The sequence below is a fragment of the Spinacia oleracea genome, chromosome 6 (assembly GCF_020520425.1).
Source record: "Spinacia oleracea cultivar Varoflay chromosome 6, BTI_SOV_V1, whole genome shotgun sequence".
Taxonomy (NCBI): domain Eukaryota; kingdom Viridiplantae; phylum Streptophyta; class Magnoliopsida; order Caryophyllales; family Amaranthaceae; genus Spinacia; species Spinacia oleracea.
Window position 1 is genome coordinate 15583802 of NC_079492.1, and position 144179 is coordinate 15727980.

The window sequence follows — 144179 nt, forward strand, 5'->3', positions numbered from 1 at the left end:
GGTTCGGATTTTCGGGTTTTTGGTTTTTCGGATAGTTTTGCACAGCCCTAACTGTTTGAGTTATGGTATATCTAGGGTTCTAGTATGTTTCGGAAACTAGAGTTGTGTTAGTTTAGAAATCTAATAGATCGATTCCTAAACCTAATAGATTTATGTTTTAGTTTCCTATATAAACCAATGATGTAACCAAGGTATTATAAATCCATTCAGTAATAATATCATCAATCAATAATATTATTATTCTCTATCGTTTATCACCGACCCCGAATCATTTTGGGAATAAGGCTTTTTGTTGTTGTTGGTGGTGGTGGATGTGTGAATAAGGATATACATTAGCAATATCTGCGTATAGCCTTGGCCCTAAGAGGCTAGGATTAATGATGATTACCTTTCAATTTAGCTCTAAAATTTTAAAGACGCTCACATGTGGAGGACAGTGTTGAAAGTCACTTGTTGATCGAGTTTCTTCCACATATATGTGAGTTGTCTCACTAGAGAAACAAGAATGAAAATACCACCGTGTAATCTAGAGTAATCAGCTCTACAATTACCAACTGGTTTTAATATGAAACCCTTTAATTTTGAACTTGTAACTAGTGACGTGTGGGTCCGTACAATGCCCCGGTTGCTACTTTGAATATTTGACCAAAATACATGTAGCCCATAAAAGTGAAAAAATTCATTAAGTTCATCAACTACACATGTATACTATGGCCCTGTTCTTTTTGGCTTAATTTCAGCTCCAGGACTTATTTCGCAGTTCAGTTCAGTCAGTTCATTTCAATTAAGTTAAGTTTAATTCAATTCAATTCAACTTAATAATAATGTTATTATTATTTATTTATTATTAGTATTATTATTTATATGATTATATTACTTATTATTTATATTTATATTATATAATTATTATATATAACTAATTATTTATTATTTATTATTTATCATTTATTATTAATTTTAGTAACTAATTACGGATTATTAGTTATTAATTATTAATATTCTTTAGTTATTAATTATTTATTGTTTAATTATTAATTAACATTTTTATTATTATTTTGTAATTAAGTAGAGATTAATAATTTTTAATAATTAGTAATTAATATTTTATTATGATTATCAATTATATATTATTAATTATTAATTATTAATTATTAATTATTAATTATTAATCTAATATATATATATAAAGGAGGCATATTTGCTGAAATATTAGAGCGCCACCTAGGATTACTAATGGTTTCTGCCAATGAAAAATAAGATTTCTAATTTATTTTTGAATTAAAAAAATCGATTGCCACGTAGATAATAAGTAGGTGCCACGTAGATATTTTAATTAATTAATTACTAATATATACAACTCCATCTAAAATCAAACACTCTAATAATATAATTAAAAAATAAATCTAAAATAAAATTCATCCAAAATCAAATACTAATCTAAAATAAAATAAATAAAATTCAATTTAAAATCAAACATTAGTCCAATATTAGAGCGTCACATGGGAAATCTAATGGTTTCGGCCAATGAAAAATAAGAGTTCAAACTTAATTTTGAATTAAAAAAGTCGAGTGCCATGTAGATAAATAATTAAGTGCCACGTAGATATTTTTATTAACTAATTATTTATATTACGCATATACAATTTCATCCAAAAACAAACACTGTCATAATTAAAAAAATCTAAAATGAAATTCAATGCAAAATTAAAAGCTAATCTAATATAATATTATATATATATAGGAGGCATATTTGCTGAATTATTAGAGCGCCACGTAGGATTACTAATGTTTTCGGCCAATGTAAAATAAGATTTCTAATTCATTTTTGAATTAAAAAAATCAATTGACACGTAGATAATTAATTAGGTGCCACATAGATATTTTAATTACTTAATTACTAATATATAGAACTCCATCTAAAATCAAACACTCTAATAATTAAAAAATAAATCTAAAATAAAATTCATCCAAAATCAAACACTAATCTAAAATAAAATAAATAAGATTCAATTTAAAATCAAACATTAATCCAATATTAAAACGCCACCTAGGAAATCTAATGGTTTCTGCCAATGAAAAATAAGATTTCAAAATTAATTTTGAATTGAAAAAAAGTAGAGTGCCACGTATCTAAATAATTAAGTGCCACGTTAATATTTTTATTAATTAATTTTTAATATTACGTATATACAATTTCATCCAAAAACAAACATTCTCATAGTTATAAAAAAAAATCTAAAATGAAATTCAATGCAAAATAAAAAACTAATCTAATCTAATATATAAAATTGGTATATACATAGAATTTTTATTTACACATAACAATTTAATAGAATCCGTGCATCGCACGGGCTAAAATCTAGTTATTAATAACAAGAGAAGTCTTTATTAGTCTTTGTTTGTAGCCACCCGGGGCAAAGTTGTAATTCACCTTACATATAAATAAAATAACGAATACTAAACTTAATTAGTGTTGATATCAGGAATACCGCCAAGAACAGTTGATAAAGAAAACGTGGGGATATTTTTTTTTTTTTATTCCAATGAGCCACAAGGGCAATATAAATTACAAATGGGGTGGGGGATTCGAACCTGAGACCTATTGTACACAGGCCCTCAGTCTTAACCACTAGACCAAGACATCATTGGTAAACGTGGGGATATATGGACTGTTTCAAAACTGTATTTTTGTATATGAAGGACCATTGAAGAACTTTGATGTAACTCTGTAAGGTCCTTGTTTAATTTTTGTATGGCCATGGATGTGTCACACATACTACCTATGTTTCAAAATATCTTTACACTTACTCCGGTGCAATGATTGAACGTTAATATATCCAATTCGGTAAGACAAAAAATTATAACAATTTGATATTTATAAAATACATTTTGAGACGAATTTAACAAGATATTTAATGATAATTTTTTATAGATATAATAGTGAGAATTTATGGTCAAATCTTTTATTATTGAAAACATTTTTTAAAGCGTAAAGAACTTAATGAAACGGAGGTAGTAATAAGTAATGAAGTAACAAGAGACATGAGGGATGTCTCTTCAATACAAATATACAATGCATCTAATTTTTAAAGGGTAACATTTATTTATTATTCGAAGTTGGGTCTAATCTATTCAGCGCATTTTGTCGTAATACATGCAATAAAAAGTTAACAAAAATATAGATGGAAAATGTACACATCCTGACATCCATGCACAATTACAAAAAATACAAAAATGTTTAAGAAAAGACAGTCTCAATGTCTTTATGATGCAATTACAGAAGTTACAAGTTGAAATTTGATAAAATGAAATTAAGTTTGGCAAACACACCAATATATCAATGATCAACTCAATTATTATAGATTGCCAGGATAGCACCTTTTGACCTCATCCTCCCAGTCAGGCGGGGTATGGTCGCAGCGGCATTGACCATCCTGGCAGTAAGTGAATGTTATAACGTTGCCAGGATATGTAATCAGGCAAGCATAGTTACAAAAAGACTCGTCAGGGCAGATTCCTTGATCATCAGGTAACGAAAGCCAACTAGTGCAGTCTTTCACCAAATAAATATTTGTCAATATATTAAATAAAATTATATAAAATTACAATTACTGAATTAAATACTACGTAGTAGGTATTACTCCCTTCGTACCAAACAATACCTTAGGTTAGTAGGAAATACTGAAATAGGGATGGGCATGGGTCTAGGACCTGACCCAGACCCTGTTGGATCCGTCCCATTTTTTAGGGTATGGATCCAACTTTGTTAGATCAATTGGATCTAGGGCGGATTTGGGACCATGTATTAATAAACGGGCCTAGGTCTGGGTCTGGGACCAATACTTTTAGACCCAGATCCGGTCCATATCCGACCCATGAATCCATTTAATTAATAGAATAACAAAATACATTCATTTATAATTAACTTATTTTTAGGCACATTTTTTACATAAGATTGTATGGGATATAATATATAATAAGTAATGATATATTAAACACGAATGCGATGAAAAATGATGGTTAAATAAATATATGGTCTAGAAAATAATTTAGTGACAACAAGTGTCAAAATTAATAAAATATCAAGACCCATTTTAGACATAAGATCCATTGGATCCGGGTAAAGGTCTAAATTTTTCAGACCCAATGGATTCGGGGCGGGTCTTAATCCACGTAAAAAATATGGGTCTGGGTCTCATTGGACCCGCCCCATGCCAATCCCCTAGTGGAAAAATTTCACCTTCCAACCAAACGGTTAGGAGTTAGAATCCCCTCTAGGGGGTAGCATTCTAAAACCCTAATAGAAAAAACCCTCTCAACAGAAGAAGTGGATCTCGTCCAACGGAGTAGCAAAAAGGTCAAAAGAAAAGCGGGAGACCACCAGGAACAGGGAGACGAGGTTACAATGGTGGAGTCTATGGACACAGACTCGACAACTGAAGAAGCTATTCCTCTGAATACACAGGGGACAGGGCAGGTTCGCTCCTATAGTGCAGCGACGAGAGGTAACCATTTGAGACACCAAATGCAGGACATCTCGAGGGAAGAAGAGGAAATACTATCGGATGACGACATAGTGGATGGTGATGATGAAGATGAGAATTGCCCGGTTATCCGACTGTCGAAGGAGGAAAAGAAACGATTAAGGACGCCATGGAAATATTCTCTGATTATCAAGTTATTTGATAAAAAATTAAGTTATGCTGTGCTTATCAGAAGATTGAGACTCATGTGGAGTTTGAAAGGGGAAATTGCCCTTACTGACGTGGGCTGCGCTTATTATGTAGTCCGTTTTTCATCGATGACAGATTATGAATTTGTCATGACACAAGGACCATGGATGATAGGAGATAGCTATCTCACTATTCGTAAATGGATCCCTAATTCCGTACCAGACGAAGAACCAATCAAGACATTGACGGCATGGGTTCGTATACCGAATTTGTCGGTAGAATACTTTGACAAAGTATTTCTCCATCGGATTGGTGCAAAAATTGGTAGGGTGGTACGAATTGATAAGAATACAGAGTCAATGGACCGGGGACAATACATTAGATTCTGTATAGAGGTTAATCTTTCAAAACCTCTGTTATCACTAGTGGAAAAAGGGTCATTTGCATCGCACTTTTAAGCATATTTGCGTCGCACATCGTGCGTGGCAAAAGCTCTCGACGCAAATGACTAAAAGTCATTTGCGTCGCACATTTGTGCGACGCAAATAACCTTATTTGCGTCGCACAATTAGCAAACGTGCGACGCAAATAACTTTTCAACATGATGCCTGAAAAGTCATTTGCAACGCACATTAGCTAAATGTGCGACGCAAATAAGGTTCATTTGCGTCGCACATTTAGCTAATGTGCGTTGCAAATGACTTTTCAGGCACCATGTTGAAAAGTTATTTGCAACGCACATTAGATAAATGTGCGACGCAAATGACTTTTAGGCGCAAAAAAAAAAAGTCATTTGCCACGCACAATAGCTTAATGTGCGACGCAAATGACAATTTTAGCGCCAAAAAATTAAGTCATTTGCCTCGCACATTGAGCTAACGTGCGTTGCAAATGACTTATTTTTTTAAAAAAAAATATTCGTTTTTTAATATTTTAGTTGGAAATTCCGACATGATCGTCTTTGAAATTAGACGGTTCATTCCCAATACCGGGAATACATTTATAATTAATACCTGTCACAAAAGTTTACAACGTAATTAACGTTCCCAATAAAAGGCAATTAAATTCGTCATAGATCGATCAACCAACATGTTACAACAAACATAAAATTATTACAACAAAGGTACGTAGCTAGCTAGAGATCAAGTTCATATTACAAATTAAGCTAAAAATTCGACATTGTTCATGAAGTAATCTGCCCAAAAATCTTTCACCTCATTAATCTCCTCCGCTGAATAAGGCAATGTTCTTGAAAAATCCTAAAAAAGTGTAAATAATTCAATTTATCAACGATTGATCAATATAATAGTTTTGTGTACTTCAATTTATTATATAAAGTACGTAGTTTATGAGAACATACCTTAGTAAGATCTTGACTATTACCATGATTCATTATTATGTCGTACATAAAACGCATGACGTAGTAGCCACAATCTAGTGATCCCGGTTGTTGAGCACACTAAATGCATTAAAATAAATAACACAAGTAAAATTTCTATCACATTGTATGTTATAATTTTGAAAAACTTATTTCTTAGGTAAATAATAAACTAATTATATATATATATACCTGTGCTGGAATCCATGTTAATTTAGTTCCCTTAGATTGTCCACCTAGTCTCTTGTAACTCCGAAAAGCACTACACATTCGATAAAATATGCAATTATATATACTTTGTTTACACATGTAAATGCAAAGAATATTTTACATGTAAGTGCAATTATATACTTTGTTTACACATGTAAATGCAATTATATACGTAGTAGTCACATTTAAGGCTAATTGGGTCGTACGTTCTAGGTCATTTTTAGGCAAAAATGATGTTTTCGAACCCAACTTTGAACCAAAGAACCTAAGGAATGTTTTCAAACTTATTACACGTCTCATATGCATAGTTATAACTTCCTAAGTCCCTTTACAATCTATTATTTCACATTTAAGGCTAATTGGGTCGTCCTAGGTCATTTTTAGGCAAAAATGATGTTTTCGAACCCAACTTTGAACCAAAGAACCTAAGGAATATTTTCAAACTTATTACACGTCTCATATGCATAGTTATAACTTCCTAAGTCCCTTTACAATCTATTATTTCACATTTAAGGCTATTTGGGTCGTCCTAGGTCATTTTTAGGCAAAAATGATGTTTTCGAACCCAACTTTGAACCAAGGAACCTAAGGAATGTTTTCAAACTTATTACACGTCTCATATGCATAGTTATAACTTTCTAAGTCCCTTTACAATCTATTATTTCACATTTAAGGCTAATTGGGTCGTCCTAGGTCATTTTTAGGCAAAAATGATGTTTTCGAACCCAACTTTGAACCAAAGAACCTAAGGAATGTTTTCAAACTTATTATACGTCTCATATGCATAGTTATAACTTCCTAAGTCCCTTTACAATCTATTATTTCACATTTAAGGCTAATTGGGTCGTCCTAGGTCATTTTTAGGCAAAAATGATGTTTTCGAACCCAACTTTGAACCAAAGAACCTAAGGAATATTTTCAAACTTATTACACGTCTCATATGCATAGTTATAACTTCCTAAGTCCCTTTACAATCTATTATTTCACATTTAAGGCTATTTGGGTCGTCCTAGGTCATTTTTAGGCAAAAATGATGTTTTCGAACCCAACTTTGAACCAAAGAACCTAAGGAATGTTTTCAAACTTATTACACGTCTCATATGCATAGTTATAACTTTCTAAGGCCCTTTACAATCTATTATTTCACATTTAAGGCTATTTGGGTCGTCCTAGGTCATTTTTAGGCAAAAATGATGTTTTCGAACCCAACTTTGAACCAAAGAACCTAAGGAATGTTTTCAAACTTATTACACGTCTCATATGCATAGTTATAACTTTGTAAGGCCCTTTACAATCTATTATTTCACATTTAAGGCTATTTGGGTCGTCCTAGGTCATTTTTAGGCAAAAATGATGTTTTCGAACCCAACTTTGAACCAAAGAACCTAAGGAATGTTTTCAAACTTATTACACGTCTCATATGCATAGTTATAACTTTGTAAGGCCCTTTACAATCTATTATTTCACATTTAAGGCTATTTGGGTCGTCCTAGGTCATTTTTAGGCAAAAATGATGTTTTCGAACCCAACTTTGAACCAAAGAACCTAAGGAATGTTTTCAAACTTATTACACGTCTCATATGCATAGTTATAACTTTCTAAGGCCCTTTACAATCTATTATTTCACATTTAAGGCTATTTGGGTCGTCCTAGGTCATTTTTAGGCAAAAATGATGTTTTCGAACCCAACTTTGAACCAAAGAACCTAAGGAATATTTTCAAACTTATTACACGTCTCATATGCATAGTTATAACTTCCTAAGTCCCTTTACAATCTATTATTTCACATTTAAGGCTATTTGGGTCGTCCTAGGTCATTTTTAGGCAAAAATGATGTTTTCGAACCCAACTTTGAACCAAAGAACCTAAGGAATGTTTTCAAACTTATTACACGTCTCATATGCATAGTTATAACTTTGTAAGGCCCTTTACAATCTATTATTTCACATTTAAGGCTATTTGGGTCGTCCTAGGTCATTTTTAGGCAAAAATGATGTTTTCGAACCCAACTTTGAACCAAAGAACCTAAGGAATGTTTTCAAACTTATTACACGTCTCATATGAATAGTTATAACTTCCTAAGTCCCTTTACAATCTATTATTTCACATTTAAGGCTATTTGGGTCGTCCTAGGTCATTTTTAGGCAAAAATGATGTTTTCGAACCCAACTTTGAACCAAAGAACCTAAGGAATGTTTTCAAACTTATTACACGTCTCATATGCATAGTTATAACTTTGTAAGGCCCTTTACAATCTATTATTTCACATTTAAGGCTATTTGGGTCGTCCTAGGTCATTTTTAGGCAAAAATGATGTTTTCGAACCCAACTTTGAACCAAAGAACCTAAGGAATGTTTTCAAACTTATTACACGTCTCATATGAATAGTTATAACTTTGTAAGGCCCTTTACAATCTATTATTTCACATTTAAGGCTAATTGGGTCGTCCTAGGTCATTTTTAGGCAAAAATGATGTTTTCGAACCCAACTTTGAACCAAAGAACCTAAGGAATGTTTTCAAACTTATTACACGTCTCATATGCATAGTTATAACTTTCTAAGTCCCTTTACAATCTATTATTTCACATTTAAGGCTATTTGGGTCGTCCTAGGTCATTTTTAGGCAAAAATGATGTTTTCGAACCCAACTTTGAACCAAAGAACCTAAGGAATGTTTTCAAACTTATTACACGTCTCATATGAATAGTTATAACTTTGTAAGGCCCTTTACAATCTATTATTTCACATTTAAGGCTAATTGGGTCGTCCTAGGTCATTTTTAGGCAAAAATGATGTTTTCGAACCCAACTTTGAACCAAAGAACCTAAGGAATGTTTTCAAACTTATTACACGTCTCATATGCATAGTTATAACTTTCTAAGTCCCTTTACAATCTATTATTTCACATTTAAGGCTAATTGGGTCGTCCTAGGTCATTTTTAGGCAAAAATGATGTTTTCGAACCCAACTTTGAACTAAAGAACCTAAGGCAAAAATTTTGGCAAAAATGGCATTTTCATATGCATACTTTACTTACTTGTTTAGTGGCTCCTTAATCATCAAATTTCTCTTCTTCTGTTGAGAATCAAATATTTAGACCTCACGTTTAGACAAGCAAAGAACTAAAAGCATCCAGTGACTCCTACATACAAACAATAAACGTATGTAGTTAGAAAAAAAAAAGTTAAATTTATAACAATCAATTAAAAACGAAGTTCAAAGTAATTTTCATACTTTTCGTAGTATGGACATAAGATGAATGTCTTAGAACTAAGTGCACTCATGGACCTCGTCATGTACAATAGAATTCGATCTGCATCGGACTTTAACATGGTGGCCGAGATCATCTCCGGGCACATGAATCCAATACTATTGGGGTGACAATCATCGTGAAAACACAACTCACTCAAAGCCCTATAATATAGAGTGTAAGAACGTTAAGACAATCATAAAAATCAAATTTAGGGGCAAAATATGAATTTAGGTAACTCACGTAGCAAAAACTTGTATTATTGATATATTGAGCCATGCTCCCGAGAGAAGTTGATCGGTGTCTTCAACGGTGACACTAATTTCAAAGTCCTTTTCCATATTGAATGTCCTTTTAGTGCAATGTACCTTAACGTGCTCCCCTTCTTTTAATCCCAACATCATAGTTTTCATCACATTGCACTTACCACTCAAATTTTGCACTTTATAATTTTCAAGGAAATAGGTTTTTGATTTAGTGTTGGACGCTTTTGTTCCACTTCCCCCAACCACTATCTCTTTCCCTTTGTTCCCTTTCCCTTTAGGCTCTTTACTTGTAGGCTTGTTTACCTGAGGTATGATTTTCAAATAACGATATACATATTAGTGAGCATACATGGTATAATAGTTCTACTTCAAATTATCATGCATATGTTAGTTACCTCCTCATTCGTAAGCGACACCAAATGTTTTGGCCACTGAGTGAAGGTACCATGAGCTTGAGCAAGTTTCTTAATATATTGAGAAGGCACGGGGACGGGAGCTTCTTTGTACGCGGGCTCAAAATCATCAACGCTCACTTTCACGTTATCGGACGTGACGTCGTTGTGGTGATCAAGGAGCAACTCTGGACATATGGTACCATAGGCAACAAAGACTTTCTCCGAGCCTATGTTCAGGTATAGATGGCACGGGACAGGTTCCTTATTATTTATTTTGAACAATAACGCAAATACAATGTAACATGTTAGAAAAGTTCAATAGAATTAACTAGAAACAAAGTACTTGAAAAACACAAATTATCATACCGTAATGTCGGCAAATGGATCTAAACCCCCGGAACGACAACTACTATGAACATTTGCGTCTATCCTCATATGGCTTGGTATTTGGACACCAAGTTCTTTAGCAAATGTGATAAATTTCTCCATGACCATGGCATCCATCTTGGAGTTCATCTCTTGTATTGTCTCATCTTTGACCCTTTTGGTCACTCTTGCTTCCATTTCCTCCATCTCCACATCTCCATACCGTCGAAAGCTACGCCGCTCTCCGGTCCCCCACACAGCTTTGATGCCTACTCCACCACCAAATGTTAGTGGTCTCCCTTCTTTAGTCTTACCAAGTGCACGAGATAAGACATCATCTCGTGCACTTTTGGGAACAAATTCCCCTTCATCTTGTTTCCTTTTCCATTCATCCTACATGAAATCAAATGGTTTTGAGAAAAGTTCAACACTTGGTTTCATATTTAAGAACATATATGAAATTAGAGGAATCACAACATTACGCAAAATTGTTAAATGAACTTACAATATTTTCTTTGACCTTTTGTGTGCCCTCATCCGGCAAGTAAGGATTTCCTTTCTCATCTGGTTTCGATCTTGCAAGAAGCCATAAACATGTCCTACTCGGCAAACTTGAAGAAATTGTAGACGCAGAGGAACCTTCAGATGACGAAGAAACTGAGGGAATGTACCCTTTTCTCTGCCATTCACTTGTCATTTCAGCATATGATTTCTGTCCCATATGATGAGGATATATGTTGAAAGATTGACTTTGTCTTGCTTTCTCACTTATTTCCTAATTTTAGGGGGGTAAAAGAAATTATTACAACAAAATAAAACTTAGATTATAACAAGACTTTAAATAAGAATAATTTTTATACCTCAGCTTCTTCGGAGGTACGTATCTTCACAAATTCCTTCCATATATCCTTAGTTATATAACTATACAAATCATATGGCATCTTTTCATCTTTTGGCCTTTTCCTTGTACCCCGAATCCAACCAGTCGTCAATCTTGATTTGAATTCCCTCCAACGCTTATCACAACTCTTTAAGACAACTTCTTTCTTAGTTTCATCTGTGATATGAAATTCTCTCTAAATGAAAGAAAAAGAAAAGGAACAAGAAAGTCTTTTAGCACATGAAAAAGACACGTAGATATGTACAACTGAATTTCCAAAATAAAACCGGTTACCTTGACGTCTTCCCACAAAGTGTCTTTTATTCCTTGTGAAACATCTTCCCAGGTTCTGATCAATATTGAAACCTTTGCGCGACTTATCTCGCCAATGTGATTCTTGTAATCCGTTGCCCATTTCCCTGTGGGTCGGTCCAAGTGATCCCATTCAATTTTTCTTGGAACCCCGGGCATGGATTTTATTCCTTTTGTAGGGCCTCTTGGCTTCTTTTTTTGCTTTTGGGGCACTTGATTTGGTGATTTGTTAGAAGGACCTGAATTTGCGTGTTGATCTTCATCCATGCCTGACGCTACTGCATTGGAAAATCATCAAAATTACATACCTTCAAAAGCAGGATTTTAAAATAAAAATAAAGAACTGATCAGTTTTGTGCACTGATCTGCACAGCTCAGATCAGAACTGTGCAGATCAGTGCACAGAACTGATCAGTTCTGACCAGTTCTGTGCACTGATCTGCACAGTTCTGATCTGAGCTGTGCAGATCAGTGCATAGAACTGGTCAGTTCTGATCAGTTCTGTACAAATGCTGGGGAATGAATTTGAATATGCAAAATTTTGGTCCACAAACCCACCCAAAAACAGACTGTTCTTTAAAGATTAAGCAACAAAGAAAGCACAACCAAGCTCCTGAAATAACCTTCAGATACTAACAACCAGCAATTAGATGGTACACAGGAACTTAGCAGACACTTAAATCCAAATAAGATGTTTTTTTTCCGGGTTGGGAGGTAGTTTGGGAGTGCAAACATGGATGACATAATATCCAGCTCCATGAGCATAATATAGAGACCAGTTGCATAAGAATTCAAGGAGTATGGAAATTCCCTGAATAAAGAAGTATCAGGTGTAACCATCCATCATCCTTTGAACAACCACCACTATCCTAAAGCCTCGTACTAATCTATTATTCCACATTTAAGGGTAATTGGGCCGTTATAGTACATATTTAGGCAAAAATGACATTTTCGAACCCAACTTTGAACCAAAGAACCTAAGGAATGTTTTCAAACTTATTACATGTCTCATATGCATAGTTATAACTTTCTAAGCCTCGTAATAATCTATTATTCCACATTTAAGGGTAATTGGGTCGTTATAGTACATATTTAGGCAAAAATGACATTTTCGAACCCAACTTTGAACCAAAGAACCTAAGGAATGTTTTCAAACTTATTACATGTCTCATATGCATAGTTATAACTTTCTAAGCCTCGTAATAATCTATTATTCCACATTTAAGGGTAATTGGGTCGTTATAATACATATTTAGGCAAAAATGACGTTTTCGGACCCAACTTTGAACCAAAGAACCTAAGGAATGTTTTCAAACTTATTACATGTCTCATATGCATAGTTATAACTTTCTAAGCCTCGTAATAATCTATTATTCCACATTTAAGGGTAATTGGGTCGTTATAGTACATATTTAGGCAAAAATGACATTTTCGAACCCAACTTTGAACCAAAGAACCTAAGGAATGTTTTCAAACTTATTACATGTCTCATATGCATAGTTATAACTTTCTAAGCCTCGTAATAATCTATTATTCCACATTTAAGGGTAATTGGGTCGTTATAATACATATTTAGGCAAAAATGACATTTTCGAACCCAACTTTGAACCAAAGAACCTAAGGAATGTTTTCAAACTTATTACATGTCTCATATGCATAGTTATAACTTTCTAAGCCTCGTACTAATCTATTATTCCACATTTAAGGGTAATTGGGTCGTTATAGTACATATTTAGGCAAAAATGACATTTTCGAACCCAACTTTTAACTAATCTACAAATTAACTTGGTGAAAAAATAGTTGCCAAAATAGTACCTATCTCACTATTTCTCTTTTTCAACATAAAATCCTTCATCATGATCTCGGCGTGTATAACTCATGTCAACATCGTCAATCATTTGAGGGATATGCCAGGAGGAAGGTGGAATCTCATTAAACTGCTCATCATACTCTTCTTCATCATCTACATCCTCAACGCCAAGTATTCTTCTTTTGCCTTCCAGAACAACTGACCAACTACGATCGGCAGGGTCAACCATGTAAAAGATTTGTTTTGCCTGTGATGCTAATATGAAAGGATCTGCAAGATGCCCAACTCGACTAAAGTTTACAAGTGTCAGGTACCCATGTTCATCCTTTTTGACACCGCGACTAATATCAACCCACTTGCACCGGAATAGAGGAATCTTAAAATACTTATATTCCAACTCTAATATTTCTTCAATGACTCCATAGTAAGAGTTCGTCTTATCTACAAGTGTTCTATCTTTTACACTAGCATACTCTGAAGACAAACATATTGCCGTAACACCACTATTTTGCATCGTCGTTTTGTCATCTTGTCGCTTCGTGTAAAAAGAATAGCCATTGATGTCGTACCCCTCATAAGATATGACTTGACATTTAGGACCATATGCCAACCATCTCACCATGTCAGATACCTCATTAGGCGTGTCGGAAAATTGATCCATCACTCGACGCTTGAACCATGTGAGGAATGAACGATTATGCTCTTTTATCAGTTGAGGACCATTTTTTGAAGGATATTGCTCTCTAAGAAAGTTCATGTGCTCAGCCACGTATGGATGGACTTCACTAAGACTTTGCACCACAAACAGCTCAACCTTACACATCATTTCAGAACTGATTGATATCCTTTTCTTGCCAATTGTACCTTGACCCCCAAGTCTCCCATCATGTCTAGACTTTGGTACTCCGACTTCTTTCAAACGTGCCATATATTGAGAAACCCATGCAGCAACTTCCTCCGCGACGGTTCGTTGGACAATACTAGCTTCAGGTTTGGCCGGATTCATCACTCTATTTTTCAAGGTACCCATTTCCCGTTCAAAGGGATACATGTACCTCATACAAACTGGCCCACAAAGCTTAATTTCACGAACAAGATGAATAATCAAATGAGGCATCATGTCAAAGAATGATGGCGGAAAATACTTTTCAAACCGACACATGGTCTCAAGTACATCAGCCTGCAAATCATCCAGTATTGTTGGATTGATCACCTTGCTACAAATTGTGTTGAAAAAGAAACACAATCTTGTAATGGTATACCTCACTTGTGGCGGCAATATCCCTCGAATTGCAACCGGCAGCAATTGTTGCATCAACACGTGACAATCATGAGATTTCATTCCAACTAATTTCAAGTCAGACATGGACACAAGTCTACGAAAATTTGAAGAGTAACCGGCAGGGACCTTTAAGCCATGCAAAGACTCACAAAAGCTAACTTTCTCCTTTTTAGACAAGGTGAAACAAGCTGGGGGAAGGTACCAGCGTTTTCCCCTTTCTTGAGGTGCCAACTCGGAGCGACCCATAGCAGCCATATCTTGTCTAACTTTAGGCCCATCCTTCGTTTTCCCTTGCATATTCAACAATGTCCCAACAATGGCATCACAAACATTTTTCTCAATATGCATTACATCCAAACAATGCCTAACTTCCATATCTCTCCAATATGGGAGATCCCAAAAGATAGACCTCTTCTTGTAACCACCACTTGGCTGACCTTTATAAGGCTTACCAAACTCTGTCTCAATGTCTTTAACCCGTTCATAAACCTCACACGCACATAAGGGGGCAGGAGCTTCTCTCATCTCCAATTCTCCATTAAAAGCTTCCTTCTCTTTTCGAAATGGATGATCTTCAGGAAGATACATCCGGTAATCCATGTACACATCTTTCCCACAAAATTTTAGGCGCCTCGAGACCAAATCATCATGACAAACTGGACATGCCTTCTTTCCCTTTACAGAATACCCTGACAAATTTCCATAAGCCGGGAAATCATTTATCGTACAAAAAATCATGGCACGTAAAGTGAAATTGGTTTTGGTGTATGCATCAAACATCAACACCCCTTCATCCCACAACAATTTCAAATCTTCAATGAGTGGCTCTAGATACACATCTATGTCATTTCCGGGTTGTTTAGGCCCAGAGATTAAGAGCGACAACATGATGTATCTACGCTTCATGCATAACCAAGGAGGCAAATTGTATATGGTGAGAAGAACCGGCCAAGTGCTATATTGGGTACTAAGTGTCCCAAATGGGTTCATTCCATCCGTGCAAAGACCAAGCCTGAGATTCCGAACTTCTTCCCTAAAGACCTTGTACTTTCGATCAATGTTCCTCCATTGTGGAGAATCAGCAGGATGCCTCATTAACCCATCTTTCTTCCTCCCCTCGGCATGCCACCTCAAGAGTTTTGCAGTTTTCTCTTCTGAGAAAAGGCGCTTAAATCTTGGTATAATTGGAAGATACCAAAGCACCTTAGCCGGAGAAGGTTTCTTCTTAGTTGATGTTGCATCATTCTCCACGATCTTGTAACGGGACAATCCGCATCTTGGACACTCATGCAGATTTGCATACTGCTTTCGATACAACACGCAATCATTTGGACACGCGTGTATCTTCTCATAATCCATACCCAAAGGACACATAAGCTTCTGGGCCTCATAGTTAGACCTTGGAAGTTTGTTTCCTTCAGGAAGATTACCAGACGTGGCCTCCAAAAACTGTGAAAAACTCTTGTTGGTCCAACCGTTTTCCACCTTTAAGTTGAAATATTCGATGACGGCACCAAGTACAGTTTGTGTAGAACCAGGATATAATGGTGTTGCGGAAGCTTTGATTATACTATCATACATATGGGGACGCTCAACGAAATGATGGTCTTCCACATCATGCATCATATCATCTATCCTATCTTTCTCCTCTTCTTCCTCACTTTCAACACCAATATCATCCTCAATTTCATTATCATCACCATTATCACAATGATTATGCTGACTCGAGCTCGGCATACTAGAACTTGCCCCATGATCTATGCTCTCACCATGCCATGTCCACGTCGTGTAGTTACCCTTAAAACCGCGACGAACTATGTGATCAACAATATCATCAATATCCCGATACCCCCTTGAATTATTGCAATCACAACAAGGACACAGAATTAAACTTGATTCATGTTCTGATTGATGTTTCAAGGCAACCTTAATGAACTCTTGAATCCCTTGTAAGAACCTTGTAGAAAATCGTTTACTACCATACATCCAACTCCGATCCATTTTCAACCACTAGACCAAATTTTGTCAAAGGTTAGAATATAAACTAGGCTATTCATATCATTATAAATCCAAAATTTTGTAGCAAACCCAAAACATGATTTCATATATCACCTAAATTCATTTCATACCCAAAACTTCATTTCATAACTTTTAATTCAACAAAACCTAACAACTAAAATTCAACAAAACCTAAATCCTAAAATGTACCCAATTAAAATTCAACTAAAATTCAACAAAACCTACAACTAAAATTCAACAAAACCTAAATCCTAAAATGTACCTAATTAAAATTCAACAAATAATATCAACCATTAAAATTCAATTATAATGCATAATTAAAATTCAATTATAATGTCCACAATTAAAATTAAAATGCACAATTAAAATTCAATAAATATCAGAACTAAAATTCAATACCTAAGAGAGGAGAGACGACAATGAACAAGGGCGGCTGAGTGGGCGGCGGCGTGGGCGGCTGCCGTGCCGTGGATGACTTCCTTGGCCGTGGGCGGCGACTCTAAAAAGGAAGAAGGGCAGGAATCAGTGAAGTAGTGAAGTGGCGAAGCAGTGAAGCAGTGAAGCAGCAAAGGAACGGCGCGGCAACGACGGAAGGCGGCGAAGGCAACGACGACAGTGAACAGGGTGAAGCCGCCGGTGAGAACAAAGCAGCTAGTGTTGGTGTTGGTTTCGTTTGGGAGGGAAGCAGCTAGTGTTTGTCGAGCAATATTAACCTAAGTCAGAATGTTCCTAAGCAATTAAGCTGAGCGCGAATTCGAAAAAAAAAAAATCAAAACACATTTGCGTCGCAGCTTTGTTAAACTGCGACGCAAATGACTCTAGGATGCCCCCCAGAGTCATTTGCGTCGCAGATTAGTAAATCTGCGACGCACTTGATTGAGTTAATTGTGTCGCAGTTTTACTAATCTGCGACGCAAATGACTCTGGGGGGCATCCTAGAGTCATTTGCGTCGCAGTTTAACAAAGCTGCGACGCAAATGACTAAATTTTATGCTAAAATTTGTCATTTGCGTCACATGTTCAGAATGGCGTGGCAAATGCGGGGATGCAAATAAGCCTTTTTCCACTAGTGTATCCAAATTTAGACTGAATGGCCGAGTATGGAGAATACAATACGAAGGGCTTCGCCAAATATGTTTTAAGTGTGGTCACCTTGGCCATAAAGATGCTGATTGCCCGAAATTCAGAAGTACGGAGACAGAAGTAGGAAAGGAGGTTCAAGGCCAAGAGAGGCAAATAGCCACCATACAGGAACACGGTCCAAAAGTCCATCGACCAGAAGAACAAGATCAATACGGGGCGTGGATGCTAGTACAAAGAAACCCTAGGAGGAGTTCGATTAGACCAAGAAATGCTCAAACCAAGCAACTAGACCCTAAAGCTAATAACTTCGGAGGGTCAACATCCAAGGTGGGCCAAGGAAACCAAAAGATTAACAAGGAGAAAAATCAGGAGCAAATTAGGAATCAAGAGAACAACCCCGAACAAGGGTCGAGATTTGCTGCTCTAAATCAGATTAGTGAGGAGGAAAACCTAGAATCAAATACAATGGAAATAGAAAGACCATCATATTTGGAAAGGAACGCCACCAAAGAAATTAGAGGGGAACACAATCAATTGATAGAGGAAGGAAAGAATCAAGAGGAGATAATTTCTCTGGGTAATGATACAAACCAAGGGAGGCGGAATTTTAGCGAGGATGAGATTTTGGAATATATTCCCACTGTGGAATTGGCAACAGAATCAATTGAGATGGAAAAAGATAAGGGATATTCCAGTAATTGGAAACAAGATATTCATACAAGGCAAGACCATCACCCCATTGGTCAAGGAATCCCTAATATAACCCTTCGAGAGAAAAATATTCCAAACAACCCGTTGCACTTGACGAGAGAAAAGAAAGTAACGCTGCTCCCCTCTAAACCTAGCCGTATCATTGAGGGCAAAGAAAACTCCATTAGTAAGTTCCAGCAACCATTGCCTAGAGAAATTGATTCGAGAGAACCCCCTGACTTAGAAAGGAGAGAACTTTCCCCTCTAGACAATGGAAACTTGGCCAATCCCGATAACGTTGGACATTCAAGCCCCCCCGGCTTACTCAACGTTCATCGACTACACAACAGAGGGCCCAACGATGGTATCCATGCTACCACTGGTACACAAAGTCGAGCTCCAAATCGACTCATATCTCCCTCCGCAACACAATCCACCGGATTTGATGGCTACAGTTCAACTCCCGATGGAGTTAGTACATCCCATGCGCGACCTTCGGACCGCGTTCATGGACATGCTTCCTGATATTCCTTTGAATACGATCGATCGTTACCCATCGTTTCCTATGTTTAATATGTCCATCAAGATCATGATATGGAATGTTCAAGGTGCAGGGAGCCAAGCGTTTTTAACAATGCTGAGAGAGTTGATTCGAATTAACAAACCGACAATTCTTGCCCTGGTGGAGACTCATATTAGTGGTGAAACGGCACAGAAAGTGTGCGACCGAATTGGATTTTCAGGCCAGTTTCGTGTTGATGCTCAAGGATTTAGAGGTGGTATTTGGCTTTTCTGGAGAACAGACTCGATCGCAGTCAAGGTGTTGGACTCTCACACCCAACACATCACAGTGGAGATATCGAAGGTGGGTGAGAGACCTTGGGTCTTTTCAGCTATCTATGCAAGTCCCGATTGTAACTTGAGAAAGGAGTTGTGGGAGGCATTAGAACAAGCAAAAAGGAATTTTACTGGGCCATGGATCCTTGGCGGCGACTTCAATGACACCATGTCTATGAGCGAAAGAGTTGGCAATGGAGGGACGGAAATGCAACGTAGATGTCGTAATTTTGCAAATTGGGCCGAATCGAATGGTTTGATTGACCTAAAATTTTCTGGACCGAATCACACTTGGCGAGAGGAGACTCCGCAGCAACTTATAAGGCCGCAAGACTTGATCGATTCCTGTGTAATGATGAGTGGCGTATGCGATTTGATAATGTTGCAGTACGTCATCTACCCAAAAGCAATTCAGATCACTGTCCTATTATAGTAAGCTCAGGAGGATTTGCTCCTATACCCGCCTCTCTACGACCGTTCCGTTTCCAAGCAGCGTGGTTAAGCCACGAGAAATTTGATGAATTTGTGACGTCAAACTGGGACAAGTCAGCGCCAATAGTCCCCTTTCAAACTGAATTTGCATCGAAGCTTTGCAATTGGAATCGAGAAACTTTTCACAATATTTTTCGAAAGAAGGCTGAGTTATGGGCAAGGATTGAAGGGGTGCAGAAGCGACTCTCGATGAAGTGGGAACGTAAGTGGATTAAACTTGAAGCTAAACTTCGACGAGAATTGGATGATGTGCTTCACGAAGAGGAGATGATTTGGTTCCAAAAATCTAGGCTTGAAGCTATAAAAGATGGAGATAGGAACACGAAATATTTCCATCTTGCCACAGTGATACGGAGACACCGAAATAGAGTAGATATGCTGCAAGATAAAACTGGGGCATGGATAACAGAACCTTCGAAACTCAGGGAATTAGTGGTGCAGTATTGGAGTGATTTGTTTACTGAGGAGGAACCAACTTTTGACACCAACAACTTCAAAGGGAGCTTCCCATTGTTGACATCTCGTGAGTTGGAGGCGTTAACTCGCCCATATGCCCAGTGTGAGGTTGTACTAGCAATCAAGAGTATGCAAGCTTTTAAGGCACCTGGACCGGACGGATTCCAGCCTTTGTTTTACCAGAGATACTGGGACGTGGTTCGAGAGAGTGTTACTAAAGTTGTTCTTGATGTAGTGAATGGCAAAGACTTCCCAGCCGACCTAAACAAGGCCTTCCTGGTTTTGATACCGAAGGTGGATTGCCCGCAGCAAGTATCACAGTTCCGTCCTATCGGACTCTGCAATATCATATATAAAGCAGCAACGAAAGTGTTGGTTAACCGGCTTAAGCCCATCTTGCCCTCTCTTATCTCACCTACTCAAGGTAGTTTTGTGCCGAATCGGCAAATCACAGATAACATAATAATAGTTCAGGAGATGCTTCACTCGATGAGGAAAAAGCAAGAGGAAGTAGGTTATATGGCAATAAAAATCGACTTCGAGAAAGCTTACGATAGGCTACGATGGAGTTTTATTTAACATTCACTAATGGAGATTAGACTACCCCAGAATATGATCGATGTTATTATGAAATGTATAACATCGACATCCCTTCAAGTCTTGTGGAATGGTGAAGCAACAACAAGTTTTAACCCATCGAGAGGGATCCGACAAGGCGATCCATTATCACCTTACATCTATGTGATTTGTATGGAGAGGCTTACCCAAACCATAGAGAAGGCAGTCCAGCTAGGGGTGTGGAAGGCAGTCAAAGCTAGTCGCAGAGGGCCTCAACTATCAAACTTAGCGTTCGCGGATGATTTGATTCTGTTTGGTGAGGCTTCACTAGACCAGGCGAAGATTATAATGGCATGTTTGGACCAATTTTGCAGCATGTCGGGAAGTAAGGTAAGTAATGCTAAGTCGAGAGTGTTTTTCTCGCGCAATACCAAGGAAGATATCAAGCAAGAGATCTGTAGCGAATTGCAAATGGAAGAAACTAATGACCTGGGCAACTACTTGGGGGTACCAACAATCAATGGGCGTACCTCTAAACGTGAGTACCATTTTTTAGTCGATAAAATTAATAACAAACTTGCTGGTTGGAAGTCGAAGGTATTGTCTTTGGCTGGAAGAGCGACACTAATTCAATCCTCCTTGAGTTCTATTCCATACTACACCATGCAAACCGCAAAACTTCCGCGCACTACGTGCGATGATATAGAGCGCCTTTCCCGGAGATTCCTGTGGGGGAGCTCGGAAAGCCAGCAAAAAGTGCATCTAGTGGCATGGGATCAGGTAACAAAGGATAAAGAAAATGGAGGGCTGGGTTTGCGAAACATGAGACACGCCAATGCTGCATTTTTATCGAAGTTGGGGTGGAGATTATTAGCGGAACCGAATTCTCTTTGGTCGAGGGTAATGAGAAACAAGTACGGAGATGGAAAGTGTTCAACTGAGATCTTCAAACACAAACCAGGAGCTTCCAATGCATGGAGAGGTATGGTAGATAACGTAGATGTGCTACGACAAGGAATAAGCCTAGCAGTGGGCAACGGCAAACATACTTCATTTTGGTTCGATCGATGGGCAATTGACCAACCTTTGATAGAAATGATTATTGCCACTCCTCCTGTGGAGAGTCAGGAGATGAGAGTGCACGACTACTGGGATGCGAATAGAGGGTGGCTGTGGGAGAGATATGTTGATTATATCCCAAATACATTGCTACAAGTCATTGACTCTTTCGAGCTAGTGGAAGATGAGGAGGCGGTGGACAGAGTGTATTGGAACGGTTCGACCACAGGGAAATTCACAATAAAATCAGCCCTCAAAATCATTAGAGGGGAGCAAGACTTAGGAGTCACAAGAGAATGGAAATTCATTTGGAAACTACAAGTCCCACAAAGGCTGCGGTTCTTTTTGTGGTTAGTTCTCCATGACCGTGTTATGACTAATGCTAATAGATTCTTGCGCCTCTTAACAGATAACCCTCGTTGCTTTGCTTGTGGTGAGGTCGAAGAAAACATTGAACATGTGTTAAGGACCTGTCCAATTGCGGTCTTGGTTTGGAGGAAATTCCCCGCGTTAAACGATTATGAGCTCTTTCATGGATCGTTCAATAAATGGGTAGAAAATAACGTCCTTTATGATGGCACGAGAGATGCAAACTGGCCAACGGTGTTTGTTACAACGCTTTGGTGGTTGTGGAAATGGCGAAACAGGAGGACCTTTGAGGAGGAAGCAGAAATCCCAGTAGACCAAATAGGTTTTATAATGGCTAGAGTCAATCAAATTAGGCTTGCCATGGAAAACCAGAATAGTGTGGAAGGTAATGTGCGGCACACCAAAGATATCTGGGTGAAATGGGAGTATCCGAGTGAAGGTTGGGTCAAGCTAAATACTGATGGTGCGTCAAAAGGGAACCCGGGGGCAGCAGGGGCAGGAGGCTTGATTCGTGGTGAGCAAGGCGAGGTCTTGGGACTATTTGCAGCCAACTGTGGGGTGGCGTCGAACACAAAAGCCGAGTTCTTGGCGGTGTTGCGAGGATTGGCTTATGCGTGGAATAAGGGTCTAAAAAGAGTGGTGTTGGAAGTGGATTCGATGGTGGTTGTGCAAAGTCTGCTAGGAGACTTAAAAACTAGCTCCCCTAATTATCATATTATTCGAAGGTGCCATGAAATGGTGCGAAGAAGTGAGTGGAAAGTGGTGGTTCAACATTGTTATCGAGAGGCCAACAGGGCAGCTGATTGGTTAGCCAATTATGGGATAGAACTTAACCCCAAATTAGTCATCATGGAGGTGGCCCCGGTGGGTCTTCGAACCATTTTATTGGAGGAATTGGGAGGAGTAGCACTGCTGCGTCGAGTTCCCGCTATTGCTGCTTGAGTTGGACGATTGTCCTGGTTTTGTTAGTTTCTTTAGATTTCCTGCTTTGCGTTCTCTTTTCCTTTTCTACTGTAATTTTTATTTCTTAATGGAATAACATCCTCATTAACACCAAAAAAATAGAATCCCCTCTAGGGGCCTTTTGAAAAAAGGTTCCTTTTACAATGCCTTTCTACAATTCTACTCTTAAAGTGTCTAGGTCGTTAACTTGGGTTTATTTGACCCCTACGGGATTTCCAACCTACGTAATACACTTCATCTTACCTTCTTAAAATAAAAAAATAAAAAATTATTATATTACCTTCGGGCACGTTGGCAACAACGTTAAATACCATAAGTGTTATTATGGTCACAACAAATAAAATCTTTGGCGATGGAGTGGCTATGGCCATCTTCTTCGAAAATTCTCGGACGGCCTAAAATTCAAAAGTTACCAAGTTGTTTATATGATAGAAGTAAATGTTGCAATTTTTCTTTATGAAACCTTCTAGATTTATAGTCATCCTTACAAGTTACAAGCAACATGGTTAGCAATTTAGCATTATCAAAATGATTAAAGAATGATAAACCTAAGAGAAGTCAGCTACTCCTAGCTATGATTAAGGATTATTTTATAGCATTTACTAATCCTTGTACAACTTGCAGTTGAGTAGTTGAATTATTTGCACGATTTGTGATTATCAAGTTATAACGTTATAAAATGTGCAACTAGGCCCATACTCTCTATGTCCCTATTTCCTAATATATCATGAGTAGAGCCTCTTGCTCCTTAACCAAGGTCTCGGGTTCGAGCCTTGGAAATGAAAAAAATCTCAACTGGGAGGGATGCTGCCCATCGAGGTACCCATGCAAACTCCCGCAGAAAATTAGTCCACTCGCCGAAGGCGGTGGGAACTCCTCGTAGTAGAACCAAATATATATATATATATATATATATATATATATATATATATATATATATATATATATATATATATATATATAGAGGTTCTTATATATAGAGGTTATTTGTTTGCCCCATACGTTATTTGGTTTATGATCCTCACATTTCTTGTTGGAAATAATGCGTTGTAATCATGAAATTAACAATAAAATAATAGGGAAGAACACAATACTCAATGATTGATCTCAAAAGCTGTGACGGGTTTTACGCCTGCCCTAGAAGCGTATTTCGCCACAACCGGTACAAGGTTCTCAGTGACGATTGCTCCTCAAGGGTAACACATCTACCTTCCAACTTTGTACCCCGATTGGAAGGCTGAAATTACTTCAAGAACTGTTCAGATCTCTATGGGACAATAATGACAGAGATAATATTTGTTTAGGGTTTATGTGTTTCTCTGGGTTATTTTATTGGAATAAGTAAAGGAGTGTTTATAAGGAATCTGGTATAAACCGCAACTCCCAAACAATACTCCAAAACCAATACCCACGATAACAATGAAACGGGCCCAAAAGCATTATCACAATTAAACGGATCCGTATTGCATTATAATTACCAACAATCCCCCACTAATGCATACGGACAAGAGATCTTGAAACCTGAGCAGCAAATGAAAGGTTTAGCGCATAAATGTTAGTGTCTAAAGACTTGAACTAACACATTAGTGGAGCGAGGTATTCAACAACCAATGAAGTATCCGAAGATTGAACTCTACGACTATTGAAGAAACCCAACACCAGACGCTTCTCCTTTAGAAGCTTGAAAAATTCCGCGACCGCATAAAACATCATACGAGGCCAACATTCCCTTGGATTCTAGTGAGTATTATTAGAAAAACAACAAACATGTTTTTCATAGAAGGATGTCATCCCCACTTACTCACATAGGTGTCTCATCAAGTCTATTTTACCACATAAACCACCCAAAAGGGATATGAAGACATTAAGAACTTTAAACGTCCAACCTTACCCATCGGTATATCCATCAAGTCCGTTCTATTAGGACCACTCAAAGGAGCTATGGATATATTAAGAACATATTTTTCATCCTCGCAAATTGCACAATGTATCTATCACGCCTTCTCATGAAATCACTTAGTAAGTGAAGTCAATGAGGCTAGATACTTTAATCTTAAATCCATCAAGTTCAATAATAAGAACCATCCACACAATAGGACTATGGACTCATAAGAGCAACAAAGATTAACCTTACCAATCATAAAGCGGTGTATTTATCAAGGCTTCTTATAGTACCACCCATTCTAGGGGACCATAAGGCTAGATACATTAAGAGTAAAATACTCAACCTCACACAAAACGTTGAATCCATCAAGTTCTCTCATGGAACCACCCAAATTCGGGATACAGATTCATTAAGAGCATAAGTTCCTCCTAACAAGTGTTTTCCTTAGAAATTGAACACAACATAGATTTAGAAACCCTTCCTCTTAACTAGTTTGACACCAACTCGTGCCAAGACCTTACTTACATAATATTTTCTCTTTGATCTCAACATACTCAAGCTAGGGAGGTATCACATTCACAAATAACCGTATCCTCTCGTGTCTAAATTGCACGAGTGGGTCTCACCTTGCCAATTAACTCATTGTACCTGGCAACTCACATATACAGTAACTAGTGAATAACAATATGAGGAAAACATGAGAGCATTACTTACCCCCACAATGAGCCATCATCCAATAACCTTTCTCTAATTATATGCATTTTGACTTGTAGGATCCAATGATATTGACCATAACATATTAGGCTCATCATTGTTACTCAATGGTCATCTCAAACCTACTCATTAAATTTGATCCTCTTTCCTTTGTACCTTTGATGAATAATGGAGATCACTTTCACGCTCTCCACCTATGCAATATAGGATTATCTACAAGGTATGCTTACATCACAAGCATCATCAAGTCATGAATTAAATAAAATATTAGAACTTCAAGCATGTTAGCATATTCAATTTATGAGAAACTATTTCTAGATAAATTTCCACAATATGCTAGGATTACACAATAGTATAATTGCCACTCAATTAAAAAAAGGTACTTACCAAAAAGCCTCTACAAACTCAAATGTAGTTAGGGCGTACCTTTACCGATTCATTTGTCTCATTATGGCTTTTATCTTGAATTGAGAAAATAGAGGCTTTAGTACCATTAAAAGCATCAATGTGTGTACAACGCAGCAACATGTGATTCACACAAGGCATATGAACACTATCAAAGTCAACCATATATAAGAACACACATACATGTACCAAATATTCTTATAATAAAGCCAATAGCATGAAATAGTTTAATAAAAACTATTCGTATCATTGCGTAAGTGTTTGTTTCCCAACATGCTCCCCATTATTAGTAAAACTTGGACATTCACATCAAACAATAACTCACACCCCTACATTGACTAACAAAGTATCATATAATAACATACCACACATCAAAGGAGGGGACATAATTACATACTCCGTATTATGTAAATAAGTTAGAGTTTGCCACAAAATTTAGAGAAGAAATTCCCTGGCTTCTATACAGCATGTTGGAGTCTAGTTAGTGTAGACACCTACTTTTGTCCCCATTCCCGAAAGGGAAGGTTCGATGATGAGAACATAAATCTCCACTTGGCAACGCATCTCCTATGAAATAACGAATCTCGATCACCCTTTTCATTTCAGCCGAACCTGCTATTTATAGAAACCTGCTAAAAATAGTAACTGCCGTAAAGGGTAGTTGTTAAAAGTGGCAAGTCATAAAAGATAGAAACCTGTCAGAATTAGGTGTTGCACTCCAACATAAATCCTAAAAGAGATAGAATTTACAAGAGGAATCCTATTCCTGGTATAATTCGAAAATAAGAGTTACGTATTAATTAAAATCCTAACGAACCTAGAGTTCGTAACGGGCCCAGACGCATTCCGTCATAAAGTTAATACGCACTAAAAGACTCGGATAAGTCTCAAAGGCTCTGTATTCTACGAGTCCAAATCTGACAAGGAAACACGGCCCAGACCCTATTTTCAACGCCTGGCTCTGGGCGCCAAAATCTTCGGCGCCCAGCCCTGGGCACTGAAAATACCAGGGGACGTGTTGTCTCCGAATTCTTCTTGGATTCGTCTTCTAAAAATGTATCTTTCCACAAACTCTTCCCTATAAATACAGCCTCATAATCGACGTGAAAACAACACACAATTCATAATCTGAGTATTGACTCCAACCCCTAAGCCTAAGCCTCACGCTGCGAAATTGATCCCGCGTTCTTTCGCAATCGACCCAAAAGTCGAACAGAACGTATCCTGTCCCTTGTAGCTGAAGAATTAAGCCCGGATACTGGAACCTTGCCCGGAAACTCGAGATTCGTTAAATAAAAGGAGAAATAGCAAAGCCAAAGTGGTTAGTTTTCTGAGAACCACAACGCACCTCTCAAGGGTGCGTTGTAATGTGTCCCTTCGCATGATTTAATCGCTTTCATCACCCTTTTATAAAAATGTTAAACTATTAATCTAATTGTTCTATCACGCCTAATAAAGATAATACCTTGGACGATTGAATTATCATGCTAGGTCCCTTAAATCAATCTAAACAAGATAATCACGATCGATTTAGTATTACGTGTTGCATATTGCTAAAACCAATTCATAATAGTTTAATAGTTAACGCATGTCCCTTCAATTATTTATGCTGAGCTAGTAAGGATATCCTGTCTCTGGAGTTATCGAAGAGCACTCCTCTCGGTAGTTACAGTCCCCCGAACTCTCAATCTCTGCCCTGCGGGTGTACGTTGAGCGATCCCCACACCAGGGATCACAAGGGAACCTATGGCTTTCGTGGTCAAACATAATTGCACTCCCTTTATGTCACGATAACCGGGTTTTGTCAGTTTTTCTCATTGTCGTTAAAAACTGAATGGCGACTCCTACATTACTAGTCAATTGGGTGTAAACTCACAGGAAATCCAATTTCACTTGATCTGACAACGTCACGCCCACGAGGGACGAGGTCACGCATTAACCTCGTGCTTTTTCGACCCCCTCACAGTTAGATATGGAGTTTAATACTCCTCTTTGTTGAGCATTTTATTTGCCATTTATAATCAGGACTTGATTTCATTATATAATGCATCTTTAGTTATAAAGAGCCCCTGCAAAACTTACCAACAAGGTTAACATTCACCTCATGATATATCATACCTCACTTTCTTGTTTAAATCATGTTCAACAAACAGAGCTTTTCAAAGCACGACCATGCTCCGGGTGGCCTCTTCCAGCCACATATACATGGCCGGCTCGTACCTCGTCATCTGCTACCAAACAACGCGACCCTGAAGTTGTTCATAACAATTCATTCATGATATCATGTTGACCAGACCACAAGCCCACTGTGACATGGAAAACAAGCCACAACAATATTGCGGAGTCTACTGACTTCCACATGCTTAAGCCTCCATGTTGATCTAACCACATCTCACGCCTTCCGCTTTCATTGTGGGTCAGCCCAATTGTAAAATATGATGGTATGACTTTACAATGTTTTTCGAATCCATCAACTAGTAAATTCTCACGACCATGCCGAGTTGAGAACAAACAGCCACGCTCACACCGTGATGTCTACCGACTTTCAAATTTCAAGAGTTCAAAAGCTTCCCATAATAAGATATTTGTTCAACTTGTAAAAGGATTTAATAATATCACACAACCCTAAAACCACCGATAGCAATTTGATGATCACTCAAACAATGACCTGAAACTTAATCAGTTCATCTCAAGTTCTCAAACACTCCGTACAAAACTTGATATTAACACAAGAATCCAAAATCCTTGAACAATATGATGTCACCAAGCCCTCAACTTTTTCCATCAATCGTTGCAACAAATTAAAGAATACATTACATCAAATTAAGTAATTAATGATTCCCAAGGCATGGTATTTAGATCAAGGTTTTTGTCATACTTTTCCCAAACACTTGGATAAGAAGCTTTTCCAAGTCTCAATTAATTTATAATTCAACCCATATACATTTACATACTGATCAATGTCAAAAGAAACACCAGTACTCTATATAGACCATGGTAACAACAAACAAATACGCTTCTAGATTGTTGGAAATAATGCGTTGTAATCATGAAATAAACAATAAAATAATAGGGAAGAACACAATACTCAATAATTGATCTCAAAAGTTGTGGCGGGTTTTACGCCTGCCCTAGAAGCGTATTTCGCCACCACCGGTACAAAGTTCTCAGTGACGATTGCTCCCCAAGGGTAACACAGCTACCTTTCAACTTTGTACCCCGATTGGAAGGCTGGAATTACTTCAAGAACTGCTCAGATATCTATGGGACAATAATGACAAAGATAATATTTGTTTAGGGTTTATGTGTTTCTCTGTGTCTCTGGGTTATTTTATTGGAATAAGTAAAGGAGTATTTATAAGGAATCTGGTATAAACCGCAACTCCCAAACAATACTCCAAAACCAATAACCACGGTAACAATGAAACGGGCCCACAAGCATTATCACAATTAAACGGATCCGTATTGCATTATAATTACCAACATTCCTCACACACTATTATTTAATCTAGCTAAGGGCATCTATTTGCTTTTGTGTATGCCCAATTTTTAATAAAGTTAATAAAAGCATTTGAGGCAATCTATTACGAACTGAGGGAGTATCATATACTACCTCCGTTTCAAAATGTTCTTTATAATTTCCATTTTAATTCATTTCATAATGTTCTTTACATTGTGTCTTATTTTATTATAAACATGACAATTCACTATCTTACCCTTCTTACCACTGCCCACACAATATTTACAACTTTTCACTCAAATTTTCTAACTTTGTACGGGTTAAGTTAAAGGTTGGGGTCCAACCTTTTAGTGTTTTCACCGTTTAGGACCTACAACTTTATTTTTCACCTTTTGGGACCTCATTCCCATTTTCCGACCATTTAACTCACCTTTAACTCACCAATGATTAATCTAAAATTGAGGCCCTTTAAATATATTTTTGTATTTATTTCTACAATAACCATAACAGGAAAAAAAAATCAAACAGAAAAAGTTTTAAAAGATAAAAAAGTACTACGACGCATCGCTCTTAATCAGAATCCATGATTTGAAGATTTTTCATAACAACAAAACGGTGAGTTGTTGTTCTTAATCAAAGTAACTAAAGAACAAAACAAAATAATCCACAGAGCAAAATTAATTACTCCGTACTTCGTATAAATTTATAAAAATTAAAAAAGTCCCAATTTTTTTTAAAAGGAGATGGACATACAAGTATACAGCAGATGTGGAAGTATTCAGTTTGTACATTGAAAGCATTAAGAATGAAGGAAGAAAACCAAAACCCTTGTATACAGCTTCGAAGATCTCAACGGCTAACTTCTTCAAATTATCATTGATCTTTCCAGAAAAGAAAATACCATTGAAATTTCCGAAATCGAATGAATTGAAGTGGGAATTTCAAACATACTTTTATGATGTCCTTACTCCAAATTTAGTATATCTTGCAGCAAATTTGGTACTTTTTTCTTCTAGTTCTTCGATCTTCAATCTTCAATTCAGTATTTCATCTTCTATGTTAATGTAATCGTGGAGTACAAATGTTGAGGAATGAAGATGATAAATTTTCCTTCTTGTTAATTTGTTATGAGCCATTGATTTATGTGACGACATTCATGAGTTCATGGTGATTGTAGACTTGTAGAGTAAAGGAAGAAGAAGGGGGCTTGAGGACCAGAGTGAGAAAGAAGAACAGAGCAATTACTTATGTTCATTCCTTTAAAAAAACTCGATTTAAATTTCCTTTACAAAAAATAATAATTATCCATTCTTTTATTTGGTTATTGAGCACACTTCAAAAACCATACGGAGTACAAATTATTGTATTCATACTCCCATTAAGTATAAATAAAAAAAATAAAAAAATATAAGTTTTAACTCAAATACCTAAACTTTTAACTCAAGGGACTAGTCTTTTTCATGCTTTGATTAAATTTGGCCGGAAAATGAATAGTAGGTCCTAAAAGGTGAAAGAAAAAGATGCAGGTCCCAAACGATGAAAAATGTGAAATGTTAGACCCCAACTTTGTACTTAACTCAACTTTGTACATTTTTTTTCTTACCACTACCCGCCTTTTTTTACACATATCTCTTACTTTATCCATATTTTATTATATTCACCCATCTTTTTACATTCTTTCTTTTCTATCTTACTTCCTCTTTCCCTATTTGTCTGCCCCATAAACAAAATGTGTTTTTATTAAAGGTTGAGACTAAATTTTGCAAGAAAAGGGAGGTAATATTGTCTTTTTCACCTTTATAAGTGTTTACAAGTGGAGAATAGGGGGACCTATTACTATATAATGAAATGGGGCAATCTTTCATGGACATAATAAAATAGAACGTGGGTCAAACAAATAGGAGAAGAGGGAATATTTGTGCAAAATAATAACTATAAATATCGTTTTGAAACGGAGGTTGTAGCCTACTATTTTGAAGGCCCCAAAACAAATTAATAGGATAAAAAATTAAAATTTTGGAGTATAGTCTGTTGTACACTTGAATTGCAAAAAAAATTATTTTAGCCACCGAAGTAGATATATATGTCTTTAAAAACCCAAAGTAAAAGTTAGTATGAATTGAACACCAAAGTAGAAATATAAAGTTTTAAAAAATACCAAAGTGAATTAGGGTATTTATAACACACCAAACAAAAATGAAGGGGGTTTAAAAACCACTTAATTAATTCATATTCTAATTAAAATCTGAATTTTTAAATTAAAAAAACTTTTTTAAAATAGAAAAAATTAGTTTTGTAAAATTCACGTGAAGCAAATGGATACACACGATGCAATACAGTCCAGGATGAAGTAATAATGCCCTAAATCGTGGATGATGAACTCAAAGGTCAAGATGATGAACACTGTGAACGATAATCATTGTACTTTTTGATTTTTTGGCATTGTTGATTGCAATTCGATTTAAAATACTTTATGGAATATGAAGTATTGATCGCTTTGATCAAGCTACCAGTTCTCTTCTCGGCCGGCAATGTTTCTTGCCAAGTATGGTGGTGTGCTTTTTTGTTTAATTGTCGATATGTAATTCTGATACTATTTAATTTGGAGGATTTTTGGCCAAAAAGGACCTTTTATAAACGTTTTTTTGCGAGAAAAGACCTTTTATGACGAAATTGGTGAAATGGGACGTAAAACATAATTTTTTTTGTTGATTGGGACCTTTTACCGGTTTCTTGGAGTTGACCCAAGATTCCGGCAACGACTTTGACACGTGGCAACACTAGTAGAAAAAACCCTTGTTGCAGCGGGCTTTTAGACCCCTGTTGCAGCGTACATCGTATGCTGCAACTGGGGGGCCTGCAACAAGTATTGACTTGTTGCAGCGTACAATGTACGCTGCGAAAAGTACTTTTTTGCAGCGTACATTTGCATGTACGCTGCAACAAGTGTGTAAAATTAGGCAAAAATTAAGACTTGTTGCAGCGTACAAAATGATGTACGCTGCAACAGACTGGTTTGTTGCAGCGGGCTTTTATTTGTACGCTGCAACAAACCAGTCTGTTGCAGCGTACATCATTTTGTTCGCTGCAACAAACCAGTCTGTTGCAGCGTACATCATTTTGTACGCTGCAACAAGTCTTGATTTTTGCCTAATTTTACACACTTGTTGCAGCGAACAAGTATATGCCCCCTGCAACAAAGCTGTGCTTTTGGCGGGAAAATTTTAGTTTTATTTATCTATACCTAGGGTGTCTTGCACCAAATATAGGAACCTGTCAACAACAATAAATAAAATATCGTAACCTGTAGAACAAATATAAAAAATAATAACTGGTGTTTTGTATACATATATATATATCCCAAAACCAAAGTGCACGTACTACATTCAAATATACGTTCCAATTTCAATGTACGCATACATTTTAATGTAAACGATTGTTCTATAACAACTAAACCACCTCGATCAAGCGCGCTCAAGCCAATAGTAAATACTTGCGGGTAAAACACTTAGCCGGTTGCTCACGAACCACATCAATTTCCTCACTAGTATAGGCGCATTCCTCGGAGTGTAGACCTTTACAAAAACAGAAATTTCAACTAAGCATTAGATTAAATTCAAATTAAATATCACACTTTAACATTCAAGCAACTAATAACAATGTCCTAATAGTCTTGGAAACTTAAAGCTAAGCATATTAATCATGTAAAAGGTATAAAATGAATTCTTAGGTTATGTAGCTCAAATTTGGGAGCGAAAATGTCATTTTAGCCTAAATAAAACCTATAACGACCCAATGAGCCTTAAATGTGCGTAAATAGATTGGAATGAGTCTTAGAAAGTTAAAACTATGCATATTAAACATGTAAAAAGTTTAAAATGAGTCATTAGGTTCTTTAGTTCAAAGTTGGGAGCGAAAATGTCAATCCAGCCTAAATAAGACCTATAACGACCCAATGAACCTTAAATGTGCATAAATAGATTGGAACGAGTCTTGGAAACTTAAAGCTAAGTATATTAATCATTTAAAAGGTTTAAAATGAGTCCTTAGGTTCTTTATTTCAAATTTGGGAGAGAAAATGCTCATTTTAGCCTAAATATGGCCAATAACGACCAAATTAACAAACCTTAAATGTGCATAAATAGATTGGAATAAGTCTTGGAAACTTCAAACTAAGCATATTAATCATGTAAAGGGTTTAAAATGAGTCTTTAGGTTCTTTAGTTCAAGATTAGGAGCGAAAATGTCTCATTTTAGCCTAAATATGACCTATAACGACCAAACAAGTCTCAAATGTGCATAATAGATCGGATTGATTTTTGAAAAGTTAAAAATAATCATATGAATCATGTAATAAGTTTGAAATTATTTTTTAGGTTTGTTAGTTCAAAGTTGGGAGCGAAAATGTCATATTAGCCTAAATATGACCTATAATGGCCAAACAAGTCTCAAATGTGCATAAATAGATTGGATTGAGTCTTGGAAATTTAAAACTAATCATATGAATCATGTAGTAAGTTCGAAATGAGTTCTTAGGTTCGTTAGTTCAAAGTTGGGAGCTTGGGAGCTAAAATGCCTCATTTTAGCCTAAACATGACCTATAACGACCAAACAAGTCTCAAATGTTCATAAATCGATTGGATTGAGTCTTGGAAACTTAAAAAAATCATATTAATCATGTAATAAGTTGGAAGTGAGTCCTTAGGTTCGTTAGTTCAAAGTTGTGAACGAAAACGTCATTTTAGCCTAAATATGACCTATAATGGCCAAACAAGTCTCAAACGTGCATAAATAGATTGGATTGAATCTTGGAAACATAAAAATAATCATATTAATCATGTAATAAGTTAACTCTATATATGTCATTTTAGCTCTATATATGACCTATAACAACCCAACGAACCTTAAATGTGCATAAATAGGTTCGAATGAGATTTAGAAACTTAAAACTATGCATATTAGTCATGTAACAAGAATCAAATGAGTCCTTAGGTTCTTTAGTTCAAAGTTGGGAGCGAAAATGTCATTTTAGCTCTATATATGACCTATAACGACCCAACGAGCCATAAATGTGCATAAATAGGTTCGAATGAGTTTTAGAAACTTAAAACTATGCATATTAGTCATGTAATAAGAATCAAATGAGTCCTTAGGTTCTTTAGTTCAAAGTTGGGAGCGAAAATGTCATTTTAGCTCTATATATGACCTATAACGACCCAACGAGCCATAAATGTGCATAAATAGGTTCGAATGAGTTTTAGAAACTTAAAACTATGCATATTAGTCATGTAATAAGAATCAAATGAGTCCTTAGGTTCTTTAGTTCAAAGTTGGGAGCGAAAATGTCATTTTAGCTCAATATATGACCTATAACGACCCAACCATGCCACCTATTCCCTTGACACGCCGGATTTACTGTTTTCCCGGCGGATTTTGGTTGTTTAGGTAGTCAAATTTCAGATTTGTCGCTGGAGTGAGACTTAGTGAGAGAGGTGAGATCTTAGAGATAGGTTACCCATACAATATTTTATATCAAATTGCATTCACTTTATCTCTGTTGTTGAATGTAACGTATTTAAACAAATTCAGTTTTTGAGTGGCAACTTCCATAAACTTTACCATAATTCCATCCCAAGATGACAGTTATAAACTTGTAATGAGATGCTACTATAAGTTCCCATTTTGCACGCATCACTTTTACTACAGTTTACCAAGAGAAAAGATCTTACCTCCTGTGACATCTAAGGGTGTAACTCTTGCTTCATGTCCTGACAATGTCCTGATAAGCTTGAAGTCTCGAAATGACCATACCTGATGAAATAGGGCAAAATGATACAAAACACTCCTTGTAACTTAACAAAACAGACTACTGAGAGTAATTGAGTGCCAAGTCTCATACCTTAACAGTTGTATCATATGAAGCAGTGACCAAATAATATCCCTCCTGAGGCTCAAATTTGACCTGTGAAATAAGCTTTGAATGGGCAGGAATTATGTACAATGACTTTTTCTTTCTCAAGTCCCAAATCCGACAAGTGTTATCCTCAGAACCAGTGGCCAAATGATAGCCATTAGGAGAGAAATCAACTCCATAAACCTGAGAGGAAAAAGAAAAAACCTGAGTCAACAATCAGAGTTAGCATCACAAAAATAAATGTTAATGACTAGAGAAGAAATTTACAGGTTTGATGTGGCCTTCCAAAGCAAGAATACTTCTCCCTGTTCGAAGATCTCAGACACGTGTAAGAGAATCCAGTCCACATGATGCTAACAATGATCCATCCGGATGGAAAGATATGGCATAAACACTCCTGCTATGGCCTTCTTGAAGAAGCAACTCAGCACCACTTTCGATATCCCACAAACGCCAAGTTTTGTCAAAACTTGTAGTGCCCAAGTACTTCCCAGATGGATGGAAGGCAATACGAGCTAGGCGGTCTAAATGACCTTCAAATGTTCTCAATAAAGTGCCATCTGTGTTCCACAACTTTGCAGTACGATCAGCTGAGGCAGTTGCTACATTGTCACTTACAGGAGAAAATGCAACATATACTCCATATCTTGGCAACCCCACTAACAGAGCTAAAGAAACAAAACAAGCAATAAACAGACCATTAGTACTCGCCTTCAAAAATGACAAACCAGTCTCATAATTTAGGGCAATGGCCCCGCAATCATGGCTAATTGAATGCACAGTTAAGCACCATGCTCTCCATATCTTGACAGATACAACAGATTAGTCAGCTCAATTGTCAATCTAACTCTCATAATTTATAAATCAAGTTGGACAAATCAACATACACGAATCTCATAATAGCATAACAGGAGACATAATCAGAAGATGGATCTAGTGTTGCTGGACTCAAAACACTCAATCCACCCCCACCCCCGCCCCGGCCCCGGCCAGAACAAAAACAAAAAAGACAAAGACAAAGACAAAGGAAATACACTGCATATCGTGTGCACATGAAGAAGTAAACAAACCACCAATCAGCTACCAAGCTCATCATACAACAAAACAGTAATCAAGAAATGCCAAAACAAACAAAAAATTGGTTGAATGAGATGTACTTACCTACCAAAATCTCACAGCTGGTTTCCCATATGAGGACTTTATACAGAACTTTTTTACATTCTGAGGTACTGACTTGATTGTTGTACGAACACATCCGGATACATTATCCCCAAACTTTGGTTTCATTGAAGTGATCCATTCTCCATGATTTGTTTTAAACTCATACCTGATAGAGATTTTAGCAAGTCAGAATAATATACAAGAATCAAACCCCCACAAGTCCATAGATTCCAGTTAATAAAAGTTAAATCTATAGCAGCTAGACCGTCGAATAAGCAAACATCAGTATGCAATTTCATTGTAATTCAAAATAAAAAATACAAATTCCTTTCTCCTAAGAAGCCTGCGGGCATTAACAATCAGTATTACTTAAACACCTAAGTACCTAATCAAGTCCACATTTCAAGCTAGGACATAAAACATTATCGAGCTATAAGCTAACTTCGAAGGGAAGGCTCAAGGCTCAACAACAATAGATAATCTAGAATGGAAAAAGGCTAAATAAAGTTTGACAAAATGCTCAACCTAAAACAGGTAGAAGCAGCATTCGCTGCAGTTGCGTACCATTCTTCTCAAAAATGGATAACGCCAAATAAAAATTGGAATTTTCAACATACAGGTCTACCAGGAAATAGCAGCTTCAATCTTCCCCCATGAACAACTTGCCACAAAAAAAAAATTAATATAAATGAACAAACCCTAATTCTGAAAACGAAAATCAAGAGGGAAAGGGAAGAAAGTTACTTGCAGCGGCGAGGATTGACGGAGAAGAAGGTTCGCGAGCAACAATATCACTTGGAACCACCGGCCGAGGAAAGTAGCTTCGTTTTTCGAGCAAGGATGGACTTCATTGGTGGTTTTTCGAGCAGGGAAGGTGGTTTTTTGAGAAAGGGACCACCGGTGAGGAGGCGAGGAAACAGACCCTTGCTGGAGTACCACCGGCAACGGGAGAGACCCAGAGGCGACGGTGACTGGCGAGAACCACCAGCGACGGGCGAGATGCAGGGAACGCTGAGGGAAGAAGAAGGGAGTGGGCGCGTTTGAGATGAAATATTTGGTCTGAATTAACTTTGAAGCCGAAGAAAATTACTAACATGTTATTGCAGGGGGCTTTTACACGTATGCTGCAAAATAAAGGGGTTATTGCAGGGGGCTTTTACTTTGTACGCTGCAAAAAACTCTTTTGCAGAGGGCAATTAATTTGTACGCTGCAACAACCCTTTAAAGGGTTTGACCCGCGTTGACCTACTGGTTGTTGAAGCGTATTAATACATGTACGCTGCAACAAGGGGGCTGCAACAGGGGTTTTTTCTACTAGTGCAACCGGAGAACGCCACGTATCCATTTAATGATTAAAAAAAATCCCAAAAATAAAAATAAATGCCCAAAAAAAAAAAAGTTGCCCCAACAAAAAAAAATATTTTTATCGATTTCTTTTTTTTTTGCCCCAAATCGAATTATTTATTTTTTGCCTCAATTTTGCGAAGAATCCTAATTTTTTCGACGTAAAATTAGAACAATTGAGGAGGAATTTGAGGGGGACAAATAGCAAACCTGATTCGTGTGGCTATGAATAACAATTCGTGGCAGACAATTTCAGTGACGAACTTTAAGGCAATTGGGATTTTGGAGGGAGAATTGGGACAAAAAAAAAAATCGATTTGGGGCAAATAAAAAATCGATTTGGGGCAAAAAAAAAATTGATTTGGGGCAAAAAAAAAATCGATTTGGGGCAAAAAAAAAAAAAGATTTGGGGCAAAAAAAAAATCGATTTGGGGCAAAAAAAAAAAATCGATTTGGAGCAACAAAAAAATCAATTTGGGGCAAAAAAAAAATCGATTTGGGGCAAAAAATAAAAATCGATTTGGGGCAAAAAAAAAAATCTATTTTGGGGGAAAAAAAATCGATAAATTTTTTTTTTGGGGCAAATTTTTTAATTTTTTTTTTTTTAATCATTAAATTGACACGTGGCCTTCTCCGGTTGCCACGTGTCAAAGGCCGTTGCCGGAATCTTGGGTCAACTCCAAGAAACCGGTAAAAGGTCCCAATCAACAAAAACTTTTATGTTTTAGGTCCCATTTCACCAATTTCGTCATAAAAGGTCCTTTCTCGCAAAAAAACGTTTATAAAATGTCATTTTTGGCAAAAAATCCTAATTTGGATGTATATGTCGAAGTTTTTTTTTTTTTACTTTTCCTTGTAACTGATGTAACTACGTCGTTATTTTTTGTTTTCTTTATTTATAAATTTTTAGAATTAGTTGTTTTTTTCTGGTTTGGTTTAGGTAATCAGCGGCTCTGGGCTTCGAGTTATGGTTTGAGATTGATGGATTTATATCGCTCGACTAATCATTTACCATTCTAGTCTATCACCAAGTTTTTCTTGGAACGTGGACTAGGGAGTTTGAGGATAAAGTGTAGTTCCTATGTTGTTTTCAATTTCGTTTATTTATCCCGCAGTCATTGTATTTCATTTGAAAAGGTGGGTCACTCGAAAGAGTGAACTAGGTATAAATATAAACTATTTTTTATATTTAAACTTTTATTGTATTTAGAAAATGAATTAAGTGGTTTTTAGATCCCTTCTTTTTTGTTTGGTGTATTATACACACCCTAATTCCCTTTGGTGTTTTTTAAAGCTTTATATTTCTACTTTGGTGTTCAATACATACTAACTTTTACGTAGGTGTTTTTTATTTTGGCAAATAAGAGTTTTATTACCAAAAGGGAGAAGAAATCAGGCAAACTGCCCAGTTACAAGCTCAAGCACAACTGCTACTAAAGCCCTAGAACACTATCTACTCAAGTTCAACAGAGTAGAGCTAAGTACATCAGAGGATCTACTAGCTACATTAAACTGAATCTGTCTAAACAGCACCTCAGGGGTTTTACAAACCTGATTGTAAACAACATCATTCCTATTCAACCAAATGGATAAATACACTCAGCAAAGAACATTCCCAGTAACTTGTGTCTACTACCATTCCTTTTACAACTCTTAATCACCCACTGCATCTCATTACCAAAGGGTTCTGGTCTTCTCTTAAACTGCAGCAAATCCAAAACTTTCTGCCAGACTCTGCAGGATAAGGTGCAAGTAAAGAACAGGTGCTCAACAGATTCAGAACACATGCTGCATACAGGATAGACTTCAGAAGTAACAACTCCCCATTTGAACAACCTGTCAAGAGTAGGTAACCTCTTCTAAATATCAATCCACATGATGAAAGACTTTTAGGAGTTGCAAAATTGTTGCACAAGAGCCTCCTCCAGGGAACTTTAGGGTGAACACCACATAACTTGCTATACATCAGTTTAATTGAAAAACAACCATTCTTCTCGACAGCTGACCAACCTCCAACATTAGTGACCAGCTCCTTACAGCCAAAAATCTTCCTCAATGACCATGACATATTGGAGGGGCAATGAACATATGTAATGGGCCTCCCTTTCATATAATACCTATCTACCCATCTAGACCAAAGCCTGTCTTTCTTATGAGTAAGACCCCACGGAAGCTTGCACACTGTTGCCTTATTCCAGATCTCCATATCTTTGATATTCCAGCCACCAGCAGTTTTAGGTAAACACATATGAGACCAAGAAACAAGAGCTTTCTTGGAGCATTCAGTACCTCCTGTCCATAAGAAAATTCTGCAGTAGCTTTGAACTTCCTTAATAACTTTCTTAGGTAACACAAATATCTGGCACCAAAAGGACTGTAGGCTAAGAAGTTGTTTTAACTAACTGAAGTCTACCAGCATAGGACAAATACCTTACAGTCCAACTTTTAGCTCTACTCAGCACTTTATCAACTAGAGGTTTGCATTGAGAATAGGAAAGTTTCTTAGTAGATAAGGGAACACCCAAATATCTAAAAGGAAACTCACCAGGAGGAATGTTCAAGGTGAGCATGATCTGCTGCTGAATATCTAAACTCACACCACAAATATAAGCATTACTCTTATCCAAATTAGCCTCCAACCCTGAAGCCTTGGAAAACAACCTGAACTTCTGAAACATCATATTAGTTGAAATAGGATCTGCTTTGAGTGATATTCAACCTGCAAACATGAGATGAGTGATATTCAACCTCTCACATTTTGGATGAAAATTGAAGTTTGGATCAGCTTTCAACTGCATAAGACTCCTAAATAAATACTCCATACCAATAACAAACAAAAAGGGAGATAAAAGTTGATCCAAACATTTTTACTTGAATTATTGCTAAAAAAAACTTCAGTTGAAATTGTCTACTTGGGTGGTAAATACTCCTTAGGTTTTTTTAAAAGACTTTATGTCTACTTGGGTGGCTAAGAAAAACTTTTTTACTTGAATTGTTGCTAATACAAAATGTTAAAAGTTGGTGCTGCCGGGAGTTGGATTATGTGCCGATTAGAAGATATGACCACCCAATAGGATGGTGGGCGAGGATGTTTATACTGCAAACCAATTAACATTTGCTCAATTGTATTTACCAAAAACTTTTACCAAAGAGTCGTCACTAATTATCCCTTGTTTGCAAAATCTTCCCATTAAGAGTTTGCGTGTTTTAATACAGTATCAATTATAAATTGATAATCCTCTCTCTTTTTGTGAGAAATTTTCTCTTCCAATCGTTGATGATACTTATCTAATCTAAGGTTAAGAATATCCAACATGTCTTCGGTACTCAGTAGGGACGGAATACTGGACTAGTTACCACTTGAGTATGTGAACTCGGCATATAAGATTCTTGGCCTACGAAAAGGCAATGCATACATCACTATCCGAAAATCAAAAAATCTAAACACCATGGTTGCTTCTGCTACTCTAAGAGCTGCCATTTTTCCCACTAGATCATGCATATGCAAAATGTCTATGACAAAGGACTCTCAATTGACGGTTGCAACCATTTCCGTTGGCACGGGAAAATACATCAGTGAGAATGGATATGGTAAAATTCAGTACACAGCCCCTGTAAAAGTACAGAGACCGGTCCTTGCTAACATACCCTGCACAGTTGAGTCTTATTTGCATTCCCTAATGTAATTTGCATCGTTTAAGGTATACATTGTTTAACGTCCTTCCTTTCTCGGCATGAATATTAGCTTCAACAGGTGGTGAAAAAGATTAAGAAAACAATGACAAGCAAATCAACAAGATATGGTCAAGTAGAAGAGCTTATCATGATTGACGCCATCCAGCGATTAGGCCTTGAATATTACTTTCATGATGAAATCCAAGATGTGCTTGAAAGGCATCATGTGCAGTGTATCACAATTGGTGAATATGGTTCTAATCTTCATGATGTTGCTCTTCGCTTTCGACTGCTAAGACAAGCAGGATACAATGTGTCTGCAGGTAAATCAGTTATTTACACACACAGCAGATGAACAGATACATTTCTGGAGTTACTTTCCTAAAGAATGCTTCATATAACAGAGTCAATAGATGCACTTCTAAAGTTACTTTCCTGAAGAATTGTTTGTTATATACACAGAGTCCATACATGCATTTCTTAAGTTGTTTTCCTAAAGAATGGTTTGATATAACAGTTCAAACTTCCAAGTCTGTAATTACTAAACTACAGTAAACCTCCTCCGATGTTTACCTGATACAGAGTATATGACCGTGAAATATGCCTTACTTTTGCATATCACGGATTCACGGGATTTTTTGGGTTTGTTGGGAACCTATAGAGAGGAAGTTTTGTGGAATTTGGGAGTTTTTGTGGTTATAGTTTTGGAGGGACTCCCTCACATCAACTAAAGAAAGGTTATTATCAAAGCTTTGTTGTTCTTTGCACTATTGTGAAAAGGGTTGAGTCTGATCAACTTAATCTTGATTTACTAAAACAGATATTTTCAGTAGATTCAAGAATAAAGACGGGAAATTCAGCAAAGAACTTGGCAGGGACATGAGGGGACTGATGAGTCTCTTTGAAGCGTCTCAGCTGAGCACTCCGGTGGATCATATACTGGATTATGCTGGTGAGTTTTGTGGGAAACTCCTAAAATCTACCTTGAAGAATGGTAGTGGACAACCTGAGGCAAGATTAATAGGAACAACATTACGCAGTCCATATCACAAAAGCTTGCCAAGACTTATAACCCAGAACGAAGTTAACACTTATGAAACTTCAATAAAGATTCTTCACGACTGCAGTGGTATGAGTGACTGGATATATGAGTTACAAGATCTAGCAAGAATTGATGTCAACAAGGCTTATATCAGTCACGGAGATGAAATAACTCAGGTTTCAAGGTAAATTTTGGATCAAATTCAGAAAGTTGCACCAAATTTTAGATACTGAGTAACTTTTTGCTGTATTCTACTAATCAGATGGTGGAAAGAACTTTGCTTGACTGAGAAGCTGACGCTTGCAAGAAACCAACCAGTGAAATGGCATATGTGGTCTTTGGTTATTCTCCCAGGTCCAAATATGGCTGAGTTAAGGACAGAACTCACAAAAGCAATATCATTCATTTATATCATTGATGATATCTATGATGTGTATGGAACAATCAAGGAGCTCACTCTCTTCACTGAAGCCGTCAATAGATGGGATTATGCAAATACCAAGGATTTACCAGACTACATGACAATGTGCCTCAAGGCACTCTATGACACTACAAATGATATAAGCAGCAAAATTTACAATAAACATGGATGGAACCCCAAAGTTTGTCTACAAAAAGCGGTATGTCACATTGTCATATCATATCTCAGTAAAACATTTCTAATAAGTGGATGAATTAACTTGTAGATGGTAGGTGTGGATAAGGAAATCAATTAGTCTATCAATGGATGTTTTACCTGTTGTTTCAGTGGGCAGAGTTATGTAATGCTTTCCTAGTGGAAACGAGATGGCTTTCTTCTGGACACTTGCCTAACACAGAGGAGTATTTGAAGAATGGGATAATTAGTTCAGGAGTCTATGTTGTTTCTGCAAATATCTTCTCTCTCTTAGGTGAAGCTGTAAATCATAGAAGCACGATTTTGTTCAACAGCCATCCAGACATTGTATCTTCAGCAGCTAGAATTCTTCGTCTTTGGGATGATCTAGGGACTTCTAAGGTATGCACTGGACTCAAATTGCTTCACCTTTTTCTGGTATGGGTGGAAAGAATATTTTCTAGTAGCTCTATATAACTAAACAAGTAGTCCTAAATAACTAAAAGCACTTTCTACGGGTTCACACCTTAACTATACCGAACATCAAGCTCAAGTCCTAACTGAACAAAAAACCCAAAAGAAAAAAGGCAGTTGTAGTAATCTTCACTGTGTGGGAAGCAGTGTTACCCAATTCTCTAATCAACCCCACGAATTGCGAACCGAAAAAGGCGAATTATAACATGAAAATGGTACAATTTTGATCTAATTTGTCAAATTAGATAGCGAATTCCGAACCCGTATCCAGTCTCGTACTAGCGAACCAGGTAACGGTGGTGGGAAGGCTAATTCTTCATTATTACCTTGTTTTTTAGGATGAAAATCAAATTGGGAGAGATGGGTCATTTATAGCTTGCTACATGAACCAACACAAAGATAGCTCAGCTGAAAGTGCACAAGAATATGTTCTTTGGATGATTTCAGATGCATGGAAAAGCCTAAATAAGGAGTGCCTGTCTCATTCTCCATTTTCTGCAGAATTCAAGGCAGCTTTCCTTAATTTAGCAAGGATGGTTCCAATAATGTATAGCTATGATGACAATCATCGTTTTACAAGCTTTGAGAAACACATGAAGTCAGTGCTTCATAATTAACCAAGCACATATAACCAACCTACTACGGACAAATGATTAAAAAAATCTTACAAAGTAAAGGATAATAACAAGTGTGGGAGGGTTATGATAATCAACTCAAGAGTTGTAACCTCTTCTTATGCCATAAGTCATCTTATACGAAGTAGCAATTAAATTAGTATTACAAGGTTGTATTCAGTTATGAATCAATCCAACAATAAGTATGAGGATCTAATAGGACGAGACACAGAAGCAGCTACAGAGTTGCAACTGCTTCTCTTTAAATAAGTTTAACTAATACTAATAATGTAGCAAGTTAATTACAAAGCTGTACTTGTATTAGGACTGGCTCTTTAATGTAAGTCTTGTTCAGGGTGCAGTCCTGTCAGGCTCTCAAAACCAGGCAGGAGTGTCCTGAAACCGTTTTAAACCAAGTCCACTGAAATAGTCTAGGAATAAACTGACCTAAAACCGTACAGACCTACTAGGGCTTGTTTATTTTCACTTTACTTGACATTAGAAAAGTGTTGAAAGACAAGTAACACTAACACTATGTTTGGATAAGAGGAATTGGTCATAAAGGGAGGGAATTGAAAGGGAGGGGAACAAGCTCCCTTGTTTGAATAAAAGTTTGGGGGGAGGTAGGGCAAGGGAGGGATCCATTTTCACTCCCTATTTATTAAACAACATCGCTCCAAAATTAGAGAGATTTGGAGGGACAATGGAGCTCACCTTCCCCTCACTTTCTTTCCCCTCCCCTTCCCCCTTTTCCCCTCCCCTTCCTTACCCCTTCTATCTTGATATCCAAATACACCACAATATGAGTATTAAATTAAACTATACCGATAAAATAACCATTCAAAGATAGGGAGAGAAAATTAATGTGATATTGAATTAAGTAGCAAATTGCAATGTGATGCAGACATGTAGTTCTAATAGTCCTGTTAGAGGACTAAGATGTTCATTTCAATTGCTAAAAACCATCCATCGTAACATTGGGAAACCTCGCGAATGATTTCTTATTGTACGCTTCAAGTCACCAGCAGTAACAGAGGTCTTAAGCAACAGAACTAACAGTTGTTTAGACGTCAATATCATTCAAAAATTATATCCAATACAACATCAAAAGATACCCAGGGGTTAGTAAATAATTTCAGTCTAATAATTCAAAAGCTAGGCTTCATAGGGAGAAATTCTTTTAAGATGGTAAGACAAAGAGTAAACTACGGAGTAGTACGTTATGAAGCAATTGAAAATCAAACATAGTATTATACTAAGCACTATACTACCAGTTCAAGTAAAAAAAAACGGACACAAAAAAAGAATTAGCTGTAACATGTCAAGCACTGAAAAGAAGAAGCAGAATGAGTTTCAGTACTCACAAAATAGCCATAGCGAGCTGCCAACTTCAAGTTGAATGTTAGTGTTCTTACTTCTCTGTGTTTTCTGAAGGCATTACCAAATTATATTGAACAAATCTGTTAGACTTTCCACGCTCTACAAGTTCTTCGGCTTCTTCACTCTTTGAACCCTTCACCAACTCATTGACAACAAGCTGCAACAAAGCCTCATCAACCACAAACTGCCGCTCAAACATCTTCTTGCACAATTCAAACGCCAAATCCAAATCACCATTACCACATAACTTCGGAACAAGGGGGGGAAACGTTTTCTCATTCGGGGTAACACCACTTTCGAGCAACTTATTGTAGTATTTTTTAGCTTCTTCCACATTTCCTTCATCACAATATCTCTTTATGAACACATTGAAACTACTCACATTCCGCTTCAATCCTTCACTCTCCAATGATTCGAACAAAGAAACCGCCTTTTCAAGCTCTCCTTTATCAACCAGACCCTGCAGCTTCACATTATAACTCCCAATATCCCGAACCACATCATACTCATCCATCATACCCCATATCATTTCTCCTTCCTCGAAACCCTTCTCCCTATAAAACGCACGGAGAAGCGTATTAAACGTAACCACACTCGGACTCAAACCCTTCTCGTTCATCTCATCAATCATCAACAAACCCTCATCAACCCTCCCCGTGTCACAAAGAGCATGAATGAAGGTATTATACGAAACAACATCACAATTAATCGACAACTCAGCAGGAACCTTTCTAAAAACATCGAAAACCTCATCAAATCTCTTACATTCCACCCCCGCCTTCAAAAGAACATTCAAAGATTTAACAGTTCTCTCACAACCTAGTTCAGGCAATTCGTCGAACAGCTTCCGTGCGTGATCAAACATGCCCGCTTTCCCATAGAGTGTAACGAGGCGCAGTGCATACCCTTCACGGGAAATCTCCTCAAAGTGCTTATGCTTATCAATGATTGATTCGATGAGATTGTATCGCTTGGCGACTGCGAGGCGGGAAATGGAAAAATCATAAATGTTGTGGCGACCACGGAATTTCGCCGACTTGGCCGCATTTTGATTGATGTTTATGGCAAGTTCTATAAGGTTGGGTTCATTGATGAGAACTTTGATTGGGATGGGTATTGAACATGTGAGGGGTCTTGGTGTTTTTGCAGCTGAAATTGCTACTGTTTTCTGGGATTTCAGAATGTTGCGAAGACGATAAGCGGCGACGGACATTTTTTTATTTTGATTTGTTTTGGCGCTAATGAGTCGAAAATAAATGTGGGGTTTAAAGGGAAAGTTATACTCAAGTGTTTTGTTTGGGCTGGGCTTGTGTTGATTGCAAATTGCAATAGGCAAAGATCAATTGCTGCTTGTGTTGATTGCAAATTGCAATAGGCAAAGATCAATTGCTAACTGCTCATATTGTTTGTTCATTCTTGTCGACTGTTTGTTCTTTTTTATTGTACTGTTTGTTCATTCTTATTGTACTGTTTGTTCTTTCTTGTTGTACTGTTTGTTCATTTTTGTTGTACTGTTTGTTCTTTCATGTTATTTTTTAAATTCATCATCAAATTTTCATAATTGTTGTATTTTTTGTTCTTTCTTCTAGAACTTTATGTTTTTTTTTAATATTGTTTGTTCTTTCTTGTCTATTTGTTTGTTTATAATAATCATATGGTTAATGTTCATAATTAAACTCTTCATTAATCTTTTATTATTTCTTTTTGTATTGTTTGTTCTTTCTTGTTGTACTGTTTGTTCTTTCTTGTTGTTTTTTAAATTCATTCATCAAACTTATTGTTGTATTGTTTGTTCTTTCATGTTGGCTTTAAAATTCATCATAAAATTGTTAATAATTGTTGTATTGTTTTTGCTTTTTTCTGGAATTTTATGTTCTTCTTTATATTGTTTGTTATTTTTTGTTATTTTTTGTTTATTTTTTTGTTCATAATAATTATCTGTTTTATTGTTTGTTCTTTCTTGTTGTATTGTGTGTTCTTTCATGTTGGCTTTAAAATTCATAATGAAATTGTTCACTTCATTGGTCTTTTATGTTTTTACAAGCGCCTATATTGTTTATTTCCCAATAAATAAATAAATGTTCATTTCCAAAATAGTAAATGTTCATTCCAAATAAATAAATAAATGTTCATTTTTGTAGTTTATTCCCAAATAAATAAATAAATGTTCATTTCCAAAATAGTAAATGTTCATTCCAAATAAATAAATAAATGTTCATTTTCGAAATAGTAAATGTTCATTTTTGTACCAGTATTTGTTCTTTCTTGTTGTATTGTTTGTTTTTTCATGTTGGCTTTAAAATTCATCATAAAATTGTTCATAATTGTTGTATTGGTTGTTCTTTTTTCTGGAATTTTATGTTCTTTTTTATACTGTTTGTTCTTTTTTGTTGAATTATTTGTTCTTTCTTGTTTATTTGTTTGTTCACAATAAATATATGGTTAATGTTCATAATGAAATTGTTCACTTCATTGGTCTTTTATGTTTTTACAAGCGCCTATATTGTTTATTTCCAAATAAATAAATAAATGTTCATTTCCAAAATAGTAAATGTTCATTCCAAATAACTAAATAAATGTTCTTTTTCGAAATAGTAAATGTTCATTTTTGTAGTTTATTTCCAAATAAATAAATAAATGTTAATTTCCAAAATAGTAAATGTTCATTCCAAATAAATAAATAAATAAATGTTCATTTCCGAAATAGTAAATGTTCATTTTTGTACCAGTATTTGTTCTTTCTTGTTGTATTGTTTGTTTTTTCATGTTGGCTTTAAAATTCATCATAAAATTGTTCATAATTGTTGTATTGGTTGTTCTTTTTTCTGGAATTTTATGTTCTTTTTTATATTGTTTGTTCTTTTTTGTTGAATTATTTGTTCTTTCTTGTTTATTTGTTTGTTCACAATAAATATATGGTTAATGTTCATAATGAAATTATTCACTTCATTGGTCTTTTATGTTTTTACAAGCGCCTATATTGTTTATTTCCAAATAAATAAATAAATGTTCATTTCCAAAATAGTAAATGTTCATTCCAAATAACTAAATAAATGTTCTTTTTCGAAATAGTAAATGTTCATTTTTGTAGTTTATTTCCAAATAAATAAATAAATGTTCATTTCCAAAATAGTCAATGTTCATTCCAAATTAATAAATAAATGTTCATTTCCGAAATAGTAAATGTTCATTTTTGTACCAGTATATTAATGTTCATTTTAAACAACACAAAACGACATCGTTTTGGATGGGGGTACAGCCAGCTTTGGCTGTACCCGGGTATAGCCAAAAATTTGCGAGGCAAAGATATACCATAAACACTCCCTCCGTCACAAATTTTTGGCTATACCCGGGTACAGCCAAAGCTGGTTGTACCCCCCATCCAAAACGATGTCGTTTTGTGTTGTTTAAAATGAACATTAATATACTGGTACAAAAATGAACATTTACTATTTCGGAAATGAACATTAACTATTTCGGAAATGAACATTTATCTATTTATTTGGAATGAACATTTACTATTTTGGAAATGAACATTTATTTATTTATTTGGAAATAAACTACAAAAATGAACATTTATTATCTCGGAAATGAACATTTATTTATTTATTTGGAATAAACATTTACTATTTTAGAAATGAACATTTATTTATTTATTTGGAATGAACATTTATTTATTTATTTGTAAATAAACAATATAGGCGCTTGTAAAAACATAAAAGACCAATGAAGTGAACAATTTCATTATGAACATTAACCATATATTTATTGTGAACAAACAAATAAACAAAAAAGAACAAATAATTCAACAAAAAAGAACAAACAATATAAAAAAGAAAATAAAATTCCAGAAAAAAGAACAACTAATACAACAATTATGAATAATTTTATGATGAATTTTAAAGCCAACATGAAAGAACAAACAATACAACAAGAAAGAACAAATACTGGTACAAAAATGAACATTTACTATTTCGGAAATGAATTATTTATTTATTTGGAATGAACATTTACTATTTTGGAAATGAACATTTATTTATTTATTTGGAAATAAACTACAAAAATGAACATTTACTATTTCGGAAATAAACATTTATTTATTTATTTGGAATGAACATTTACTATTCTGGAAATAAATATTTATTTATTTATTTGGAAATAAACAATATAGGCGCTTGTAAAAACATAAAAGATCAATGAAGTGAACAATTTCATTATGAACATTAACCATATATTTATTGTGAACAAACAAATAAACAAGAAAGAACAAATAATTCAACAAAAAAGAACAAACAATATAAAAAAGAACATAAAATTCCAGAAAAAAGAACAACTAATACAACAATTATGAATAATTTTATGATGAATTTTAAAGCCAACATGAAAGAACAAACAATACAACAAGAAAGAACAAATACTGGTACAAAAATGAACATTTACTATTTCGGAAATGAATTATTTATTTATTTGGAATGAACAATTACTATTTTGGAAATGAACATTTATTTATTTATTTGGAAATAAACTACAAAAATGAACATTTACTATTTCTGAAATGAACATTTATTTATTTATTTGGAATGAACATTTACTATTTTGGAAATAAATAATTATTTATTTATTTGGAAATAAACAATATAGGCTCTTGTAAAAACATAAAAGACCAATGAAGTGAACAATTTCATTATGAACATTAACCATATATTTATTGTGAACAAACAAATAAACAAGAAAGAATAAATAATTCAACCAAAAAGAACAAACAATATAAAAAAGAACATAAAATTCCAGAAAAAAGAACAAACAATACAACAATTATGAACAATTTTATGATGAATTTTAAAGCCAACATGAAAGAACATACAATAAAACAAGAAAGAACAAACAATAAAGCAGATAATTATTATGATCAAACAAATAAACAAGAAAGAGCAAATAATTCAACAAAAAGAACAAACAATATAAAAAAGAACATAAAATTCTAGAAAAAAGAACAAACAATACAACAATTATGAACAATTTTATGATGAATTTTAAAGCCAATATGAAAGAACAAACAATACAACAATAAGTTTGATGAATGAATTTAAAAAACAACAAGAAAGAACAAACAGTACAAAAAGAAAGAACAAACAATACAAAAAGAAAGAATAAAAGATTAATGAAGAGTTTAATTATGAACATTAATCATATGATTATTATAAACAAATAAATAAACAAGAAAGAACAAACAATATAAAAAAAACATTAAATTCCAGAAGAAAGAACAAAAAGTACAACACTTATGAAAATTTAATGATGAATTTAAAAAACAACATGAAAGAACAAACAGTACAACAAGAAAGAACAAACAGTACAATAAGAATGAACAAACAGTACAATAAAAAAGAACAAACAGTCGACAAGAATGAACAAACAATATGAGCGCGTCGTTTTGGGGGTACAGCCAGAGCTGGCTGTACCCGGGTACAGCAGTTAGCGTTTGCTCCCTCCGTCTCTTAATACTCGCACCAGTTTGACCAGTGCGGAGTTTAACACACTTGAATTGACTTATTAATTTAATGGGTGTTAGTTGATAGTGGGGTATTTTTTTAATATAGTTAGTGAGAAATGGGTAAGGGGTAGAGAGTGTTGAGTGGGGGATGTAAATTTTTAAATGATTTTTTTGTAGGGAGTAGGGGTGTAGGTGAGTTAGTAGGTAAGTATGAGAAATAATATAATATTGGTAAAAATTTCTTTTTATAGAAACTGTGCAAGTATTAAGGGACAACCCGAAAAGGAAAGCGGTGCGAGTATTAAGGGACGGAGGGAGTACTAAGTCTGAGAAAATGGTTCTTGTTCGGTTATAAGAGTTATTTATAACTTATAAGTAGGGCTAGAATCCTCATTTCAGGTCATCGGATTGGTTTCGAATCGGTTATAAATATTTTGGTCACGTTAAGATCGGGTAATATTAGGTTAATGTTTCTTTTCAGATCGCTTCAGATAACTTTGTATTCAAATGAAGTAGAGTCATATATAGTTTCAGCCTTTCAGGTACAGGTCGATTTCGGTTCGACTAATCTCTATTCGCATCAATCTCAGGTTCGGTTGTAACTAATGCAGTTTAAAACGGTTTTCATACTGATTTGATTTGGTTCAGGTGTATGTCAGATTCAACTACAATTTTAACCGATTTATAATTACTGTGGGTATGGTTCTCGTCCAGATAGGATACATTTCGGCTTTATGTCAAGTTTGAATCGGTGAATCCCATACTCGGATCAAGTTCGAATCGGACGTACTTCGAATTTAAGTCAATTGGGATTAGGTTTGCGGTTCGATTTTAAACCGGGTTATGCTTGTATCCTTGTGTTATCGAGTGTTCTTGAGTTCATAACCAGATTCATAACACTTTACTCCGTGCTATTCTAAGACTTAACGCCAACTAAAGATTTTTTATACTTCTATTACCTTTTCTCCAGATTATTTAACACGGAGTATGCAAAGAATGTATAATAGATTAATAGCCTTTCATGTATCCAGTGGAGGATCTAGGATTTGAGAAATGGGGGTACGAATAAATTTCTTATAGTCTACCAACGAAAAATAAAAAAACGGGTCCTATTCCGCTATAAAAATGATCCAAAAAAGGATCTACTTTCGGTATTAAAAAAGGGGTCAAAATTACATTCGTTGTAATATTTAAGTCCAAAATAATTAAAATCTAAACACATCGTTTACTTCATTTATATTATCAACGATTTACTAGTCTTTGAGTATATTCGATAAACAATAGAACAATTAGAGAAATAAAGGGAGTAGTGAACTGTGTAAATAAAAACCATTAATGAAATTGAAATCATATTAAATTTCAATAGAATTGAAAATATTATTCTTCACTATGTATATGACATCTAGCATTGTGTTCACAAATTTTATTTTTTAAAAATTATATAACCCATGCAACTAAATTTAGCTAGGTACAAAAGTAAAATTCACAAAAAGTAATATATCTATGTAATTAAAATTAAATGAGTGAAAAACAAACTCATAAATGTTATAGCTAGAATCATTAAAGATTTGAAAAAAAGGAAAGACTAAAATCAATAAATACTTAAACGGTGAGAAAACTATTAAAATGAAAAATAAGATTTATCAAGACTCGAACCCTGTATCTCTTTGCTTTAACAAAATGAGGCTACATACTCAACCAACTGAGACAAACTCATTTATGTGATACCTAATAGGGAATTTTAAATATATTCAAAATACATGTTACTGTTATATATTTTTTCGCGAATCTAGAGAATGGGGGGCAACGGTACCCCTTGTAACCCCCTAAATCCGCCCATACATGATGTATCTAATTAGATTTTTGTACGGTGTAGTAGTTTAATTTGGTTTAATTGAATCAAATTAATAAGATGTAGATCGAATAATAGCTCAATTTGTTCTTTCATGTTCAAATTTGATTCTCATCTATCCACAAAATCCAGTGTTCCACCAAAAAACAATCGAAGATGATGACTCTCATCTTGGCTATACATAATGGGAACCATCCTAGCTAAATTAAGGCAGGCCACCTTGAATTCTTTCGAGAATGGAGATGTAGGAGACATATACTCCTTATTCAGACACTTCCATGCACCTGAAATCACCCGATTTACGTGTCGTCTCACCCTATCGGAATCGGATAAACTAAGGTTGTGTTCTTTCATGTACCAATCTACGTAGGAACCATCATTTCCTTCAGGAGTCTTATCCTGCAAAAGTTGTAACTTTAAGGTTAAATTGACGAGGGTTTCTAAACCTCAAGTAACTTGGACACAAGTGATCCAAATACAATCATCTTGAGTACCAATACATAATATGTCAGTACCAAAATGCAAAATTGCTTAGAAATACCACCAATATAAGTCATATGTGTTATTATTGGTATTCACATAATTTGTATTGGTACTAACATATTCTGTATTGGTACTCCAAATTCTGTATTGGTACTCACTTGTGTCCAATATGGACACAAGTCACTTGTGACAAAGACTTCCTCTAAATTGACTCTTAAAAAGAACAAGGATTGTGTTTTACCACACCTGTTAATGGTAAGTTGGACGGAAAGTTAAGCAGGTCACGTTAATTCAACTTCCCTCCAAATTTTGACACTCACCTCTGCGATTGAATTCCCTCACCCGGTCTCTTTACTCCCATTCAATTCCTCAAATTAAGTCTCTATCAATTTGATAAATTTTACCAAATTAAGTGAATTAATGGAAAGCAAGCTAGGATTATTATAGCTTATGTACATGGAAATCGTGGGAAAAGATAAGGAAATCCAAAATATATAGCCGTTGACATAGGCCCCACTTAACTTACCATCTAACTTGCCGTTAACAGGTGGTAAAATTAAATTTATTTATTTTTTGGTGGTAAAATATATTTCTATTTTTGAGGTGGTTAAATACATTTTGTCAGTTTTCTTAGGTGATAAAAATCAATTTTCTTAATATGAAATAACATAAATAATTGTTGCATACTACCTCTGTTTCATTAAGTTCTTTACGCTTTGAAAACTGTGTCCAACAATCAAAACTCTGACCATAAATTCTCACTATTATATCTATCAAAAACTATCATGAGATATCTTGTTAAATTCGTTTCAAAATGTATGTTTATAAATATCAACTTTTTATAATTTTTTGCAATATTGAATATGATATATTTCACGGCCAGACATTGCAGCGGAGTCCGTGCAAATATTAAGTGTAAAGATATTTTTGAAACAGAGGTAGTATATACGACTATTTGACAGTTAGTAAACTACGTCGCACTAGTTAAAGAAGTAAAGGTACGTACCGTATGAATTCCTGCATCATTCCAAAGACGAAGAATTGTAGCTGTGGAAGATATAATGGGAGGAAGGCTATTCAAGTGTTGAAGACTCTTGTTGTTGATTCCTTGACCCATAAGAAAATATGCGTGCGCCAAAACCACATGGGTTCCGGAACTAACTATCCCGTTGTTTAGATACTCCTTTGGGCTAGGTGAGTATTTTGAAACTCTCCATTTCGATTCAATAAGGTATGCGTTGCATTGTTCGGTCCACTGCAACGTGACAAGCGACAACACAATGCCAGATTTAGAAATTATGCATAGCTGGATTGTTATTTAAAAATTTACCAAAATTAAGTATTTTCTAAAAACCTCAAAGATTGAAAATTTAGCAAATTTCGTTTACCATTTCTAATGAAATGCATCCAAATATTTGTTGGCTAAAATAATAATTAGAACAACTTAGTTGGATATTACGTATATACGAACTGAACAAGTTGCCGCGCCGTAGTCAAATCACTGCTCTAAAAGACAATTCCGCATAAAGAATCTCCAGGGTTCACACCACACCAAGACTTGTGTGCACTCACAAGCCTCGATTGGAGACCAGAGTATTTGCCTATAAACGGAATAGTGTTTGAGAGTTTGAGAGAGAATACAGAGAATAGTTTATGTGAGTGTGTGTTTTAAAAACAGAAGAACAAGTATTTATAGGGAGCCTATAACAGTCATAAACGGCTAGAAGTGGAATGAGTGGGTGGTTACCATGATTTACTGGTTGATTAATGGGGCAGTTACAACATCATTAGTGGGTTAATTAATTCTGACCGTTTGAATTAATCAAAACCACTTTCTAACCGCAAGTACCAAGTACCTACCAAGTCCCAATGCCCACGACCCGACCCGCGCGCACGCGTTTTGTGTGTTCACTCATGCATGTCACTCTCATGCTTCCTTAAACAAATGATTCCCCCAAGTCCCCAAATATAAATAATAAATGTATTTGGTGTTTTTCCCATGTGAGACTTAATTTTCACATTCCCACTTTTCCCCAATCATTTTCTTTTGTATTCTCACTAACTTCCAACAATATTAAATCAAGACTTTTTCCTCAAGTACGTTCATCGGCTATCTCTGATTTGTTTCATGTAATGTAGTTTACTTTAGTTTACGGGTAGTAATTGCTTTTCGTTGAATGAATCTTTTGTAAAATAAAACAACCAAATATTAAAGCATGACGCATGATCGTGACAGGGCCGTCTTAGACGTTTTGGAGGCCCTGTTCTAATCTTAGAAATTGGCCCCCTTGCACGTAGTGTCGAGTACAACTTCAAAAACTGTGGTTTTTAATAATTTTTTTTGTTTGGCAGAAGTATAATAATTAAGATTATTTCAAAATATAATCACACTCCGTGAATACATTATTTTTTTGAAGCCCAAATAACTTAAAAAGCACAAAGAACTCAAAGTCTCAAACAACACCGTAAATAGCATCCCAATTATACCACTTCAAATTAAAACTCACTGCTAAAATTAGTCAACTATCAATTGAAATTGATTTACAATACCCTTTTTTCTAGCTTTAAATTAATAATAGCTAGTCAATTGTAGTAATTTACAAATACGAAATTAACAATTCCCTCAAAAAAAAACATGAAATTAACAAATAATACTCTCAGACTAAAAAAAATATAGATAATAAACTCATCCTCATTAAATAAGATAAATCGTTTTTAAAGAAAACCACAACAATGAACCTGGTTGTTCTTCAATCATTCGACAGTCGGCTCCCACTTCCCAATTACCAGCAACCAATACACCAGAAACGTGAATTAAACATTGAATTGGAGAATGGTAGAATAGGAAATCCTATGATATCTAAATCTGATTTTTTGCCTTTAAAAAACTGCAGTGGTTGAATATTTTTAAATGAAAGGGTAGATATTGGAATTAATTTCTCCATTGAAAAAACTCAAGGATTGAGAGTAACCGTTTTGTTGAATACGGAGTAATTGGGAGGGATTAATGGAAAATTTGATATAAACAAGAAAATTAATTATAAATTAGAGTTGAATGGAATATGGAAGATTGAAAACAGTTATTGCCTTATGGGGATTGAAAGATTGCAAGACACGGAAAATAATTAGACAGTCTACAGTAATTACTGGTTGAAAGTTAAACGTTACTAATAATGGGAGAGATAGTTACGAAGCAACAAGGTTTTTTTTTTTTAATAAAAGGCTGGGCTTCAAATATTAGACCCTTATATTTTGGGGGGGCCTGTGGACCAGGATGCACAGGGCCTCCACCGGCCCTGGATCGTGATGATGACTATTTTTTGGAAGACGCATGATTCTCAAGTTCAAGCAGGGCGTCAACTTCATCAAGTTTTAGTTGTACATATAAGTAACTATGTAGTTTTAACTAACCGGATTTTAAGGGGATGCATAGGGCGTATTAATGGCTCATAATTCTCCCCCATTTGGACAAGTTTTGCGAGTTTGATGGGGTTGTATGTGTTAATATAGATTTAGGGTTGGCTTTTGCTTTATCTTCAGAACTTGATCTCACTTAGTGAGATGGTTTTGGTGTTCCGATGTTTTCCACCCTAATTAATTAATATATTTCGTCGGTTTGCGTTAAAAAAAAAAAATTAAAGCATGACGTACAATTAATTGATCCTTAACCTTCATCCAATATAAAGCCGTAATTTGAACTAGTAATCATGTGGTTGACCCTGCCAGTTGAAGATGATCCAGAATCATATAGGTTTAGGGTTTGTCATTAACTAATCGATCAGAACAACTCATGCACAAATTGCGAAAGAATCTACTTGAAAAGATGTGAAGACATCGATAATCAATGCTCGCGTCAACTAGAAGCGGTGGAGTACGCGTTTTGTTTAAGAAAGAAGATTATAAATGGTTAAATTATATTTTAACAGTTATGTATTTCCTTCAAATTTGTGATATACTAATCTATTTTATCAATGTAAATGCTAGCTACAAGGCGGATTATTAATGATCGGCAATTTTTGTGTAAGACCGTCTCACCGAAAAGACCAATTTGGTTGCTTAACTAATTGGTTTCTTTACTTTACTAATTAGTTCTAGTGCTTAATTAATTAGTTCCATTGCTTAACTAATTGATTTCAGTGCTTAACTAATTAATTTCAGTGTTTAACTAATTGATTTCATTGCTTAACTTATGTGACGCCAATGTGGTCTTTTATGTAAGACCGTCTTACATAAAAATTTGTAAATAGATATATATGTGAATGCGCATGTAAAATAAGAATTAAGGTGCTATGCAAGTACTTGTACCAATTTACGTAAACATTGTTCAGGGTTCCACCCATGCTTCGTTAGAATTTTGGAGCTGAAATCATTTGTCGTCTCCAGGAGAGCCTTGAAGCAAACTTTCATGCAGTTAGGTAGTTGATTAATACTATCAGTGTACTCCCATCTGCAGAATACGTGCAATATACAGACAATATTAACATCATGTTGATCATCATGAGAGGACAAAGATTGAGAAAGAGAAGTAGAGAGCACAGATTGAGAAAGAGAAAAGAGAAATAGAATTAAGTCATTGGGGGATGGGGCCTATAAATGGAGAAATTTAACGTTTTCTGTTACAAGGTAGTATTATTAAAGCATAACAAACTTATAAGGTAGACAAATATAAAAAGGTTTTTATAAGATAGTAATTTACAAAACGTCCCATCCAAACATTAAGATAGTGTTTCACAAAATTTCCTTACTATTAGTATTACTATTATAATTTAAATTTTTATTATGGGATAGAACTCTATAAGGGAAAAGCGTCTTTTCATGTAAAATTCGCGGGCAATTTTAGCGTACGCGGTCACCGAATAACGATTTCCTTCTTTTTAGTTGCAACACTTTGCTTTTTACGCTTATCAATGATTAAGTTGAACAATTAATATCTTTAATTATTGAAAAGTAAAAATTATAAAAAATTGATATTCGCAAAATATTCATTAAGATGCATCTAACAAAATTTCACATGATATGTTTTATCTAAAGAATAGATCACAAAAAATAAACAACGTAGATTATGTAAATATTGCAAAAAGCCAAAAGGTAAAGTGTTGCAACTATTTTGAAACGAAGGAAATATATAATTAGAGCATCGCCAGAACCAATAACTAGTTATGAAGTATGAAATGATGTGCACACTCATTTACCCATCTAGGGATGTCAATAGGCGGATACGTCCGTGAACATCTCGCGAACATGCTTGGTCAAAGCTCGTTCAAAACTTATTCAATAATAAATAAACGAGTCCAAACAAAATTGTGAAGCTCATATAATAAATGATACTAGCTTGAACATCGTCAATTCGTTTTCGACTCGTTTAGGCTCGCGGATAAATCGTTCATGTTCGTTTATAAACTTGTAATGGTTCGTTTAAAAGCTCGTTCAAGCTCGTTTAAATTAGGTTTATTAGCAAACTATATAACGATATTATTGTATATTTTGTGCTAAGTTATGGGTAAGAAATCAGATATACTACTAAAACTATTCATATTTACAATTTTTATTTCCCCCTAAAATCCAAAATGATATTCTTCCATCAAGGATTAAAGTCTTAAAGATCAAAACCCTAAAAAATTTCAGAATTCACATAAAAAATAAAAAATCACCAAGTTGCAATTATAGGAGATTATAAAATAGTATTATTAAGTATACTATGCAGACATTTTATTTGGGATTTTTTAAGGATTTTTTTGGTATTTACTATCTTAAAAACACACCACTTTTGTATTTAATACCTTATGAAAATTAAATTTTAAATTACTTCCTTTCAATGTTTTTTTTAATTTACTACCACTTTACCGTTTTTCATTTTAAAATTGAGATATCTATTTCGTTTCTTAATCATCTATCTATTACTTTATACTAAAACAGACACCAGGAATGACACATGCCACTTCCTGGTAAAAAAAATTCCCTCCAAAAAAATTTCCTAAAAGAATCTTAACTTTATTTATATTTTAATTTTTCTATAATTTTTATTAACTATTTATGTATAGATAAGGGAATAAATGTTTATGGAAAAAATAGATGTCACATAAATATTTGTTATTTTTGGCAACATTTTAGTCAAATCAATATGTTAATAATGAAAAATATATTTACTTAATATTTCTGTGTAATTAGAATATTAAGCAAATAAAATATGCAATATGTAATCGGACTGAAATTGCAAGATGGTTAAATGAATAATGTGCAAGATTTATTAATTATGCGGTAATTTATGGGAGAAAAATATTTCAGCCAAATATATAATAAAAAAAAATGGCTAAATAATTTTATGAAATCTGTGCGTGCACGGGATCTAATCTAGTATTAAGTGATTTAAATCTCATTCTTCTCATTTATGTGTAAGGATTCCATAGGGTTGCTTTTAAAATTTTATAAAAGGTAAAACGAATTAGATATTATTTGTAAAATTTTAAAATATTTATGAATTATCAAACGAATTATTTTGAAATGTCGTTCTCAATAAAATCTCTATAGAAAAAGGAAAATAATGAACTTTAAATCACTTTAAACTATTAAGAAACGAAAGAGATATCTTAATTGTAAAATGAGAAAACTGTAAAGTGGTAGTAAATAAAAAAAAATTGGAAGTTTAAGGTAGTAATTTAAAATAAAAATTTCATAGGGTATTAAATAGAAAAGTGGTGTATTTTTAAGGCAGTAAATACCAAAATTTCATTTATTTTTTTAACTTTTTAAATTGATAATAGGTTTATTAATATGATCGTTTAAATTCGATCTTGCTCGTTTATTGAGTCTTGTTTGTTAAAAGCTCGTTTATACTGATATACCTTGGCTTGGCTCGAGTTTGAATATAAACAAGCTACTCGTGAGCTAAGCTCGAAAAATGAAAAAAATAACGAGCCAAGCTCGAATATAGGAAATGAAAGCTCGGTTAAGCTCGGCTCGAGCTCAAGCTCGGAAATTTTTATTAAGCATTCAAGCCTACCTCGAACAACCAAATACTCGTCTCGTTGACATCCTAAAGGGGAGGGGGTGGGAGTGAGAGTGTCGAGGATAGATAAAACGTACCCATTGATAGCTTCTGTGAATAGAAGGAGCTCGTCGTACGAAGTTCCATTACCATCAAATATATCATCAATCATATAAATAAATGATATTGCTTTAGCAAGTTCAATTCTGTCTTCCGACATATTTGGCCCTTGGAGAATTCCGTACGACCACATCCACCACTTGAATGGATCAATCCTTGCAAAGCTCAATTCCTTGTCAAAATTATGTTTGTTTTTCCATCTACAAAATCAAAAAATTGTGAAAGGACAATTTGTATTTTGAAACCTAGTTACATTAATTCTTTCTCCAACGGTGCATTATATTCACCTGATTTTTACTTATTTTTCTGAACTTATCTGAACTTATTTGAACTTAATTAAACTTATCTGAAATTATTAGAACTCATCAAAACTTATTTTAATTATAAATTGCACTTGGTCAACTCTTGTTTTCCTGATCTTATCTGAAATTATATTACATCTATTTCAAAATGATATTTACATTTTCCGTTTTAGTCTCTTTTTATGTTTACACTTTACTTTATTCTATTTTTGGACATGAAAATTTATTATCTTACTCCTCCTGCCTCACAACATTTACAATTTTCCACTCACTTTCTCTCACGTTAATTTTTTTTACACCCACCCAAATTTTTTCCATCTACCATATTTTATATATCCACCACTTTTTTAAACATTTTTCTTGTTCTGTCTTAATATTTATATAAATATTAATAGTAAATATCATTTTGAAATAGAGGTAGTATAAACTTATTTATGTGTTTCTTGAAACAAGTGGAAATAAAATTAACAAAATAGAGCCTACTTAACTAATTTTTAAGCTATACATTCATCATTTTCAAGCTCCATAATCTACTATATATATCCTATCATATTACCCCACAACATTTACAACTTTCCACCCACTTTCTTTTATTTTATTCACTTTTTTCTTATACCCATCCACTTTTTAGTTACTTGACACGTTTTGACTTTGACACTATTCACATACAATACTAGTTTGACTCAATTTTATGGCCTAGTTTGACGTACCCTCTCCTTACAACTTATATTGAAATCTGTTGTACTTCATATCTGTAAGTCATTCGGGCATTGCCAAAATCAACTCTTGCTAGTTCTTGAACCTCGTTGAGCCATTCTTTCACATTGTTGGATTTGTGAAGAAACTTGAAAGAAACATGGTCAAATTCGTCAAGGACATTTTGAACCATAAGTATTGACAAGTTCTTATGATAAGGATATCGTAATGTGTTGTCAATAGTTATGCTAGCCTTCGATTGTTCTTCCATGTTGTTTAAGAAAGTTCTTAGGAGTTGCTCACTAATATCATTAGTTTCACCTAGTATAGAACACTCGCATACACTCAACAATCCTTTCACATCCTCCTTGTAAAGTTCTTGCTTCAATTGCCCATCTTTGTCCTTCAAGTTGTTAAAAATATCTGTTTGACAATAATAATAATAGGTTAATTGAACTGATTTTTTTTTTTAGAGAAAGATAGCGGGGTAATTTGTTTATTAAAATAAATCAAGTTCCGTCAAAGTCACGAGACTTTGAGAGGAGCCTAAAATGATAAGTGTTGTGGGGTTTTTCCGGTGAGATACCTGGGAGGTTTCTTGGTAACTTTTACAGATTAAACAAGATTGTATTTTTATAGAGAGAGAAAGTAGAGAGAAGGCAGAGCAGTAATTGCTCTAGAATGTATTGATTGTCACCCTTTTTTCTAGGGAAGTGGGAATATTTATAGTACTAGGTTTTTGGGGGAATGACCTAATATTCCCCTTACATGATTGGCTGGGGAATGGGAGGAGGACACGTGTCCTTTCTCCTTACAATTCTCTGGCCTCTTTTGGCAATAGTGGGCTGTTTGGGCCTATTGTGCTTAGTCATTCACTTGGGATACATACTAATTAAGCCCCTTTCCAGGTATAGGTTTTATACATACATTTATACACACTTAAATACATACACTGTAGATACCTAGATTAATACCCATGCCTCGGAGTAGACTTCGTATGATTTCTGCTTTAGGGGGCGCAATACGTGCCATGTGTCACGTCCTCATTGGTACACGAAGGCACGGTAATTTTGCCCACAACATTTGCCCCTCAAGAAGGGCATTTCTGGAAACACATTCCGGGTATCGCTTCTTGACTCTTGTTTTGCATCTTCATCTTTGGGTCAGGTGTTGAGATGGTGACACGTGTCACCTTTCTCCATTTTGCCCCTCCCTATATATAGAGGTGAGGGGGGGTAAATTTCATTTTTTACATTTCATTTTCACAGAGCTTTCATAGGCGATTTCCGGCGTGTTCCTACCACCATCAGGCGATTTCCGGCCACCAGGAGACTCATCCTTTTCCTCGTCACACTCATCCCGTTCTTCGCGAAACTCATCTCGTTCTTCGCGAAACTCATCCTGTTCTTCACCAAGTACTTCGCAGATCTTTCAAGGTTAGTTTTCGCCTTTCTTGTTTTTGTTATCCTCTCGTCATTTTTCCCTTTGTTAGCGGCCGACCTCTTAGTACTAGGTAAGGGTTTAAAGGTTTTATTTAAGATTTTTCCGCCGTTCATCTTTTGTCGGGGCGGACGTCCAATCGCGTCTTTTTCTTCATTGTTGGTCACCCCTAAGCCGTGCTTCGTTCACTATGCAGAAGGCATGGCTAGAACCAAGCAAACGGCAGATCCGACGCGCCTGCGCTTGCGGGAAGAAGCATCGACACCTCCTAGGGAGAGATATTCTTCCACCGCCTCGGCAGTCGACGAAGAATTTGCCGAACTCTTTCAAGAGATCGACGAGTACGTCGAGGCGGGGGAGCAGGCGGCAAGCTCGTCGGAGGGTACAGCGAGCCAGGCAGTGGGGGAGCCAAGCGTCGCTCCATTGTCATCGGCCGCCGAGGAACAAGAAGCTGCTCCCCAGCTTATTAGGCCCAGAGGACGGGAGGAGGCCCAATTGCTTCCGTCAGAGATTCACCCAGACGTGGGCTGGATGCGGTGGCTAGACAGGCACGGAGCCAAGATGAGGGATGACCTCTGCGTGGGGGAAGGGTACCAAATGCGCGTGCCGGCCGGTCTGGACTCGACCGTCAGCCTGCTTGCCGAGGGAGAATTCCCTGTGTATGCCGCGTCAATCAAACTCGGCATGAGATTCCCTCCACACCCCTTCGTTGTGGAGGTGTTAGATGGTTTCAATATTGGGGTGGCCCAGCTGACCCCCAACTCATGGGCGGATATCTTTGGCTACATTGCCAAATGTGCATTGAACGACGTGGAGCCGTCCTTCAACGCCTTTCTGCATCTGGTCTCCCTCTCTCGTTCCCCCAGTGCCGCCAAAGGGTGGTTTAATCTGAGCAGCCGTGGTACCTACCAGACAGTGGTCGGCAAGCTCAGCAAGTGGCATATGTGGAGGAAGAGGTGGGTCGTGTTTTATACTGACGACCTGGAGATGTATGAGAGAATGAGCCGTTGGAACTGTGACGCCAACTTCATGGATCGTGACGAGCCCCTTCCCCCCCTTACTGCCGAAGAGTGGGATCAGATAATGGTCCTGTTCAGGGCCAACACTTACCACTTAACAGTGGATAAGAGTTTCCATGTGCCGGCTGAGTGGTTGCCGCACATTAGCCAGTTTCGGAACGAGGCCTTTCTAGCGGCCGTAGGCTTAGGATATTCCATGACTCGAGGTTGTATGCCAATTTATGTGCCGTTCTGCGTTGGTCTATTCATTTTTTCTAACTTTGGATTTCTTTTGTTCACAGAGGAAGGAATGAGCAAGCTATCGGCGGCGGATATTGGGAAGGGCGATATGACCGATTGGATGGCGGACATCTATGAGGCCAAGATGCAGAAAGCCAAGGCCGAGTTGGAGGAGAAGGTGAGTATTCTCTTAGGTTGTCGTTTTTTTTTTCTTTTTTGCAAGTTAAACTTCTCCCGTCCAGCGTCTATAGTGGACGTCTTTTTAGTGACGAGCCGATATCCTGATATCTGACCCGTGTTTGCTAAGGTAGGCCTCGTCACTTTTTATTGACAGGCCCCTTAGTTAGCGATTTTTCAAGTGACTCGTGATTGATAGAGTACGCCTCGTCATTTTTGGGACGGGCGTCCTTTTTAATGACGAGCCACTTTTCTGCGATTGACTTGCCCTTGATAAGGTACGCCTCGTCATTTTTAAGACGGGCGTCCTTTTTAATGGCGAGCCACTATTTATTGAGTGACTTGTGATTGATAAGGTACGCCTCGTCATTTTTAAGACGGGCGTCCTTTTAATGACGAGCCACTATCTTGTGAGTGACTTGTGATTGATAAGGTACGCCTCGTCATTTTTAAGACGGGCGTCCTTTTTAATGACGAGCCACTATTTGTGAGTGACTTGTGATTGATAAGGTACGCCTCGTCATTTTTAAGACGGGCGTCCTTTTTAATGACGAGCCACTATCTTGTGAGTGACTTGTGATTGATAAGGTACGCCTCGTCATTTTTAAGACGGGCGTCCTTTTTAATGACGAGCCACTATTTGTGAGTGACTTGTGATTGATAAGGTACGCCTCGTCATTTTTAAGACGGGCGTCCTTTTTAATGACGAGCCACTATCTTGTGAGTGACTTGTGATTGATAAGGTACGCCTCGTCATTTTATAAAACGGGCGTCCTTTTTAATGACGAGCCACCATCTTGTGAGTGTCTTGCGATTGATAAGGTACGCCTCGTCATTTTTAAGACGGGCGTCCTTTTTAATGACGAGCCACTATCTTGTGAGTGGCTTGTGATCGATGAGGTACGCCTCGTCATTTTGAAGACGGGCGTCCTTTTAAATGACGAGCCACTACATGGTGAGTGACTTGCGATAGATGACGAGGCCTAATATTTGACTGTCCTTTCTTTTATAGCAAGCTAAGGACGCGGCTAGGGCGTCAGGGAAGAAGAAGGGGACGACTCTGTCCCAGCTGAAGAAGAGAGCTGTGCCGGCTGGCTCGGAGACTCCGAGTACCTTCAAGAAGCCAAAACCTCTACCTCGCCGTCTCGTGAAGAAAGACGAGTCGAAGGTTGCTGAGGGGGGATGCCCTGATGACGAAGAGATGGGCGTGGACAAGCCGTCTCTGGTGGTGGACTTGGTGGAGGACCCTCTTTCGGGAATCCCGGCCGACGTCCGCTCTCAGATACCGGCGGAGGTGGCCCGCCGAGCTAGGTCTTCGGGCGGTAAGTATTATTCGAACGTCGTTCAGACGTATCGAGCCTCCTCTGGCAGTTCTTCTTACTCTCCGCGTCATCCTAAGGCCATTGTTTTTCCTATAGCCAAAGACAAAGGGAAGGATGCAGCTGCTGCCGAGGATGAGAACGTACCTGCTACTCCACACTATTCGTCAAAGGATAGGGTGGCTATATGCCGCAAGGTTTTTAAGGCCGTCCCCGCTGAGTATGTTGCTTCTCTTCCTGGCCGCAAGACTGACGCCCAGTTTGGTGCGATCCAGGCCACTCTTCTCGACGTAAGTCTATTTCCAACTTGCTTGTACTTATCTTCCCTTTTAGTCATTTACTAATATGTAGCTTCTTCTGCAGTTGTTCTGCCGCATGGAATTCTGCAAGAGCTGGAAGGCCCGCACTGCTGAGGAGCTCAAAGCTCAGGTGGCTGAGTCCACCCACCATGGTGACTATGCGTTCAAGTCCATTGAAGAGGTCCGCCTGCAGATGCAGACGACCATAGACCTTCAAGCGAAGGAGGTGGCTGCGTTGAGATCTGACAAGGCCGAGCTGCTTAAGAAGATCTTGGCGCAGGACAAGGACATGGTGGCAATGGTCGAGGAAGCCAAGACAGCGGCGGCGGAAATACGGGCGCTTCAGGACCAGTTGCGGGAGTACCCTCAGGTCAAAGAGGCGGCTGAGGAAGCCGAGCATCTTCGTGGGGAGCTAGAGACGGCCAGATCGCAAGTTCGCACCTTGCGTGAGCGTCTTCTGGAATCCTATGATCAGGGGGAACAAGCGACCAAGGACGCTGTTAAGCACGCCTGGGAGAGCCACATGTCAGAGTATGATCTTGGGTGGTTCCAGCGGCGAATGGAGCACAGTGCCGCTGTGTTGGCTGCTGAACGTCTTGGTCAGCCGCCCCCTGAGTTTGTATCATCTGATGACGAGGACGATGCGGCCGCCCCCTGATTTGCTTCCTTTCCTATTTTTTTAAAAAATTTTATTCAAGCGTTCCAGTGCCTAAGGGCAAAAACAATTATGTTGTAAAGTTTTGGCGCTGATGGCGTCTGTATCATTGTGCCTGCTGAGCACACAACAATTCTCTTTCTTTTTCCTGGTCAGGAATTCTGAGCTACTTTCACACGCCTTTCTACGGGCGTTGTTTTATAAGTAAATAGGTTTTTTGATGTTTCTCCTATCTCGCATTTACTTGCTCTTCATAATTTGATTATTCCTTGATCAATAGGCTTAATAGGCTTAATCAATAGGTATGGTTGCCAAGGTGCATCCGAGAGTACACTAAGCACGTTAATGCCGCAGGCAACTGAGTAGGCGCTAGGCCCTACTTTGGTCGTCACTTTCTTTGGCGAGCGTGTCTATAACGATATTGATTGGCGCAAGTCAATCAATAGGTATGATTGCCGCTAGACATGCTCGTCAAATGGACTGGTCGGCCAAACATTCGTGCCGCCGCGTTTTTTAGCAAGCAACCTTTGTTTCGAAGTTAATCGTGCCGCTGAACTTTTGAGCGGACAACCTTTGTTTCCAAGTGTTTGGTGCCGCTGGCAACTGAGCATGCGCTAGGCCCTACTTTGGTCGTCACTTTCTTTGGCGAGCGTGTCTATAACGATATTGATTGACGCAAGTCAATCAATAGGTATGATTGCCGCTAGACATGCTCGTCAAACGGACTGGCCGGCCAAACATTCGTGCCGCCGCGCTTTTTAGCAAACACCCTATGTTTCAAAGTTTGTCCATGCCGCTGGGCTTTTGAGCGAACAACCTATGTTTCAAAGTTGTTCATGCCGCTGGGCTTTTGAGCGAACAACCTATGTTTCAAAGTTGTTCATGCCGCTGGGCTTTTGAGCGAACAACCTATGTTTCAAAGTTGTTCATGCCGCTGGGCTTTTGAGCGAACAACCTATGTTTCAAAGTTGTTCATGCCGCTGGCACGTATTATGCTGTTCTGGTCGGCCAGCGGCTTGCTTATATTAGGAGGGTAGTTGGATAGGTGATCAGCCTACAACTTGGTGCTAATCTGGGCCACTACTTAGGCTTCAAACAATTAGTCTTGCTGAGTTTTTGCTAATCTGGGCCACTTCTCAGGCCGTCATACAATTAGGCTTTGGTTATGCATTGGAGTGTATATGTTTATATTCATTGTGCGAACAATAAATATTACGAAACAAATAGAGTAGTATTATTTATAACTTTGCAAGGCGAATTTAGCCGGTTACAAAAGTAATTACTACCCTACTATGACCATTAGAGGCCGCCCCTTGGGCAATGGATCGTGGTAAGTAAGACAAGGCTTAGCACATATCTTAGAAGAAATATTTCTTGAGGTTGTCGGCATTCCAAGTGCGTGAAATAGGGCGGCCTTGCATGTCTTGAATGCGGTAGGTTCCATCTCTAACTTCATCATAGATCTCGTAAGGTCCCTCCCAAGTGGGCGTCAGCTTACCTTGTTCATTTGCTCGTCCTGTGGACTCCATTTTTCTGAGGACAAAATCTCCCACTTTGAGTACTCTATTAGAGACTCTCTTGTTGTATTCTCTTGCCATCCTTATCTTGTACAGCTGTTGCCTGAGCGCTGCATTTCCTCTAACCTCGGGCAGAAAGTCCAAGGCTGCTTTCATTGTCTCCCAGTTAGCATTTTCGTCATACAGCATGACTCTCAACGTTGGCTCACACATTTCTATGGGTAGGACAGCCTCGGCGCCATAGGCTAGCAGGAAGGGCGTTTCACCGGTTGAATTCTTAGCCGTGGTGCGGATGGACCATAAGACATTTGGCAGCTCATCAGCCCATAGACCTTTGGCTTCGTCAAGCTTCTTTTTAATTCCTTCAGAGATAATTTTGTTGAACGCCTCAACCTGACCATTGGCTTGGGGTCGTCCGACTGATGCAAAACAGGTGTGTATACCGTGATCTGCCAGCCACTCTTTCAGCTTAGGCGTCTCAAACTGGGGCCCATTATCGAAGACTATAGCCTGTGGAATCCCAAAGCGAGTCATGATGTTCTTCCAAATGAATGCTCTCACATCAGCAGTTTTTATGTTTTTGAGCGCTTCTGCCTCCACCCATTTGGTGAAGTAATCTACGGCAACGATGACATAACGCCTTCCTCCTGGTGCGGTCGTGAATGGGCCTAGGAGATCCATCCCCCATTTAGCAAATGGAATTGGGCTTATAATGGGCGTCAGAACTCGTGCCGGTTGATGTATTAGGTGAGAAAAGCGCTGACATTTGTCACACTTCTTGACCAGTGAGATTGCGTCCTCCTTAAGGGTCGGCCAGTAATAGCCGGTTCGAAGTGCCTTTTCAGCCAAAGCCCTTCCACCAATATGCGAGCTGCACAACCCCTGATGAAGGTCTTCTAAAATTTCCTGCCCCTTCTCAGGTGTTACACATCTTAACAAAGGACGGGAGTAGGCCTTTTTGTAGAGGGTGCCGTTCCACATTTCAAACCAAGAACATTTCTTTTGAAGTTTTGCCGCTTCCCTTGAGTCTTCGGGCAAGACTCCATTCATTTTGAAGTTTACTATGTCATCCATCCATGTGGACGTTCTGTCAAGAGTTTCCACTTCCATTTGCTCAACACTTTTGTGCTCTTTTACCTCCCAGAACACGTGCCGAGGGGTATCACAAGACGCGGAACTTGCCAACTTTGACAGGGCATCAGCTTGGTTATTTTCCGAGCGAGGGACTTGCCTTACTTCAAAACTTTTCAGTGGCTCTACTTCCTGATGGACGGCCTGCATGTATTTGACCATAGTCGGATCCCTAGCTTCGTAGGTCCCATTAACTTGGCTCACAATCAGTTGGGAGTCAGATAGTGCTACAATCTCCTCGGCGCCTGCCGCCTTACACATTTTAATGCCACAAAGCAGGGCTTCATACTCGGCTTCATTATTTGACGCCTGGAAGTTAAATCGCATAGCATATTCAAAAGTATCTCCTTCTGGGGAGTGACAGATTATCCCTGCTCCACATCCATTCTGTGTGGATGAGCCGTCTACATACACTGTCCACACTGTGCTTGTATTCTTGGCAAAGTCTGGCCTCGTCATTTCAACAATGAAGTCGGCACATGCCTGCCCCTTGACAGCTTTCCTCGGCTCATAGGTGATATCAAAGGCGTTCAGCTCTATTGCCCAATTCAGCATTCGTCCTGACGCCTCCAGCTTTGTGAAGGGCAGTTTGAGCGGCTGATCGGTGTAGATCACAATTTTGTGAGCTAAGAAATAAGGACGGAGCTTTTTGCTGGCCATGAACAGAGCTAAGCCAAACTTTTCCACTGTAGGATATCTAACTTCAGCATTTTGAAGAACATGACTGACAAAGTATACCGGCATCTGTATTCCCTCCCTCTCTGTCAGTAGAACGGCACTCAACGAGTGCTCGGACACGGCGAGATACATGTACAAAGTCTCTCCTAGCAAGGGACTAACAAGACGAGGCAAGGTGTGTAAGTGCTCCTTTAATCTGACCAATGCCGCCTCGGCCTCGTCCGACCATTCAAACTTGGCCTTCTTTCTGACAGATTTAAAAAAGTAGTGGCACTTGTCTCCAGCCCTGGAAAGGAATCTGCCCAGGGCGGCCAAGCAACCTGTGAGCCGCTGGACCTCCTTCACTGTCTTTGGTGAGCTCATATCAATTACTGCCTGGATTTTGTCTGGGTTAGCTTCAATTCCTCTTTCATCAATCAAGAAACCTAAGAATTTGCCTGCCGTCACCCCGAACACACACTTCTTAGGATTCAACCTCATGTTGTAAGCTCGAATAGTCTCAAATGTCTCTCTGAGATCAGTTATATGCGCCGCCCTCAGCTTACTTTTTACGATCATATCGTCAATGTAAGCTTCAATATTCCTGCCGAGCTGCTTAATGAACACAGTGTTAATAAGACGCTGAAAGGTGGCCGGTGCATTTTTTAACCCAAACGGCATCACCTTGTAGCAGTAAAGGCCTTGTTCAGTAACAAATGACGTTTTCTCCTGGTCGTCAGGCCACAACGGAATCTGGTGAAACCCTGAGTAGGCATCCATAAAGCTCATCATGGCATGCCCCGCTGTAGAGTCGACGAGCCGGTCAATCTTGGGCAATGGGAAACTGTCCTTTGGACATGCCCTATTGAGGTTGGTGTAATCAACACACATTCTCCAGGTACCATTAGGTTTTTTGACGAGGACCACATTAGCAACCCAGTCGGGGTACTGACTAGGCCTGACGAACCCAGCCTCCATCAACTTCTGTATTTCCGCGGCTGCCGCCTGATTTCTATCTTCCCCATGGTTCCTTTTCTTCTGACGAACCGGTTTAACGGTTGGGTCCACATTCAGCTTATGGACGGCCACAGCAGGGTCAATACCCGGCATTTCGTCCACCGTGAAAGCAAAGATATCTTCAAATTCTCTCAAAAGGTGGACCAATTCTGCCGCCAGCGGGTCGTCAGGAGAAATCCCAATGGGCACTACTCTGTCAGGTTTGTCTGTGTTTAAAACCACATTGAAATGGGCCCCAACAGGCTCTGGGCGTCTCTCTTCCATGTGCCCTGCTGAGATAGTTAATGTTTCTTTGACGACCTTGGGTTGCGTGTCGCCACATTTTCGTTTGTTGCTCGACGTCCCTTTCTCTTCACCCGTCCCCCATGCTTCTGGACTCAAGGTGGTTAGGTAGCAATCTCTAGCTTGTTGCTGGTCACCATGTATAGTGCTGACGCTCCCATCGTCACAAATGATCTTAAGAAGCATCAGATGAGTCACAATGACAGCCTTTGCCCTGTTCAACGTGGGACGCCCCAAGATGATGTTATATGCCGTCAGATCTTTCACTATGAGAAAACGGACATCCATTTGCCGAGATTCCTTTTTATTTCCCATCCTCAGAGGAAGGGTAATTATGCCGACTGGGTGGATGACACTACCTCCGAAGCCTATAATGGGATAGTGGATTTTCTCAATTTTTGAGGGATCATGTTGCAGCCGATTCAAGCACTCTAGACTAATTATGTCCGACGAACTTCCTGTATCAACCAAAATACGCCTAACCCTTAGGTTAGCTACTTTTAACTCAATTACCAAAGGATCGTCATGCGGGGTGGAGATTTTCCCACGGTCGGCCTCGCCGATTTCAACTTTTGGAAACGGGTCAACTGTGGCCTTGCCGGACAGCATCACTTGTCCCAGTCGCTTGGCATAATCCTTCTGGCCCCTCATGGTCGGCCCGCCGGCGGCCAATCCTCCTGAGATGACTGCCACGCACTCCGGGTCGGTACGATTCCCATCTTCCTCCGAGGGGGGGGATTTGTTTTTCTTGTAGAAGGGTTTGCCAGAACCTCCCGTGTTCCTGCTGATATAACTTTTTAAGAACCCCTTGGTGGCTAGGCCATCCAATGCCCTTTTCAAGCTCTTACATTCATTGGTGTCATGCCCAATGTCACTGTGAAAGTGACAGTACAGTTTGGGGTCCCTACTTTCTGGTGGTGACTTCATGGGAAATGGACGATCAATGTCATATTTGGACCCGACGTCCATCAGGATTGTGTACATGTCTGTGTTATACTCGAAACGCTCCCGATCATAAGTTCTGGGCCGTTTCTGACCTGCCGCTCCGGGGGCCCTGTCTGATTCTTTTGCAATAGCCCACGTCCCGTTAGGCCGGTTCTTCTTTTCAAATTTCTCCTTTTTTGCCGCTAGCTCGGCGTTATCACTTCCTCTGGGGTCTTTCGGGACGCTGCAAATCTCTGTTGCATGAATGAAGGCCTCCGCCTCATCCAGCACTTCTGCCATTGTTCGGACACTTTTCTTTACCAGATCAAACTTGAAAGAGCCCTTTTTAAGCCCTCGAATGAAGTTATCGAATGCAACACCATCTGGCAAATCCGGAATTTGCCCTGCCTCTAGATTGAATCTCTTCACATAACTCCTCAGGGACTCGTCCTTCCCTTGCTGAATCCTACTCAGATGCATGCTCGTCTTCTTCTCTTCCTTGTGAGCCATGAACCGAGTAGAGAACAATAGCTCGAGCTCCGAAAAAGAGCGAATAGTTCCGGCTGGAAGTCTCTCGAACCACTTAGAGGCTACTCCCTTGAGTGTGCCCGGGAAATACTTACACCAAGTTGAGTCAGTTGTTCCTTGGACATACATGTGATGCCGGTAAACCAAGAGGTGCATGTCCGGATCTGTGGTACCATCGTAAGCATCAATGTTGGGCGGCTTGACTTTGGGTTCCCTCGGGGCTCTCATGATAGAGTCTGCAAAAGGGGTGGTGTGCCCTAATGCCATGTTGGACACCCCCTCCTGAATGTGATATACAGGGTCTTGACGCCTGGAGTAAGGTAGCCGCAGGGAGGACTCGCGTCCGCGAGTTTGACGGGTTGGACGGGTGGCCCCTGGACGTGCCTGGCTCAGATGCGTATAAGTTGGATGAGGGAGAGGTCTATCCGGCATGACGGGGGTTGACCCGGTGTCAGAAAGTTCCGACTCAGAGTCGGGCAACTGCTCTGCGCGTGGCTGCTCACGTCCTCGGGACGTTTCTCCGACCAGCCGCCGTGGCATTCGGCGTGGTAGGTAAGACATGGTCTGATTTGGCTGACTTGTTGGCGGCTGTCTCCTTAGGTCCTCGCCTGTCAGCCTGGTCCAGACATTTGGGGGGCGTAAAGAAAGTGTTGGCCTATTGCTTGCCGGCCTCTCATGATTTGCAGCCACAGCAGTGGTGTAAATCAGCATACTCTTCTGTACCTCAGCATTAACTGTCTTCCCTACATCAGCTTGGAACTCGGCCAAAATAGCCCGAAGAGCACCCACAGAGACAGGCATATCAGGGTTCTCCTCTATTACCGTATCCACCCGAGGATCCAGGTGTCCTCCAGGAGGGGTGCGATTGGCCTGGTCGTCCTCCTCGCTGAGCACCTCTACCTCGGCAGTGTGACGAGGGGTGTGCCCGGCCGCAAATGTACGTGCGGCATCTTCAGTGATTCTTGTGGCCGGCGTATGATGTTCAGTCGGCATTTCTCTTTCGAGGGGTGGCCGCTCTACGCGTGTAGGCCGCCCAGCATCGTTGTCCTGTCGTTGATCTTCCATGTTACCGTACCTCCCCACAGACGGCGCCAAATGTTGTGGGGTTTTTCCGGTGAGATACCTGGGAGGTTTCTTGGTAACTTTTACAGATTAAACAAGATTGTATTTTTATAGAGAGAGAAAGTAGAGAGAAGGCAGAGCAGTAATTGCTCTAGAATGTATTGATTGTCACCCTTTTTTCTAGGGAAGTGGGAATATTTATAGTACTAGGTTTTTGGGGGAATGACCTAATATTCCCCTTACATGATTGGCTGGGGAATGGGAGGAGGACACGTGTCCTTTCTCCTTACAATTCTCTGGCCTCTTTTGGCAATAGTGGGCTGTTTGGGCCTATTGTGCTTAGTCATTCACTTGGGATACATACTAATTAAGCCCCTTTCCAGGTATAGGTTTTATACATACATTTATACACACTTAAATACATACACTGTAGATACCTAGATTAATACCCATGCCTCGGAGTAGACTTCGTATGATTTCTGCTTTAGGGGGCGCAATACGTGCCATGTGTCACGTCCTCATTGGTACACGAAGGCACGGTAATTTTGCCCACAACAATAAGTCTTTTTTCAACTTTATTGAAACTCAATCGGGTGATGATAAAGGTCGCAAGTTGCGACAATTAAAAGTTGTCGCAATCTTATGTGTCGGAGTTTAATTGATACATATATGTGCCACGTAGGCTATTCGTCATCAGAATATTTTTACTATCAATGTCATATTTTTACTATGAAAATATGTAAATAAGTTAGTCGATATAAAGAAGGAAACAAATTAGAATATTAAGATTTTCCTACCTTTTTTTTACGGATTTTTCATGAAATACCCCTTAGTTTTTGAAAAATTCACCAAATGCCCCTCGACTTTCAGAAATTCACCAAATGCCCTCCACTTTTTAACAAATACACTAGATACCCTCATTTATAAACTTAATACACAAGATGCCCTTAATGATGGTTTTCCGTTAGCTCCGTTAACTTTTCCGTTAATTTTTTTAACTAAACTAATTAACTCCTAATTAACCTAATTTACTATTTAAAAAAAATTCAATTGCCAACCCACCACTGACCTTCCTCCTATCTCGCACCTTTCATCTTCCCTTTCTCCTTCTTCCATGGATGCCTAATCTCTACCACACCATCGATCCATATGCTTACTGTCGTCTCCTACCTCGTATGTGTCGGCCTCTGCTACTTCTCAGATTTCCCTAGCTTCCTCTCCTCTCTCCATTACCAATTCGAAAATCAAAATTAAATAAAACCCTCATAATACGGAGAAAGAACCAAAATTATGGAAATTAAATCAACCATAATTGCAATTGGAGAGGAGGAGTGCAGTTGGGCTGCTTTAACTAATAGAGATCCAATCTTTCCGACTTGAAAACCAGATGACAAAGGCTTCAATAATTCAACCACAAAAATATTAATTAAGCCCACCATTAATCTGCCCCCTAATTTATCATTTTCTCTCTCCTCAAAATGGGTAAATCACTGTCTTCAACACCAAGTGTAAAGAACTTTGCTCGAATCATCTCATCAGAAAGAATCACCCCTCAAAACAAATTCAAACCAACATCATCAAACAACAAAGCTTCTGTCTCAGTTGTACAGTCAGCAGCTACGCAACCCCGAGTGGACTCGGCGCAAATCGGGTCGATGATGGACAACACAACCACAGAGAGTCGGTTCGGGTGCCCTTGTCGGAAGTGGTCATGGATTATGCAAGGCGGTGGTTTCAAGACACCGGACCTTTGGGCCAAAAAAAGAGATGTTTACTTAACGAGCTAATGTTAGAGAAGATAAGAGGAGAGAGGGATAGGGGTAGTGAAGGGGAGGAGGAGAGAGAAAGGGGATGACCATGGCTGTCATGGTTTTCGTCTGGAAAAAGAAAGAAAGATGAAGAGAGAAAAACACAAGGGGAAAAATAAAGGAAAATAAAGTTTTTAATTTTATTTTCTATTTTTTAATTTAATTAGGATAATTAGATAAGTACACATTAATAGAGGTAATTAAGGGTAAAATTGATGGAAATCTAACGGAGTTGACAGAAAATGCTCATTAAAGGTATATAGTGTATTTGTTAAAAAGTGGAGGGCATTGGGTGAATTTCTGAAAGTCGAGGGGCATTCGGTGAATTTCGCAAAAACTCAAGGGTATTTCATGAAAAATCCGTTTTTTCAACATGTATAATAAGTTACATAAGTTACATATTTTAATTTCCAATTTAAATAATGACACATAAGCATCCCATGGTATCATTGTGACACGGCTTAAAGGTCGCATGTTGCGACCTTTATCATTTTCGAACTCAATATTACGTGTCCCAAATTGGAGAAAAATTGAGAGAAAATAGGAATTTATAACCTTGAGGAATTACACCCACTATTGTCTAGTGGTTTTAGTGTGGAAATTTTGTGGACAAGACTCTCCTCTTCCTCCTCCTGTTACTAATTTAAGTTACCTTTGCAGTATGTACGTTAAACGGTGACCCGACTTATGGTTGATTTTACAATTAGGTTACCTTTACAACAGTCACTCTAACTTACCGGTCTTTGCTGTATGCACATTAAACGGTGACCCGACCTATGGTTGATGTTACTAATTAAATTACCTTTACAACGGTCACCCTATTGTCGATGTTACTAATCAAGTTATCTTTACAACAGTCACCCTATTGTCGATGTTACTAATTAAGTTACCTTTACGGTATGTTAAACGGTGACCCTATTGTTGATGACACTAGTTAAGTTATCTCTCTGGTATACTACTATTTTAAATGGTATGATGTGACCCTACCGTTGTTAATTTAACTCTCATGTGTGGCGCAGTCCACACCAGACCAAATTCTAAAAACCTCTAATAAAATGGTAACCCGACCTCTAATAAAAGAATTCTGGTCCGGTCCTCGGTCCTTGAAAAGCATCAATTTCGGTTTTCGGTAAAACCGGTCTGGGTAAAACCCGGAAAAATCCGGTCCGGACAGGTGACCCGGTTCATTTATAAAAATAATATATTATAGTCTAAAATTTAACATATTTCTTGGCATTATAAAAATAAATGAAGTTGTTCTTTCATCTCCCTTGTTCCTATTTATGTACGATTGTACGAAGTACGTACTAATTCTTATTAAAATCAAAATGTGTAGTTCATCGAGTACTACTCGTTTTTTTTTTTCCGTTTAGTATTTATGCAATGATATTGATGGTGGATTGTTGATATGCAGATGTTGAAGTTCTTTCTTTTCACTTTTCTTGTTTAAATTCATTACTTTCTTTTGCATACGCCACTTAATTTTCACTAATTAATAAATTAAGCTTTTAAATTTATATGACTAACCTTCAGATATACTTTTATTTGAAATTATTATGTGACTAAAAGATTAATTTATATTCCAGGTTGTACATCATACCAATTAAAAATCGTCATAAAAAGAGCAAAGTTGCAAGTTATACTCGCAAATGCCAAAAGAAATTATAAAACAGGTTCAAACCGGTCCAGACCTGGACCGGACCTGAAAAATCCGATTTTGAACCGGACCGAACCGAATGATTCCGGTCCGGTCCTCGATCCAAGAAAATTAAAAATTTCGGTCTACCTATCCAACCGGTTCCGGTCCGGATTTGAATCTGTGCACACCCCTAGTCCAGACCAGACCAAACTCTAAAAACCTCTAATAAAATGGTGACCCGACCTATTGTTGATGTTAATTTAAGCCTCTTATTTAGATTTTGTTAGATTACTTCGTATGTACCTAAACAACGTACGTAGGTGATTCAATTCAGACACATTATGATTTATGATTAGTGGCTATAAATTAAGTTCTTCTCGTCCATAGTGTAAGTTGTCTTATTCTTACATTTAGAGTTTTAAACATGTGTGCTATGCCGGCCTTCTTATTTGTTAGACAGTGTTTGTGGTGCATATTTGTCTAATCAATACCAAAGTACAATTTTTTTCATCATTTCTTCTCCACACACTTATATTTTGAAATATAAACCTAACGTACTTAATTTTCTCACCAGAGAATATCAACCTATACTCTTTTCGTTCTTTAATAGTTACTTGTACAACTCATGTTAGACATGAACAGGGACATGTTAGATTAAATCTGGCCACATTTGCATGTCATTGGGGGCCGAAAGATAGGGATGTAGGCCAAATTTGCATGTGATTGGGGCCGTAAGATAGGGAAGTGAACCGATTTGAATGTCATTGGGGGTCAAAAGATAGGGATGTGATCTTTGGTCATGAAAGAGGAATTCTTTGCAATTCGAGCGGAAAGGAATCAGGCTGGACAGTTAAATGATAAAATTAAAAAAAATTAAAATTAGGGGAACTTCCAGGTAGGGATGACAATGGGTCGGATCTGGACCGGGTCCGACAGGATCTTGACCTATACCCGCTTTTTAAGAGGTGGATCTAGATCCGTTGGATCTAAAAAACCAGATCCAGACCCAGATCCACTGGGTCTAATGGGTCTACGGTCGGATTTGGGTCCTAAATGGGTCTAAGCGTATTTATTTTCAATAAAAATTTGTTTCTCATTTTTCTTATATTACGAAAAAATTTCGCCCATTTTTTATGTAAACGTAATGTTGCTTTAATAAAACCACTAAATATGGAATATTCGTCAATTTTGTTTAGGAAAAAAAATCATATTAGCCTTGTAATACAATAAGTATTTAAAATTTCTAATATTATTATTTATTTGTCACGTCAAACAATATTTAAAAAGTCTAACATCATAAGAACTGAATAAAGATTAACACGTAAAGATTGAATCATATTTAAATTTTAATAATTTTTTTAAAAAATTATATATATGGGTCTGTGGGTAGGATCTGGACCGGATCTAGATCTTTGATTCTTGGACCCAGACCCAAACGCGCCCCATTCAACAAAGATCCAGATCCGTCCTAGATCCACTGGGTCTATTTTTTTTGGACCCAGACCCTTATAAATGGACCGGGTCCAACCGAATCTGGATCGGGTATTGGACCCATTACCATCCCTACTTCCAGGTTCCTTTTTTTTTTCAAGCCAACATAGCACATAAAAAACCAAAAAAAATCATCAAACAAGCTAGTCATATAAAAGCAATGGATTTATTTATATTAAAAAGCTAGTAAAACATTTAGAATAACTTACCATATCCCCTTGTTTTGCTTGTCATTATTCCCCTAATCTTCCGCACTCCATGCTCAAGCCGGTATTCCTTCTGATGCATATATATAACATAACCAAAATCCGTAAGTGATTTAATTCGTCTAACTATCCTATATTGGAAACTCTTGTAATTCATTTTATTAACGTAATTTAATTGCAGCCCTTTTCTATCAAAAAAAAAGTTTCTTAAGTATAAAACTTTTAACAACCTATTTTTCGGCATTGGCGGATCCAACATAGAGGAAGGGGGTCGCTTCACTCACTTGACCCCACTTGGCAAAAAGGAAAAATATAATTTAGTTAATTTTTCATAAATTTTCCAAAAAATACTTTATAAATGTAACTAATTTAGCATTAATTTTTAAATAGTGATCCCACTCTATCTAATATCTAGACCCGCCACTGTTTTTCAATCGAGTATTTCGAGCCAAGCACTAAGGAGGAGGAGGAGGAGGGGGGGGGGGGGGGGGTATGACACCCTAACTTCACAAGATTTGAACCTCGTACCTTTGGGATATTAGGTTAGGACCTTAATTACCGAATACTAATTAAGTGAGTCAAGTCCGGCTTAATAATTATAGTAAAGAAATTTGTATAGGAAGTATATGAATAACTTACTGTATTTGAGGAGTGATGTCTATTGATAAAGCTCTCCTTGAAATAAACAGTTATTTTCGTTGTTGGTATTGGGGTAGTGTTGAATGTGGTTGCAAACACAATTGACACAACCATTTTTGTGAAGTTTCTTTTATTTTTCTCTCTTAGACTTTCTCTGAGATTTTGTACATCAGTGTTCTTAATTGTGATCTGTGAGCATGGGGAAAGACTATGCCAAATATTTATAGTACCTTCAAGATTTAGAAGTCTCTTATAAAACCGTCATACGCATAAGAATGCACATGTCATCGTTAAAAAGTATAATTGTACAATAAAATAATGTAACTATTCGTTTGGTAAGAAGCTGAGCATGGGGAAAGACTATGCCAAATATTTATAGTCCCTTCAAGATTTAGAAGTCTCTTATAAAACCGTCATACGCATAAGAATGCACATGTCATCGTTAAAAAGTATAATTGCACAATAAAATAATGTAACTATTCGTTTGGTAAGAAGCTCATCTTATCTATAAAACCATCATGTAAAAGTAACATTTTTTTTTTTTACTTATTTTAATTGCGTGTACCCCTTAATTATATCTAATATTGAACTATTTTTTTACGTGCAAGAACAATACTCCATCTGTCCCTTAATATTCCCCCGTTTTGACTTTTTGCACTATTCACATAATTCATTTTTACCCTATTTTATTTCTAGTATATGAAAACAAATGTTAGTATATAATATATTGTTGGCTTCATCTTAATATATATTTTCAAAACATTAATATTTTTATAAGTTTTTATAATATGTAGTTAAAGAAATTGGTGGTCAAAGTTGTGCATTGGCAAGCGTGTCCGGTCAAAATAGGTCAAGTATTAAGGGACGAAGGGAGTATTATTAACAGTCAGTAATACGACATCGACATTGATAACAAAGATCTGTAAACGTCAGATATAAAGAAAAGATATAGTTGTTACAATCAGAGCAATTACTATTATGCATGCATCCTAAAGCAAAACTCGTACTTCATTGCTTCTAACTTGACGCAAACAATAGTTTTTGATGTGTTCGCGTCTTTTCAAGTAGAGCCTTTCGCAATCTGCACATGAATTGTTCCGATCGAGAGTTGATGACGAACCTTAAACTAATACGAATTAGATCACCTTCCCAATCATTGAAACCCTCAAAATATTATCATCCATGGATGAGAATCAATAACCTAGCAAAACTAGAAAAACCCCCAAAAAATGTTGGAAACTGATGCCTAAACTGGATTAACATAAACCTACTTTTATTGTTGACTCATTTTCCACTCTACGTTTAAGCCATATTTACCAAGAAGTCAATCGTGCTGTTGTTAAAGAACAACATTACATGATCCGATTAACCTAGCTAAATTGTAAATTTGAACTCGTACGTACGAAATGACTCTTACCTAGACTATAACAAGAGACAATTAAGTAAAAAGGGACATATCCCTCACTCATCCTACCTCAATGAATCAATGAATCATTAATAAAAAAAATTAAAATACAGTATAAAAAACAGTTTTTCATTTGGCTAATCTTCTATCACATCGTCTAAATTTAACTTATATATATATGAGATAGACATGTAAATATGACCATTTATAAACTGTTTGGCGATATATTTTCATGTTATATCCAACTCTCCCTTAAAAAAAGGGGTTATACTTCGTATTCAACTTGTAGGGAGCTAAGAGCCAACAATTGTGGATGAGTTGGAGTGGCCAATAGCTCAATAAACGTTTTACATAAGTTTACAGTACACAATAGTGACGGATTTAGAAATTTTCTCTCATGGTTTGGATATTCAAACGTAAAAACAATATACCTCAGTACTAATTGTACTATCATACTGTATAATGAAATTAAATACAAGGTTATTGGTAATTATAGTGCAATACGGATCCGTTTAAATGTGATAGGGTTGTGGGCCCTTTTCGTTGTTGTCGTAGGTATTGGTTTTGGAGTATTGTTTGGGAGTTGCAGTTTATACCAGATTCTTTATAAATACTCCTTTATTTATTCCAATAAAATAACCCATAGACAAAGAGAAACAATAAGACCCTAAACAAATATTATGTTCTTGAAGTAATTCCAGGTAGTTGTGTTACCCCTGGGGAGCAATCGTCACTGAGAACCTTGTACCGGTGGTGGCGAAATACGTTTCTAGGGCAGGCGTACACTACAATAAATTGTACTATTAACGACGGGAAATCCCGTCGCTAAAGGCCAATAATTGTTGATTAACGACGGGATTTTCCGTCGTGAACCCGTCATAAAAGAGGCCGTCGTTAATGGAAAATTCCGTCATTAACCCGTCGTAAAAGACATTTGCGACGGTTGTTCCCGTCTTTGTTGGGTTGTTATCCCCGTCGCAAAAGCCCTTTTGCGACGGGGTTTTTACCCGTCGTTATTAGGTTGTCATAAAAGATACAAATTTTTGTAGTGGTAAAACCCGTCACAGCTTTTGAGATCAATTATATGAGTATTGTATTCTTCCCTATATTTATTGTTAATTTCATGGTTATAACGTATTATTTCCAACAATCTAGAAACGTATTTTGATTGTTATTATGATTTATAATAACAATAAATTGACTACCCTCCAATTCGGTTTATGCGGAAGTTTTCCTTGCGTGTTTTTCAAATTGAATATGCAAGGTGTGATAATATCAAACAATATATGTTTTATGATCAACACGTGTGGTTGGTTAAATTAACATGGTGTATTGGTGTTTGCCTAATTTCTAATTTGTACAATAAGTCATTGGCGATTATCAAATTCAAGGTTAATTTATTGAAGACCAAACTTAATCATACAATTATCAGCTAATCTCCTCTCCAAAACGATGGCAAAAGAATCAGAAGTATTCATCGGATCAACTAATCAAGTTGCAGGGTGGGTGGAGCATAATGCAATGGAGATATAGGAAAGCGTGACGATTTATATCGCAAAGCCGTTGGAAAAGGCTACACCTAATGGGCATAATGTTAATAATGGGCTAAACGTGATTGGGATACCAATCAGAGGGAGACAATTGTTGTTTGGAGTAAATAGACTGGGCTTCCTCTTTATTATGTCATAGTTCATTAGTTTGGATGGATGTTCGTACTAGTTTCATTTGTAGAGCGCACTCGATACGCTACAGTAGTGTCAATTGTTAAGGGTTAAAATTGACCACAATCCACCCGCGGCAAAGAAGACAGGTCACATTCAGACCGTGGAGTAGGCTGCCCATGACACATTTGTACGACAATACAAGAAAGAAGAGATTTACAAACATGAGATAAAATCATTAGTTGAGGACGGTCAAGTTCGTATATCCGACCTTTACATTCCAACAAGTTTGTTCGATAAGAGGGGAGTTTCTTCCTTTGATTTACTCTTGTAAACCTTTAACTTATTCTCATAATTTATTTTATGTGCCCTCTAATGCAAAAGTGGGCAATGTGAGGGTTAAAGCTAAAGTTCAAAGACTAACAAGTGCGTTAGTTGTGGTTTTGTGCGTTGGTCATAACAAGGTTGTGCAGGTTCATTATACCTGGACGCATAGTTAATGTGAATACATGTTTGCAGAGCTAGCAATAAAGATGAGAATGCTCGTCTACTACTTGGAAAACACGAGCATTAACGATAGTATATCTTTCATGCTTGATGTGAGGGAAGTTTCTTCTCTAAATTTTATTTTGGCAAACTCTAACTTATTTACATGATATGTAGATATGTCCCCTCCTTTGATGTGTTGCACATTATTATTTGATACTTTGTTGGTCAACAAGGGGTGTGAGTTAGTGTTTGAGGCCAATGGGCTAGTTTTACTAGCTAGATATGGGGAGTATGTTGAAAAACAAACACTTAAGCAATGATATGAGTAGTTTTATTAAACTAATTTCATGCTATTGGCTTTAATATGAGCATATTTGATGCATATGTGCGTGTGTTCTTATATATGGTTGGCTTTGATAGTGTTCATATGCTTTGTGTGAATCATGTGGTGCTGCATTAAACAAACGTTAATGCTTTAGATGAGACTAAAGTTTCTATTTTCTCAATTCAAGATAAAAGCCAAACTGAGACAAATTAGTCGGTAAATAACTACATTTTAGTTTGTAGAGGAGTTACTTGGTAAGTACCAATTATGAGTTGTGTGGCCATTATACTATTGTATAATCCCAGTATATTGTGGAAATTTATGTAGAAATGGTTTCATTAAATTGAATATGCTACCATACTTGATGTTCTAATATTGTATGATTGATTCATGACTTGATGATACTTTTGTTGTAAGCATACTATGTAGGTAATCATGTATTGCACAGGTGGAGAGCGTGAAAGTAATCTCCATAATTCACCGAAAGGTACAATGGGAGGAGGATCAAACAAGTAGGTTTGAGATGCCCACTGAGTAACAATGATGAGCGTAATTAATATGAATTTACGGTCACTATCATTTGATTCTGTAAGTCAAGATGCATACAATTAGAAAAGACTATTGGTTGGTGGCTCATTGTGGGGGTAAGCAATTTTATCGCATTTTTTTTATACTGTCATTCACTAGTTACTGCATGTGTGTTTTGCCTTACACAATGAGTTAACTGGCAAAGTGAGACACATTTGTGAAATTTAGGCACGGGAAGATACAGTTTATTTGTGAATGTGATACCTTCCTTAGAGAAAATATTCTTTAAGATCTTGGCACGAGTTGGTGTAAGGTCTTTGCACGAGTTGGTATCAAACTAGTTAAGAGGAAGGGGTTTTAAAATCTATGTTGTGTTCAATTTCTACGGAAAACATGTGTTAGGATGAGCGTATGCTCTTAATGAATCTACACCCTGATTTTGGGTGGTTCTATGAGAGAACTTGATGGATTCACTGCTTTGTGTGTGGTTGAGTATTTTACTCTTAATGTATCTAGCCTTATGGTCCCCTAGAATGGGTGGTACTATAAGAATCCTTGATAGATACACCGCTTTATGATTGAGAAGGTTAATCCTTGTTGATCTTATGAGTCCATAGTCCCATTGTGTGGATGGTTCCTATTATTGAACTTGATAGATTTAAGATTAAAGTATCTAGCCTCATTGACTTCACTTACTAAGTGATTTCGTGAGAAGACGTGATAGATACATTGTGAAATGTGTGAGGTTGAACAATATGTTCTTAATAGCTTCTTTAGTGGTCCTAATAAAACAGACTTGATGGATATACCGATGGGTAAGGTTGGACGTTTAAAGTCCTTAATGTCTTCATATCTCTTTTGGGTGGTTTATGTGGTAAAATAGACTTGATGAGACACCTATGTGAGTAAGAGGGGATGGCATCCTTCTATGAAAATCATGTTTGTTTTTTTTATAATAATACTCACTACAATCCAAGGGAATGTTGTCTCGCATGACATTTCATGCGGTCGCGAAATTTTTCATGCTTCTAAAGGTGAAGTGTGTGGTGGAAGAAGGGGGACCGCAAGGAAAAGAGGGAGGGAAGAGGATGATTCGGGAAACTCGAAGGACTCGTCTTCTTCATCGTCACCTTCGTACTCACCAGCATCGGAGACGAGATATGGCTCACGCAAAAGGGAATTGACTGGTGAAGGAATGAGCAAGTATCAGTCGGCAAAAGAGTATCGAAAAAATTTCAATCTGCTACAGCGACGAGGGCTGAAGAAGGTCAATTTGGTAATTTTCTTCTGTGGAAGGTGGCCAAACGCACAAAGACTACTGTAGCCATTAATGCAGATGGAAGCCAGCGAGCTAAAGTCATGGAGCGGCTTGGTAAACGTAAGTCCACGTTTCTCCCTCTTTTCGTTGCTTCTAGAAACCAAAAATTACCCCAATGCCGGCCATGTCTTAATTTTTCCAATATTAAGGGCTTGAGAGTAATTTTGGGTGACGAAAATGCTGACCTTTGCCCTAGTTTCTCTTCTGGTAGTTGTGTGAGTAATCTCTCTTACACTCGGAAGTTCAAAGTTAAGTTTCACTATCAAAATTTATACTTCCCATTTAAGAGAAAGCTCTTATGTCAGTACTTCAGTACTATTAGAACTACTGAGTCTAATTTCCCTTCCTCTTTGGGTAATATAAATCAACCCACTCATGCACATTTTAGCAACCACCCACCTCTTTTATCTAGTATTTTTACTACTTTCAAACAAAAATCCAACCGAAATTCCCCTTCTGAAAAAATGGTCCACCGCTCAAATAACCTTGTTGACTTGGATTTTGAACTAGATGATCCTGGGTATCTACTTAGCCCAGATTTTGAGATTTTTCTGGAAGAGGGGGACAGGCTGGTGTTTCCCTCGAATCTTTTTTCGGATCCGTTTTTGCCCCACCTTGACCCTAATTCCCATTTGGCGATCCAATTTGAGCTATTTCCTCCCTGTATAATTGACCAATGGAATTTCACCAGTGGGCCTGTTCTTCCCACGAGTGGGGAAACACTTTGTGCTAGCAATGATGATGGGGCCCAGGGAGAAGGGGAGAAATCACCCCCCATCCCTATTGAAACTCATGTCTCAAACTCCTCCATATCTGACATGGTTTCTTATAACCAAAACCAAAGCCAAAACACACACTCTTATGAGTCTCTTTTAGATCTAATCAGCCTAATGAAGTTGTGAGCCCAACTTTCTCTACAGAAATTTCCAACGTCCTTCAACCCTAGGCCACACAATACCCGAGAATACTTGCTTGTGCCGCCTAACTCTCCTAAAAACTCATCCTCTTCCTTTGATTCATCTCTCTCAGAATTTCCCATTCTAGACAGTGACGAACTCTTGATGAATTCCATTCGTAACCTCAAATTCTCCCCTACCTCCTCAGAAAATGAAGATGAAATCAATGCTTTTAACCCCATCTCTGATGTTTGTAATGCTAAGAAGCTGAAGTGCCTTATTCGGAAAAAATAGGTGGGAAAGGGGAAGAAAGTGATCAGCAAGAAGGTGTGGAGGCCGGTGGGGATGCTTGCAATAGAGCTGCACCAGGAGGAGGAGGTCAAGGAACTTTCGGTCAAGGCGGGTACTTTGAAGAAGAACAAGGCAACGGGGGTAAGGAAGGTCATGGCGTCGCATGATGAGGAGGCCTCGACTTCTAGGGTAGTCAAGAAGGTTAAGAAGCAAAGGAAGTACAAGGGGAAGGGAAATCTGAAATATGGACTGAATGACAGTGATGGTGATGTTGCGTTCCTTTCCAGTGACACAACCCAGTCTGAAGACGATGATGCTGATAATGGTGCATCCGACCATAAGAGAACTTCGAATTTTTTATGAGTATTTTATCATGGAACTATAGAGGCACGGCTGATGGTGCCACACCTATGTTTAGTTTTATTTCTAGCACTATTGCGAATAGTAATGTAGACTTTGTTTTTTTTACAAGAAACTAAGTGCAACGCTAGTAGTTTAAGCCCTTGGTTTTCCCTTAAAGGCTTTACTACTAGCGCGGGTAGTGATAGCATTGGTAGCTTAGAAGGTCTTTTCCTGTGTTGGAAGCCTCGTGTGGTGGTTGTAGTCTTAGTTTCTACTGCCAATGTCATCTTTTGTAAGGCTAAGGCCTCTCTTAACCATGAATATTACATAGCTTTCGTTTATGGCTCCCCCTATTTAGAGGATAAGTTAGGAGTTTGGGAGGAACTTCAAGCACTCATGCTTGACCGTAGACATGATCCGATAGTGTGCGTAACACATCTTTGAGAGGAGATGGCCATTTTTCAGATTGGAAGTTCGCATGTGGCCTTTCGAAGCTACCATTCTTTGTTGTTAATTTCACATGGAGCAACAATAGGGAGGGAAGCAATTTGATTCTAGAAAGGTTAGATCGAGTTTACGCAAATGATGAATGAAGAATGAAGTTCCCGGATGCAACTATGTGTAATCATCCAATTCTCCTTTCCAACCATAGCCCAAATGTGCTGGCACCTCTCGGAAAATCAAGATCAAAATGCACTCCATACAAGATGGAGGCATGGTGTTTAGAAAAGGAGGAAATAAAAAAGATGGTTGAAGAAATTTTGAATTCCAGAGTCAGGGGTTCAAAGCTCTACTTGATCCAATCTAGACTGAAACAGATTGTCAAAGCAACAAAAAAAATGGTGTCTTGACTCCAAAAAGATACTAGGTTTGAACTACAGGATGTTCGAGAGCGACCTAACTAGGAAACACGTAGCAGTTTCCAGCATCGAGGAGGGGGGAGTCATGATCTCCAAGAACAGGGAAGTATCTAGTATCTACACTTGGACAAGACAATTGTTGTACTAGAAACAACGATCAAAGTGCTAATGGGATGCTTATAGAGATCAGTTCTCCAAGTTTTTCTACAAAAGTGTTAAAACTCGTGCGTTGAGAAACTAAATATGAGGAACAAAAGGAAACGATGGTGAGTGGATCAAGACGCCACCGAAAATTCGTGAAGCTTTCAAAGAACACTTTAAGAAGATTCTGAATGGAAGGAGTTCTAACCCACCATTGATCCCATTTGGATGAATGGACTAGCTCAGGTCTCGGAGGAACAATCGGCTTGGTTACTGACACCTTTTTCTGATGCAGAAATTAGAAAGGCAACTTATAGCTAAAAACCTTTAAAGTCGCCACGGACGGATGGAGTTCCTCCAGCTTTTCTCCAAAAGTATTGGCACCTAGTGGGTCCAAATATTTGCGAGGCAGTCCACTCTTTCTTTGCAACGGGGTATCTGCTGAAGGAGGTGAACCAAACCTTCATTACGCTCATTCCTAAAGAGGAAAAGCCCGAGGAAATTGTAAAATTTAGACCTATTAGTCTCTGCAACTCTACGTATAAGATCATCTCGAACAAACTCAAAAAGGTGATGATGGACCTCGTGGATGACTACCAAAATGCGTTTGTTCCTGGTCGATTGATGGTGGATAAATATTATATGGCCTCCGAGATAAATGCTCACGTTTGAAAGAAGAGAAAGGGGAAGCATTTTGCGGTAATCCTCAAAGTTGATCTAAGTAAGGATTATGATAGGGTGAGATGGGACTTTATTCAGAGTATTCTCACTGCAATGAAGTTCCTCGAAGTTTGGATAGCTCGATTAATGGAATGCATCTCAACTATCTCTTACTCAATTCTAGTAAATGGAGAGCCATCTTCGCCCTTCTATCCGAAAGTAGGCATGTGGAAAGGAGATCCACTCTCACCGTATCTTTTCATTCTTTGCATCGAAGTCTTCTCTAAGAGACTGTCTCTGTTGCAATACAAAACGAAACTAACTGGCCTAAGGTGAGCCCCCCCAATCTCTCATCTGTTTTTCGCAGATGACACTCTCTTTTGTTTCAAGGCTAGGGTGGCATCCTGTAAGGTTATAAAGCAGTGCATTAACTCCTTCTACAACATATCGGGTGAAATGATAAATTTTGATAAGTCTACAATAATTTTCAACCCTAATACCCCTACCTCTGATTCAGAACATCTTAGTGCTCTACCGGGTGTTGGCAGTGATTTGATTTTAGGGGTGTACCTAGGTAGCCCGATGGATATTGATGGAAGAACCACAAAGGATCTACATAACATTCATGATAAAATCCTCTCAAAGCTCTCATCGTGGAAGTTTCTGCACCTTAACCAAGCAGGTAAAAATTATTCTCATCAATGGAATTCTCGCCGCACTTTCAACAAATGTGATGTCCCTTTACCTGATCCCAAAGGGGATTTCTGACAAAATCACGTCCACAATCATGCGTTTCTGGTGGTGCTCTTCCATGGATCGTCGCCCCTTCTATTGGAGAAGGAAAGAAATCCTATAACAACACAAAGCAGAGGGTGGATCAAGCATCATGAGATATGGTTGCACTCGAATCATGCACTATTAACAAGTAGGATGTTTAGGGACAAGTATGGCTCAAACCTCGTTTCAATAAGATACTCAGAAACAAGTTTGAGAAATGCCTCTTAGGCGGCAAGGAGTACGGTTAGAAGCATTGCTAAACTGAAAGGAGGTTCCCGCCGAACAATTGGAAGTGGTGATACAATAGATGTAATGGGAGAAGTTTGGACAGCAATGGGTACTATCCAGAGGAAGATAGGGCGACCACCTCAACTCCATCAAATTGGTAGCGGATCTTACTAATAACTATACATCGTGGAAAAGTGGGTTGATTTGGAATGAGTTTACAACAGAGTCGGTAGAAGCAATCTTTGCATCAAGGTTGCCAAGAGAAGGATTGGCTGATGGTTTCTGTTGGGGAAAGTTGAAGAATGGGGAACTCTGTATTAAATCTTCTTACTGGTATCTTGCACAAAAACAAGAGATTTGTGACTATTTCCCCTTCTAGGCAGCATTATGAAGAGAAATATTCCATCAAAATGGAAGTTGTTCTGCTGGAAGGTAATCAACAAAGCGTTGGCCACACAGGTGAATGTTAAGAAGAGAATTAACCAGGTGGATGATATATGTCCACTCTGTGGTTTGGAAAAGGAAACGCAGGGTCATTTGCTTCGAGACTGCGCATCAGCATCCATGTATGGAGGCAGGTAGGTTAGGAATTATTCCATCAACAACAAGCCCCTCAAACATTGGAGATTGGTTGAAAAAATTCTTGTCGTTCTTGTTTAAGGAAGACAAAAAGGATGAATCGAGAGTGGTGGAATTCATTTCTACCCTGTGGGCTCTCTGGCTTCATAGGAATGAAGTCGTGTTTAGAGGTGCTCCTTGCTCCCCAGAAAGGATTCTGGCGCTAGTTGAGGAAGGAGAGGGGAATTGGATGAGGGAAGCTAGCCTTATCCAAGGTGATTCTCGAGCTCTAGGTTCGATGCCTCCAAACTCGTACCAGAGGAAGGTGGAATGGGTGTTTGGAAAACCAGTCTCGTTAAATCACATCACTATCATTGTCAATGCATCATGGAAAGGGATAAAATCAAGAGGAAAAAGGAATGGGGATCGGCGGTGGGATGACAAGAAGAGAGACCCACGGAGCGCCAGATTCGAGGCTCAATGAGGGTGTGTGCTAACTCCCCTCTACAAGCAGAATGTTTGGCGATTTGGGAAGGCTTGAAAGAGGGAGGGAAGTTTTCCAGGAACGTACTGATAAAGTCAGACTGCCAGAATGCTATAGATGCCCTTAATAGCCCGAAGCTCGTGGACACTCGGATTCATCATGTTAGAGGACATCCTTTCACTCGCTTCCTCTTTAGACTATGTGGTTTGTGTTAAAGTGTGCAGGTCGGTGGTGAACCCAACCTATGTTCTTTCCAGTAGGGCAAGGAAAGACATAATTATGTGATTTATTTATGTATGTGCTATAAAAAAAAAAAAACTAGGTATCCTCATGAAATTAAACATGCATGAAACCAAAGTAAACTAGAGAGTGCAATAACATGTTCATACATCATAAATAATTCAAATCCTTTACTTTCTAGTAATCATTCCAACAAATTAAACATCATTTGACAATATAAAAATCAATTTTAACATTGTCAACTTCACAAAAAATAATTTGTTGAAATGGATACTAGAATTGAACATGTTAGAATAAAAAATTATTAAAAGAAGTAGTTTAGAATGAACCTCCCTTTTTTACCAAGACATCCCAAAATCTTCAATACGACATTCGACATTCCAAAATCTTCAACGAACCTCCCTTTTTGACCAAAACCTCAAACGACATTCCAAAATCTTCAATCAATCCTCCATCACGATATCATGGCCACCATTCATCAATTATCTTCTCCAAGACATTACCTTTTTGACTCTCCTTTTCTTGGAAAATCAAGTTCATTGTTGAAGTTGTAACTAACAATCAAGATCATTAATTGATAATCCGACCGTTGAAAATCAATCCCAAGATGTGATACTATGTCAAATTTTCAGGACAATCAGACCACGAATGACCCTTGACCGGGGTCGATCTTTGAGACTGCTCCCAAAAAAACGTGAATGAAAAACATCTTTCGAACACCCTCTAAATTTCCTGTAACTTTCATTCAAGCTCACTAATATAAATTTCCTCACAAATCTTAAGAAGTATTTACCTATTGAAATTTATATCGTTTTCCAATTGTTGTAATGATTGGGTTTTCAAGGCAAAATACTAAGATAAGAATGTGTTTAGGAAATCGTTGATGTGTGGTAACCAAACCACTGCCTTGAAAACGAGATTCAGTGCAAACGATTCGTTCCTTAAGGTTTACACAACTCTCACCACACAAAGACACTTTTGGGTGATGAGATGGAGCCACATAAACTTATGCCCAAAAGAATAAGAAGGAAAATGTTTTAAGAGATATGAATAATCATGAATTAATCATGAACCAAAAGTCTTCCATCCAAAATAAAAGGAAAGGGAGGAGAGGAAGAGATTAATATATATCTTATATGTCACAAACTCCGAAAATGAAGAGTATATATAGGATTAGTGGAAGAGACAAAACAACCTAAAGAAATCAAAGGACTCAAAGGAATCCAATGATATTAATCAACCAATTAAGCCCATGATATTGAAGGGTTGATAACCCCCATAATCAAGAGAAATAATTGATCAACTTAATCACCGCAATTAGAATGATAATTGTCCATAAACCATAATTAAAGGGTTGTTATAAAAGAGGAATTCAAAGAGATAATAAAAAATCGAACAAAATCGAAGAAGGGTTCTCAAAACCGGTCAGACCGTTTTCTCAAAACTGGTCGGGTGCGAGTTCAAACAAAAACCTTCATAAATTACTCCGTTCTCGAAACCGATCGGTTTTCCAAAATCGGTCGGTTTTCGGTGCAATTCTAGAAAAGCCTTTTTAACTCAAATTTTCCACTTGCGCTCGAAACCTGCCGGTTTTTTTAAAACCCCACAGTTTTTCGTCACATTGTTCCATCTTTAACTTCCAACAGCTTGTTCTTCTAATTCATTGTAAACACCTTGTCACGGTTATGATCAACAATGCTTGTTATGGGAGAAGTTATCATGAAGTTTTTTCTGTTGTAAAATAGTGGCGGATTTAGAAATTTTCTCCTGCTATTTGGATTTAAAACGGTAAAACAATTTAATTGATATTTGTTATGAAAATAGAGAGAAAGGGTGAGAGAGGAAGAGAAAAACGAGCGGTTATTATCTTATTCCAACTAACATAATTGTAGACACCTACTTTTGTCCCCATTCCCGAAAGGGAAGGTTCGATGATGAGAACATAAATCTCCACTTGGCAACGCATCTCCTATAAAATAATGAATCTCAATCACCCTTTTCATTTCAACAAAACCTGCTATTTATAGAAACCTGCTAAAAATAGTAACTGCCGTAACGGGTAGTTGCTAAAAGTGGCAAGACTTAAAAGATAGAAACCTGTCAGAATTAGGTCTTGCACTCCAACATAAATCCTAAAAGAGATAGAATTTGCAAGAGGAATCCTGTTCCTAGTATAATTCGAAAATAAGAGTTACGTATTAATTAAAATCCTAACGAACCTAGAGTTCGTAACGGGCCCAGACGCATTCCGTCATAAAGTTAATACGCACTAAAAGACTCGGATAAGTCTCAAACACTCCGGATTCTAAGAGTCCAAATCCGACAAAGAACTCGGCCCAAACATCATTTTAAACGCCCAGCCCTGGGCGCTGAAATTGCCTGGATCCCATTTTCAACGCCCAGAGCTGGGCGCCGAAATCTTTAACGCCCAGCCCTAGGCGCCGAAATTACCTGGGTACGTGTTCTCTCCTAATTCTTCCTGGATTAGTACTCTAAAATTCTATCTTTCCACGAACTCTTCCCTATAAATACAGCCCCAAATTCGACGTGAAAAGAACACAACACACAATTCATATTCTGAGTATTGACTCCAACCCCTAAGCCTAAGCCTCACGCTGCGTAATTGATCCCGCGTTCTGTCGCAATCGATCCAAAAATCGAACAGAACGTATCTTGTCCCTTGTAGCTGGAGAATTAAGCCCAGAAACTTGAGATTCGTTAAATAAAAGGAGAAATATCAAAGCCAAAGTGGTTAGTTTTCTGAGAACCGTGACGCACCTCTCAAGGGTGCGTCGTAATGTGTCCCTTTGCATGATTTAATCGCTTTCCTCGCCCTTTTATAAAACTGTTAAACTATTAAATCTGATTGTTCTATCACGCCTAATAAAGATAATATCTTGGGAAATTGAACTATCATGCTAGGTCCCTTAAATCAATCTAAACAAGATAATCACGATCGATCTAATACTATGTGTTGCATATTGTTAAAATCAATTCAGATTAGTTTAATAGTTAACGCATGCCCCTTCAATTATTTATGCTGAGCTAGTAAGGATATGCTGCCTCTGGAGTTATCGAAGAGCGAGTACTCCTCTCGGTAGTTACAGTCCCCCGAACCCTCAATCTCTACCTTTCGGGTGTACGTTGAGAGATCCCCACACCAGGGATCACAAGGGAACCTATGGCCGTCGTGGTCAAACATAATTGCACTCCCTTTATGTCACGATAACCGGGTTTTGTCAGTTTTTCTCATTGTCGTTAAAAACTGAATGGCGACTCCTATATTACTAGTCAATTGGGTGTAAACTCACAGGAAATCCAATTACACTTGATTTGACAAAAAGAAACGTCACGCCCACGAGGGACGAGGTCACGCATTAGCCTCGTGCTTTTTCGACCCCCTCACAGTGGCGACTCCACTGGGGTTAGTGAAGGAAATACTCGTGCTCGTAGGTAATCAAAATAGCCGAAGGGTGAAACGATCCTACCCCGCGTTTATTTCCCCATCAAGTTGGGACGACCTGAAAATCAGCATATTAATGTGAACGGACAGAACCGCATAACAAATCTTGGCTCCCTTGGATGTTTCATCTCGGGAGTTGGGACTAAGGATACCCATCGCCAACCGGGGGGTGCATACGCTTCGAATGTTGTCCACTCGGCACTTTCGCTAGTAGTACACCCGTCCCAAACCCAATTGCTCGCCCACTAGGTCCCTCTCATTGGTGCATGCCCCCTTGGCTTACACCGTGATTGACCTCTTCGGCGAAATTCGTCTGTTGAAGGCACTACCTCGACCGGGGCATGTGTTGGATCTGCGATAGAAGCGGTACCAAGCCGGCGGAAATACTACCCATAGAAGCCTATCATAAACTACATGACATATTATTATTTTGCCTCATGATGTAATGTTAGTTATGTGTAGCGAATTATGTGATTGTGTGTGACAAATAATGCTAGAAAACCAACGACCTTAAAAATTGCCCAAACATTCGTAAACCAATTGGCCAAAGAGTTATACCAAAATACGTGTTCCGCAAACCCGAACGATCGCCACAAAAATAAGCGACGCTCGGGATGGCCCGTAACGAATCCCACAAACGCTGCACAACGCGTAAAGGACGTTATTAGGCAAGCATGCAAAATAAAAGTCGCATAAACAAAAATATACGTAAACAGAAAACGAAAACCAGCCGGGGACGCATTTTCAACGCCCCAGGCTGGGCGCCAATATTTCTAACGCCCTGCGCTGGGCGCTGAAGTTGCTGCATGGCCTTTTGGACAGGCACAACAACCTCGGTGCCCGCGCATAAAAATAAATACGTAGCAAAAAAAAACTTTTCGTGAAAGTTGCTGCGAGGGCGTATGAAAAGGCACTCGATTCTAAAAGCGACTTATAAAAAAAAATTAACTCCTTGTGTCGTCATTAGGCCTCCTATGACGACAATGTTCGGCACCAAAACCGAGCATGCTAATTAAATGACCTTGAATGTCACATGGGCAAAGTATTCAAAAAATAATGTTTAAATAGGGTCTTCAAGGAAAAATAATGTTCGAATAAAAAATAAATCCGAGTCTAGACTAGGCTATGCCAAAGTACAATCTAAATCCTAAGTATTAGTTGTCTTATCCATAGAATCGGTCCTAATGCTTGGTGTCGTTCTGCAAGTTAAAAGGTTAAATCGTATTGAGTCTCCCTTCCTAACATTTAAATCAATAAGCACCCATATGTAATTGTCATCCCTTGCTAAGGATCTACGGCCTCAATACTCTCTCTCACCAATAAAAAGAATATATTATAGTATTTGCAAAATGGAAACAGTCACATTCTGAAAATCATTTCCCCATAGTCGCACAACCCCCAAAGCGAGCCTAAGGTGTCAATACCATTGGCAAACAAAAAAATTTATGGCCTCAAGGATTATGATCACATTGGGTCACGACTATCATGGTCCTCTCGAGCCACTCGCTCCATGAAATACTCCTAAGTACGGACTAAAAGATTTTCCATGAATGCAACATGACGAACCATGAAAATACTCAAATCGGCATGCCATAAGGCTACCATCGGGGTAAAGCAATACACACTGAGAGGGAAACCGCACTAATGATTCTAGTCTCGCAAAAAAGAAAATTCGATCTCCCCAACTAACTACTTTGCCAACATTAAGCAAAATGGCGCGTGACAAATGAACACCCAAGGGTTAAAATCTAAAGTGTCAACCAACGAAAGTTATGGTCCAATTAGCCTAAGTCTGAAAGTTGCTTGGTCAAGTATTATAGGCTTACGCCATGTCATTATTTTGAGTCTAGGCCAGCTCCTTATATTCATGCACGGGTTATAATCAGAAAGATTAATGAAAGTTCGAGTCTAAATCATAACTTCCAATTAAATCCCAGAAACTGGAGTCTGAAAGGAAACAAAAAATTATTTTCGATGTAATTCTTTCGTTAAATTTCAATAAAGTAAAAACAACATTTTGAATCTACGTTATTTGCACATTTTAAGAAACGACTAAATAGCTTGCAAAGTAAGACAATTTAAAGGTCCACCCTAGGCCTACTAAAGCTAAAGGTCCACCCTAGGCCTACTAAAGGTAAAGGTCCACTATAGGGCTACCAAACGAGGCTCACTCAGTCTCGCCTCGTGACTCAAAGACCACAACCATCTACCTTTTAGCCCAAATAAAAAAATTTGAAGGATTTATGTTGGGGAGAAATCCCAAGCAAAAAGAAAAAAATAGAAAGAGAAAAGGGAGAGCGAAAAGAACGAGCCATGAAATACTTAGCCCGTACCTCCCAAAGTGCGAAATTTACCCAAGTAAACGAAGGAAAAGAATTGAGTCAACCAATCCAAATCATGCCACAAAAACTACATAAAGTTCTACGATGTCTACCCTTTCCAATCCTTATGTTCTTAGACGCCTTCGCTCTGGGGCCCCTGTTCAGCTCATTTAACCCATCCATGTTCTCATTGCCATAACCCAAGAAACCATTACCTCGACCCTTGTTCTTGAACTTGTTATCAACTGCAAACCACGTACGACCATCGACACGTGCGTCATACCCATTATTTCCAAAACCTGCTCTTGCACCACCATTAGCATAATGACCATATAACTTGTGTGGATACATCCTGTTGATATACCCTTGAGCCGTCCCCATGCTACTCATTGGCCTTGGTTGATGTAAACTCATGACACTAACTTGAGGCTGCAAATTGTGAAGTCCTAGCAGATGTGATCCTCATGCTTGACTAATACCTATACAAATTATCCTATCTCATTCGACTCGTCTTTCAAGCCGTCTTGAGTCTCGAAAAAAAAAACAAATGAAGAGTACGTTCTACGGTTAACGTAAAAAAAAAAAATTTAAACAATAATAATAAAAAAATAATTAAAAAAAAAACTTTGCAAAGCGCACAAAAAAAAAAAGAAAAGAAGCATTTAAAAAAAGGAAAAGAAGCATTTAGCGCACAAAAAAGATTCGCAAATATTTGGCACGAAACGAAAAGGAAAGCTTTCAACACCCAGACCTGGGCGCCGAAAATAATAGCGCCCAGCCCTGGGCGCCGTTCTTGCTTCCAACTCCCAATTCCTAAAAGTGTTCGTATATTTTTCTATATACATGCGGAAGAATAACGAACACTTGGGGGGTAGAAGATTGTATAAAATACGCAAAATACGCGCGCTCCAAAATTTTCGTACACTTATTTCACCCTTTTTCAAACATTACGAGTCCACTCGAACGTACTTGTTTAAAATCGACATTCTAAGAAACCATTTTCTGGCTAAGAACTACGCAAGACCTGATTCCAAATTAAATCTATTTAAGGCGGATACGTAGGCAATCCATGATTCGGTCCAACCAATTTGCCAAAATATTAAAGCCTATAGAATAACAAGAATAAAAAATAAAGTCCCTTATTGAAATTTAATTGCTTGCAGTCCAAGTCGAAAGAAAAATTTAAATCAAAGGAAGAATCCAAGTCATCAAGATGCCAAAATGAGCACACATCGAAAAATAACAAGGGCACGTACCCTTGCCAGAAGGAGCACTCACACTCCTAGGCACTTAGCCAATACTCAAAAGATCGCTTCGCCTCAATTGAATGGAGGCTAGCGCGAGCGTCCATGACCTCTAAAGTACTCGACTTGACCCTCCCTAAAGCGAACTAACTCACTTAAACACCTTCTTTCACCACCAGACATAGTCGTTCGCTTAAAGACCTTCTTTCACCACTAGACACAGTCATAATCGCCAACAAGTAGTAAAGGCAGTAAGCTTGCAATAAAGAGGATTGTCCTACGGCATCGCCCCATCGTTCTTTCGAACTCAGGGCACCCGTTCATGGTAATTCAAATGCTTGCGAATCCCCTTTTAAAAAAAAATTAGACATTGTCAATAGGACTTGCCACTTAACCAAGGCCCACCTTACTCAGACATATGACACGGGCATCTAAAATCAAAATCTAAAAGCATCGTTAATGGGAAGACATAATAGCAACTGGGGGCCAAAAATTGAAATGAAAGAGCTAGGGAAAGAACTAAGTATACCTTGACCTTTTGTGCAGACATACACCAAGTAAAATCTAATTCAATTTGAAAGCGGTTTATATTCCCGCAATTCTGGAAAAGATGGCCCCTAAAAGACCAAAGCATGTGCCACACGGGCACAAGTAATATCTTGACCCCTGCACCCTGGCTCCCAGCAAATCCTTAGACGGTATTCCAAAAATCGTAACAGTATTTTGATTCACTCATGTAATCCTGTACGAACCCTTCTATAAGTCAACTTCCTTAGGACACCTCGGATTGTACACAGTAGGACTCGGATTTCAAATAATTTTCAAATAATTTCTTCGAACATAACAAAGTGTCGTTGGTTTAAGCTAAGTATGCGTTTATCTCGATGTTGCAAGTGAGTCAAAGAGATTTCTGAATATGATTATGGGTAAAGAAAGGCACCTAGCTTTTGGCCAAAGCACACTTCAACATGTGACTACCTTGACCATGGCAATATCGCACAATACGACATTTACAAGAGAAGTAGCAAATCACTACTCGAACATACCTCGCACTAAACGAGTCTGGTTCAAACTATTCATAATCCGTGTCACCATAAATGCATAAAAACGTATGCCAAGCATTATAGCACCAAGCCAATCCCGTAGCTACAATTGGGGGCATGAGAAAAACACTCTAAAAATGCTCGAAATGACGATTTTATCGCAAATTCTCGACGCTAATGCTATACACACGTCATAGGGGCACAATCCTAAGGTTTGATCGTGTAAAACGAACCTTAGAATGGCTACAACCCCTCCCAAATTCTAAGCGCTACTTAGAATATATAAAGTCACCCCACTAACAAAGGTAACTGAAAATCACGAGTCACCAAAACTCCGATCAAACTACTGCACATAACGCTCGCCCTACAAGCGCCCGTTACACAGTCTACGCCGTTCCAAAGCAAAAGCGAAAGAAAAATCAAGGATAAACAAAAAAAAGGAACATCTATGAATCCTCGCATCGAACGAAGTAATAAGCCGTGCACACCCACGCAGAAGGTGCTACACTTGTTCGAGGACCTGAACGAGGCGTGATGAAGTACTCCAATGCAAAAAATAATAATGATATCCCAACACCTGGAGAAATGTTCTAATACATGCGGTTAGGCCACACAAGCCTACGTCGCACCATAAGTTCAACCATCCCACGGTACATGTCTAAAAAAAAAAAAGAGTAAGGCATATTGCACTAATGCGGGCACGACCAAAGAGCATGTGTAAAAGAGGCAAAGACTACTTATCGCCCAAATTCAAAATGCAAGCCACACGACTTCTACAATAAGGAATAAAAGTAGCAAAATATTACCTACCACGAAAGGGATAGCTCGCACCTACACGAGCGGAACCCCAAGGCATCTTTCTCGAAAGAACCTACAAAAATCGTACGCCAAAAGGAAGCATGCCAACATGCATACTTGGGGGCTCCAAGCTACGAAACGACTATAGCAAAATAAAAAATCTCGAAGCAAATGTTTGAACGATCGAAAGGGCACGATGCTTGAGCCCACTTCATGAACGGGCCTGAACCCTATCAAGCCTCTAAGCAAACTATTCAAAATCAGTCATTGCTCAAAAAAATGATTCAAGCGAACTGATTAATGGACCGCACGCAACGGCCATCCTATGAACGCTCGTTCGCACATACATGTTGTTCTAAATATCGAACATTCACGAACGCGTTCAAAAGAAAAATATATACAAGAGCGATCAAAATCTTACGCCTCAAGGTATGTTCCTCGGGCCATATAGAATCGCCCAACTATTGCAATAACTGCACGCCTTAAGAGCGACAGTTCCTTTAAGTAAGCGCCCCAAAGCGACAAACACCGTAGTCCACCAATCGGTTACGGCTTCTCGAGAAATCATCACGATCACTCAGCTCATTGTGATCTCTAATAAAATTCTACGTTCCAAAAATAAAGAAAAACAAAAGAGAAGAGAATACGTAGAATCTTCAAGTGAAATAAGCGAACGGAAAAGAGGCAGATCTGCCCAATAATCAACTCCGACGCCAAATCCCACGCCTGACTTTGGGCGTTGAAGATTAATCCCACAATTGTTCTAAGCTAAGAAATGGCGAACGAATAAGGAAATAATAAACACCGTTGGTCCACTATTAGGCTACGGTTTCTCGAGAAATAATTATTCACCAATCAACGGTGATCTCAAATGAACGGTTCGTTCCAAAAAAAGAATCTCTAGACGAAAAGAAAAAAAGAAAACGAACGAACAAGAGGCCAACTGTGTCATCAAGAAACCTCGCCTGAAATCATTTTCAGCGCCCAGCGCTGGGCGCCGAAATCTTTAACGCCCAGGCATGGGCGCCGAAAATGATCCCAGACCCAAAAAGGCCCCTGACTTCTATAGGGCCCTGCCGTATCCATTCGACTCAAAAATTGCCGATTTCTTTACTGAAAGTCGAACCTCACGGCTTTGTTAAGAGTAGCACACCACTACAAAAATCGCTCGCACTTACGAGCACGGTCCCAAACACGATCAAGGACATTACAAAATGCTTATCCCCAAGGAAAGAGATGACCGTCAAGCACGACTGCTTGGGGGCTCGAAGGAAAATATATATTATGCAAAGTTAAAACAATATTCCCAGGCTACGCTGTACGAAGTCCCGTGTTTGGATGTCTCAAAAAATAAAACCGGTTTACGACCTCAAGACAAAGGTCGTCGTTGATACTTATACATAGTCCCCTAATCAAGGACCCAGGTAGTGGAAAAATTGAGCCGAAAAGACAGCTCAAAACCATGAAAAGGTGATGACCACGAGACTATGGTCCATCTAAACACATTGTCAACCCACATTCAGGTTGCAACTAAATCCGAGCATCCCTCGGAAGAATTCGCTCCTACAAGAATGAATAAAAAGAAATTCTCAAAAGAAATCCCAAGAACAAATGAAATAGGGACTTGCCCACCTCAATCAGGCAAGATCGCGGCACGCGAGTCCCAAATCGAAAGACGAATTCAGGTTCGCTCACCTCCAGCAAGGGCGTCCACCCTTAGCGGACAGGGCTCGCCCACCTTCAACGGGCGGGGTCTGCGTCACTAACCGCGCAGGTCCTCAGTCTTCGAAAATGAAAAGAAAATAGAATCTTCAAAACAAAGCAAAAAACAGGCTCGCCATCTTCAGCCGGCGGGGTCTACGTCACTAATCGCGTAGATCCTTATTTTCAAAACTTCAAAACAGATTCGTCCACTTCTATCGGACGGGGTGTCCACCCTTAGCGGACAGGCTCGCCATCTTTAGCCGGCGGGGTCTACGTCACAAACCGCGTAGGTCCTTATTTTCAAAAAAAACACAAACAAATTTCAAAATAGATTCGTCCACTTCTATCGGACGGGGTGTCCACCCTTAGCGGACAGGTTCACCATCTTTAGCCGGCGGGGTCTGCGCCACTAACCGCGCAGGTCCTTAGTCGCTGCAGCGATAACTTTGGATTGGTTTTCCCTTTTTCCAAAAATTAAAGGATTGGTTTTCCCTTTTTCCAAAAATTCAAGGACTGGTTTTCCCTTTTTCCAAAAATTAAAGGATTGGTTTTCCGTTTTTCCAAAAAAGAGCGATGTGCTAGATTTTCCTTCGTTTTACGTCCTATAAAAACAAGGGAGTTTTCTCGTTTAGCTAACCCTGAAAATGAGAATCTTTAAAAATATTTTACCTCGTGAATGGGCTTGGCCAGGCCCAGTTACACTTTATAGCTTTGATTTCGACAACATCTTTAGATACTTCCAATGACAAAGTGAGGGAGTTTCTACACATCTTTAGATACTTCAAATGACAAAGTGAGGGAGTTTCTATACTACCAGTTGACAAATCCCAATGACACGTGAGGGATATGTCGACACTTCAAGTGATGACCCTAAAGTCAAATGTTATCACTCGGGGGCTCATGAGACCCTCGCAAAACAAGTCACATACATTATGGCTTGTGTGACGTACTCCGTCCAGTACTTTGACCATCGTCTCATCCCGAGACTCAGTCAAAGTGGGGGCTAACTGTAGACACCTACTTTTGTTCCCATTCCCGAAAGGGAAGGTTCGATGGTGAGAACATAAATCTCCACTTGGCAACGCATCTCCTATAAAATAACGAATCTCAATCACCCTTTTCATTTCAACAAAACCTGCTATTTATAGAAACCTGCTAAAAATAGTAACTGCCGTAACGGGTAGTTGCTAAAAGTGGCAAGACATAAAAGATAGAAACCTGTCAGAATTAGGTGTTGCACTCCAACATAAATCCTAAAAGATATAGAATTTGCAAGAGGAATCATGTTCCTAGTATAAGGTGACGCATTCTGTCATAAAGTTAATACGCACTAAAAGACTCGGATAAGTCTCAAACACTCCGGATTCTAAGAGTCCAAATCTGACAAAGAACTCGGCCCAAACATCATTTTCAACGCCCAGCCCTGGGCGCTGAAATTGCCTGGATCCCATTTTCAACGCCCAGAGCTGGGCGCCGAAATCTTTAACGCCCAGCCCTAGGCGCTGAAATTACCTGGGTACGTGTTTTCTCCTAATTCTTCCTGGATTAGTACTCTAAAATTCTATCTTTCCACGAACTCTTCCCTATAAATACAGCCCCAAATTCGACGTGAAAAGAACACAACACACAATTCATATTCTGAGTATTGACTCCAACCCCTAAGCCTAAGCCTCACGCTGCGAAATTGATCCCGCCTTCTGTCGCAATCGATCCAAAAATCGAACAGAACGTATCTTGTCCCTTGTAGCTGGAGAATTAAGCCCAGAAACTTGAGATTCATTAAATAAAAGGAGAAATATCAAAGCCAAAGTGGTTAGTTTTCTGAGAACCGTGACGCACCTCTCCAGGGTGCGTCGTAATGTGTCCCTTTGCATGATTTAATCGCTTTCCTCGCCCTTTTATAAAACTGTTAAACTATTAAATCTGATTGTTCTATCACGCCTAATAAAGATAATATCTTGGGAAATTGAACTATCATGCTAGGTCCCTTAAATCAATCTAAACAAGATAATCACGATCGATCTAATACTATGTGTTGCATATTGTTAAAATCAATTCAGATTAGTTTAATAGTTAACGCATGCCCCTTCAATTATTTATGCTGAGCTAGTAAGGATATGCTGCCTCTGGAGTTATCGAAGAGCGAGTACTCCTCTCGGTAGTTACAGTCCCCCGAACCCTCAATCTCTACCTTTCGGGTGTACGTTGAGAGATCCCCACACCAGGGATCACAAGGGAACCTATGGCCGTCGTGGTCAAACATAATTGCACTCCCTTTATGTCACGATAACCGGGTTTTGTCAGTTTTTCTCATTGTCGTTAAAAACTGAATGGCGACTCCTATATTACTAGTCAATTGGGTGTAAACTCACAGGAAATCCAATTACACTTGATTTGACAAAAAGAAACGTCACGCCCACGAGGGACGAGGTCACGCATTAGCCTCGTGCTTTTTCGACCCCCTCACAGTGGCGACTCCACTGGGGTTAGTGAAGGAAATACTCGTGCTCGTAGGTAATCAAAATAGCCGAAGGGTGAAACGATCCTACCCCGCGTTTATTTCCCCATCAAGTTGGGACGACCTGAAAATCAGCATATTAATGTGAACGGACAGAACCGCATAACAAATCTTGGCTCCCTTGGATGTTTCATCTCGGGAGTTGGGACTAAGGATACCCATCGCCAACCGGGGGGTGCATACGCTTCGAATGTTGTCCACTCGGCACTTTCGCTAGTAGTACACCCGTCCCAAACCCAATTGCTCGCCCACTAGGTCCCTCTCATTGGTGCATGCCCCCTTGGCTTACACCGTGATTGACCTCTTCGGCGAAATTCGTCTGTTGAAGGCACTACCTCGACCGGGGCATGTGTTGGATCTGCGATAGAAGCGGTACCAAGCCGGCGGAAATACTACCCATAGAAGCCTATCATAAACTACATGACATATTATTATTTTGCCTCATGATGTAATGTTAGTTATGTGTAGCGAATTATGTGATTGTGTGTGACAAATAATGCTAGAAAACCAACGACCTTAAAAATTGCCCAAACATTCGTAAACCAATTGGCCAAAGAGTTATACCAAAATACGTGTTCCGCAAACCCGAACGATCGCCACAAAAATAAGCGACGCTCGGGATGGCCCGTAACGAATCCCACAAACGCTGCACAACGCGTAAAGGACGTTATTAGGCAAGCATGCAAAATAAAAGTCGCATAAACAAAAATATACGTAAACAGAAAACGAAAACCAGCCGGGGACGCATTTTCAACGCCCCAGGCTGGGCGCCAATATTTCTAACGCCCTGCGCTGGGCGCTGAAGTTGCTGCATGGCCTTTTGGACAGGCACAACAACCTCGGTGCCCGCGCATAAAAATAAATACGTAGCAAAAAAAAACTTTTCGTGAAAGTTGCTGCGAGGGCGTATGAAAAGGCACTCGATTCTAAAAGCGACTTATAAAAAAAAAATTAACTCCTTGTGTCGTCATTAGGCCTCCTATGACGACAATGTTCGGCACCAAAACCGAGCATGCTAATTAAATGACCTTGAATGTCACATGGGCAAAGTATTCAAAAAATAATGTTTAAATAGGGTCTTCAAGGAAAAATAATGTTCGAATAAAAAATAAATCCGAGTCTAGACTAGGCTATGCCAAAGTACAATCTAAATCCTAAGTATTAGTTGTCTTATCCATAGAATCGGTCCTAATGCTTGGTGTCGTTCTGCAAGTTAAAAGGTTAAATCGTATTGAGTCTCCCTTCCTAACATTTAAATCAATAAGCACCCATATGTAATTGTCATCCCTTGCTAAGGATCTACGGCCTCAATACTCTCTCTCACCAATAAAAAGAATATATTATAGTATTTGCAAAATGGAAACAGTCACATTCTGAAAATCATTTCCCCATAGTCGCACAACCCCCAAAGCGAGCCTAAGGTGTCAATACCATTGGCAAACAAAAAAATTTATGGCCTCAAGGATTATGATCACATTGGGTCACGACTATCATGGTCCTCTCGAGCCACTCGCTCCATGAAATACTCCTAAGTACGGACTAAAAGATTTTCCATGAATGCAACATGACGAACCATGAAAATACTCAAATCGGCATGCCATAAGGCTACCATCGGGGTAAAGCAATACACACTGAGAGGGAAACCGAACAGAACGTATCTTGTCCCTTGTAGCTGGAGAATTAAGCCCAGAAACTTGAGATTCATTAAATAAAAGGAGAAATATCAAAGCCAAAGTGGTTAGTTTTCTGAGAACCGTGACGCACCTCTCCAGGGTGCGTCGTAATGTGTCCCTTTGCATGATTTAATCGCTTTCCTCGCCCTTTTATAAAACTGTTAAACTATTAAATCTGATTGTTCTATCACGCCTAATAAAGATAATATCTTGGGAAATTGAACTATCATGCTAGGTCCCTTAAATCAATCTAAACAAGATAATCACGATCGATCTAGTACTATGTGTTGCATATTGTTAAAATCAATTCAGATTAGTTTAATAGTTAACGCATGTCCCTTCAATTATTTATGCTGAGCTAGTAAGGATATCCTGCCTCTGGAGTTATCAAAGAGCGAGTACTCCTCTCGGTAGTTACAGTCCCCCGAACCCTCAATCTCTACCTTGCGGGTGTACGTTGAGAGATCCCCACACCAGGGATCACAAGGGAACATATGGCCGTCGTGGTCAAACATAATTGCACTCCCTTTATGTCACGATAACTGAGTTTTGTTAGTTTTTCTCATTGTCGTTAAAAACTGAATGGCGACTCCTATATTACTAGTCAATTGGGTGTAAACTCACAGGAAATCCAATTACACTTGATTTGACAAAAAGAAACGTCACGCCCACGAGGGACGAGGTCACGCATTAGCCTCGTGCTTTTTCGACCCCCTCACAATAATATGTACACATATATTATATAGGATAAGGATGTCAGGGGTATATTGGGCATCCATAATACAATATGTGTATAACACTCACCCTTGGATGTCCATTATCTAAAACAATACTATGGCCCTGTAATGTACATGAGATAATGCCTCATTAAAAACCTTACTAGGAAAACCCTGTGAGATAAAAACCTAGTGAAGGAAAAGAGTTCAACACTTATCATAATACGCTTGGGATGTTGCCACGATAAAAACCTTACCAGGAAAACCCAATGGGACAAAACCATGGTTACGGGAAAAAGAGTGCAACACTTATTTTCTCCCCCCTGATAAATACATCACTTGAGATCTTCAAGTTCAATGAATATAATATTGTTGATAACTTTTCAAATGTATCAACATGCATGTGGCTCCTTGAAATCTTCACTTGACTGCATTAGGTGAGTATTTATATCACCAAACTTTTGAAAATAATACCTGAAATAAATATATATTCTTGTACATAATATTACAAAATGTATCCTTTCATATTGGACATATATAAACCTTTTTCTGGAGGTCATAAGTAGTAGTAATCAATAATCTTGACCAAAATTTCTTTAGTCATACTTTCATGGCAATACATGATAGTTAACAATATAATCATCCAACTAGTAGGTATAATATAACTGATACTGTTATTTATGGTTCTCCTGGACCATGAAATAAAACTCGTTGTAAGGAAATTACATAATCTTATCTTATGTTATGAATCAACTCATATTAGTACAAGAATTCTTTCATGAATAAACTAATACGTATATTTCGTATCTCTCAAGTACTCAAACTACTGGTTGAGAACTTGAGATGGAATTTTAAAAACACTCTTTTAGAGTTTTGATAATATCTCGTCAATATTGTGACATTCATATGCAAAACTTAAAGGGTTAGGTGTTTAAAAACATCATGTATAAGTTCTTCAGGAACTCTTCTTACTTGCATGATTCATAACATGCTATTAAATCAATACTGCATATATACTTTTGTCACAACTATTAGCCCAATGGAGTAAGAATCTCCTCTTATAAATTTGAATAAAGTTGCAAATCCGTCTTACCATTATCTGGATGCATATTCATATACGACATCATAATAGCTTTGAAACTTGTGCATGCACTATGAAATTATAATGCATAAATAAAAATCATATCGTAATAAAACATAAAACAAACTAAATGTATGATGAATGATGCATTTACCTATTTTTATTGCACATGCATATGAATGTAAGCCTCAAAATACAAAACATTGTACAATGTGGATTTTAAAATCCATAACTTTTGGACTTCGAGTCCATAAGCTCATTTTAATCATTATGATTATGTCGACATCATCAAGGACATATATTTCAGATCCCCATTCTCAAGTCCATTACTTTTTCGCATATGCATTATATTTCGGTTCCATCATCTACCAGTATCATCAAAATTCTTCAACATATATTTTGCATGTTATTCATCAATGATATCTGAATACTTATTCAATAGGTACCATTCATTTTTTCTCACGTGCCATCTATTATAGTTCAGATATCTATACCACTTCAAGGGTATTTCATACACCATATATTAGTATTTTCTTTCTTTTCAATAATATAATCAACTGCATTATCTTGCTCTGTCATATAAATAAATCTATAATTCATCATTGTGTTGGAACCGTATATATAATCTACACTTCAGGTGTAGAGATTTAAATAAATCGGATTTTTCATGAAATACCCCCGAGTTTTGGCGAAATTCACCAAATGCCCCCCGACTTTCAGAAATTCATAAAATACCCATATTTCAATACTTAATGTACCAAATACCCTTATTTCAAAACTTAATACAACTAATATATTTAATGACGTCATCATACCTATAATCGACCAATTAACGCCTAATTAACCCATCTAATTCCTAATTAACACCCCTAATCAACCCACCCATTAACAAACCTAATTAACCCACCCATTAACCCACTAACCCACCCATTTTCTTTTCTTTTTTCTCTCTCTCCTCCTTCCTTCCTCCTTCCTGATAGCTCACCATTAAATCATGACTACTTTTTTTTTCCATTGAAGCCAAACCAAGTTCCATCATATTTAATCGCACAAAAAAGTCAAAGCAATAGAACGAATTTAACGAATTTCATCAATTTAACAAACCCCAGAGATTCGAAGAGAAATTTGAAGAATTCCGAAGAGAAATTTGAAGAATTTCGAAGAGAAATTCGAAGAATTCCGAAGAGAAATTCGAAGAGAAATTAGAAGAGATTTAGAGAAAATTGAACAATAACATCAAATAGAAAAAGGTTGTTTCTCCCTTAAAATTCTCCCCCAATTCGAGCCTCTCTTGTTTTGATAAAATGCAGATTTGAGGCTCTCTTGCTTACACCCTTTTCTAGGAATTTTAGTCGGAGTTGTTGATGGGGTTGATGGAGTGGACTTGTCGCGACAGAGAGAAAATGAGTTGGTGGTGCAGCCAAAAACCAAAGAAAATCAGTCGTCGACCTGCTTCCACCGTCGCTGCTGATGTTGTTATTGTTGCTTGGCGCCGACGGTGGCGGATGGAAAGTCGACCATTCTAGTGGAGGTGGGAGATCCATGGAAGAAACTGGAAGAAAAAAGTGGGGGAGATAGAAAAGAAAAAAAATGGGTTAATTAGGAGTTTAGTGGATTAATTGGGAATAAATGGGTTAATGGGTGAGTTAAATGGGTTAATTAGAATTGATGACATCATAAGGGTATTTAGTACATTAAGTATTGAAATAGGGGTATTTTATGAATTTCTGAAAGTCGAGGGGCATTTGGTGAATTTCGCCAAAATTCAGGGGTATTTCATGAAAAATCCGTAAATAAATATTGGCAAGATATATATTTCTCAACACTTATTATATGTAACATCGAGCACTATGACTATCACATACCTTTATGTCTCTGGACCTGTAATAACTTAACATAATCAAGTCATAGATATTTATGTCCAAACATAGTTCGAGGACATAAAGCTGGCATGTACACCTACTCATATTGGGATCAATTTATTATCTTTCAATTTTTCCAACTTATTCTAGCTCGTCTCCCCCTAGTTGGGAAAATATTTTTAATATATTACGGGGGATAAAATCCTTCACCAACTAATAATACACTTTTCAACGTGTATTTTAATAAATGTTTCATACTTTCGTTCTCTTCTGGAGATTAACATTGTTCATGGGGAGTAGATGCACTATGCAGTTGTATTTTTCATATTTTCTCCTTTTTGTGCTGACGTGTGATTGCCCCAATCAAGATATTTACGATACTTAAATCAATTACTAAACACTTGTCAACTTCTTGGTGATCTTCAAGTCACCTACTATCATTATGGTGAACTTCAGGCCACTTACTATCATGGTGAACTTCAAATCACCTATCATATCATTATACATGTTTTCAAAATAATTAATATCTCTTGTATTTTTTTCTCAATCAATTCACTATGACTATTTGATTGAAATACAAATCAACCTCATCATTATGTCTTGCCTTTGAATATATATACAACATATGAGGGAGTGTCAGCACATAAACTTTTATTTGAAAAGAATTTTCAAATTCTCATGACGGTTGTTATTAAACCCAGATGGCCTGAATTATCACATCGTACGTATATAATATCATATAAAATATTTCATTCGATAACTACTGGTTATCTTCCCAAAGTGATCACGGTAATTAAAAAATACTATATTGAACATATTGTCTCATTTGTGATGTGATATAACGACACAAACTGGTGTCTTATTTGTAATAATAAGACAATTTAACAAAACTTATGGAAATATAGCTTATACTCTTCTGGAGTATTCATCGTAATTGTGGTACATATTAGTTTCAATAAACATATTTTTCTTTCTTCATCTTCAGGATGATATCTTTATCATAAACTCATACTCGTGTTCATAATTTATGAACAAAAACCTATACCACATTTAACATCCATGTATCATTTAGTCCATATACCACTATTTTTTAAACTTAGAAGATATCTTCCCCTGATCCTTTCATATATTATATTCTTAACTATTGTGGGAGAAATTGTTCTACCCACTAAATATATCTCTTCATGATCTATTCTCATTGATGTATGAGGGACATTTTTAGACTTTAATAAACCAATAATTTCCTTCAGAAGTGGTGATCAAGAAATCAACCATATTTAAATGGTTGTCTAAAACCAATTTCTCCAAATTCACAAACAAAACTTTTCATAATAGGAATCACACAAAATATTACAATGTTTAAAGCATATAAAAACATAAAATTATAATATAACCATAAGGTCTCAAGTCACAACATAAACACAATTAACACAAGTAAACCATCAGATTTTCATAATTAAAACCAGCATTCTTGGTGGCTGTTAGAGTTCTAAGGAACTCAGAGAGAGAGATAGAATAGAAAACTCAGAGAATGAAAAAAATAAAGCGGAGAGAATTATGTATTGATTGATTATTATTACAGCAGCTAGTTCTGTATATATACAAGAGCTGTGATGTGTGCTAACCAATCAGATTGCTTCATACAATCTGATGACCAATCACAGTGTGGCTAAAGTACACATCATCATCTAATGCTAATTATTACATCATGATTCCTTAGATGATTCCATAACAGAATCACTGAAATAGAGTAGAGGTTGTTACACTTAAGATGCTTCTAGAATAAGTTAGTTAGAAGGCTTCCCATGTGGCATTGCTATCTTGCATTGTGTGTGGCTGGACTTGCTGAGAGCTATGATTGCTCGATGTTGTGCCTGCAATGCTTGATACTCCAATACCCCCCCTCAAACTTGGGACTGGTGAAACATTAACCATGCCAAGTTTGGAAGACAAGAGTCTATGCTGAGCACTAGGAAGAATCTTAGTGAGAATGTCAGCTAGCTGATTCTGTGTAGGCAAATAGCTTAGTTGTAATAGTCCCTCAAGGACCTTATCTCTTGTAAAATGACAATCAACCTCTATGTGTTTAGTACGTTCATGAAAGATTGGATTGTGAGCAGTGTGTAATGCAGACTGGTTGTCACAGTGTAACACAACTGGTTTGAGATTATGAACACCAAGTTCCTCAAGTAGTCTGATTATCCAAGTTACTTCTCCTGCAGCATGGGACATAGCCCTATATTATGCCTCATATGAGCTCTTTGAAATGGTTGTTTGCTTCTTGGATTTCCAACTGATAGGGGAATTGCCAAGTAGAAGAATGTAGCCAGTAACAGATCTTCTAGTTGTAGGACATGCAGCCCAATCTGAACCAGAAAATGCTTGAAGGGTGAGTTGATTAGTAGCTCGAAGAAGAATGCCCTGGCCAGCTGTGTGATTAACATACCTAAGGGTATGAGTGAGAGCTTCAACATGAGGTATTCTAGGAGAGTGCATAAACTGACTGAGAGATTGCACTGCAAAGGCAATATCAGGTCTAGTGTGTGTGAGAAAGTTGAGTTTTCCCACATAACACCTGTAAAGTTCAGGGTTGGCAAAGAGAGGACCTTCAGAGGTAAGTTTGAGGTTGATAGGGAATGGAGTGACAGCTGACTTTGAAATGTCAAGATCACAATCATGAAGAAGTTCCTTGGTGTATTTCTTTTGAGTAAGGATATAGCCTTCAGTAGTTTTGCTGACTTCAATACCTAGGAAGAAGTTTCAGATACCCCAAATCCTTGATGCTGAATGTATTATGCAAATGAGCTTTAATATCATTGATAAGAGTAACATTAGAGCCAGTAATTATGATGTCATCCACATAGACAGCCATGATAGTAACATCTGAGCCAGTATGTCTAATGAACAAAGAACAATCATTCTTTGATTGATGAAAACCCTGAGACTTAAGTTCCTGAACAAGTCTAGCAAACCATTGTCTAGAGGCCTATTTAAGGCTATAGAGGGATTTGGTAAGTTTGCAAACATAGCCTGGTGGAGCATGAACACCTTCAGGAACCTTCATGTAAACCTCCTCATCCAAAGTTCCATGGAGGAAAGCATTATTAATGTCAAGCTGAAACAGATTCCAACCTTGCTGGCAGCAATAGAAATTAAGCATCTGACAGTAGACATTTTGACCACAGGGGAGAAGGTTTCAGTGTAGTCAATGCCATATTTTTGAGTGAAGCCTTTTGCAACTAGTCTGGCTTTGTATCTGTCAATAGAACCATCTGCATTCTTCTTGATTCTATAAACCCATTTACACCCTATAGGTTTCTTTCCTTTAGGTAGGAGTACAAAATCCCATGTGTGATTCTTGTTTAAAGCATTGATCTCCTTTTCCATAGCATCTATCCATTTAGAGTCACCAGCAGCTTCTTGATATGAAGTAGGTTCAACAAAATCCATGTGAGCTGCAATTAGAACTTTGTGATGATCAGGTAGATGATCAAAAGCAACCAGATTGCACCAATGCTTATTTGGCTTGGAACAAATGAAATCTTGACGGTGAGATGGAGGTTTAATAATTCTGGTTGATCTTCTGGGAGGTTCAGGAGGAGATGAGGAAAGAAAAGAGATTTCTGGTTGAGGGTGACATAATTGTGTTGGAGGTGACTCAGGGTGTGACAATTTTGGTTGAGATAAATCTGGTTGAGGTGATTCAGATTGAGAAGTGTCCTGTAGAGGTGAAGATTGAAAAGAATCTGTTTGTGTGGAAATGGACAAGGGAATAGAAGGAGAAATGAAATCATGAGGAATGGTAGAAAAAGGTGTAACAAGTGGCAAGAAGAATTTCTTAGTGTAGGCAGTTGTTGGTGATGAAGAATAATGAAATGGAAAATGTTTCTCAAAGAATCTGACATCTCTTGAGACAATGATTTTCTGAGTAGCAAGATTGAGGAGCTTGTATGCCTTTTGACCAGATGGATATCCAAGGAAAACACAGGGATCTGCCCTTGGATCAAACTTTGATCTGTTTACTTTGTGAGTAGTAGTATAACTAAGGCAACCAAAAACCCTATGATGAGACAGATCATGTGGAACTTTGAAAAGTTTCTCATAAGGTGTAGATAATTGTATGCTTTTAAGAGGCATTATGTTGATTAGATAGGTGGAAGTAAGAATGCAATCACTCCAATATTTTGCTGGCAGTTTAGTTTGAAAAGAGAGTGCCCTAACAGTCTCAAGGAGATGTTTATGCTTCCTTTCAACCACACCATTTTGCTGTGGTGTGTAGCTGCAACTCTTTTGGTGTAAAATTCCCTTTTTAAGAAACAAAGCTTTCATATCACCTTCAGTCAAGTCAGGAGCATTGTCTGATCTAACACTTTTGACAGATAAGCCAAACTGATTTTCAACATAGAGAAAAAATTGAGCCATGATAGAAACTGATTCAGTCTTATTTCTCAAAAGATGTGTCCAGGTCATTCTGGTAAAATCATCAACAATGGTAAGAAACTGATTACATTTTGAATGATCAGGAATAGAATATGGACCCCATACATCTATATGCAATAACTCAAAGGGTTGAGTACTTTTGATGCTACTGATTGGGAATGAAAACCTAGTTTGTTTTGCTAATGGACAAATCTGACAGAAACATTCAGCTAAGCAACCTTTAACATCAATATTTGGGATGTTCTTTATTCTACCAAAAGGCAAATGCCCTAGTCTAAGATGCCAGAGTTTAGATTCTTCTACAGCAGCTGGATCTAGACTAGACAAGGCATAGTCAATCTGTGGAAGTTGAGTGCTAGAAACCAGTAAATCTTCACTGAAAGTGTATAATCCCTTTTCCAGCTTACCAAGCAGAGTAAGCTTGTTCTTGGAAGGGTCCTGAATGAAACATTCATCATTGGTGAAAGAAATAGAATATCCAGAATCAGAACATAACTTAGAGATAGAAATCAGATTAAACTTGGATCCAGGAACATGTAAAACATTCTGTAGAACAATGTTTTCAGCAAGATTAATCTGTCCTTGATGAGTAACTTGTAACTCTTTACTATCAGGTATTGTAATAGTGTGATTTCTGTGGTGAATAGCTTCAATAGATGAAAACATAGTGATATCTGAACACATATGATCACTAGCACCACTGTCCAATATCCACTTTCTTTTAAAATCAGAGAAAAGGCAGAAAGTACCTTTGTATTGAGAGCTAGTTGCCAAACCAAGTGAGCTAGAGCCATGTGCCTCAACTTGTTTAGCAGCTTGGTGAATGTTAAAGCATTTCATCAATTGGTTGTATTGCTCTTCAGTAAATGTGGCATGTATCATGCCTGAATCTTCTTCACTTTGTTTGTCTTTGTCTGCATAATCTTCCAACTGAGCTGCTGCTGCTACTCTTTTGCCTTTATTCTTGAAGTCTTTAGGGTAACCATGCAATTTCCAGCATTTGTCAATTGTATGATTCTTCATTCTACAATGCTCACAGAACAAACTGTTCCTGTTGTAGCTGTAATTTCTAGCTTGACCAGCCGTGTTGTGTGAGATATTGTTGTTTCCTGGTGTGTACACATTTCTGTAAGGCTTATGTTTTCATTGAATCTCCTTGTGGCAAATGCTGCTGATTCAGTAGGTTGTGTTCTGTTAATGCAAACTCCTTTCTGTTGCTCCTCCTGAAGTAGTAATCCATAAGCTTTCAAAATGGTAGGAAGTGGATTCATCATGAGGATTGAACTTTTAGAGTGATCAAACTTCTGACTCAATTTCATTAAAAACTGAATCAATCTCTGATTCTGCTGTATTTTCAGCAGCTTCAAGGTGAGTGTGCAACTACATCCAGTGCATACACAGGCTGGTATAGGATCTAATCCATCAAGCTGATCCCACAACAGCTTAATCTTAGTGAAAAAACTTGAGATCTCCTCATTCTCTTCTTGATTAAGATCACTCAATTGTTGTTGTATGGTGTACAACTGTGGACCAGAAGATTGACAAAATCTTTCTTCTAGATCAAGCCATATCTCTCTTGCAGTTCTGAGATGTAGAACACTTCTACCAATCGAAGGTTCTAAAGAAGCTAAAATCCAGGAAATAACCAAATCATTGCATCTATTCCATATTCTAAGATTAGGAGAATTTGCAGCTGGTTGACTTAGGCTACCATCAACAAAACACAGCTTGTTTCTTGCTGACAAAGCTATTATCATCGAACGTTTCCAATCATTGAAACATTTACCTTCAAACACTATATTAACCAATTTCGAAGCATTCAAGTCATTGTTGCTCAAATAATAAGCTGAATTTGGATGTGTAGCAGGTTCGTTTTGTTGATCTGCAGGCATTGTGATGAAAAATTCTTCAAATAATTCTACTGAATTTTCGAAGAGAAAGTCGAAATTCTTGATTTGTTATCAAAAGAAATACTGAAGAACTCAATCTGTTAATCAGATGAGAAGTGAAGAAATGCAGGATTAGTGATCTTGCTCTGATACCATGTTAGAGTTCTAAGGAACTCAGAGAGAGAGAGAGATAGAATAGAAAACTCAGAGAATGAAAAAAAATAGAGAGGAGAGAATTATGTATTGATTGATTATTATTACAGCAGCTAGTTCTGTATATATACAAGAGCTGTGATGTGTGCTAACCAATCAGATTGCTTCATACAATCTGATGACCAATCACAGTGTGGCTAAAGTACACATCATCATCTAATGCTAATTATTACATCATGATTCCTTAGCTGATTCCATAACAGAATCACTGAAATAGAGTAGAGGTTGTTACACTTAAGATGCTTCTAGAATAAGTTAGTTAGAAGGCTTCCCATGTGGCATTGCTATCTTGCATTGCGTGTGGCTGGACTTGCTGAGAGCTATGATTGCTCGATGTTGTGCCTGCAATGCTTGATACTCAAATAGTGGCGGTCATAGTCATTGAACATCAAACCAAAAAAAAAGTTTAATGTACTATGCAACACATTAAATATACTCCTTAACTCATAAAACAAATAAATTAATATAAGCATGATAATCATGATTAATCAAAAAACCAATTTCTAAATTCTGTGATATACATCTTTCTGTGATACGCATTAGAAGATCCATAAAAAAAATCATTTTCTTTAAAGAAAAATAAAAAAAATTGCAAATCATAAAAGATATGAATACATGCATATGCATAACCGCTTCTTAGATATATATTAGCGAGTACTACAAATCTACAATGCATGAATGAAACTTTGTAAACACAAAGATATTATTCGTAATTTCTAATTCGTAAAATTCAAAAGTAACTGAAAACCAATCTAAGAGTTTTGGTAGAATACAAAATTACAATTCAAACAAAGTCTAATATTGAAACATGATACTCCGTACATAGTTCTGACACAAGTACATGGTGATAAACATATGGTACTACGCATAATACTGACATAATACTACGTAAATATCACAAACTGACTAATTTCAACACACTCGTCATATTATAATAATTCATGTACACTATATAAATTTATTTACTAACAATATAATAAATAAGGGGGTTTTTATTCGACGTCCTATTTCGCTAAAAACACCCTCATTTAGTGGCAAAAATACGTTACTACCCTTATAAAAATTAACTTCCTCCCTCTCTTTCCCCTTTCACCTCAGCCCTTCACCCTCACCCTCCCTCCCCTGCCGTCAACCACTACCCTCACTGTTATAAATGAAGAACCTTTTAGGCTTGAATGTTGATTTGTATGACAATTTGATGTTTGAATAATGAGAATAAATAATTAAAGAAATTAAAACACACACAAAGATTTAAGGTGGTTCACTCTTCAATGAGCTACATCCACCATGGGGGAGGGTTTGGAGCTTGTATTACTCTTCAATGGAGAAAGGATTACAAAGAGGAATTCTCAAAGGTGAAGAAGAGAGAATTTTTAGATCTAGGGTTTCAACCTCACTTGTGTTTCTCTCTCTTAATTCTGAAAATCTCATTACATTTGGTATTTATAGTGTTAGACATCAAACCAATCTAAGGGACAAGAAAAGGCCACGTCGATTGTACCGTGCGGAGAAGAAAACAGATTACCCGCAGAGTTCGATCGAACCTTCAAAGGGTTCGGCCGAACCAAGGTCAGGTTCAGCCGAACTTACCAAAAAGTTCGGACGAACCTCCAAAATCATAGTTCCTGATTCTCTTCAGGTTCGACCGAACATTCTAAAAGTTCGGCCGAACTTCCAGTAGGTTTGGCCGAACTTACCCAAAGTTCGGGCGAACCTCCAAAATCACAGCTACTGACTTCAGGTTCGGCCGAACCACCTAATAGTTCCGCCGAACTTCCAGCAGGTCTGGAGGTTCGGCCGAACTTCCCCTGCTGCATGACAGCTTCTCGTAAAACAGTCATAACTCCCTCATTTCTCATCCAAAATGAGCTTATGACCAGGTGTTGGAAAGCTATTGAGCCAAGCTTTCACCTCCAACTTGAATCAACTCAATCTAATGAGTAGATCATGAGATATGTCCATTTGAAGTCAGACCTTCCACTATAACACCCTAACATCCTTCAAGGAAGATTCGAGGCACACATAACAATTCTCCACCTTGACTTGAATCCTCCACACTTCCTCATAATGTAATACCAACCTATACTCCAAACACACTCCCAAAAAGCCCTTATGGGCTTACATCGACCATGGAGAAAGACCAACTAAGTCCACACACAAAGTGAACTTAGTTGTCGGCAAAGGCTTTGTCAACATGTCGGCGGGATTCTCCTCGGTACCAATCTTCTTCAAGAGCAATTCTTTCTTAGCTATCACATCTCGAACGAAGTTGTACTCTATGTCAATGTGCTTGGTTCTCTTGTAGAATGTGTTTTGATTCTTAGCCAAATGTATGGCACTTTGACTATCACAAAACACGGACACCAAGCTTGAACATGGACTAAACTCTCCCACTAGACCCTTGAGCCACTTTGCTTCTTTGAATGCTTCGGTAATGGCCATAAACTCGGCCTCCGTAGTTGAAAGAGCTACAACATCTTGTAGAGTTGATTTCCAACTCACGGCCGTACCACCCAAAGTAAAGACATAGCCGGAAGTAGATTTCCGGTCATCCAAATCACCTCCATAATCCGAATCACAAAAGCCCTCAAGCCCGTTTGCATTTCTACCAAACTCAAGGCAAACGTTTGAGGTACCCTTCAAGTACCTCAACAACCACTTCACGGCTTCCCAATGGACCTTTCCCAGTCTTGACATATACCGACTAACCATACTCACCGCATGAGCTATATCCGGTCTTGAACACACCATGGCATACATCACACTTCCAACCGCACTAGTGTATGGAATGTGAGCCATGGACTTTTCTTCTTCCTTGGATTGAGGACTAAGCTCCTTTGAGAGCTTAAAGTGAGAACTCAATGGAGTGGAAACCGGTTTTGCATGCACCATGGAGAAGCGCTCAAGCACCTTCTCAGTGTATCTCTTTTGACTAAGATACAAAACACCCGCATTCCTATCACGAATAATCTCCATACCAAGAATCTTCTTGGCTTCACCAAGATCTTTCATATCAAACTCACTTGCCAACAACTTTTTCATGTTGTGAATCTCAATCATATTCTTGCAAGCCACCAACATATCATCTACATATAAGAGCAAGTAGATGAAGGAACCACTCACAAGTTCTTTGTAATAAACACAACTATCATAAGAGCTCCTTGTGAAATCATGTGCCAACATGAACGAATCAAAACGTTTATACCATTGCCTTGGAGATTGCTTCAAGCCATACAAGGACTTTAAAAGATGACACACATGATTTTCCTTCCCTTTCTCCTCAAAACCTTCCGGTTGCCTCATGTAGATCTCCTCCTCCAAATCCCTATGGAGGAATGCGGTCTTCACATCAAGTTGGTGTAGCTCCAAGTCTTCCATAGCTACCAAGGCAAGCAACACCCTTATGGATGAGTGTTTCACAACCGGAGAAAATACTTCATGAAAGTCAACACCTTCAATTTGTGTGAAACCTCTTGCAACAACTCTTGCCTTGTAGACGGGACCACCCGATTCCGGTGTACCTTCCTTCTTCTTGTACACCCACTTGCACCCAACAATTCTTTTTCCTTTCGGTGCAATGCATAAGCTCCAAGTATTGTTCTTGTGCAAGGACTCCATTTCTTGCTCCATGGCCATCAACCACTTGCCGGCATCATTTAGAGACATTGCTTCCTTGAATGAACAAGGATCATCATTATCGGTCTCCACTTGACTTGCAACGGAGAGAGAATATTGGACATAATCACAATCCTCAATGTATCTACTTGGAGGCTTGATTGGTCTCTTTGCTCTTTCTTCGGCAATGGATTTCTTTTGAGCTTGTGGTGTTGCTTCACGAGGTCTCCTTGATGAGGGACCATCATCATGTGAATGCTCATCTAGCTCCACCTCCTCCTCGGTATCATGGTGTGAACCTACATCATTGCAAATAGAAAGCTCCTTTCCCGGAGTGATCATACAATTTTCATCAAAAACAATATCTCTAGAAGTTATGACTCTTCTAGATTGGTTACACCATACTCTATAACCCTTGACTCCTAAACCATAGCCAACAAAAATACATTTTTTAGCTCTAGGTTCAAGTTTACCATCACTAACATGAATATAAGCCGGACAACCAAAAACTCTCAAACTAGAATAATCAACGGGTTTTCCGTATCATACCTCAAGAGGTGACTTGAAGTCAAGAGCCGAGTGAGGAGAGCGATTCACCAAGTAACAAGCCGTTGCAACGGCTTCCGCCCAAAAAGATTTCCCCAAATTTGCTTGTGAGAGCATACATATAGCCCTCTCTAAGAGAGTTCTATTCATTCGCTCCGCAACCCCATTTTGTTGAGGTCTTCCCGCACAAGTTCGATGCCGCACAATGCCATGCTTGAGACAATACTTCAAGAACTTCTTCTCTACAAACTCTAGACCATTATCGGTCCTCAAGGTTTTGATCTTTTTCTCGGTCTTCTTTTCAATCATGGTCTTCCAATCAAGGAACACATCAAAGACATCATCTTTATGCTTTATAAAGAACACCCAAACCTTCCTAGAGAAGTCATCAATTATAGTGAGCAAATAATTACAACCACCAATCGAAGGAACTCTAGAGGGACCCCACAAATCCGAATGGATGTATTCAAGTATCCCTTTGGTGTTGTGTACCGAGGGTTTGAAGCTAATCCTCTTGTGTTTACCAAACACACAATGCTCACAAAAGACAAGGCTTCCAAGCTTCAAGCTTCCAAAACAATCTTGCTTGCTAAGCTCCGACATACCATGCTCCCCCATATGGCCAAGTCTCAAATGCCATAATTTGGTTTCACTATCACTCATAGTACCCGTGGAAACATTTGCCGAGCCTACCATGGTGGATCCTTGCAATGAGTACAAGCTACCCACTTTGGCACCCTTCATCAACACAAGATCACCTTTCACAACCTTCATTACTCCACCTTCCGCTATGCACTTACAACCGTTAGTGTCAAGAGTGCCAAGAGAGATCAAATTCTTCTTTAGTTCCGGAACATGACGAACTTTAGTTAAGGTTCTCACAATACCATCAAACATTTTGATGGCTACCATCCAAATTCCAATCACCTTGCACGTTGCATTGTTTCCCATGGTGACATTACCTCCATTATACTCCTCATAGGAGCTAAAGAGATCCTTGTTGGGGGTCATATGAAACGAGCAACCCGAATCCAAAATCCATTCATCCTTACCCTTGATTCTTCCATGAGTGGCAACCAATGCACCACTATCACTATCGGTATCTACATAGCTAGCCTCGGCGGTAGCATGAGGTTCTTTGCCCTTTCCGGACTTACCATCACCTCCCGATTGTTTCTTTTGCCACTTCCAACATTCCGACTTAATGTGGCCTTTAATGTGACAATAATTGCAAGACTTGTTACGGTTAGGATTCGGTTTCTTTGACTTTGACCGACCCCTATTCTTTCCCCCATTACCACCACTACTAGTAGAAGTCTTCTCATGATTTCTACCCCTCACAAACAAGCCATCATTGGAGTTATTTGATGATTTAGAAATTAATTGATTATCAATTAAGTCCCTTTGGGTCAAAGCATCTCTAACATCATCAATACTCAAATCATCTCTACCATACAAGATAGTTTCACGAAAATGTTTATAGGATGGTGGTAATGAACATAACAAGTAAATTGCAAGATCCTCATCATCTAAAACAACATCAATATTTTGAAGATCCATAACAATCGAAAAGAACTCATCTAAATGAGACTTAAGAGAATTACCTTCCTCAAGCCGAAGATCATAGAGTCTACTCTTGAATAGTAGACGATTGGTGACACTTTTAGCCATATAAAGAGCCTCCAACTTCGACCATAGATCATTCGCGGTTTCCTCCTTGGCAACTTCCCACAATACTTCATTCGAGAGGCAAAGTTATATAGCCGACAAAGCCTTCAAATCAATCTCCTCCCACTTCTCTTCCGTAATGGTAGTGGGTTTCTTATCCTTCCCTTCAAGAGCCTTGTGCACACCATTTTGTATCAAAATAGCTTTCATTTTCAATTGCCAAAGGCCAAAGTTAATTGACCTATCAAACTTCTCAATATCCAACTTCATTGTCGACATGAGTATTCAATACTCCCAAGAAATCAAACAAACAACCCAAACACAACCTTAGCTCTTGATACCAATTGTTATAAATGAAGGACCTTTTAGGCTTGAATGTTGATTTGTATGACAATTTGATGTTTGAATAATGAGAATAAATAATTAAAAAAATTAAAACACACACAAAGATTTAAGGTGGTTCACTCTTCAATGAGCTACATCCACCATGGGGGAGGGTTGGAGCTTGTATTACTCTTCAATGGAGAAAGGATTACAAAGAGGAATTCTCAAAGGTGAAGAAGAGAGAATTTTTAGATCTAGGGTTTCAACCTCACTTGTGTTTCTCTCTCTTAATTCTGAAAATCTCATTACATTTGGTATTTATAGTGTTAGACATCAAACCAATCTAAGGGACAAGAAAAGGCCACGTCGATTGTACCGTGCGGAGAAGAAAACAGATTACCCGCAGAGTTCGGTCGAACCTTCAAAGGGTTCGGCCGAACCAAGGTCAGGTTCGGCCGAACTTACCAAAAAGTTCGGACGAACCTCCAAAACATAGTTCCTGATTCTCTTCAGGTTCGACCGAACATTCTAAGAGTTCGGCCGAACTTCCAGTAGGTTCGGCCGAACTTACCCAAAGTTCGGGCGAACCTCCAAAATCACAGCTACTGACTTCAGGTTCGGCCGAACCACCTAATAGTTCGGCCGAACTTCCCCTGCTGCATGACAGCTTCTCGTAAAACAGTCATAACTCCCTCATTTCTCATCCAAAATGAGCTTATGACCAGGCGTTGGAAAGCTATTGAGCCAAGCTTTCACCTCCAACTTGAATCAACTCAATCGAATGAGAAGATCATGAGATATGTCCATTTGAAGTCAGACCTTCCACTATAACACCCTAACATCCTTCAAGGAAGATTCGAGGCACACATAACATTCACCCTTCCCCCTCCCTCTCCTTCCTTCAACCACCATTCACGTTCAAGACCACCGCACACACCGTACTACACACCTCAAATACCATAAAATTGCAAGCGACGAGGAGGAGGAGGAGAATAACGTACATTGAATTTATTTTTTAAACATCATATTCATAATTTGACAAATGCCATGAAATTTAAATAACGAAATCACCAATTAAATTATATAATTACAACGTAGTTCATAACTTATTTTTTAACTCGACATTAAGAACAAATATGTTTTTTGAACTTATTTATATCATTTGATAACATTAAATAAACAAATGTATGCTTAAAAATTAAAATTAAAAATATTTCGTAAAGGCATTATAAAAAAAAAAATTTATAAAGGCATCATTATTTTTTTAATAGAAATTAATAAATAAACAATAAATTATAACAATTTTAATTTTTTAATTATCTTAAAATTCCGAAATTAGAAACAAAATACAAAAAAAATTCAAAATATTTTTTTTGGGCTGCTCAGACATGGCGGCCCAAACCATGTACGGGCCGCCCAAAGATGGCGGACGGGACCATGTCACGGCCGCCATCTTTGGGCGGCCCGTACATGGTTTGGGCCGCCATCCCTGGGCGGCCCGTACATGGTTTGGGCCGCCATCTCTGAGCGGCCCGTACATGGTTCGGGCCGCCATCTCTGGGCGGCCCGTACATGGTTCAAGCCGCCATATCTGGGCGGCCCAAAAAAAAATTCAAACCTCCGGCGACGTTGCGTCCATCATGGCCGACGACTACGACGATGAAGGAGCGAAGCCGTCCATTATGCAGGTGAGGTGGTGGTGGTCAGCTCAAACCGGTGAGGTGGTGGGGATCATCTCAAGCAGGTGAGGTGGTGGTGGACAACAGGGAGCTCAAGCTAAGTGGTGGTCAGCAATGTTAGGTTATGATACATATGACAATTCATAAATCATGCGAAAAAACCATTTAGCCAGGAATACATATTATTTACACATAATCATATAGCATAGTTTAGATGCATACTCTTTGTTGCGTGCCTTCCCTAGCTGCGCCCGAACCGAACAAGAACAAGTCTTTAGGACTCCAAGTGTCGTCCCTCCGTAGATAGTCCACAGCACGTCCGGATCCGCCTTAAGATTGACCAACTAGAATCGCCCTTAAGGTACTAAAGATTTTCGGCACTCTTAGGTAAGAAATGTGTCTGAATTTTCTCTCAAAAACTCACTTTGAATACTTGAATAATCTCTGAAAATATGTGACCCTAGGCACTTATTTATAGAGTTATGGAAAGGGTTTTGGAATCCTATTAGGATACTAATTTATTTAATTATAACCCTACTAGGACTCTAATTAAATAATCATTATCTAATAGTTTTAGGATTTAATCACACTTTGAATTCTGATTGCTTCAGGATTCCCGCACAAGCAATGCACGAGCACCGTGCACCCGCGCAAGCCTTGCGGCCCACGCTAGGCGCACAGCGCTCGGCCCACGCTATGCTCCGCGCGCGCGCCCAAGGCCTTTGGCTGGGCCTGGCCTTGCGCTGGGCCTGGTCGAGGCTTGGCGTGCGCTGGTGCGCGTTGGCTCGCTGGGCGACGGCCTGGCTTCGTGCTGGGCCTTCGTCTAGCGGGCCTCGTCCGATGCTAATTCGTACGATACGCTTCCGATTAAATTCCCGATTCCGGAATTCATTTCCGATACGAACAATATTTAATATTTCCGATTCCGGAATTAATTTCCGTTTCGAACAAATATTTAATATTTCCGTTTCCGGAATTATTTTCCGATTCCGATAATATTTCCGATTCTGACAATATTTCCGTTTCCGGCAATATTTCCGATTCTGGCAATATTTCCATTTCCGATAATATTTTCCGATACGTACCATGTTTCCGTTTCCGGCAACATCTACGACTTGGATAATATTTATATTTCCGATACGATCCATATTTCCGTTTCCGGCAATATCATCGTTTCCGGAGTATTCATTTCTTGCCTGTGACGATCTCAGCTCCCACTGAAACCAAGATCCGTCGATTCCGAATATCCATAGATGGAGTATTTAATGCCATTAAATACTTGATCCGTTTACGTACTGTTTGTGTGACCCTACGGGTTCAGTCAAGAGTAAGCTGTGGATTAATATCATTAATTCCACTTGAACTGAAGCGGCCTCTAGCTAGGCATTCAGCTCACTTGATCTCACTGAATTATTAACTTGTTAATTAATACTGAACCGCATTTATTAGACTTAACATTGAATGCATACTTGGACCAAGGGCATTATTTCCTTCAAGCAAGGTGCAGGTGGTGGTGGTCAGCAAGGAGCTCCTACGAAGTGCCCCCAGATACTCGCCGGAAAATTGGAGTGGGGTGGCCGGAATTTTTGAGGGGGTTGCCAGAAAATTATGAGTGAAAACTTGAGGTAAAAAGTGAAAGAAGTAGGGTTCTCTTTTATAAGGGTAACATCGTACTTTCACATTAAATTTTGCGGGCGATTTTAACGTATGCGGACGTCGAATAGCGATACACATAAATAATTAACAACAATTTAGTATTTGCGTACCTTTTTATTGTTGTTGAGATCTAATTCTAATTACCGCGTAGAACAATGGTGTTGATAACGTATTATGAAAATAGAGAGAAAGTCAGAGAGAGGAAGAGAGATCGAAACGAGCGGTTATTATCTTATTCCAACTAACATAATATGTACACATATATTATATAGGATAAGGATGTCAGAGATATAATGGGCATCCATAATACAATATGTTATAACAATATTGAAATATAACTATGTATTATCGTAGAATTTTTAAAATAATCACAATTTCTACAATTTCTTTTTAACATAAAACTGAGAATATATTAATAAACTACTTTAAGGGTCTGTTTGACAACACTAGCTGAAATTGAGCTGAAACTGATAAGGTAGCTGAAACTGATAAGGTAGTACCTGAAACTGATAAGGTAGCTGATTATGTTGTCTGTTTGGAAGAACTAATTTTGTAAGTACCTAAAATTTTTAGTAGTATAATTGACAGGGGTGAATTGTGAAACATAACGTTTCATTATGGGTTTTTTCGTTATTTAGGATTTTTTAATTGATTGTTTGATGATGTTCCATTGCCATTGTTTAATTGACATGGGTTGCTCGATGATGTTCCATTGCCATTGTTGCTCATGATGACTCCAAATCAAAGGTCGGGTTTTTTTTAATTGATTGCGCGGACACCAATTTTTGTTTGATTTTTTTTTCTTTCTATTTTTCCATATGTTAGGATGATTTTTGTTTAGAAATCAAAGAAAGATTTGGAAAGAAGGAGCTTAGATACGAGAATTTTTTGTAGGTGAAAAAACAAAGATAATGCTTGGTGTTTGGGAGGAATTAGGGGAGAGGTGAAATACACTCGCAAATTCTCCTCTCACAAATTATTCACAGTTTTTTTTTTTCATTATTTAGGATTCTATTATCAATTTTTAAAAAAAGAAAAATGGCAATTTCAGGAGCTGAAACTCAAACGTTAATCACATTAACGTTTCAATATCAGTCATTTTATCCAACTTATATTTTATTTCAGCTACCTTCCAAACACTCCTAATTGTTTAAGGTGACTTATCATATTAGCAACTAATGATTTAAGGTGTCTGAAATTGCTTACCAAACAGACCCTAAGTTTCTTACAGCAGTTATACATACACCAAAAGAGCCCCCCTTCGCTTAGCTATACTCAACGAAGTAGCAGGGAACAAATCCCACCCAAAATAAAACTCTGTTCCAAATTCTACCATAACCACACATACTAGCCAACCTATTAACATTCATTACAAAAGAAAAGATCTCCCCATGGATCAGATCAATCATTCAAGCACTCGATTAAGAAAACAAACCACCAGAACAATTTCTACCATTTCTTAAATGTTACCAATGTTGTTTTACACAGAGTCAAATCCGGAGTACTTGAAAACGTGTCATCCATGTAGACAAAATACACCAATAATGACATGCCATGTCACTCCGGTGACGTTTTGCACTTCCCACGTAGACTAAATTATAATAATGTATTTTCCTTTTTTTTGGCTGTAATTTTGCATTTAATGTCGTGAAATTATATTGGAAATTATGATATTGGGATTTGATATGTTTGAAAATTGAAACCTCCTAACCCAGTGTGCAAGTAGTATTAGGTAACACCAATTACACATTCAATACTTTAGATACCAATTGCACTTCGTTGTTAGTATATCAAATGGTATATCAATTGGACAATTGCACTTTGTTGGTACCACCAATTACACATTCAATACTTTATATACCAATTGAAACACTCGTTGGTATTGAAAGGTTACATACTTAGTACTCTATAATATCAATTACACTTCGTTGGTATACCAATTGCATTTCTGGTAATGGTATACCAATTGAACTTCGTTGGTATACCAATTCCTTGTTACACCGCTTCTCTCTCTTCTGCTACCTTTTTATTGTTTTTCTTCTGTCTTTTTCTCTCTCTCCTTCTTTGTAGTGTACTCACTCTGTTGAAAATACTACCATATCCCCACTTGTGTCATTTTTTTGACACAAGCCATTATGGTTCAAGACTTCCTCTGTACCTATGTAACGATGTTGTCGTGATACGTTTTGTGTGTATTCATGCTATCAATGTGTTGTCTTACCCTAAATTCTACTAGTTAAAACTGAGGATTTGTGTATTATTAAATGTGGATGTGGGTCGGGCTGAACTGTGATAGGGTCAAGCCCACGCCAAACCCACTTGTAACAGGACATGTCGGGCTGGAAATTTCAAAAAAGTTGCCAAGGCCCACTGGGGGTTTGTGTTGGGCCGGTTTGGGTCGTCATGCATAAGCATAATTTTACTCAATTTAACGTGCTTTTTCGGGTCGTGTCGTGCCTTGTTGTTTATGTTCCAAAAAAAATACAGTCCAGCCCACGACTTCGTGCTAACTCGCTAAGCTAAGCCAAGCTACCCTACTGAATGCACTAGCTTGACTCGCAATTGTAATCACCCCCAAATAAGAAGACTACCATCTACCACAAAGACTCGTCAACCAAACAATCCAAGTGAAACAACCGTAAGAATTAAAGCAAGGAAGCCTAAAACATCTTAGAGCACCAATTGTGGCTTACTCTTAACCCACTCTTAAAGAGAGAGAAAATTAAGAGTTACCTCTTAAAAAATAAGAGTTAACTCTTAACTACCTCTTATTTAGAGGTTGATTGTGACTTCCTCTAAATAAGAGGTAGCTCTTAAAAATAAGAGTGGGGGTGAGGTGGAAGAATTTGATGTATTTTGGTTGTTTTTATATTAAAAATAAAATTAAAAATATTAAAAAACTATATAAGAGGTAGTGTTTAAGAGATAGTCTATTTCTTGGTGTTTTTGGTAGCTAACTCTTGTTAAGAGGGGGTGATAAGGTGTACAAGGAGAGAGACTAAAAGGGGGCAAATTAAGAGTGAGCCTAGAATTGATGCTCTTACTGCATTAGTTGTGCCCAAAGTAATCATGATTGGTACAAAAATAACAATAATTGTGCCGAAAGTAATCATGATTGGTACAAAACCCACAGTACGTACAATTTCTCAGTATACCAGGTTTGTTCATAACATCTTTACCATATCAAACTTTATTCAGTATGTTCAGTTGTGATCACCAATGCTTGTTATCATGGAGTTTTTTCTGTTGTAAAATAGTGGCGGATTTAGACATTTTCTCATGTTATTCGGATTCTTAAAAGGTAAAATAATTTAATTGATACTCATCTATTACTTATATTACTACTAGATTAGATCCGTGCATGCACGAATTATGATTATTTTTTGACAAAATATTTAACTGAATATCCCCAAACTACTACTACGTACATAATTATAAAATTTTGGACATACTCATTTAAATTTATACATCTAATATGCATATTACATATATGTAATATGTTATTTGACCAACACATATAGTGAATATGTTTTCTATTATTAATGTATAGATTTGACTAAAATATTACCAAAAAACATTTAGCAAACTTGTTATTACGTGATATCTATTATTGCCATAATTTATAAACTAATATTTTTTTCCATACATAAACAGTTTATAAAAAGGGTAGAGAATAAAAATAAAATAAAACAAATATATTATTTAGGAAAATTATTTTTGGCGGGAAAAGTTTGCACCAGGAAGTGACACGTGTCATTCCTGGTGTCTATTATATTTTAGTATATAAAGTAATAGCTAGATAGATAACTGTGCGTCCGCGCTGTATAATCTAATTGTAATATAACTATGTATTATAGTAGAATTCCGAAAATAATCACAATTTCTACCATTTCTTTTTTTTTTTTTTTTTTTTTTTTTTTTGACAGCCAACAAAATATTCAATTAAACAAAGCTATTCCCTTTTTCTAACTTTTTGGTTAGATTATGGGCTATAGCAACAATCATACAACATTGAAAAATAAATAACAAACCGTTACTAACTTGAGCCATACATGCTCTTACAACCATTGGAACTATAACATTACGAACTACAAGCATAGCCAGTGCATTGGTCGATGGCCCTTGATTGTTGCCTTCGCCTTGCGCGCCCACATTCTCCTTTCTCCTCGGGATGAAGCTTAAGCGATAAGCAATAAGAACCCATAATCGGTGGAACTTGAAAGACGACGAAAGAAACGGAAGGATATGAACTTCACGAACCGGTTGAAACGACCTTGTGAGCAAGGGGATATGCTCACGAACAAACTCGACACTCTGGAGAACGAGCACATGGAGTCTCCCAAAGAGACTCATCTTAGTGAACATGCTATGAACCCCCAAAAATTTCATTTGGGGAGCAGTCTTCAAATATGAATTTTTGAATGTAATGAGAGAACCTCTCACCACGAACCTAAACTGAACAACCGACATTCGTGAATACAAGATTCTCCTTCCATAGTCACCCCTACAACCTTCTTTCTCCCTCTCTAGACCTGACATACTACCGTCCAAGGGAGTATAAACACCAGGGACAAGTCCACTACCTAGGTTGACTGACTTTTGGACGACAACCAACTGGGAAAAACTTAAACCCAAAACCTCTACAATCCTCAACATTGGATATCCCGCCATAGAAAAACAAACCATTAACCAACCTTGCAAAGACAATAAACCAACAACCCCATACTTAACACTTCCAACAACCAAGCACAAACTAACCAAGTCAAACACATTAAAGCTAACTAAATTAAACATCACTAAACATCTAGAAACAACTAGACCAACAAAACAGAGAGAGGGTAAGAATCAAGCCACAATTACCACCTAAACAAGTACCAGAGATGTTACTGAAAAGGAAAGGAATTAAAAAAGCCTTAATCTAAATCCCAAACCTAACCTATACCTTTACCGGCAAGATCGGGATTTTCCCGACACTACAAGCCAGCGGCGGCTAGGAACCCAATTAGAAAACAAGGCCTTAACTCCCAAACACACAGAATACAACCCAAATTCAGAAATTCTATTCCAAAATTGAAACCCTAACCCCAAAACTTAACCTTTACCTGCGAAAACCACCGGCGGCATATACCTTTACCGGTGACTAATTGCGGCGGCCACTAGGAGGTAGATGGAATAGATTAGGTTGAAATTCCGGTCCAATAACTTCCGGTACGAACGAACCAACAACACCCCTACCTTTACCGACGAGATTATCGACGGCGGCTTTCGGAGGAGCTTTGGAAGAGGGCGGTAAAGATTGAAACCTAGATCTGAAAAACCTCTCTCTTTATTGAAGAAGCTTGATTCCCTTTCTTCTTCTCCGGAAGGGCAGATACACCAAGTGAACTAATTTCCGGCTCGCCGGCGCCCTTAAATGAGCAAATAAGGCTCGGGTCCGGCACCAGCGAGCCGGCTGCGGTGGTTGAGGTTTGAAGGGGTTGGGATTTCTTTTTTAGAGAGGAAAGCTAGATCCATCACTTTTAACTTTGATGGCGATTAATTGTCACTTTATCATTCTACCATTTCTTAAATGTGACCAATGTTGTTTTACACAGAGTCAAATCCGGAGTACTTGAAAACGTGTCATCCACGTAGACTAGAATACACCAATAACGACATGCCATGTCACCCTGTTAACGTTTCGCACTTCCCACGTAGACCAAATTATAATCATGTATTTTCCTCTTTTTTTTTTTTTTTTTTTTGCTGTAAAATTTCGTATATAATATCATGACATTATATTTGGAAATTATGATATTGGGATTTGATATGTTTGAAACCTCCTAACCCGGTGTCCAACTGTCCAAGTAGTATTAGCCTATTAGGTAACCCATTATTTCTACAATATTACAATTCACAAATTCTTATTTATAATGGGTGTACAATAAATATTGTACACCAAAATAAAAGTTAACTCAAAATGCTTAAAAGTTAAGCTTATATATGTAAAAGTTATGTATTATTTAGTGTTAAATTTTTTAATTTTAGTAAAACTTATTTCTTTAAAATGACAAATAATGTATAAAATTAATCATTTAACCCTTTAAAATGTTTATCTATCAAATTTTTTATTACTAATATAAAAGTTAATCAAAATTAGGTTAAAGTTACAAAAAATTGGGTAAAAGTTATCTTGGTGTACAATAAATTTATTGTACACCTAGTGCGCGCAAGACCTTTTGATTACAATTTAGGAGAGATCGATATATTAACTAATCTATCACTAAAATACAATAAGTAAACAAGGAAACATTTAAACATAGATAGACGTGATAGAATTTAAGAATTTTATCACGATTATGATTCAATTTGCAAATATATATATATATATATAGCTATTATTAGGGTTGACTACTAAGCTGATATCGTAGGGTGATAAGTCCGTGTCGAAGTGTCGCGTGTTGTCCACGTTTTGAAAAGAAAAATGACAAAATCAAAATCCGGTTTGTCGGAGATGCTTAAAAAGGGAGATGATGATATAGAATCTGGTCTGCTGGCGACGCCAAGAGAAGACAATGGCCTTGTTTGGTAGATAGAGGTTTTGGAGAAAATTAGAGGTTTGGACCACTATTAGAGGTTTGACTAGTCAAATACTCTAATAGTGGTGTTTGGTAGAAAGAGGTTTGCATTAGAGTTTTGGCCTAAAACCTCTAATTATCAACACGCTGCTTTGAGCAACGTTTTGTTGAGAGTTTTGTAAGTACAAAATTGTAAAAGACGATCTTGTCCTCCCTGTTGAATCCTTGAGCTACATCTCCACAACTCTGATTGATCAGTGATTTACCAAACTAATTCACAATTGAACATCCATAAATCTAACCCAAAAAAAAAGTCCGGAAAACCTATTTGATATGGACAATATAAATAAAATATCAAACTTTTAATTGGATATTCAGTGATAATTATTGGGGGAAAACATTCGTTTGGTAGAATACCTGAAGAAATTAAAATTAAAAGTTGAATATATCCCTACCAAATTACTTCTCCTACTTCAAGATTTTGTTGCATGTTGAGCTAATGAGCTCTATCAGAGATGGTTATTTGCCTTGAATTGTTGATGTTTGTTGATAATTAATATGGGAAATATTTTAGGACTGGAAAATAGTTATATTTGAGGAGATGGGGATGGAGGAATGTCGGGCGGAGATGACAAGAAGGTGAAGACGAAGATGGATTGTTGGAGAACGGAAATGGAGTGTGGGTTTAGGAGGACTTTGAATATTTTTTTTCCTTTTATTACTTTTACTTAATAATTATCTAATGGGCTTTTATTCTATTAGGGGTGGGTTTTATATTGGGTTCTTAAATGCCCATTTTTTTGTAGATGTTTTTTATCTCCGTTTTTCTGATATTTTTGTGTGTATGATGTGAGAAGATGATTATTAATTATTATTGTTGTTATTGGTAATTAATAATATCACATATTAAATACTAATGATGTACGTGGTATTTATTTGTGTTTTCTAAAGTTGTACAATATTTTCTAAATTAGCAAATCACATTTTATATCACAATTATTGATTAATAAAAAATGAAAAAGGCAATAATAAGACTAATGTCCATAAGTGTCTTTTTGCACAATTAAATGGTGAACAACTTTTATCAAACCTCTAAGTGTTACCAAACACGTTTATATAAACAGCTAGTCAAATCCGCAGTCAAATCTGCTAAATAAAAAGGTAATCAGCTAACTGCTAATGTAAACAGTAAACAGCTAAACGCTAAACTCTAATTACCAAACAGGGCCAATAACGATCGGAGGATGTTTGGTGAAATTTTAACTGTGACATGGAATATGTTTGCAATTCCGCTTGCATGGACCCGGTCCACCATTAAGGTTACCATGGACCAGGATAATTAGGTAATTTGCAGCGCTGAACCGTTTGAAATCACGTGTTCCAAAATAACAGAATGCGCGAAACCCTAAAATTGAAATCTCTCTCCTCCAGCAGCAGCTTCTCTCTCCTACAGCAACTTCTCTCTCCTCCAACAGCTTCTCTCTCTTCGAGCTTCAACAATGGAGGACGATTTAATCGATTTGAATATCGATTTAAATCGCGCAATAGAAGAAAAATTGTATAATTATGACGGTAATATTCGAATCCTAATAACTAACTACGAAGAAAATTATAGTAACTTTCATACTCATTGAGTAATTATTATTATTTTAGAAAACTTAGAGAATCATAGAGAAGTATATGATGTTGAAGATGAAGATGAAGGCACATCTCAGCAAGTTATGGTTGCAAATCAATGTATTGAAGAAGGTATGATATAGTATATTTTAATATATATATAGTAACTGTTATATTGATATAGTTAACATATTATAATTGCAGTAGTGTAACTAACATAGAAAGAGGAATTATATTTAACGCAGAATAACTATAACATACAAAGAGAAACTATGTTTAATGTAGAGTAACTATCTCATATAGACAGGACTTATAGTAACTGTAGAGTAACTATAAACTATAGAGACTAACTATATAAAATGAAGAGTAACTATCACATATAAAGAAGAACTATATACTGTAGAGTAACTATCACATATAAAAAGGAGTTATATTAACTGTGAGTAACTATAATATATAAACAGTAACTATATAAAATGAAGAGTAACTATCACATATAATGATAACTATATTTATAATAAAGTAACTATAATTTATGAAAGGTAACTATATTAATTATAGAGTAACTTCACATAACGAAATAATCTATGTAAGCAATAAACTACATTTAACTTATAGTAACTATAACATATAAAGAATAACTATATTAACTGTAGAGTAACTATAACAATCAATAGATCCTAAGTAAGTATGTTAAATATAGAGTAACTATAACAAATAAAGAGTAACTATATGAACTGTAGAGTAACTATAACAATCAATAGATCTTAAGTAACTATGTTAATTATATAGTAACTATAACATATAAAGAGTAACTATATAAATATTAAGAGTAACTATCACATTTAATGATAACTATATTTGTATTTGTACAGGTTCAATAATACATTCAATTGATACAAACCACAACATCTTTGAAAATCCAAATAATGAGCAGGAATAAAACATTGATAAAGAATTAGATGGCAGTTTAATTGGAGAAGCAAGGAAAACAACCGATGAGATTTATGATCTATATTGCAAACATGCTGCTATTATTGGTTTTAGTGTACGAAAAGGGAAAAATAGATATAAAGAAGGAACCACAATTGTTAATGGAAAATACTTCTACTGCTCTGCTGCTGAAATAAGAGACCCTCCTAAAAATAAAGAACTCAAAAATGAAGATGATCAATCAGATGCAAAAAAGAAAGAAAGGAGAAAGAGGGTTATGATAACAAGAACAAAATGTGAAGCTCAAATATTTGCAAAGAAGAATGAAAATGGAGATTTTGAAATAGAAAAGCATGTAGTGGTACATAATCACCCATTGACAAGAGAAATAAGTAATTATCTTCACCGATCGGAACGACAAATGACAGAACCTAAAAAAGAAGCTATTGAGGCAATGTCAGAATGTGATCTAAGACCAATGGAGTCTTATAGGTATATGTCAACAGAAACTGGCGGAGACGACTTTGTAGGTCATACGATGATTGATCATCTAAACTACTGCTACAAGTTAAAAATGAAGCAAATTGATGACAAGGATTCACAAACACTAGTGAACAAACTGTATGACATACAATCAATAGATCCCGAGTTCTTTTTCAGAGTAAGACTCAATGCTGAAGGAAAAGTTGAGTGCCTATTTTGGAGGGATTCTATGATGAGAGAAGATTACAAAATATATGAAGATGTTCTAGTTTTTGATACTACATTCAGAACCAATAAGTACAATCTCATATGTGCTCCATTTGTTGGTATCAATAACCATTGGAAAAACACAATGTTTGCTTGTGCTTTCATTGGGGATGAAACCACAGAATCTTTCGTTTGGGTGTTTGAAACTTTTCTGAAGGCTATGGGAGGAAAGCACCCTATATCAATTTTCACTGATCAAGATGCAGTTATTGCTGCTGGAATAGAACAGGTACCTCTTCATATATTATAGTTACTATTTTGACAATATAGTAACTCTTTATAAAATATAGTTACTATTTTAACAATATAGTAACTCTTTATAAAATATAGTTACTATTTTGACAATATAGTATCTCTTTATAAAATATAGTTACTATTTTGACAATATAGTAACTCTTAATTCAATATAGTTACTATTCTGAAATTATAGTAACACTTTATAAAGTATAGTTACTATTTTGACAATATAGTAACTATTTATAAAATATAGTTACTATTTTGAAAATATAGAAACTCTTATTAAAATATAGTTAATATTTTGACAATATAGTAATTCTTTATAAAGTATAGTAACTCTTTATAAAATATAGTTACTATTTTGTGGAACTATATATATTCATTATTGTTTTTCAGGTTTTTCCTTCTTCAAGACACAGGTTATGCTTGTGGCACTTGAGTAAAAATGCAAACAGTAGGTTTGGTTTATTGAAGTCTGATAAAAACTTCAAAAATGCATTCTACAAGTGTTTAAGTGGGTGTATAACACCAAATGATTTTGAAGAAACTTGGAAATCTATGATCAACACTTTTAAGCTGGAAAAAGATGACTGGTTCAACAGATTGTATGGTCTTAAAGAAAAATGGTGTACAGCTTTAAGTAAAGATCTTTTTTCTGCCGGTATACTTTCTTCACAAAGAAGTGAAAGTACAAACCATGCTGTTGGTTTTAAAGCAAATAAAAGTACAACATTAACAGAGTTCTATAGTATTTTTCAAGCTACAATAAATCGATGGAGAAAAACCGAAGAAAAAGACGACTTTGACTGTACAAGGGGAATACCAACTTCAGAGCTAAGTATGAGTGCTATATTAAAACAGGCAGCAAATGTATACACGATAACACTTTTCCGTGATTTTGAAGAAGAGTTCAAGCTTTCTGTGGCAAGTAGTACAATGTTCAAGGGAAGTGTAGGAAGAACAGTGTTTTTTGAAGTGTGGATAGAAGGAATAACAGGTAAAAAAACTATAAATCTTTATTTAATATTTAGAGTAGATGTTCTTTTGAATAATATTACATTATATGTAAATAATCTAACAGGATCAAGGCAAGAAGTTCAATACAAAATGGAAGATTCAACCGTCACTTGCACATGCAAAAACTTTGAAGAATCTGGATGGTTGTGCTTCCATTGTTTAAGAATATTGCATTTACATTCAATCAATACAATTCCAGATCGTTACATAACAACAAGATGGACTAGATATGCAAAGAAACAGATATGGGAAAGGGTTGATACAATAAAAAGGGAGAAAGGTGAAATCAACAATTTTACTGGTTGGAGATTACATATGATCAGAAGGTAATTTTTTCAATATCCATTAGTTCATTTTCATATAGTTACAATTACAGTTGATATTTTACTTAACACTTAAACTCTATACCACAGATACTATAACTAAATTTTGAAAGGGCATAAGATAGCAAAGGCCAGAAAATTTATCGAGGAGAAGTTTAAAATGGATAATAAAGCAGTTGATGAAATCATAAAAAAGGAAGAAGAAAGGAAGGCAAAAGAAGAAGCTGCAAAGATAGCAGAACAAGAAAAGGCAAAAGGTGAAGCACAACGAGAAACACAAGACGGGGAATCAACTAATTCTGAAATAACAATTGTGCTTGATCCTGATCGTGCTAATACTAAAGGAAAGAGTAAGAAGAGAATAAAGGGTCAATATGACAATTACAAGCAGCCATCAAAGAAAGGAAAAAAGAAACACAAAGAATTTGGATCCAAGACACCCAATATTCAATTATTTACACCTAAAGAACAACTATTTTAGTGATGTTCTTGTTTTATTATCATATACAGTTACTTCAACATTTTTAAACAAATTTATTGAGTGTATATACTATAGTTCTCCTTTACAATACATAGTTACTATACATTCAGTATAGTAACTCTTTATAAACACACAATGTTTATTTATAGTAACTCGTTATAAAATAGTTACTATTTTGACAATATAGTATCTCTTAATACAATATAGTTACTATTCTGAAAATATAGTAACTCTTTATAAAATATAGTTACTATTTTGACAATATAGTAACACTTAATAAAATATAGTTACTATTCTGATAATATAGAAACTCTTTATAAAATATACTTACTATTTTGACAATATAGTAACTTTTTATAAAATATAGTTACTATTTAAAAAATATAGTAACTCTTAGAACAATATAGTTACTATTCTAAAAAAATATAGTAACGTTTTTTATGCAATCAAAATGACTTATAGTAACTATATGTTACTCAAATAATAAAATACCATAAAAAAGAGAGTAATTGTATCTTATTAAAGATAACTATATCTGTAAGATAGTAACTATTTGAATTTATACACAAAATTATTCACTTTTTATATATACCAACTCTTCACATTTAGTGGTCACCCTTCTTTACATATAGTAACTCTATATAAAATATAGTTACTATTTTGATAATATAGTAACTTTGGTTATGCAATCATATGACTTACAAATTTATAAGAGTAACTATATTTGAAGAAAGGTAACTATTTCATTCAAATAGAAACTATATTTAAAATAAGTAAATTGAGCAATATGACACAAATACTGCAAAAGTTATAATTACTCTCATATATCAAACAATTAAAAATCATTGAGAGTAACTATATCAAACTTAGAATTAATTGTACATTCTAAGTAGTAATTCGACTACATACAAACACAAAAAATTAAATTGTTTTTTCAGCAATAATTATTAACCACGTGAAGCACCTCGTCCACGTGCCTTCCCGCGTCTGCCTCCTCGGGTGCGTCTCCCGCCTTTGCCACGTCCTTTCCCTTCAACATTGACATCTGTCTCAGCTTCATCTTCTGTTTCAACATGTTTGGATTTCCTTGCTGAACTATTTCTTGCAACAATTTCAATTTTTGAAGCATCATTCATGTATTTCTGCGTCAACTCTTCCCTTTGTTTAATTAGGGCATCCAAAATATCTTGTTTCCTGTATTTCCTGAATGCAACCATTCGTTTCAGATATTCATCTCTGTAACAATTCAAATCTGACAACACAATGGTGCCACAAATACAAGCCCTGAGAAACTTCCTGAAATCTTCCTATAAATATTTAAACAGCAACTATTAGAATAAAAACAGTAACTATTGATAACAAAACAATAACTATAAAGAATGAAAAGAAAATATGAATAACATTAATTATTTTTAACACAAAAACTTACATCTGCCAAGGGATCAAAGTCAAAAATCCCAACACCATCTTGTACCGTTTCAACACCATGAAAAACCATCATAAACATCATCAAATAGACACAACAGTCTTTGTTATAAGCACCTCGCTTCCAATTACCACCGACCGGGATAAATTTGAAGCTTTTAATATCTTCATGATGAATGCTATCCATATTTTTCAGTAGTTTTTCCAATGAAGAACACTGTACATAACATATAGTAAGTATTATCAACATATAGTAACCTTTGAAATCATATAGTAACTATTATCAACATATAGTAAGAATTAAAATCATATAGTAACTATTAAAATCATATAGTAACTATTACCAGTGGGTTAAAAATCATATAGTAACTATTAAAATCATATAGTAACCATTAAAATCATATAGTAACTATTAAAATCATATAGTAACTATTAGAATCATATAGGAACCATTAAAATCATATAGTAACCATTACCAACATATAGTAACCTTTGGAATCATATAGTAACTATTTTATAAAGATAGTAACTATTTTAAAAACATAGTTACTGTTTTAAACAAATAGTAACCTTGTCAAAAATATAGTTCCTCTAAAAAAGAAAAACTAATATAAAGGTAACTATAACATTTATAGAGTAACTATAACAACAAAAAAGGTAACTATAAAAAAAACTTACCAAGACAGAATAAGCTTTCTTCCTTTGTTCCATCTCTTTTGGTTCCAGAAGCATATTATCAAAGAAATAGACACTTTTGTCTTTTATACTAATGAAAAACAGGTAATAATGCTTCGGGTCTTCAATCAGAACAGGAGCAAAAATCTATATAAAAAAGAAAAACAACAGATTACAACTACAAGAAAGGAGACAAAAAAAAAAGATAATATGGTTATATAAAGAAAATATAAATCATACCATATTACAATCTTTCAACGATTGAACTCCATTTACATCTTTCACACCATAATTAAGACAAACACACAATTCAGACAAGATTTTTTCATTGCCTGGTTTCTCAATCAAATCAGCAACATATTTCTGCAAATCAATATTAAAAGAAAAATTAAACAAAGGCCAAAAAAATTTAAAATAATTAACATTTTATATTATTAAAAATATAACTTACACAATATGTGCCACCTAAAAACAGCTTCTGAGGAGAACCGGCAGGATTTCTTTCATTTTCATTCAATAAAAAAGCCCAAGCTTCAATATGAATCAAAAGAATATCAAATGTGGAAGGAAGGGTCCACATGTCATCTCTTCCTACCGCAATAAAATGATTGTATTCTATAACTTTATCACTGAAAAACATAAAAAAGAAACAATAAATATGTCAGAAGAATTATATTATATTATATGAAAGGTAACTATATTATATGAAGGGTTACTATAAATAATGAAAGGTAACTATATTATATGAAAGGTAACTACATTATATGAAAGGTAACTATATTATATGAAAGGTAACTATAATATATGAAAGGTAACTATAATATATGAAAGGTATCTATTTTATATGAAAGGTAACTATAATATATGAATGGTAACTATATTATTTGAAAGGTAACTATAAATTATTAAATGAGAAAACTTCTACTTACTCAGTCAAAATACCCTCTTCATCAGTCAGAGCAGCAAAGTCCACAACTTCTTGAACAAATGCTGGAAGATGCCTCATTAAATCTTCAAATGCTATCATAAACGGAGACATAAGCATCACATTTTCCTCTATGCCATAGACACTGACATTCACTCTTGATACAGCATGGTTGTTAATGATGCATTTTTGAAATGCAGCCCACACGCGCTCATATTCTTCTATTTCTTCATCATCATCCTCCGTAATTTCTTTAGCTTTGCTTTTCAAAGAATCAAGAACTGCATTTATTTGAGTGTCAGGATCAACTTCTCGAATAATTGCTTCGGTAGATGTTGTTGCGTCAACAACAGCAGCTGTAACAACTGCAGGCTCAGTTGGAACAACGGCAGAAGGTTGAGGGGCAGCAGTAACAACTGGATTGTTACTTGAACCAAAAATGTCATCCCAACCATTTGGTAGATTCTTCACCAACTAATGAATCTCCACCAACTCATCAACCATCTTTTGATAAGTGGAATTTTCCAAAATATCATCGCCATGGTTCTGCGAAGGCATTGAAGCCTTTAATTTGAACAGCTCTTCAGCATGGATGGCTGAAACTACATCCAGATCTCTCTTCATCAACAACCACTAACCATGAAAATCCTAATAACAAAATACATAAATTTAAATATGGAACATAATATGAAAATTTAACTAAAAATACAAAAAATATTATAAGAAAAGGTATCTATAGTATATAAAGATAACTGTATAAAAGTTAACTATAGTATATGAAAAGTAACTATAGAATATAAAAGATAACTATAGAAAATAAAAGATAACTATAGTATATAAAAGATATCTATAGTATACACAAGATAACTATAGTACATAAAACATATAGTAACTATTTATACCATATAGTAACTGTTTAAAACATATAGTTACTATTTATTAAAACAAAGTAATGGTAACATAGTGTATGAAAGATAACTATAGTACATAAAAGATAACTATAGAATATAAAAGATAACTATATATACCTACATTTACTAAACCAAAGATAATGATAACAATAGTGTATAAAAGATAACTATAGCATATAAAAAATAACTATAATATATATTGACAAATATATCAATAATAAAGTAAACTTACATCAGTGGCTTTAGAGAAAATTTCTTCATCTGTAGGATGAGAATTAGGGATTTCAAACTGAAGAATCCTAGGACGCCGACTTGGAATTCGACGCCCAACATAGGGCTGTTCAGCTCTTCCCCCACTGCTGCCAGCTTCATTTTCTTTCGAAATAGATTTGATTTGGGTCAAATCTATTTGACCATCAACAAAAACAAACTTTTTGAAAATTGGATACTTCTCCTTCTCCAATATACCAGAATCATATAATGCACTCATATTGGCATTTTCAGCATGAATTCGACCGGTTACCATCTTCGATGTCCAATGCTGAATAAGAGGTAATTGATCAGGAATACCACTGGAATTCCTAAACTTAATCCTCTGAAAATACACAAGTTGCAAAAACACAACACAGCCTCCAAATGTCTTTTGATCTTTGCCTTTCAATAAACAATTTTTAAATTTCACTGTTTCCTCACATAATACGTCAAGAACGTATTTACACCAATTGTATTTGGAAATCATTTTAGGATCGTCCAAAGCCTTAGCCAATCTCAAATCTACAGTCCTATTGGCTGTTGGAGTAAAAAATGTAGAGAAAGCAACAAAAACAAATAATTGTTTAAACAGATCACCACCATCTGTCAACAATTTAATCTTGTCCTCAAGCAACCTTATAGGAATTTGAGCATTGACCTCTTCAAAACCGAACTCTTTTCTCCAGTTGATCTTCAAATCAAAATCAGGATTAGTGGAATTGCGCCCACGTTTAACCCCTTCAACCTCCAGCTCAGAAAGGGGGAGCATAAACAAATCGTACACATCATAATCAGTGATTTCAAATTGCTTGGAATCACTGATTGTAAACAGAGAACTCACACCATCAAAGCACTTGATGCACCAGTACATCATCTGAGTGTTTTTTCGACTTAATTGAAGGCCTAACAATCCTCCAAACCCTATCTCTTGAACAGCTGCCTTTTGATCAGGAGAGAAGTCTTTAATTAATTTACACAATGATCCTCCTGAACATTGTGTATCAAAATTAAACCTGAAAAAAATGAATAATGAAAGTAAGTCAGCTTTATATATCATATAGTAACTATTTAGAACACATAGTAACTGTTTAAAACATGTAGTAACTATTAGAAACATATAGTAACTATTTAGAAAATATAGTAACTGTTTAAAACATATAGTAACCTTTCAAATAATATAGTAACTATACTACACATAGTACACATAGAACCTATTTATAATATATAGTAATTATTTAGAAGATATAGTAACTGTTTAAAACATAAAGTAACTATTTAGAACATATAGTAACCTTTGATATAGTCAATATTGTAAACATAGTACACATAGAACCTATTTAGAACATATAGTAACTGTTTAAAACATATAGTAACCTTTGGAATCATATAGTAACTATTGTAAACATAGTACACATAGAACCTATTTAGAACATATTTAAAAACATATAGTAACTATTTAAAACATATAGTAACCTTTGGAATCATATAGTAACTATTTAAAACATGTAGTAGCCTTTGGAATCATATAGTAACTGTTTACAACATATAGTAACCTTTGGAATCATATAGTAACTGTTTACAACATATAGTAACTATTTTAAAAAATATATTAGAACATAGTAACTATTTTGAACATATAGTAACTATTTAGAACAATAAACTAAATTAAACTAACACTTACACGATAGGCAGGCCATCAGCGCCAACTTCTTTCAAAACTTGTGAATGAAGTTGATAAGATTCAGGCTGTGGAACGTCAACCAGAGAAGAATTTTGTAAAGCTAGTTGATTAGGTTGTTCTTCTTCAATTGGTTCTTTTTCAGATACAAGCTCATTTGCTTTTGATTTCGGACTGCCAGCCTTTTTGTTCTTCTTTATAGACACAGATTCCTTAGCAACTGAAACAAAACAATTATAAAACAAAATATTACTATATAGTAACCATTACAATCACATAGTAACCAATAAAATCATATAGTAACCTTTCAAATAATATAATAAATACATAAAAATAGAGTATCCATTTAAATCAGATAGTAACTATTTATTAGACATAGTAACTGTTTAATTTTATAATAACATTTAAGAAAGATAGTAACTATTTATAACACATAGTTACTGTTTTAAAGTTATATTTACTTTCTAAAAACGATAGTAACTATTTATAACACATAGTTCCTATTTTAAAGTTTATTTACTTTCTAAAAACACAGTAACTATTTATAACACATATTTAATGTTTTAAAGTTATATTTACTTTCTAAAAAAGATAGTAACTAATTATAACACATAGTTACTATTTTAAAGTTAATTTACTTTCTAAAAAGACAGTAACTATTTTAAAAACATAGTTACTGTTTTAGAAATATAGTAACCTTTTAAAAATATAATTACTCTAAAAAACTACGAACAAACCAGTCACTAATAAAAACACTTAAAAACTTCGT

At 37.2% G+C, this 144179-nt stretch overlaps 6 protein-coding genes, 1 long non-coding RNA gene and 1 pseudogene across 9 annotated transcripts; 3 read left to right on the forward strand and 5 right to left on the reverse strand.

The window, feature by feature from the left end:
- Positions 1-33131: 33131 nt before the first annotated feature.
- Positions 33132-35615, reverse strand: LOC130462684 (uncharacterized). Its single transcript, XR_008923334.1, has 2 exons — positions 35543-35615; positions 33132-33388 (listed from the first exon to the last, which is right to left on the reverse strand). It is a non-coding gene; the product is annotated as an uncharacterized lncRNA (long non-coding RNA).
- A 67-nt stretch (positions 35616-35682) lies between these two features.
- LOC130462683 (U4/U6 small nuclear ribonucleoprotein PRP4-like protein) lies at positions 35683-37034 on the reverse strand (annotated as a pseudogene).
- Positions 37035-40811: 3777 nt separating this feature from the next.
- On the reverse strand, positions 40812-47253 carry LOC110789681 (pentatricopeptide repeat-containing protein At1g55890, mitochondrial-like). The gene is made up of 2 exons (XM_056830514.1): positions 45997-47253; positions 40812-40951 (listed from the first exon to the last, which is right to left on the reverse strand). Exon 1 carries the CDS (start codon positions 47223-47225, stop codon positions 46044-46046), a length of 1182 nt encoding a protein of 393 aa, XP_056686492.1. The 5' UTR covers positions 47226-47253; the 3' UTR covers positions 40812-40951; positions 45997-46043.
- Positions 41375-54839, forward strand: LOC110789691 ((3S,6E)-nerolidol synthase 1). Of its 3 annotated transcripts, none has more exons than XM_021994397.2 (6): positions 41375-41888; positions 41987-42230; positions 42728-43133; positions 43212-43569; positions 43698-43946; positions 44357-45850. In XM_021994397.2, exons 1-6 carry the CDS (start codon positions 41682-41684, stop codon positions 44633-44635), a joined length of 1743 nt encoding a protein of 580 aa, XP_021850089.1. In that variant the 5' UTR covers positions 41375-41681; the 3' UTR covers positions 44636-45850. The 3 variants fall into 3 exon arrangements, with proteins under 3 accessions (XP_021850089.1, XP_021850088.1, XP_056686490.1); XM_021994396.2 differs by having other exon boundaries at positions 41376-41888; positions 41978-42230; XM_056830512.1 differs by lacking the exon at positions 44357-45850 and adding an exon at positions 54725-54839 and having other exon boundaries at positions 41377-41888; positions 41978-42230.
- Positions 53210-80211, reverse strand: LOC110789690 ((3S,6E)-nerolidol synthase 1). Its single transcript, XM_056830513.1, has 7 exons — positions 79974-80211; positions 79338-79407; positions 61975-62367; positions 60925-61144; positions 58147-58288; positions 54848-55096; positions 53210-53757 (listed from the first exon to the last, which is right to left on the reverse strand). The coding sequence occupies exons 1-7, from the start codon at positions 80085-80087 to the stop codon at positions 53470-53472; spliced, it is 1476 nt and encodes a 491-aa protein (XP_056686491.1). The 5' UTR covers positions 80088-80211; the 3' UTR covers positions 53210-53469.
- Positions 62757-65146, forward strand: LOC130462377 (uncharacterized). Its single transcript, XM_056830515.1, has 3 exons — positions 62757-63066; positions 63213-63380; positions 64685-65146. Exons 1-3 carry the CDS (start codon positions 62921-62923, stop codon positions 64758-64760), a joined length of 390 nt encoding a protein of 129 aa, XP_056686493.1. The 5' UTR covers positions 62757-62920; the 3' UTR covers positions 64761-65146.
- A 34847-nt stretch (positions 80212-115058) lies between the features above and the next one.
- On the reverse strand, positions 115059-115931 carry LOC110789680 (uncharacterized). Its single transcript, XM_021994383.2, has one exon. The coding sequence runs from the start codon at positions 115929-115931 to the stop codon at positions 115059-115061; it is 873 nt and encodes a 290-aa protein (XP_021850075.2).
- Positions 115932-135157: 19226 nt separating this feature from the next.
- Positions 135158-137166, forward strand: LOC130462964 (protein FAR1-RELATED SEQUENCE 5-like). Its single transcript, XM_056831963.1, has 4 exons — positions 135158-135715; positions 136120-136720; positions 136805-137066; positions 137154-137166. Exons 1-4 carry the CDS (start codon positions 135158-135160, stop codon positions 137164-137166), a joined length of 1434 nt encoding a protein of 477 aa, XP_056687941.1.
- The last annotated feature ends 7013 nt before the right edge of the window (positions 137167-144179 follow it).

Bases quoted from the DNA above. Each gene is read 5' to 3' on its own strand.
- LOC110789691 (XM_021994396.2), top strand. From the start codon at position 41,682: ATGGTTGCTTCTGCTACTCTAAGAGCTGCCATTTTTCCCACTAGATCA. The intron at 41,889-41,977 runs GTTGAGTCTTAT...CATGAATATTAG, and splicing joins TTGCTAACATACCCTGCACA to CTTCAACAGGTGGTGAAAAA. The intron at 42,231-42,727 runs GTAAATCAGTTA...TTACTAAAACAG, and splicing joins AGGATACAATGTGTCTGCAG to ATATTTTCAGTAGATTCAAG.
- LOC110789681 (XM_056830514.1), bottom strand. From the start codon at position 47,225: ATGTCCGTCGCCGCTTATCGTCTTCGCAACATTCTGAAATCCCAGAAA.
- LOC130462377 (XM_056830515.1), top strand. From the start codon at position 62,921: ATGCCTCGGAGTAGACTTCGTATGATTTCTGCTTTAGGGGGCGCAATA. The intron at 63,067-63,212 runs GTATCGCTTCTT...TCATTTTCACAG, and splicing joins TTTCTGGAAACACATTCCGG to AGCTTTCATAGGCGATTTCC. The intron at 63,381-64,684 runs GTTAGTTTTCGC...TTTTGTTCACAG, and splicing joins TACTTCGCAGATCTTTCAAG to AGGAAGGAATGAGCAAGCTA.
- LOC110789690 (XM_056830513.1), bottom strand. From the start codon at position 80,087: ATGGTTGTGTCAATTGTGTTTGCAACCACATTCAACACTACCCCAATA. The intron at 61,145-61,974 runs AAGTTGTAAGGA...GATTTTGTAGAT, and splicing joins AGTACAACAGATTTCAATAT to GGAAAAACAAACATAATTTT. The intron at 58,289-60,924 runs GTACGTTTTATC...CGTATTCTGCAG, and splicing joins TTCACAGAAGCTATCAATGG to ATGGGAGTACACTGATAGTA.
- LOC110789680 (XM_021994383.2), bottom strand. From the start codon at position 115,931: ATGCCTGCAGATCAACAAAACGAACCTGCTACACATCCAAATTCAGCT.
- LOC130462964 (XM_056831963.1), top strand. From the start codon at position 135,158: ATGACAGAACCTAAAAAAGAAGCTATTGAGGCAATGTCAGAATGTGAT. The intron at 135,716-136,119 runs GTACCTCTTCAT...ATTGTTTTTCAG, and splicing joins TTGCTGCTGGAATAGAACAG to GTTTTTCCTTCTTCAAGACA. The intron at 136,721-136,804 runs GTAAAAAAACTA...ATAATCTAACAG, and splicing joins GTGGATAGAAGGAATAACAG to GATCAAGGCAAGAAGTTCAA.